The following is a 142,171-nucleotide window of genomic DNA, read 5'->3' as shown; positions in this document are numbered from 1 at the left end:
AATAAAAACTGAACTCTTTTAGCAAATCATTCATGCATTCACCTTTACTGCATGTCTCTGCTCCTGTCCGTTTCTCCTTTCAGAATAAACACCACCCCCTCACACGTTTTAGAATTTAAAAAGGAAAGGAATTTTGGAAGTTGAAATGATCTCTCCATTTTTACTCTCAAAAATGTTTTGCTACCATTTTAAGGGGAGAATTGATCCATCATAAGCAAGCTTACCATGCCAAGGTCTTGTACAGACCACCACCAGGTGAGGCTTTAAGGGCTGGAGGCATTACGTCAATGTATTCTTGAGTTAAAAGCACAGAAGTATACAAGGTAAACCATTGACATTTCTCTCCATCTCTTCCTTCTCGTCATCTCAGTTTTGCTTTATAGTGTTTATAGCTCTCTTTTTCACTGTATGTAAATTTCTAAAGTAACAAGTCCTGTTTTATTATCTCACATTCTCAGCACCTTGAACAGTGCCTGACAGAGAACAGGTAGTCAAATATTTGTTTATGTGAATAGGTCCTAGTATGGAAGAATCAATTTATGGGTGAATGAATAAATGGATGGAGGGAGGAAATAAGGGAGGGAGAAAAGAAAGAAAGGCTCAGACATAATCTTTGGGTTTTGAGGGTCTGGTGAGAGCCCATTAACTTACTTTATCCAAAAGTGTTTCTGAGCACAGACACCCACCCACTCACCCATTCCCGATATAATATGTCAAAGTATGTCATAGTATCTGGTCTTCACTCATCTCCCTCTCTTCTATCTTAAATGAACTGAATATGTTCTGACATTTTCTCTCTGTCCAGAAGCAACTTGGCAATAAAAGGTTTTCGCTTGTTATCTTTTGATCAGCATTTGAATCTCTCACTAAGTGGAGATCTATTTTAATTTAGTGATGTTGACTGAAAAATAGAATAAGTGTTTGTAGTAATCTGCTTACGTAAGTCAGACTTAATTCTACAGACTAGCTGTGAGGTTTTACTTCCTTGGCCCCAGCACCATACTACTTTTATTATAATTAATAATAAATAATAGAAAAGAAAGTATAGACTAAAAGCTTGTGTCCACATTTCCACCTCCTATACTTTTATACCGAAAGCTATCCTTTTTATTGACTCCCTAAATATGCATGTATTCCCACCCCTTCTTCAACCACGGATGTTTCTCTCCTGAAAACCTACCTTGCAATTGGCTTCTTCACCCTCCTCAGGCTGTCTGCTGCCTGTCCATTCAGGCAGGGACACCTGCGAGCACCTGTCCGTTGCCACATAATTAGGGGTCAGATCAACAGTGGGCAAAGGAAGGGCTGAGTGAGGTCATAAAGGATGTATTATGATCCCCTGTTGACTGGAGTCATCTTGGTGGAGTGGTGGAGTGTTCTGAAACCCCCTGAGAGGGTCGGAGAGGAAGTGGGGTCTGCAGACACGCCTCCCAAAGGGTTTTGCTGAAAAACTAAGCACAAACAAGATGGAGCTGCTGAATGCTGTAGTGTCAAGGAAGAGGTGTTTGGTTGGCTTTTTTTTTTTTTTGCGGTACGCGGGCCTCTCACCGCTGCGGCCTCTCTCGCTGGGGAAGCACAGGCTCCGGACGCGCAGGCTCAGCGGCCATGGCTCACGGGCCCAGCCGCTCCGCGGCATGTGGGATCTTCCCGGACCGGGGCACGAACCCGCGTCCCCTGCATCGGCAGGCGGACTCTCGACCACTGCGCCACCAGGGAAGCCCGCTGTTTGGTTGCTTTTAGTTTTTATAGATTCAGTAGAAGGGGACAAGGGGTAGAGCTGGTTTGGGTCTCGCCCACGAGTAAGCAAGGGAAACGAGATGCAGGACCCAGGTGGAGAGGTTTGCCTTGGACCAGAGCGTGAGCCCATTAATTCATGATTCACATGGAAAAGCCACCCTCTTCTTGCTACTGAAATCAGAAGAGTGTTCCTCCCTTGCAGGAGTCATAATAAGACACTTAGAAATGTTATGGCAAGAAAACACTGACAGACATTTTAGGATAACACTTAAAAGTCAAGAAAAAATTAAAAATTGAAATTCCACTAAAGAATATGATAAAAGTCTAATAAACAGTACAACCAAATCACACTTAAAACCAGATAAAGGTTGTATGATAATAAATTAAGCTAAAGAATAAAGGTTAAGAATAAAAGGGATGTCAGATACAGGAGGCATGAGACTGAGTTACAACCACAGCCATGGGATTAAAAGGAGGAAAAGGAACAAGAACGCAGAACTGGGAACAAAAATGAAACGTTCAAATTAGAAGAAGTAGAATAAGGACTTGGAAAGTCAAGGAAAAGCTTGAATGTTGGGAAACAGATAAAATAAAGTTTTGGTTGAATTCCTGGGCAAAGGAAAACTGTCGAAGGGTTTTAAGAACATTAATGTTTGAAAATATGATTTATAGGATCTCTTTCAAGCTATCACATAAATTTTGTGTGTGTGGCTAAGGAAGAGATTAAGAAAACTTAATGTAACCCTACAGACAATGAAGACTTGGGTGATAGGAATAAAATTCCAATGGAATGATTTTACTCCTTCCTGCATTTGGGGGCAGGAATCTTTGTGGAACCCGTGAAACCACAGGGCACAGACGGCATGCTCTGCCCCTCAACCTGAGGTTTGATCTCCACCCAATAAATCCCAAAGTGCAGTCTTGAAAGGAGAGCCTTTCACATGACACTGAGCCCAGGGACCCTCTGAGGGACGGGAAGTTGGCAGGTACACCCTGGGCTTTTGTGTTAAGAAATAAATATAAAAATGTGTACAATATTCAACAATACTGGCTATTGCCCATTAAAAGTCTGGCCTCACTGAACCAATCTGGGATCTTTGGTGCTATACCCTTTATGCTCTCAGCATATAATTTTTAAGTAGTAACATAAGGCTGACGAGTTTAAGAAATAAATATCGTAACCAAAACAACACCAAAAAGCCATGAGGAAACATCAGAGTGATTTAGCACTGAGAATCAAAACATTTATTCTGGGGCTTCCCTGGTGGCGCAGTGGTTGAGAGTCCGCCTGCCGATGCAGGGGACGCGGGTTCGTGCCCCAGTCCGGGAAGATCCCACATGCCGCGGAGCGGCTGGGCCCGTGAGCCGTGGCCGCTGAGCCTGCGCGTCCGGAGCCTGTGCTCCGCAACGGGAGAGGCCACAGCAGTGAGAGGCTGCGTACCGCAAAAAAAAAAAAAAAAAAAAAAAACACGTTTATTCTAGGAAGCTCCTCTCCAACTGGCGAAAGTAAGATAATTTATAAAATGCTGCTTAAGCATAAACATTGAAGGCAACTATGCAGGCACTAAAACAGCACTTAGTTTCCATTTTCTTTACCTTGTGTAACTCTGCCTCACTATTTTGTCTCATTGGGAGAGAACTGCTGAGACCCATGGGCAATGCTGTCCCGTAGGACTTTCTGTGATGATGGACATGTTCTACGTCTGTAATGACCAATATGGCAGCCACTGGCCACATGTGGTTATCAAGCACTCAAAATGTGGCGGGTGTGACTGAGGATCTGAATTTTAAATTCGATTTACTTTTAATTAATTAAAATGAAAAGTTAAATAACCACCCATGGCTAGTGTCTACTGTATATAAGACAGCACAGGCTTAGGCATCAGAGCAATATAGTACTCAGCTCAAGGTTAGACCTTTCCTGGTCCACAGCCATCTCTTTTCCATTCTTGCTGCCTATCTGAGTGCCTGGCCCATTGTAGACACTTAGTATCTGAAATGAAGGTGTTTCTATTTGTCATTGTTAACACTGTTGGTTTCTTTTTCCTCATGGTTTGAGAATTCCTCTCTGCTTGGGAGATACCAATTTACTAGAATGTCAGAGCTGGAAGATACATTACAGCCCTTCCAGTTCAGGAAGTCTAGTCTAGTTTGGCCGTGATGACTGAATGTTTCGGGAGTGCTGTGTTGAGAAAGATTCTGAGGCTGCATGGAGCCATCTCGCCGAGAGCGAATGCGCGTCCAGAGCCTGTGCTCCACAACAGGAGAGGCCACAACGGTGAGAGCCCTGCGTACCGCAAAAAAAAAAAAAAAAAACCATGAACCGAAGGTAGCGCTTTCAGGGACATGTCCTGGAGGACCTTCCCGCTGAGAAGGCAAAGCACGGAGTGCTCCAAACGGCAGTTCTCCAAGTCCAGGCTGAGCCTTACTACCCTCTGGGATTCTCTGATTACCCAGAGACTCTACCCTTTAAATATAAAGATTTATTTATTAATTAATTAATTATTATTTTTTTAATGGAAATCTTTTTTCTTTTTTTTTGATGTGGACCATTTTCAAAGTCTTTATTGAATTTGTTACAACGTTGCTCCCATTTTATGTTTTGGCTTTTTGCCCCCGAGTCATGTGGGATCTTAGCTCCCTGACCAGGGATTGAACCCGTACCCCCAGCATTGGAAGGCAAAGTCTTTACCACTGGACTGCCAGGGAAGTCCCAATTATAAAGATTTATAAAGCAACATTCTGCACTTCTGTCCTTGGACGAAATCAAATTTTTTGCCATTATGTGGTGACTCACACATAATGGCTCAGAAGCGGCCGGGAATTGTGCAGGAAGGTTCTCAGACTCCTTCAGCACCAAAGGACACAGTGCTGGGTTCTCGTGAGCAATCCATACAGTTTATTTAGTCTGATCGTGTGGAGACAGGGATGAGGGACAGAGAGAGGGAGAGACAGAAGACAGTGACTATCCTGTCCTTTCCACCTGCTCATCCCTCCGGCTTCCGGGGCCCAGCTTACCTGACACAGGCAACAGGAACACGAAGGAGGTAATGGAGCCTCATGCTGGCATCTGGGGAGCTTTACAGCAGCTGACACTGGAGAGGAGGCTGGGCTTTGCCCTTTTTCAAGGTTCCAGGTTACCCGGAGAATTCAGTATTGCTACAGATCTGGTAATTACAGAGCCTCTGCCCTGTGTCTCATGGGAAGGGCCTTCAGAACACAAAGCAGAGTCAGTCACCCTTATGCTAATCAGGCCATGGGAAACCCCAGGAAGACCTTTTCTGCTGCCCTTGGGACCAGAAACTTCTTCCTGCACTGAGTTCAGCTGAAGGGTGGGGGGTGGGCTGAGGGGCGGGGCCTGTCTCCCCTGGGGAACAGACTTCTTGCCCCTCATTTGCTTTCCCCTGGGATCTTTGAATCTGCCCACTTTGTTTTTTCCTGAGAGTCTGGGATTGTTTCAGGCCAAACCAGGAACTAGTCCATCCCAAGGCAATTTCAGTCTGTGGGCATGAAACAGGGCTTGCTGAAACCCAGCGTCCCTAGAGATAGCCACATTTTTCCAGGCCCAAGGAGAGCTTTGGGACACTGAGGGAAGAGAGACCCCCACCTAGGCAACATTCATGTGAAAGTCTCCCAAAATGTGTCATCATCTCAATGGGACAGGTGGTGGCGCAGATGCGCGCTCCGTTTCCGTTCAACAGGGAAAGATTGGAAGGATGATGCTGTCACTGGACGCATCTCCTCGGTCTAATATCACGAAGCAGGGACAGCCGTGGAGATCCCTCAACTGGGTTACTCAGGGCGACATCTGTCACTAAGTGACTTTAGTATTTGAGAGCCTGTGGCCTGTCTGCTTTTCAGAAATGCCAAAGCTCGTGATCAAACTTGCCACTTGGATCTTGTGGTGAAGCTCAGAGTGGAACTGCAAGTCCTTTATGCCCCCTGGGGGACCCAGTCCTGAAGGAGCCCCTGGAGCTTCAGGTCTGTTCGAGGTCTCCCGCTGTGGCTCAGAGCCTCTGAGGCTCAGCAAAGCCAATGGAGGCCGCCAGGAGCGGACAGAGCCCCGTGCCTGGCCCCCGGGGGGTAGGGTTTTTCTGAGGGAAAATAGGTTGTATTAATCGTGAGTCCTTCCGCTTTAGCTCTAAATGATGTTTGAGAGAGATGGACATCTACTTATGCATAATTATCTATAAATAATATATGTATCTATTTATAGATTTTGCAAGCAAAATCTCTACTACAGGGTCAATTGGATAAGTGCTATAATACAGCACTGGAAAAAGAAGTAAAACTGAATCGTGGTCTACTTTCTTCTTTTAAAATGCTGTGTTTTAAAGATCTATGGTTTGCAGCACAGCAGAGATTTTTTTTTTTAAAGGAAGCTGATGATGTTGTCTTATGTGCAAAACCGGGCATGCCTTTCCACAGCAGGAAGTCTCTGAAGGGGAGTGAAAAAGACGGCTGGACAGGGTGCCGTAGGGAGTTTCAGAGGAGTTCCCCTCCAAGCTTCTGGTGTAGTCACTATTGGGACACAGGGACACGGCCCTTGTAAGGAATTTTGATGACTGCAGCTGCTTCTTTTCCTTGGCAAGGTCTAAGGATGACTCCTTTGCAGCTATGTTTATCCTGGAGATAAAGCCAAGGGGCATTTTTGTCCATCGAGGCAGGATCCTGTTGCTTCAGCAAGGAGGTCACACACTAGTGAAAATATGCAGTGTCTCACCAGAAACCAGAGCTGTAGTTATAGGATTGGGGGAAGGGTTGATTTTAGGTAAAATCTAAATGAATTTTTAGTTTTCACAGGCTCAAAGCAAAACAAGGCTGTGTGGAAAATGGTTACCATCATGCCTGGGCTGAAAGGTAACTCATGGTCCCATTCTTTAAAGGGAACATAAAGGCTATGTCCTCACCCCTTTTCACCTGTGACTAGGAAATTCATGCAGTGTCTCTCTGGCAAAGTGGCTCAGTTCTCCAAGCAAGAAGGGGTGTCCCGGGCTTCCCTGGTGGCACAGTGGTTGGGAGTCCACCTGCCGATGCAGGGGACGCAGGTTTGTGCCCCGGTCCGGGAAGATCCCACGTGCCACGGAGCAGTTAAGCTACAATTAATACATCTTCTTCTCACCTAGTAAACATGTTTTTTGTTTCTTTTTGTGTTTGATTTATTTCGCTTGGCATAATGTCCTCCAGGTTCGTCTGTGTTGTCACAAATGGCAGGATTTTCTTCTTTTTATGGCTGAATAATATTCCATTATATTATATTAGAATATAATATACTCCACATTTATTGGAATATATTATATTGGAATATAATATATTCCACATTTATTGGAATATATTATATATTATTATTACCTCCAATATATGTATTCACATTTTCCTTATCCATTCATCTATTAATGGGCATTTAGGTTGTTTCCATATCTTGGCTATTGTGAATAATGCTGCAATGAAGATGAGGGTACAGATATCTCTTTGAGATTCTGATTTTATTTCCTTTGGGTATATACTCAGAAGTGGGATTTTGCTGGATCATATGGTAGCTCAATTTTTAGTTTTTTTAGGAAACCTCCATACTGTTTTCCATAATGGCTGGATCAATTTACATTCCTATCAAAAGTACACAAGGGTTCCCTTTTCTCCACATTCTTGCCAATATCTTTCATCTTTTTTTTTTTTTTTTTTTGCTAGTAGCCAACCTTACAGATGTGAGGTGATATTGTGGCTTTGACTTGCATTTCCCTGATGATTAGTGACATTGAGCATCTTTTTCTAAACCTGTTGGCTATGAGCAGCAAAAGAAACAATCGACAAAATGAAACAATTAACAAAATGAAAAGGCAACCTACAGAATGGGAGAAAATACTTGCAAATCATATGTCTAACAAGGTGTTAATATACAAAATGTATAAGAAACTCATACAACTCAATAACAAAACAACAACCTGATTAAAAAATGGGCAAAGGAAATGAATAGACATTTTTCTAAAAAAGACCTACAAATGGAATTGGAATTTGGCTAGAGATTGCATTGTATCTGTAGTTGCTTTTGGTAGTACACCTTAAATTAAAAAAAAATAATAAGAGCTTTACCTTGTAGGAGGTAATGAATGTGGGTGTAGATCACTGCCACCTGTGGCAACTCCTTGTTTACATAATGCTGAGATGCAGAACTGTTCTCATTTTCCTACTTGCCTGGAGGGTGGGCATACACCTGAGGCATCTTGTAATTCCCTTTTTCCCCCCTTAATGAACCTAGTGAGAGCTCTACCAATTGTGTTGATCCTCTCAAAGTATCAGCTTTTAAAAAAACTTTTTCTACTGTTGTTCAACTCTTCTATATCTGATACTTTGTCTGCTTTTTCTTTTCATGACAAGCAGAAAAGTGCTGAAATACCCAATTGTAATTGTTAATTTGTCTGTTTCTCCTCTTATTTCTATAAGTTTTTCTTTAAGAACTTTAAAATTCTGTTGCTAGGTACATTCTGATTCAGTATTAACATGTGTTCCTTTTTTTAAGATTTTTTTGATGTGGACCATTTTTAAAGTCTTTATTGAATTTGTTACAATATTGCTTCTGTCTTATGTTTTGGTTTCTTGGCCCCGAGGCATGTGGTTCCCCTAACAATTTCCCCCTGAGAGACTTCATACTCAAGATACTTCTTGGAAATTGAGGCAGAGGTCTTTCTTCTGTAACTATTTCCTTCTGAGAGTGAGTGTAGTCCTGCCTAGTAGAGTTGAAGTCTCTCTCTCCACCTGATCTTAATCGACATATTCTGTGCCCCAAACTGGCATTTACCCTTGTAGTAGCAACAATTTAGCCTTAAACTGTTGGACTCTGTCCAACAGAGATTAACCTGGTAAACAGTTGAAACAGACAGGGGCCAAACAGGAAGCCTAACAGGGTGGTCATCGTCAGGCCCAGAAAAGAAAGGCAAAATTTGGGGTGAGGGCTGCAGGGTGTGACTGTCTTCTGATAGTTGGTGAGGAGGTAACAGGGTGGTGCTCCAGGAATGTTGGGCTCAGCCTGAAGTTACCATCCTCCACCTGGGCGGGGTCCCTTTTCTGCAGAAGATCTCAAAAATGTTGTTATGTATACTCCTTGAAAGGGAACCAGGACCATGACCTACAAGGCTCACCAGGATGTGAGTCTTGTATGATTAAAATCTCAATCCCTTGGTCTGCCATTTTGGTGTAACAGACCCAATTAGAAGTAGTTGGAGGAGTGACAACTGGAATTTTAATAGACAAAATAAATCTTATTCCCTGAGGAAATCAGAAGAATAAGCCTGAAACCCAGTCTGTACCTTGCACCTTGGGGAGAATTGTAGCCGGGTAGCCAGTTGTTTACTTTTATCTAAGTAGGTTTGAACTTCTGATGTGGTGTTAACTTATACATAACAGGAGCTATTGGCCACCAAACATCTTCTTTTATTTATTTTTTTATTAATATCTGACCTAACACAATTTCATTGTCTAAAAATTTAATAGTTACAAGAGGATACCTTGAAACCATAAGGCTGCAGCTACCAGCTGCCAGCAGGCATTGTTTTGAGAATGGCTGGTGGCATCCCAAGTCTGACGCAGCTCAGAAAACTCAAGTTCTTAGCAGTATTTGCTAAGTATTCTTCTTAGTTCTTAGCAAGAACTTGTCTGAAATCACATCCATAATGCCTGAACCGCATTGGATGTCTGAACTGCAGCTACTCCATTTTGACTTTCAGTTGCATTTCTCTCCTTAATGGCCAAAGTGGATGTCAACATTAATCATTTGAGTGCTTTTCTAGATATGAGAAGATGCAAGAATTTGGGCTCATAAAAATCTTCTGACAGTATCTAACTATCTGAAGGCCTGTTCTACTAGTTTTTCCAGAGCACCGAGAGCCTCATTTCTGATCTCCACCCTGAACTCCTTTCAGGAGGTGTTGAAGGTCAGCAGTTGCAGCAGGTCATGGTTTAATCCTTGTAGAGGTAGATGGCAAGTGCCAATTTGTAGGTGACAGGACATCCTCACGGTCATAACTTTGACTGTGCTTTGGGAGGCATTTCATCCCATGGTGCTAGGAATGCTCATTCCCAGGTCTGGTGAAGATTTTGCTGATAGGCTACTCAGTGTGCTGTTACTGGACTAGGCCTTACTAGTAGACAAAAGTCTTTGGACCACCTGTCTTAGTAGTCTATTTTGGTCCAGGAAAGTATTCCCTCTTGCTGCTTCTTCCCATATCTAGAGTTACACTATCACAATCACTGATACGAGATTTTGCTTGTTGCTCTGATGGAGCTGGAGTAATACAGAAAATTTTATATTTATGGCCAGGGTCAGAGCAGGTATTATTAATTGGCTACATGAGGGGATCCCACCTAGTAATATCAACAGTGGCTTGAACAGGACTATAATTTTTTCTTTAAAATAAATTTCCTAAGGGCTAACCAATGACAGCCTTGGAATGAAGAAATCCACCAAGGTAACCCAGAAGTACTAGACACAGGCAATTGGCCACAAAACCGACAATTGGAATGATTTTTAAAACTAGCATAGGATCATGCCTATGACAGAAAAACATTTGATTCATATGCGAGCATCCAAGAAGTCAAGAAAACATTATAAATGATCATACGAGTCAGGTCCAGGGTCTTGTGCAAGCTGTCTACTTCTGATGTCGTCTTCTTCTCATCCTGTTGTCAGTGTAGTTTCGCCTCGGTTTGAGCATGGTTTTAAGGTGATTTTGAGGTCAGCTATCCCCTCTATAGGCCTGTCCAGTGCAGGGGCCCTTTGTGAGTGGAAATTAATCCAAGAGTCAATTCCCTTCAGTTTCACTGTGCATGGGCTATGTAAGAGTACCTGATAAGGGTCCTTCCATCTAGGTTGGAGATAGTTCTTTAAATTATGTCTTTTCCAGTATGCATAATTCCCTGGTTGCAGGTCGTGGGGCATCTGATCTTCATCCAAAGACGGATTACTGAGATAAGCTTCAGAAACAGACTTAGAGTGTCCTTTTAATAATTCAATTAGACTTTACACTAATATAACATAACAGCAAGGAACTATGTCAGAGGTGAGTCTTTGTAAATTCAGACCTCCATTAACAAAACTGGAATTTAATATTCACTGAAACATAATCTTTTTCTCTCTAAAATTGCCCTCATTTTTTACCAAAGATAAAGAAATTAAGACTAGTTTGTTTGCAGAATAGGTCTGATCTCAATAAACTTGGCCTGATGATTTATATAACTGTAATTGATCATACAGACTCTTTTTTTTTTTTTGCTGAATCTTTTAAAAGAAGTCTCAGGCTGAACTTTTAAAAGACCTCTCCAGGCTAGGAAAGTCAAGCCAAGGGCTTATCACAGATTTTGCTTAACAGATTTAGGTGAATTCATCCCTTTTCAAGGTCACCAAAATACCTTGAAATTTCTGTACCTGTTAGTGAGTGGCCTTCCTAATTTATCTGATAAAGCTGATGGGAACCTAAGAGTTTCCAATGTCTGGAGGAAGAGAGAGAGAGAAAAGATACATGTTTCAGTTCTGCTTACAAATGTATAATTTACCAAATTACTGTAAGTCGTAATTAGTTTGAGGGGAAGGTTTTCCTTCCACCTAGAAAACACAGGTTTAAACCAGTAATTTTTCAGATAGAAACCATAAAATTTATAACCATATTCACCAGTTCACTCAGTCCTATGTAACTAATCCTTTCTATTAACAGATTTATGAAGTCATCAGGTTTCCCATTAGAATTTTTCAATTTCTTACCCAGTTCAGCTTTCTGGTCTGAAAGTCAGAAACTTATATTTATCCAAAAGCCCTTTCTATAAATCCTCTTGAAGAGGAAGCATTTTTGCAAAGGCATCAGAATAAAACCATAACTAAAGACAATGACAAAAGAATTACAAGAAGGTACGTTTAAAATCTGATTACAATGCAACTGACAAAGAAACTTGATTACTGTCGTGACATATAACACTTTAAGATAATAACTAGAATTATGACTGATAACATTTTATCAGGACATATCACATTTTTAGGAATCACATATAATTTCTAGAATATCTATATTAGTAACATTTAGCATACAATACAACCTAAAAAGATGTATTACTCATTTGACAACACCTCCTATCTAATTTAACATACCAAATGAACCTAATTAGTTTAATATCTCTCTTTGGGATGTTTCAGGGGCCCTTTGAAGCATCCCAAAGTTAGCCAGAGGTCAAAGAAACTTCATTACAATTTGATTTGGGAAGTTTTGTCAAAAAGGTTTAGAACACTCAGTCACATAGGATCAGGGGGACCCCTTCCAGGGCCCGAGAGTGGGCTCTTGTCTAACACTCAGAAGTGCATTGTCCGAGGAGACACGCATGCTGACAAAGCAGGAGACTTTATTGGGAAGGGGCGCCCGGGTGGAGAGCAGCAGGGTCATGGAACCCAGGAGAATGCTGTACCGCAGGGCTCGCAGTCTTGGGTTTTATGTAATGAGGTTTGTTTCCAGGTTGTCTCTGGCCAATCACTCTGACTCAGGGTCCTTCCTCGTGGTGCACGCATCACTCAGCCAAGATGGATTCCAGTGCAAAGGACTCTGGGAGGTTGGCAGGACATATGGACTGGTGTCTCCTCTCTCCTTTTGACCTTTCCCGAATTCTTCCTGCTGGTGGTAGCTTGTTAGTTCTGTGTTCCTTATCAGGACCTCCTGTTGTAAGATAACTCATGCAAGTGGCTACTATCCTACCTGGTCAAGGCGGGCAGTTTCAGTCAGTGGTTCCCCTAACAAAATGACCATCTCTCTCCTGAAGACAGTGTCTAGAGTCTTAGCATCACACTTTATTCCATCATGTAGAGCCAGATTTCCCTCTGGTATCATTTTCCTTCTGCCTGAATAATTTTTTTTTAATATAGAACAAGTTTGCTGCTCAGGAATTTTCTTAGCATTTTGTTGTTGTTATTATGTTTAAAGTTTTTACCTTATTTGAAAATAATAGACTTCATTTTTGAGAGCAGCTTTAGAACTGAATGAAAGGTACAGAGATTTCCCATACACCCTCAGGAGCCCCACCCCCATCCTGATGCCCCTTGCTGGTCTTCTGTCCTGGAAATGAGGATGTCCTGTGCTGTTTGAACTTTGATCCCAGTCTCTTCGACTCAGAAGAATTGCTGGTCTGTTTGGGTTCTTCCTCTCTATGCTTTAGCCTGGAAATCTGTCTCCTGTAGAGGCTGGAGACTTCTAAGTTTCACCTCACTTGTTTTCATCTCTCCTCAATCATCGTCCTGCACTGCTTGTGTCCAGTGTCTGAAACAGTGGTTTGACACATTTTGTCTGGTTCCTTAGCTGTGTACTGTAAGAGGGCAGTTCCTGCAGCAGTTTTTTTTTTTTTTTTTTTATGATGAATCGTGGGGTCCAAGCTCTTGTCCTTGAGTGTCCGCTCCCCTCTTCCTACGAGCCCAGTGCCTTGACTGGGGGCTAGAATCGGAGGCAATGAGCCTCCCACTCCATTGGCTTGAATCATTCCGTATCAGCCTCGAGAGACCACTAAATACTTAGTTGGAGCAATGGCTCCAACCCCTTGGAATGTACTTCAACTCACTAAACACTTGTTGAGCAGCTTTTGTGTCAAGACACTTAGGCCAGAAGTGATTAAGACAAGGTCCTTGCCCTTCAAAATCCTTCGACCAAATATGGAGATTGGAAATATGCAAATGTATACAATGCAAAAATTAAGCAAGACTCAGCTGGAGTACTTAAGTCAGAGCCCTGTGGTGAGTCAGGGGAAAGGCTGTATTTGTTTGGGAAATCAGCTGTGTTTTCCAGAAGGAGGTAGAATTTGAGATGGCCCCTGAGAGGTGGCTTAAAGTTTGGAGACAAAGCTAGAGGAGAGATTATATGCCAGACATGAGGTCAGCCAGAACAGAGGCAAGGATGAGAGGAAAACCAGTGGAATGGTTGAGGAAGAGTCAGGCTTCCCACTTCTCTGAGGTGTAAAGTGTTCAGAGGGACCTGGGAAAAACCCTGAGGGATGCACTGAAGTTTCAGAGGTAGATTTTTTTTTTACATCTTTATTGGAGTATAATTGCTTTACAATGTTGTGTTAGTTTGTGCTGTATAACAAAGTGAATCAGCTATACGTATACATATGTTCCCATATCTCTCCCCTCTTGCGTCTGCCTCCCACCCTATCCCACCCCTCTAGGGGGTCACAAAGCACCGAGCTGATCTCCCTGTGCTATGCGGCTGCTTCCCACTAGCTATCTATTTCACGTTTGGTAGTGTATATGTGTCCATGCCATTCTCTCACTTCATCCCAGCTTCCCCTTCCCCTTCCCCATGTCCTCAAGTCCATTCTTTACATCTGCGTCATTATTCCTGTCCTGCCCCTAGGTTCGTCAGAACCATTTTTTTTTAGATTCCATATATATGTGTTAGCATATGGTATTTGTTTTTCTCTTTCTGACTTACTTCACTCTGTATGACAGACTCTAGGTCCATCCACCTCACTACAAATAATTTTGTTCCTTTTTATGGCTGAGTAATACTCCACTGTATATATGTGCCACATCTTCTTTATCCATTCATCTGTCAATGGACACTTAGGTTACTTCCGTGTCCTGGCTATTGTAAATAGAGCTGCAATGAACATTGTGGTACATGTCTCTTTTTGAATTATGGTTTTCTCTAGGGTATATGCCCAGTAGTGGGATTGCTGGGTCGTATGGTAGTTCTATTTTTAGTTTTTTAAGGAACCTCCATACTGTTCTCCATAGTGGCTGTGTCAATTTACATTCCCACCAGCAGTGCAAGAGGGTTCCTTTTTCTCCACACTCCCTTATCTTTGATAAAGGAGACAAGAATATATAATGGAGAAAATACAGCCTCTTCAATAAGTGGTGCTGGGAAAACTGGACAGCTACATGTAAAAGAATGAAATTAGAGCGCTCCCTAACACCATACAAAAATGAACTTAAAATGGATTAAAGACCTAAATGTAAGGCCAGACACTATAAAACTCTTAGAGGAAAACATAGGCAGAACACTCTATGACATAAATCACAGCAAGATCCTTTTTGACCCACCTCCTAGAGAAATGGAAATAAAAACAAAAATAAACAAATGGGACCTAATGAAACTTAAAAGCTTTTGCACAGCAAAGGAAATCATAAGCAAGATGAAAAAACAACCCTCAGAATGGGAGAAACTATTTGCAAATGAAGCAACTGACAAAGGATTAATCTCCAAAATATACAAGCAGCTCATGCAGCTCAATAACAAAAAAACAACCCAATCCAAAAATGGGCAGAAGACCTAAATAGACATTTCTCCAGAGAAGATATACAGATTGCCAACAAGCACATGAAAGGATGCTCAACATCACTAATCATTAGAGAAATGCAAATCAAAAGCACAATGAGATATCATCTCACACCAGTCAGAATGGCCATCATCAAAAAATGAGACATAGATTTGATGGGGAGAGGCTATGGCTTATAGATGAACTGGAAACTCAAAATGGGTGACAAGTAAGTGAAGAAAATATTTCAGGAAGAACGAGGAGTCCTGTGTCACTGGGGTGCAAGATTTGCAAAAGAGGAATAAAGTCTGATAACCCTGGGAACATCAGTTCAGATCCTCTTGCTCTAGAGATAATACTTTATTTGAATTAAAGGTGAGTCACCAGCACTTCCTAAGTTGCCTGTTTGGTAACAACTAGCACAACAACCAGAATTAAAAGAAAAAAAAATAATCCACCTTCTAATTTTTTTGTGAAAAATCTTTAATTTGATTTGGCTTCTATAGACCCCGCGGGAGCATTTTCACACTTGGCAACGTTCTCATCGCGCTTCTGGATTTTTCATCTCTCCCTTCGGCAGCATTTTCGACCACTGTGGGAACAAAGGCCTAAGGGTATCTCCCTCGGAAGACAGCCAAACAGAGCACACCGGCCGCCTCTCACTCTGCAATAATACTTTTGTAATATATTTACGATTGTTCCACTGCCTGCAATGAAGAAACGGAAAGCACGGGAAGGTTTTAGGAAGTGCAAGACCTAGGCTTTTGGAATTCCTCACGTAACTGATCTGTGGCCTTTCTTTTATTTCTTTTTCCTTTTTCTATGCCATCAGGAGTAAAGTAGAAGGTGGGACTAAGCAACTAACAACGCGTCCATGGGTTCAGCTCAGTCATAAACCGCCGGAGTGCTGAGAAAGTGGCATGACCACAGGCAGCCCCCCTCGTGAACTGACACCTGGGAGGCCGGGGCCACGGTGGTCCCCCGGGACTCTCTAGAGGCCAAAAGACTCTACCACCAACCACTAAGCTAATAAAAGGGAAGTCTGTGCTTCTGTTCTCGACTGTCAATTTTTCCTCTTGGTATTAAAGTTTTACATCACTTTCCTCCTGTCTCATTAACAGGTATAACGGCCTTCCCGGGAAGGGGTGGCTTTTGTGATCTGATTTTTCTCTTAAGAGTAAATCAGAAGAGATCGAGACTCTTACTTTAAGGTTCTTAATGGTCTTTGTCAGAAAGAAAAAAATTGGTTATGTCTAGTTCCCAGACAATAAATCTGTTTGGTCTAAAATTCCCAGAAGAATGGAGAGGGCTGACTCTGACTTATATATTCTCAATCCTTTCAGCCCTCTCATTTCCCAGCCCCTCTTACCTGAAACAGGCAGCAAGAACAAGAAGAACAACACGAAGAGAAGGTAGTAGACCCTCATGGCTGGCCGGCTTCGCAGCTGCGACTGGACAGGAGGGTGCACTGGCTCACTTTATAAAGGCTCCAGGTCCACAGCCACAGGGAGAAGCATTCAAAAGCTGCAATTCCTGTAATATTACAGCTGTGACAATATGATGTATTTCCTGATGCTTCATGCCAAGGTACCTTACAAAGCAGACCACGCCCATTCCTCCCAGGAGTTAATTACAGACCTAAGGGGGACACAGAGCTTGATGCGAGCGCAGGGCTGTCCTGACGCCTCTGTGCTCTGGGTGCTCGTGTACGTCTGGCTCAGGTCTGGCTGCCAGCACAGGTGGGAAAGACCTGCCTGCTCCTGCGTATGGAGTCCTAGGACGTGCAGCTGGGAGCTCACCTGTCTCCACTGTGGTCCTTCTAAGTGTTTGCCTCTTCCTAAAGTCCTGCGAGAGCCCGAGGGCCACTGGGAACCACATCGGTACAGTCCAAGACTGGTATATTCGGAATCTAGGCGTAAACTGGGGCTAGGCCACACCCTGAGCCTGCACGGATACGCCTGAAATTGCTCTGAAAACAGGATCAGCTTCTAAGCAGTGTGGGAAGGGAGGAAAAGTGGGCCACATTCCAGAGACCCTGCCCTTATGCCCCTTGGCCTGTGACGGGGTGTTGCCCCTTGGGTGAAGCACAGCTTATGTACTTCATTGTTGTCTGAAAACCACCAAGTCATGAGTCAAGAAGGCGCCTCATTTTCCTTTATCAGAGGAAGCTGATGTTGGGGTGATACATTTGATGGACTGACATCTCCTCCTCATTGGCGACACTCCCTATACAAATGAGGAGCTTTGGAAGATACACTTACAACCTCTGGTTACTCCTGTGTCATGAGCATTCAAGGGGTCAGGTGATTTCCACTGGATATAGATTCAATATTTAGGGGGCCAACTGCTTTTTAAAAAAATTATCAGGCTTAACTTAAGAAATCCAATCAGTGGGTTATACTCGATAGATTATTTCCTTGGAAGCTGAAATCATCATGGTGTTGGCTGGCTGTTGCTTTGTGTGAAAGCAATTGTAATGGGCCCACCAGGGTTCTGGGGTGTCTTAGATCTAGGACTGTGGGTTCAGGATCCTCTTGTACCTATCGGATTCTGTAAGCAAATTCTGAACTCCTGCTATAGATAAAGTACCATGTGCTTGGGGTGGGTGAGGGGATAGAAGGGATAAAATACAGAGGGGCCAGTTCCGGTGCTTTCTCTCAGGGAACTCCCATGTAGACGGGCATAGAATCGAATAAACCATAGAGAATGGACTTTAATAAGGGCCATAATAAGGGTTCAAGCACAAGGCTGTAGAAATGTAGAAGAAAGGTAATTCATGCTGAAAGGCAAGTTTGGAGAGCAGATTTAAGAAGAATGTCGAGTTGTAGACACTTCATACTTTTAAATTCTAACTTCCCTCATCAGTTCAGGATTTGAGACAAAGTGGACATTTTTATTTTAATTAGTTAATTAGTTGAAATATAGTTGATGTACAATATTATATGTTACAGGTATACAATATAGTGAGTCACACTTTTATTTTTTTTTATTTTTTATTTTTTTTCATTTTAACATCTTTATTGGAGTATAATTGCTTTACAATGGTATGTTAGTTTCAGCTTCACAACAAAATGAATCAGTTATTAGTCACACTTTTAAAAATATAAAATACTGGCTATATTCCCTGTATTATAATGTTGTTAATATAAAATATTGGCTATATTCCCCATATTGTACAATATATCCTTGTAGCTTATTTTATACATAATAGTTTGTACCTCTTACTCCCCTCTCCCTATCTGCCCCTCCCCCCTCCCCTCCCCCCACTGGTAACTGCTAGTTTGTTCTTTATATCTGTGAGTCTGCTTTTTTGTGATGTTTACTAGTTTGTTGCATTTTTTAGATTCCACAAATAAGCAATATTGTACAGTATTTGTCTTTCTCTGTCTGACTTACTTCACTTAGCGTGATATCCTCCAAGTCCATCCATGTTGCTGCAAATGGCATTATTTTGTTCCTTCTATGGCTGAGTAGTATTCCATTATGTACAAGTACCACATCTTCCTTGTCTGTTCACCTGTTGATGGACACTTAGTTTGCTTCCATGTCTTGGCAATTGTAAATACTGCTGCTATGAACACTGGGGTGTATGTATCTTCTCTAATTAGTGGGTTTAGCTTTTTTTTGAATATACACCCAGGAATGGAATTGCTGGGTCATATGGTAGTTATACCGTTTTCCACAGAGGCTGCGCTAATTTGATTCCCCAATGCAGACATGTTTAACCGGGGAAGGAGGCTAATTCCGGGTGGGCAGGTGCTGACTGGGTAAGAGTCTCACTCGGCCTCACAGGGGGTAAAAGAGATAGCTGCAGGGGTGTCACCGAGAATTAGGACCAGCTCTCCGCCCAGGCGCAGGGCTGGAGTCCTCAGAGCTCTGGTTACCGGTGAGGACTTACTTTCCCACTTGGAGAGCAGACCTCCACAGTGAGCCCAGGGTCTAACCTGTCCCTTCAAAGCAGGGAGGGCTCTCCAAGGCAACACCACTATTTCCTAAGAGGTTCTTTGGGAGAGAAAGTACTATGGCAGTGGTACTCACCCCACTCGCAAAATGAAGTTTGAGGAACATTTCTGTATTTTACGATGTTTATAAAAGTTACTCTTATTTGTGGTAAAAATTCAAACAATAGGAGAGTGAGACTGTTCACTTCTCTGCCCTGGGGAGACACTGGTGACTCTGATTTGCCTTCTTTTTGACTTATGATAGCTTTTTTTATGTCACCAATACTTTTGGCCTCTCAAGCAATAGCAGTTACACGTTTACCATTGAGTAATTCACACATGCCTGTGAGTCTGACATTGACAAGAACAGCAGCGACTCCCAGGGCCGAGAGGGCCTAGACTCGCAGGGCTTGGAGATGCAGACCCTGCTGACTGGATGTGCTGGGTTTTCTCCCTGCTATGAGTCAGCATTTTTCTATGTTGATAGGTGGAGAGAGGAGAGACTTGAGTAATTCAACTATTTTTGCTCATGTCAGACTTTCCTCTCATCTCCTCTAATCCTTTATTTATTTTTTAAACTCTGGTTTTAAACTATGGAGCAGAGATTTGGTAGATCAAAGTTTTTGGTCCAGGGGCAGTACTATGTGGAGTGCAGAGGTCCAGGTTGGAGTGAGACGTTCCCATTTACCTCTCAGCTCTATCATTTATTATTTGGGTTTACCTGAATAAATTCCTTAAGCTCTTTGAGCATCTGTACCTCAGCAGTAAAGCACAGAGAGTAATCAATGTCCTGTTTAGTCCACAGTGAAAGCCCTATGAGTTAATGATATAAAATTGACTTGTAAACTGCAAATTACCACGGATCACCCATGTGGTCTGGGGAAGAATAACCAATGAGGTCTGGTTACCAATAACAAGGTAGGGCAAACGTTGTGGCATGGGTTCCCTTGCAGGATTTCCACTCTTCTTTATCTTCACAGAGTCTAAGTGTGACTCAGCCGCTCTCCTTTGCAGCCATTTTAATCTTGTCATGACCACTGTTATTTAAGTTATATGGGCAAGGATACGCATTATCCCATTTTACAGATGAGGAAACTGAGGCTCAGAGAGGTTGAGTGACTTTCCTTAGGCCAGCCAGCTAGTAAATGGCAGTGCCCTGAGCTGTAGGGAACTGTGTACATTTCCCAGCCACTCCTGACCTCCAGGTACCATGTAGGTTTGCCAAAGGGATGCACTGGTAGAAGATGAGAAGGCAGGACTTGGTGAGAAGCCGGGATATTTATCTTCCTGAACTTCAGAAGGCATCTCCTCTGTGCTTTCAATTTTGGCCAGAAAGCTACTTCATCCATGGGCCTGGCTTGCACAGGCAGGTCCACCACGACCCCAGCTTCTGCTGCGCAGTCCATATCCCAGGCTTTGGGAAGGTTACCTCCTTCCTGTCTTTGTCCCCCTAGCCCCAGGGATAGTAGTGCCTTTCTGCTGTTGCAAATGCTGAAGTGACTCACCATAGGCTTGATTTCTCAGCCTATCACCTCTATAACCAGTTGTCCATATTAAACTCCTCCCATTTGAGATTCTTATATTTACCTCAATTTCCCTTGTTGCATTTTGACCGTCTTCCAAGTCCATGCTGTAAATCATAACACTATGAAAGTTCTGTTCATTCTTCCCCTTCTGGTGCCAATACTACGTTGTCACCAGCTAGAATACTTTGCTACACACTGCCCTCCTGTCTACTTTATCAACATCTTAAGATTTAGCATAAAATGGGAGCTTTGAGATGATGGTATAGAGTTGCTGGTTGCTACCAACTAATTGTGGCCCTTCGTTTACACATTCTCACAGTTGTGTGCTTCCCATTGTAGGTGAGGCAGCTTCTAGAATTCCAAGATATCACTGTTATCTTAGCTTAATTATTTTTCTCCAGAAGAATGTAAGCAAGAAAACAGGAGAGGGCTTCCCTGGTGGCGCAGTGGTTGAGAGTCCGCCTGCCGATGCAGGGGACACGGGTTCGTGCCCCGGTCTGGGAAGATCCCACATGCCGCGGGGGCCCGTGAGCCATGGCCACTGAGCCTGCGCGTCCGGAGCCTGTGCTCCGCAACGGGAGAGGCCACAACAGTGAGAGGCCCGCGTACCGCAAAAAAAGAAAAGAAAAGAAAAGAAAACAGGAGAGACAAAACCTTGCCTTAACTATGTAACCACAGACTGCCTTTTCTTCTGGAAGGGTGGCAAACTGTAGGCTTTTAGTTTGGGGCCATCTATGGAGGTATTTTGTTTTGTCTCCGTGGAGGTTTAGAAATTAGCTTACCACTTACTCTTATTCCCATGCTTCATACATTAATATATTTGCATATTTCCTATAGGCATCTGAGCCGTTACTCCTGCTTTAAAAGATATGGTCTTCCCTTCAAACCCAAGTCAGAAAAAGCTACATTTCAACATGGGGACGTGGACCGGGAAGGCAAAGGCTGTATTTCACACTAGGTGACTGAGCTGTCTCCACCAAACCCCCTGGGTGTGGACTAATACTTTACGTCATCTTCAGGCAGCAAGTATTCTTGGCATTTCGGCATCTCCCAGGCATGAGCAAACATGGTTGACCCTTTAGCTTCCTGAAAATACTCTTGAATTGTGAACATTTTATTTGACATTTTGCTCCATCCACTGTACAAAAAAAATAGAGGAAATATCAATAGAAAGGTGAAGGCAGGAAGTGCAACGAACAGACAAGTGTGTTCTGTGAGGGATACCTGGCTCACCATGAGTCCTGGACTCCTATCTGCTTGACCAGGTGGAGCAGAGTCAGAAACACAACTGTTCACCCCAGGAGCCAGAGCACATGGTGGGGAGATGGGACAAGTTAGGGAACAATGAACCGTCTAGTCTAGCCAAGTGGACAAGCGTGGGGACAAGTCTGCATTGATTTGGTAGTGGGGGTGATGAGAAGAATTCATGAAAAATTAGATCTAAGGTTTTTTTCTTAACATCTTTATTGGAGTATAATTGCTTTACAATGGTGCGTTAGTTTCTGCTGTATAACGAAGTGAATCAGCTATACATATACATATGTCCCCATATCCCCTCCCTCTTGCGTCTCCCTATCCCACCCTTCTAGGTGGTCACAAAGCACCGAGCTGTAGATCTAAGATTTAAATGATCTAAAATGCTGAACTTGGATTTCCCTGGTGGTGCAGTGGTTAAGAATCCGCCTGCCAATACAGGGGACACGGGTTTGAGCCCTGGTCTGGGAAGATCCCACATTCCGCGGAGCAACAAATCCCGTGTGCCACAACTACCGAGCCTGTGCTCTAGAGCCCGTGAGCCACAACTACTAAAGCCCACGTGCCACAACTACTGAAGCCCACGCACCTAGAGCCCGTGCTCCGCAAGGAAGAGTAGCCCCCACTCACCGCAACTAGAGAAAGCCCACTTGCAGCAACAAAGACCCAATGCAGCCAGCAATAAATAAATAAATAAATGTTAAAAATAAAAATAAATAAATAAATAAAATGCTGACCTCTCCAGCATCTCCAATAAAGACCGAGGAGAAGGGCTGAGAAAGCCGTGCTTACAATTAGGCCAATGGGCCTGGTGGTAACTCTTCCAAAAATCTTTGTGTGTTAAAGACCATTTACATAATCTACCTCCAAGTGGTGTCTATCAATGGCTCTGGGAGTGTGGCCATTGTGAGACAGGCCACTGATGCCAGGGACCTTTGCTGGATCTCGGCCACTCTGTCCTATTCCTCCACACCTCAGCAGCAAGGTGGTTCTCAGCACAGCTAGACATAGACCAGAGGGAAGAACTCTCAGTAGAGGCAGTGTGCCTGTTTTCTCCTCCCAGGAGCTTTTTTTTTGTGTGTGTGGTAGGCGGGCCTCTCACTGTTATGGCCTTTCCCGTTGCTGAGCACAGGCTCCGGACGCGCAGGCTCAGCGGCCATGGCTCACGGGCCCAGCCGCTCCGCGGCATGTGGGATCCTCCCGGACCGGGGCACGAACCCATGTCCCCTGCATCGGCAGGCGGACTCTCAACCACTGCGCCACCAGGGAAGCCCCACCCAGGAGCTTTGAATTAAGGTTCAAAGACTGTTGAGGAAGGCCGTGGGCATATCTTCTCAGTGGTCTCTCACTGAGAGTCACTAAGACTCTGTATTGTCCAAATACTAAAATCACCATACATTGCCATTTCTAGTCCTCATTTCTTTATATGAAAAATAAATTAATTTGAAGAGGTGATGCTTAAGATCCTCTTTGGCTACATCACTAAGGCTCCTTTTCAAGGTTCTCTGCACCCACCACGTCTTACCTTCATACAGCCATTTCCCACTCCTCTGAACATGGACCACTCTAAGCCAGCCAGACCCATTGATGCCTCACCATTGCCTTGATGACGGACTATCGCTCAGGATTTTACTCATGGGTCCAGCAGACACAGAGATACTTCTTAGCTTTGGGAAAGGGCGAATAAACTGGCAAAGTGATTCTGTGTCCATATTCTGCACCACCTCTGCATAGAGCACTCCTCTCAGGTGCTACTTGGGTCACAAGTCCAAATCCTCTCAAATTACCCTCCCTGACTTTGCTTCAAGTGAGGACCACACTTGATGTTGCCTAAGAATATTACAAGAACAGGAAAAAAAATGAGAGCCACTGCATGGGGAACAGAACCTCTCAGGAGGGAAGAGGAAGGAGCTTGTGTTGTCTTCAGTGGTGAACACTTGGGCAGTGCCTACTTTGTGTCTGCTGGAAGGGAAGAGTTCACTGCAGAAGAGACCTTGGGTTCACTGTATGAACGTTCATATTATACTCAGGCTGGAGCTTAAAGGGTAGACTCTTCATTTCTGGACACACCCAGGTTGACTCCTGCCAGGGGGAGAAATGTCTCCTGAATTAATACAGCTTTAAAAAATTTTCGGCTATTCCCTGTATTTCTCTTTGTAGCTTAGACACCTGATGATGTCTTTTTTTTGTGGAAGAAGATACCCTGATGGTTTAGAGTACACAAATTAAGCAAAGATGTAAAAGACATACGCAGGGCTCTAAAAATTAATTCTTTCTCTCACCAAGTATTTTTAACTTATGGGAATGGAGGGTACAGGAGCCAACTCTCCTCAGTGAATCTCCATGTTCCAGGCTCTCCCTCAAATTTGTATGTTTTTACTGTTCTCGCTTCTTTCTTTCTGTTTTAGAGGGAGTATTTCTCTTTTCCGAGGCTCTTCTTTCTATACCTTTAGAATCCACCTCTTTTAACCATATACCATTATTTATCCTCTTTCTCTCTCAAGCCACTTTCTTACCCTCTCTTTCTCTACCAGCTCCGTTGTTATGGCCCATAATCGCACTTAATTCTCTACTTAAAAATAATCTCTCCTTGACCCTTTTTTCCCCTCAAACCATTACTTCACTGTCTTTGCTCATTTATTATCAAATTTCTCAAGAGTGGTCTATACCAGTATATATTCCCTCAACCAACTGGTCCCAATTTATTGCTTCCCGGCATCTGTCTCAAGAAATACATCAGAAGCACTCTCTCCAAGTTCAACAATGACTTTGGCATCTCCAATCCAATGGCTTCTTTGCCAGTAATCATTTGATTTGATCTCTTTGCGACATGTGACTTGTGGGGCTACTTTCAATCTTGAAACCTGTCCCTCTACTTCAACTCAACATCCAAAAAACTTTGTGGATAGTGACTCTATTTTAGGACCTTGGGACCTGGTGCCTTGACAGATACATCGATAAACAATATTTAGTCTCTGGGCTCTGTGCCCTTCACTAATGGTGGAAAGACACAGGCATTTGACATGGTAACACATAATATAAAAGACATACACTTTCCAATTTCCTCCTATCATTTGATTGCTATCTTTGGTTTATTATGGAATTTTTCCTCTTTCTGTTCTCCAAGGCCATAAAAGCGAACATCTTCAAGAATTTAATATTATCACAGCAATGATAATAATGGTCGTCATTATCATGATAATTGACATTTATTGAGCACAGACTACATGCAGACCCCATGCCGAGCAATCTATATGCATTTATTTTATTTGAATTGTGCAATAATTCAATAAGGTTAATATAATTATCTGCATTTCACAGTTGAGGAAGCCAAGACTTAGAGAAGCTAGATAAGGTATCCCATCATCTTTATATATTTAATTCTTTCTGATTCTTCTCTTTTCCTAATTACTCAAATTCAATCAGGGTGTCCAGTCAATTCATTCCACACAGCTGTTTGCACAACCTACAGAGCCCTGCTCACATACCAGTTCCTCACGATGCTGACCACCCTGGCTGAAAGTGATTGCTCTCTACTCTGCATTTATCCCGGGCATATTTTGTACTATACTTGGAGCTATTGCCAAACTCCTTAGTAAATGTCATATACTATCACTATTTGTGAACATTTCTTATCACCTTTAATAGATGGTGTCTTTTTACTTGCGTCCTTGTGTTAATGAGAAAGTAGATATTCATGACCTACAGTGCTTTCATCCTTTGAATAATCGGAGGTATTTTCAAACTAGGAATTAGAAAAAAATATATCATAAAGGAGAAATAATACCAGAAGAGTTAGGAAGTAGAGAACCTCAGCAGGCAATGCAAAGTCAACAAAGGACTTACAAAGGACAACAATCTGAATGAATTTATATTTTAGCAAAAAATTTACAGCAAATATAATATGGAGGTTGGGTTAGAGGATTATGAGGCTAAAGGTCAGGAGATCAAGAGCTGAACTGAGGGCTCTTTAGTTCCCAAAAACAATGGGATAAAGAGACAGACTTGAGAGCGAGAACCAGCCAGAAGGTAGAATCCAAAGTTGGTACGACTGAGCGTGAGAGAAGGAATTAAGAGTGCGAGGAAGCAGGCTAGGAAGACCGCCAGTGTTCTGTTCAGGGGACAGGTAGATGGTGGTATCATCGATAGGGAGAGACAATCAAGGTGGTGACCCCCGGCAGGCATGAAGGGAGACATGCTCTGGAGAGAGAGCCAGGCTGCAGACGTGACACCTTCTAACAAGCTCAAGCTATTTGAGGAATTTGAAGCCTTAGCGGTAATGTGATGCTGTGTGCATTTTCCCAGAGTCTAAAATCACACCCAACAAGGTGGGGCTGATCTCTTGACTCCTGAGGGCAAAAATCAAGGCTATTACATCAAAAATTCATATAAAGTCACCCTAAAGACCTCCTACCTATCTGACAGCAATGTTTTCATCCCAAGAAGAATGAAGTGTGCATGGCGCTTTACTTTCTGTTTATACTTCTACACTTTAATCAGATTCTTTGACTGCATTTCACGCTCAACCCCAGTGAAAGCTCACCAGACAGCAGCTCTTGGTGCTAGCCTACACGGTCTGCTGGCTGCTTCTCTGAGCAGGAATTTTAGGGCATAGGTGGCTCTTAGAAAACAGCTATGTAGTAAACTCGTCAATGGGCCAGGGGCTGGGGTGGAGGAAGTAATGCATCCAAAGGCAAGAGGACCCCCAGGGAAAATTTTTGAAAATGTAGGACTTCCGGCACTGTTATATAATCAGAACTGATACTTGAAATGAACCTATTGGCTGTTGCTGAAATAAGCAATGGGAAACCATCAAATGCTTTACACATAATGACTGGCATCTCCTGAACTGTTATGTACCTAGCACTGTAACTGGTGCTATAAAGCTTTTTTTGTGTGTGTGTGGTACGCGGGCCTCTCACTGCTGTGGCCGCTCCCGTTGCGGAGCACAGGCTCCAGACGCGCAGGCTCAGCGGCCATGGCTCACGGGCCCAGCTGCTCCACGGCATGTGGGATGTACCCGGACTGGAGCGCGAAGCTGCGTCCCCTGCATCGGCAGGCGGACTCTCAACCACTGCGCCACCAGGGAAGCCCCCCTGCTTCTACTAATAAACCTTGCCGCCAAGCCTGGGAATGACTTGTCCTTTGAAGGTTCATGCGGAATGAGCGAACAGAGATAAGAATCAACCCGCATTTTCTGTGGGGAGAAGAGCTCAAGGGGGGAGGGCTTCAAATCTTATCGAGGACTGACCTTTCTCACATCCCCATGAGGTAAGCATAGGGCGGTGAGTGCGCCTTCCCTCCATAGGAGGAAATAGAACCGAGCTGAAATGGTCAAGCCCATGCTTCTAGGGGAGTTAATCCACTATTTAAAAGTGACTGTTTTCTTGCTTTGTTATCATTAGCAACAAGATCTCAAGAGTTAAAGGGATCTGCAAGGTCATGTAACAAAATGCCTCACGTGACGGTTGACTCCTGCCTCTTCTGCAACACTTCTAACGTTGGTGAACTCAGTGTTCCCAAAAGGATCCCACTTTACTTTCAGCTGCTATGCCTATCATTTTACTTTTCTCCTTATTGAGCCAAACGACGCTTCCCTAAAACTTGTCTCATTGTTCGTGTCTGGATTCCTGGTTCTCAGAAACCTCCCTCCCCTCTCTCTTCCTTTCTTCCCTTCCTGTTTTCTTTCTCTTTTAAATTAATTAGACCATGTCCTTTTTATTTTATTTTTGACTTTCTGATTTTTGAATTTGAGTTATAATCGACAAATAAAATTGTAAGGTCATGATGTGTACGTTGTAATGATTCAAAGCATGGGCACGGGCTTCCCTGGTGGCGCAGTGGTTGAGAGTCTGCCTGCCGATGCAGGGGACGCGGGTTCGTGCCCCGGTCCGGGAAGATCCCACATGCCGCGGAGCGGCTGGGCCCGTGAGCCATGGCCACTGAGCCTGCGCGTCCGGAGCCTGTGCTCCGCAACGGGAGAGGCCACAACAGTGAGAGGCCCGTGTACCGCAAAAAAACAAAAAAAACTAAGAGCTTATACCCTTTTCTCAAATGGTGCTTCGGTAGTTGTTTGGATAGAGCACTGAAGAGCTGCTCCCAGAGCAGGGGGTGGGGGCCTGTGGAGGCATGCATCACTATGCCAGCAGGAAGCGGGCAGCAAAGGGAAGGTGGGACCACGTACCCACGAGACCCTTACCCTCCATGGCGTGGTCAGGGTGGGCGCTGGCACCTGGAGAGGAAAATTGCTGGAGTGGAAGATCCTGGAACAAAGCTTTCTGTCATCATGGTGCTTCTTCATCCTTCTTTTCATGAAGAGCTGTCTCTCCAGCAAATTCCTTTCCCAAGACTCATGGTGTCTTCCTTCCACATGAGCGGATGCCAGAATGACAGGGAGCAAAGGGGAAGGGCACCAGGGGTGTGAAGTCTCACAGTGAGCCAGCCTGGGGCTCCCTGGCTTCACCTCTGCCCGCCCAGCTGATGGCGGAGCCGTGGTGACTCATGGAACAGGATGTTCGGGTGTGACGCTTGACGCTAGGTGTGGTGCAGTTCCCGGCGAGCGCCGCCGTGAAAAACTGGAAAAGCTGCACATTTCACTTTACTGTCGTCACTGTGTTGTTCCAGGGAGGAAGCTGGGGGAGCAGAGACGGGGCAGCTACCAGCCCAAGTCGGTGTCTCGAGCCAGAGGAGTGTCTTCACCCTTCAGAAACCGTCTCCTTTAGCCCTGTGGTTCTCAGTACCACCTTGGCAGCATTTAAGAATTACATATGGCGCCCAAGGCACCACCTGTAGGGATGACTGACTGAATAGTGTGGGTCCTTAGCTAATTCTGTAAAGGGACCTGAGTGAAACTACTGTGCATCCAGAGCTGAGAACCATGGCCTCAGGTAGAGAATCGTGGTTCCCTTACATCCTCTCCAGCAGCTTCACTATCTTTTCCCTGCAGTAACATGACTCTGCCCATCACCACATCCCCCCACTAAGTAAGGCTCCGAAGGAGTGGCAGACAGAGCGGAGCTGCAGTGGACGCTGGTCATTTCACACGATCCACAGACCCGCTAACGATCTGTGAGAGGGAAGGCTAGCCTTCCTGCTCAGAGACAGGGACAGCGCTCTCGGAGGAGACATGTCATATGATGCACTTCACGTCAGAGAGGGAGGCGTATTCTAGAGGGCAAACCTCACTCGGGGGCCCGCGTTTGTACCCAGAAAGATAGTGCTGTACGAGGAGAGACGCCAGGTGGGAGACACCCCGTTTCAGAGAGAGCATTACCTGAGGAGAAACGTGGGATCCTGGGCCTTGACCTCAGAGAGGTCAGCAGCTCTCTTTGCAGACAAGGCCTGGTGGCTTGTCTTAACTTGTCTTAAAGTTAAGAGCTTTCTCTTAACTTCCTGTCTTTCTTTTTGTCTTTTCTCCTTCTTCTTCTGCCTCTGAAATGTACTGGACTTGAGCTACAAGCTCGAGACAAATGGTGGACAGGCCTCAGGCCCTGGGCTTCCAAGGGCGCATCAGGCAAGCAGAGGAGCGTGGCTGCCGGCGGGGGATGGTGTTCGCCCCAGGTGTCCTCGGGCAGTGCAGCAGGGGCCCCAGGTCACTTGGGGGCGCTGTGCCGTGTCCCAGCAGGTGCCGTGTCAGCCTAGGCCTGAAGGGCAAAGACTGGACGTGGGTGAGCATCGCCAGGGCCTCGGAAGCAGAACGTACAAAATCCAGGAGGTAAAAGATCAAAGGAAGTCCCAGAGCTTCAGGCCGCTTGGGCGGGTTGGAGCTCAGCAAGGGGACAGCTGAAGCTGGGGTCACCCGGGTTTTGGTGTGAGGGGTCTCGTAGTCCGTGTTGGAGCGGCTCAGGGCCCCACATGAGGACAGGCAATAGCCCTTGGAGACTTTGGGGCAGAAGTGAGGGTCGGGGCCTCGGAAGGTCTGGTCTGGCTGCAGACTCCCGAGTTTGGAGGATCCTTATTTCACCCCCAAGAGAGGGATGTAGCCCGGGACCATGGGTGGATTTCTGAGTTTCCGGGGCCTTGGCTTCCCTGACTCCTCCGTACGTGATCGGGCTCTACTAGGTTCTTCCGGAGGAGATGGCATCATTTGCGTTTCGTGGAGGCGGGTTCTGTCCCAGAAGAGGAAGTTGACAGGCTGCGCTAGTGCAACACGATCGTCAACGTGTACGGCCTGTGGCCCACTTTGGAGAGTTTTCGTGTTGTTTTGTTAAAGTTCCATCGCAGCCTTTTCCTGCTGCATTGCCTCCAAGGCCGGCGTGGGTTTCAGAAGGCAGCGGATTGCTCTGGAAGTGTGAGCAGGCAGGGCTTGGCCCGAGAGATGGTCCATGGTATTAGCACAGTCACCTCCACAGCACGCGGTTGTCGCAGGGTAGGACCTGGTGGCGACAATCTCCTTCAGAGGCAGGTGAAGGAGCAAGCTTGTCACCTCTCTCTGCAGTTTACCTGTGTTCAAAGACCCCAAGACATGGGGAGGGCAAACATGTTCGTCTGAAGAGTCCAGATGAACCTGACAAAGATTATCGACATTGAACTCGGCTGAGGGACTGTTTCACCCTTGAGGGGTTTAAAAATCCACTCAGGCTATAATTGTACAGGGAAAGACCTTGTGTAAATGGGTCCGTGTGTATGCATGTCTGTATTCTGATCACTAAATTACTCCACCCGCTGGTATTCAAATGTGATGTGTACTATTTCCACGTTGAAAAGCAATCTCAAATCATTCTATGTCTTACTTGAATCGAGAAGTTTCCACCATTAACTAACAAAATTAATCACCCATAGAGGCCCAATGCTCTATCATTCACAAGGAATTTGAACTCAGCGGATACAAATATATGCCCACATTTCAAATGAGGAGCCTGACAGGCATGACGGTTGCAGGACTGGAATTTGGGGTTTTGACTCCTCAGTCAAGAGTCTTTCCATGACACTGTGCTCCTTATCGGGAGATGGTTTTGTTAAATGACCCCTTGGGCCCCTTTTCCGTGTACGATTCTGTGTCTGAGGGGCAGGGCCAGGCAGGCGAATACTTGTCGTGGAGACTCAGGGTCCAGGAGGGCTCTTCAGGGCTTCTCCCAGCCTTGTTTCTCTAGTTCTGCTGCCTACGGTGGGGGAGCAGGGAGCCCCCGAAAATGAATGGGTCACGTGCTCAGCTGTGAGGCTATGTAATAGGGCAGAGCTAGTAAGGTCTTTGTCCCACTTTCTGACCAGTTGTGAGAGAAGAGGGGGGATGCAGGCTTTAGGCTGTGACAGGGATGCGGCAGTCGTCACGGTGTGGTGTCCCCAGTCCCCTGGTGGCTCCCACGTCCTGTCCTTGGGGCAGAAAGGACAGCAGTGGTAGATTGAAGGTTGGTGTTTGAGGCTTGGATTAATTGATTCATTTCTTCACCTCTTTCACACTGACTGTGCTTGGCTGGTCACTAAAGTTCCATAGAGGAGTAAGACCCAGACCCGTCCTGAGGCTTTCACAGGCCAGCGAGGAAGCAGCCATGTAAATAAGTAACAGCAGCACAGTGATAGATCCCAACATGGGGGGCACCGAAGAGCCTGTGGGGGCACAGAGCTCCAGCAACAGATTCCGCTGTGCAGTGTGCGGGGGGGGGGGGGGGGCGGGAGGGTCCTGAGTGGAGGGACACTGGAGCCCGCTGGAGTGGAGGGAAGGACTGCCCTGTCCTTCCTAGCTGCTACTGGCCATCTCAGAAGAGGAAGCTGAGTCTTTGAGAGGCACAGTGGGAGATAATTATACTTAGCTCAGAAAAGGGAGCCGTGGGGGATGTATAAAGACTTTGCAGGTATGAACACTGCTGGGCCCCTCTGTCTCTCACCGGCTGCCTGGGGCCCAGGATCTCGCCACCAGGAACAGTCCAGGCCCTCCTGGGGCCAGCAGAGGGTCCCGGCTCCCAGCTCCACTTCCACCCAGAGAAGAGACTAGCCAGAATCCCAGGCATGCCCCTGCCCCCCTGCCCCGGCCCCAGCTATCCCTGATCACCGATGAGGCACTGATTCTACACCCACATGCTAAGCTGTCATGGCTCTCAGAGGTCTAGACCAGCTACCTCATTTTATTTTTGAGGAAACTAAGGTCAAGTGAAGGGACTAGAGGCAGAACCAGACCCAGGTTCCCCAGTATTCTGGGCCCTGGCCCATTCCTTTGTGTGTGTGTTTGTTTAGTCGTTAGTGGACAGAGAGATGCCCATGGAATGACAGGACTCCTGGCTGAGTATGTGTCTGCCTGTCCTGAAGCACGAAGACCTGTCGTGTTTCACCTGGGAGCAAAAGCTAAGCCTGTTTCAAATCCCTTCCCAGGCAGGCATTCCCTCCAAGGCCGGCACTGCTCCTCCATCCTTTGAAGGGACGACAAAGGGCTCCACAGAGATGCCTGTGATTAAGAGAGACCCCGCTCCATGCAGCCCCACGCGTCTGTCTGATTCCATTTAGAAAACAGCCACGAGTAAGTTTAGGAGAGCCTGGGGAGAGGCCGAGGCATTATACCAAATGTTCATTGAAACTTGAGCTGGGAATCAAGACAGGAACCAGAAGGAGATTTTCTTGGTGACTCTTAAAGTAAGTTCAGCTTATCTGTGAGCAAACTGGACTCGGGCAGTGAACAGAAATACGGAAAGAAGGTATCCTACCACGCTCTGTAATTAGCCTAGAAAGAGCTTGGCTCCTGGTCTCCGACATCAGGACATTTGCTTTTATTATTCTTTTACATTTCTTACTTGTAATGAATGTTCATTGCTCTTTGCATGACTGGTTCAACGATATGGTATGAGTGACAACTTCCAGCAGGAAAGGACCACGGGCTGAAGCGGCAAGGAATCTTCACGAACAAGAGCCCTGCCTTGCTTTGTTCACTCAGATATATGTTCTTCAGAGGTAACATAGAACAATGGGCACTTGATTGGTCAGATATGCCAGGAATCCACTTAGGAACCGCTCACCTGGGGAAGTTCACTTAGCCTCTGATTTTCAGGAATCCACTTAGGAACCGCTCACCTGGGGAAGTTCACTTAGCCTCTGATTTTCAGGAATCCACTTACGAACTGCTCACCTGGGGAAGTTCACTTAGCCTCTGATTTTCAGGAATCCACTTAGGAACCACTCACCTGGGGAAGTTCACTTAGCCTTCTGATTTTCAGGAATCCACTCACGAACTGCTCACCTGGGGAAGTTCACTTAAGCCTCTGATTTTCATTTCCTTTCCATCCCTAAAATGGAACTGCCTCAACCTGACTATATTCTCCATTAGATTGTGTGTTAATCAGCTGAGATAACCTAAGACTAAATGTTTGAAAATTTTAAAAAATCCTATTTACATGTGACTTGTTGTTATTATTTCTTGAGGAGTCTATGGAAAGGGGACAAGGCACATTATAGTCTGGGAATAAGTAGGATGAAGCTGGGATTGGGTTTGATGAGAGGAAAGATGTCATTTGGTGGAAAAGAGACCAGTAGATTGGCTGCATTTCTGTCTCTCTGAAGATGAGATCAGCTTGGTTTCTGGTCTACCCTATTTGTGGGTAGGTAAGAGACAGTCCCTGGACCAGGGAAAGGAGGTGGATATTATAAAATTCTGAGACTTTTTTTTTTTTTTTAATGCGGTACGTGGGCCTCTCACCACTGTGGCCCCTCCTGTTGCAGAGCACAGGCTCTGGAGCCGCAGGCTCAGTGGCCATGGCTCACGGGCCCAGCCGCTCCGCAGCATGTGGGATCCTCCCAGACCGGGGCACGAACCCGTGTCCCCTACATCGGCAGGCAGACTCTCAACCACTGCACCACCAGGGAAGCCCCTCTGAGACTCTTTAAAAAAAAAACAAACAGAAAAAGACAAAGTAGGTAAGCTTTTAGGAAAAATCTTTTATAAGACCTTCACCACTGGTACTGGAGTCATTCAACAAATATTTATTGAGCACCTACTACAAGCCACACATTCTTCTAAGCCCTTAGGATACCTCAAGATCCCATCTGCCTTCTGGAAGCTTACATTTTAGGTGCTAGATCTGCCATCCATCTCTGGTTTATTTTATTTATTTATTTTTTCTTCCTCTGTATGTGGTATGCAGCACCTATTCCAGGGATCAGAGCAGATTTCAGCTTTTTTCTCACCAGCACAGCAGAAAAAAAGTCTGCAGGTTCCATGTTGCATAAGACAGATAACATTTCTAATTGCAGGTGGAATGTCCCCTATTGATACAATAAATTAGAGCTGATATTTAGTTCATATAGCAAAAGAATAAAGCATGACCCCAGCCCACAGGCCAACTCCACACGGTTATTATATGCTTAAAAAAATGAAGTGTCTGGACAGGTTCCAGTTTAACTGGGCTTCAGTTTCTTAGCTTTAAAACAGGGACAATAATCCATATCTCAAAATTTTATCAGGAAGATATATGTAATACATACATTTTTATATGTTATTGTACTGTATCAGGCTTCTCAAGCTTCCTGGTGATGGATGTAAGCTAATGCAACAGGGAGAAGCAGAGAGAGTTTTGGAGAACAGAGTCGCATGATTGGATGGGTGGGTCTTGGTCTCTAGGAAAATAGGAAATCGTTCTGATTCTCAGCTTGTGGCCTAATTTTCAGCTTTACAGCCTACAGTGAAAAAAGGAAAAGAAAACCGAGCTCTCCTCACCATAACTTGTGGACTTGTAGGTCAAGCACAACTACCCAACGTTCCCATAAGGAAAGCATTTTCTATTTGTCACAAGAAAAAAAAATGGAACTACATGTGGTGATGGCTGTTGGCTAGACTTCTTATGGTAATTATTTTGCAATATCTACAAATATTGAATCATGTTGTACACCTGAAACTAATGTAATATTATATGTCGATTATATCTCAATTTTAAAAAAGAAAGCATTTTCTATTTGGGAATGAGATGGTTGAAAGAAAGGTCTTATGTCAGGTCTGCAAATGCCAATCTATCATGACTCAGAAAACCAAAACACCCACCGTGTTGGTCTTACATGATTTAAAAAACAACCTTGCGCAATATCTCAGCTCCAAATGGGGTGTACTCTCTGATGCCATGTCATCTCAGCTCTGTCATGGCTTTTTGGGGAGGACAGCCGAGTGAAGAGATGGGCTGCACATCTAATGAAGATCAAAGAAGCACAGACTAGGGATCTGGAGACCTGGACTGGCCTTCCTTCTTCCGGTAACTAATGATTTCTCCTTGGACAACTCATTTACCTGGCTATGGCTCAGTTTTCCTCTGTAAAATCGGCTCTCTGTGAAAGCTGGAGGAATGCCAGTGTCAGGATGAATAACTGCTATGACTGTGATTGTCAGTTGCACCGCAGGACAGTGGCGTTTCTCGGGAGCGTGGTTTCCTCTCTCTGTAAAGTGTGGGGTTTCCATAGAAGAGCATTCATTCCCTTCCAGCTCTGACATCTGTATGACTGTCATTTCTTTCCGCAACCTTTTCTCAGACTGTGATGAATGCTTTCTATTTGTATCGGAACAAAGTTGACCCTTTGACTTGGGTTATGACCCTGAAAACTCATACTTAGCTTTTAAAAACCTCTTTATAGGGAAGATCAAAATGGTCCAGAGCTGAGCCCCAAAGGGGTCCACCTGCATCCACCAACAACACACAGATACACACCCAATCCCCCCTCCACGGACACACAAATCAATGAAATTCCTGTACTGCCTTCCCTAGGCTCTCCCAGCTCATCCCTCCTGGCTGGGAGCAGCTTCCTACCTTAACCAGGAGATATTTACCTGAGTTCATTTGGACCAAACAGAAGAGAACAGCGAACAGAAAGAGGACCTTCATGTTTTAAGGTTCCCTCAGGTCTCCCCGCCCTCCTGTGCAGAAAAGCAAATCTGATGAGAGAGCCAAGTGGAGTGGAGAGGAGAGGGACAAAAATAGGACATTTATAGGTTTTTAGGAACACTACTCAGGAATGAGCACATTTATCTGGTCTACTGACTAAGGCTGTGGGCAGAAGTTACTCAGATACCTGGATTCCTTGACCCCAAATCCTATACAGTCCTGGCTCCTTAATCTGTGTCCAGTTCCCACAGATCTGACAGGAGTGAGCTGAGCTCAGGTTACGTGATCGCAGCCCTGGAGAGCTGGAGGACCAATGGGTGGGGCTTCCCACCTCTTCCCCCCATATGAGCCCCAAGGTGTTCACTGTCCCCCTGCCTAAGAGAATGTTAGCTTCTAGCAGTTAAATCCACTTGAGTCCATATATCTAATATTAAAAACAAACAAACTTAAAAGTTGAAGAAACTTGTATTAGTCACAGGAGAACCAGATGGGTTTTTCTATGGAAATAATCTTTTGAGAAATTGCTGCAGCATGAATAGCTGGAATTCAGTCTTGCCAAATTCCCTCCAGCGTGAACTTCAAAATTTTCAAAGAAAATAGAAGAGATTTTAACTCACATATTTCACATTAAAAATATTAAGGGTATAAATGAGGCAACTGAAATTTGAAAATACAGTGTTACTATGCTTTCTGATGTTCACATGAGAGAACATATATTCCAGTCAAAGGTATCTGGGAGTAATAAAAATTGATTTTCCACTAGTTAAAAGCAAAATCCACATATCTCCTAAAAAGCACACTTTTTACAAGCCTCATTATCCATACTTGACACAAAGCATTCAGAAATAGAAAATGAGGGGACTTCCCTGGTGGCACAGTGGTTAAGAATCCACCTGCCAATGCGGCGGGTTCGAGCCCTGGTCCGGGAAAATCCCACATGCTGCGGAACAACTAAGCCCGGGCGCCACAACTACTGAGCCTGCACTCTAGAGCCCGTGAGCCACAACTCCTGAAGCCTTGGTGCCACAACTACTGAAGCCCGCCCGCCTAGAGGCCGTGCTCCGCAACAAGAGAAGCCACCGCAATGAGAAGCACGCGCAGTGCAATGAAGAGTAGCCGCCGCTCGCCGCAGCTACAGAAAGCCCATGCACAGCAACGAAGACCCAGTGCAGCCAAAAATTTAAAAAAAGGAAATAGAAAACGAAAACAGAGATTAAAAGATCTCATTTTAGGACTTCCCTGGTGGTCCAGTGGTAAAGACTCTGTCTTCCAATGCAGGGGATGCCACAACTACTGAGCTCGCGTGCCTCAACTAGAGAGCCCACGCCGCAATGAATGGTCCCGCACGCTGCAACTAAGACCCAATGCAGCCAAAAATAACAATAAATAAATATTTAAAATAAAATATCTCATTTTTCAAATTAAAAATACTTTCAAAACAATAAATAAAAAATACTTTCAGGTAACTTAGGTAATAAAGAAAACTCTGAAATTACAATATATTAAGACAATAACGACTTAAGCAATGTGTAGGATGTCATTCACGTCTCAAAGGTATCACAGGACTCACAGGACACGCTCCCAAAAGGGATTTTTGACTTAAATCATTTTCTATTTTTTGAGAAGGAAAGGTCTCCGCATTCAGCACAAGTGGCCTCCCAACTCTAAGCTTTTACCCTGAAGCACCGTCAACATCTAACTTGAAGGAAGGTGTGCGCACCGCCCCTCACCAGACGCGGGACGCCCTCCCGCCCACGCGGAGAGTCAGTTTCCGTGCGCGGCTGTACCCACTGACCGGAAACTCCCTGGGGGCGGGGCGGAGGGCGCAGGTCATGGCCCCACGCAAGCCCCTCCTCCCTGGCCCCGCCCCCCGACTCGCAATTTCCGGCCGAGCCGGAAGCAGCTCTTCTGGCCCGAAGGACCGTTACCTGGCGTGTGTTTCAGTATTTCTCGTTCAAACTCTCTCGTGGATACCCTCAGCGCCGCGTCCTCCACACCCGGAGTCCCGGGCCCCTCGACCGCTACCGTCCCCGCCCGCGGGGAGCCCCGCCTAGTCGGGGGGAGCTCTGCTGCCGGGGCCGGACCTGAATCTGTTCCGGTAAAATCGCTGCGCGGCTGGTCCTCGCCCGACCTTTCTGCCCCAGTTCTTCTCACCGTCTCCGCTCCCCACCCCGCGCCTTGTCAGGTCCCTCTCGGTGTGTATTCTCCGGCCTTGGAGGGCGGCGTCGGGCCGTCCCGCCTCCTCCCGACCCTGCGTCCTGCAGCCCCCTGTCCTCTCCTGAATCTGCGTCCCCATCCTGGCTCCATTCTGGGGCCCAGCCCTGCCGCTCTCCAGGCGTTCCCGTCACAGTCACCTCTTCAGAGAGGCCCCTGAGCCCAGCGCTGGGGGCGTTCACCCGTCCCCGCCCCGTGACACCCCGCGGTCTCGAATCCCATCCCACCCGGCCGTGCCTGCAGGGTGTGTTTACATTCCCGGGGCCGCCCTGGAAAGCGTGCTCTTGCTGTGCAGGGGCTGCTGCATTCAATTCCTGCGACTGCAGAGGTGCGGCAGGGGGATGACGAGAAAGGAGCGAGATCAAGGGAGAACCAGGGAGACAGAGTGAGATAGTAAAAGCAGGGGTGAATTGAGGTTGGGGGAGTGGGTCCCATGGGCTTGAAAAGACCCGCTAAGAGTGAAGGAGAATGACCTGGGCAGCAGGGGAATAAATGAAAATAGACCAAAAGAGGATCAGCAGAGACGGAAGAGGGCAGAGACAGGGAGGGAGTTACGAGCACCAGTAGCGGCGGGGGCAAGAGAAAGGTAGATCCCGGATTCATTAGTTGTGTTTTTAAATTTCCAGCTTACAGTCCCGTTTACAGGTATTGTGTCAGAGTCCGATGATGAGGTCTCAGTGGTTTTCCAGTCTTCATCACATGTTGAAAATATTCTTCAGTGCTTAGCAAGTAATTTTACACTATTTCAGTGTGTTCTTACTAAGGATATCGGTAATTTTCTATGTCAACAGTCAAAACCTAGATTAACCACTTAGTCTGATATTCAACATCTTTATCCCCTTTTATGAGCTTTTAACTTAGTGGGCTGTGAACTGAAATTTCCAGCCAAGTATATATTCCCTTTGTCGTGTCTCTGAAAGTGATCAAGGGTGAGCTGGATTGTCCTCAGAAGTAGTTGGAAGAGAGCCCTTCTGTTCCTCGCTGAGCTGTTTCCATTGCTGACCTCCTTTCGTGTTTTCCAGTGCTACCAATTAGGTCTTCTTAAGATCATAAATTTCTTTTTATATTTTATTTTTGGCTGCGTTGGGTCTTCATTACTGCACGTGGGGTTTCTCTAGTTGCGGCGAGCGGGGGCTGCTCTTCATTGCCATGCGCAGGCTTCTCCTCGCGGTGGTTTCTCGTTGCAGAGCACGGGCTCTAGGCACACGGGCTTCAGTAGTTGTGGCACACGGGCTCAGTAGTTGCGGCACATGGGCCCTAGAGTGTGCGGGCTTCAGTAGTTGTGGCTCGCGGGCTCTAGAGCGCAGGCTCAGTAGCTGTGGCTCACGGGCTTAGTTGCTCCGTGGCATGTGGGGTCTTCCGGACCAGGGCTTGAACCCGTGTCCCCTGCATTGGCAGGCAGATTCTCAACTGCTGCGCCACCAGGGAAGCCCCGTGTCATATTTTGATGGTTTTAATGTGATGTTCTTCTGGAAAAGAGGAGTCAAATACTTGAGATTATTGTGATTAAAATCGTGAAAGGAAGTGGCTCTTGCTCAGGAATAGGAAATGTGATTTTTAGGAGCAGGCAGGGGTGAGAAGGCCAAACCCTGCACTGTCTCATCCAGGCCGTGTCATTCCTGTGAGGACAGACCTGGTTCCTCTCAGCCGGCCTTTCCTGCTGACCCCCTTGCCTGCTCCAACCCAGCAGGGGGTCACGAGGCCACTCGACAAGGGAGGGCCCGGACTTCACAAACTAAGCGAAGATCAAAAGTCTCTCTCCAGTGAGGCGCGAGAAGAGGGCACTTGATTCTGAAGGGAGCCGGAAGAAAGAGCAAGAATGCTGTCGAGGGCCAAGGAGCCGGGGATGGGAGGGAGACTGAGAAGCTCGGGAACAAGAGGAAGGGAAACGTCTTCCCGTCCTCACTCGAGGTGACCCTGTGCTCAGCAGGTACGGAGGAGACCGTGGGGGCGCTCACACTCACTGCTGCCACGGAGTATGTGGGCTTCCGTAGGATGGGAGGGCGTTCTGAGGAAATGGAAAAACCCATCTGCCCGCCTCCTGTGTAACACTTCTGAGTCCCTGTGGTTGCACTGGCCGCAGGGGACGGTCTTTGCCACTTAGTGAGTCCCTTCCTGTGGCTGAGGCGTAGGGAGCTGGTGTGAGAGGCACACCCTCCGCACCGAGGGAGGATCTCAAGGCTGATTTTGGCTGAGAAAGAGGCTTTCCACGTGTCTTTATTAATTCCTTGATTTGACTGTCAAAACTTTCATTGATTTCTGTCAAATAATCTGTTTCTCCGTTTTCGTCTTTAATCTTTTATTTAAGCTTTTGTTTCTTTTAACTTTATCTTCTTAATTTGTAACAATTTGAAATGACAACTCACTCTTGTTTCCTTTTACTTTCTCTTGGTTTATAAAGTTGAACAAGCCCTCTCTGCTTCTATTAAGTGTATTTAAAGTTAAACACTTTTTCCAGGTAACAACTGTGGCCCTATTCTATGGAGTTGATATGTTCATTCTTCATGGTGATGATGACTCGAATTGGCAATGGTCATTCGATTGTACTGTAACCCTGTTGTTTAAACTGTCATTGTCTTTCAGATTGTTAGTTTTGTTTGTACTACCTGATTATTGTTTATTTTCATTTTCATTTTACTGTGGTAAGCATATGTGGCCTATTTGATATATTCTCTTTTGCATTTAGCTAAAATTTTCTCTGTGGCTAATTACAAAGTCAAATTTGATGTGTGCACTGGATGTACTGAAGTCTCTACGTTGGAATAAGTGGGGATAAAAAGTCTCTACATTTTGGATGTACACGCATATACACACACGTTCATTAAAGTATGTGTGTATGTGTCTTCCAGGGAATCTGGCCTCCTGGGAAGAAGGCCAGACTCAGGGACCATGCCCTGCCCACTAGCCCTGCAAAGCTCCACCTGCTCTGAACAATAAGACTAGAGCGCTTTCTCAGCCCCGTCTCTGCGCTTTCTGCCACTGCCCCACCCTACAGCCTAGAGGTATGTATCATTACTTTGGGATCTTGCCTCTGAGCCTGGGACAGTTGGTGGGCAACTGGATAGTCCCTCCCTGCCCTCCTGTGCTTGCAGGACTGTAGCGCGGCGTGAGCAGTTGCCTGGTTCTGGGCACACTCAGAAAATACCGCACAGCCTCCAGGCAGCAAGGACCTCCTCTTTAGCTTTCCACGTGTGTTCTCTTGTACCTGTTCCAGGGCCTCCGAGGGGTCTTAGGAAGTTGTTCATTGAGCCTGGCCAGCCATGGACTCCCTCCCCAGGCCTTGCAGGCAGGCTCAAATGGTTGCTGGTCCCCAAGATGACTTAGAATGTTTTCTAGAGGCTCAGGCAGGCCAGAATGTCCTCATCTAGTCTGTCCTGTCAAAATGGCCACTCCAGGCCTCCTGAGACAAACTTGGGAAATTTGTGGACACTCGTTTCTGGAAAGGGCACTGGAAATGACTTGAAAGCATCTGTGTGTTTGTATTTTGTGGAACCCTCTGTAGTCCGCTTCAGTAAACTCGATACCCTGCGTGGATAGAGAAAGCTGATTCAGTGTTTTTTAACAAGAGTGATAAATCATAATTGTTGTAATAAGTACAATCACGGTGATTAACATCAATAATGAAAATGGTCCTAATGACAAGAGCAATAATAAGAAGAAACTGAAGGAGATGGGAGAATAGACTACAGACCTCAGTGAATGAGTGATCAGATACCCAGTAGGACTTGGGGTGGTTCGAATCAGAGTCCTAGGTCTGCTCCTTGAAACGTGTTCTCTGAAGGTGAAGGACAAGCAGCAAAAGAGAAAAAGAAACACCGGAAGTGGGGCATAGGTGAAAGCAAGGGCTCCTAGGAGATCATCTGCAGGTCAGACTTTCCAGGAAGAGAGGAGCCCAGGTCCAGGGCCTCCCTGCCGCCCCATCCCATCCCTTGGACATCTGGCAGGAGTGGGGATCTCCCTGGAAGGCAGGGATCCCTGCTCCCCTACGAGGAATGTTAAGCCCCAGCACTCTCAGCCCTGAGTTCTGGCTGCCTGTCTGCCATCTGCTCTTCCTGGGTCCTTCAGTATCTGTGCACCTCTGTTCCAGTATCTCTGCCGGGGGCTGCTGGAAGGTGTCATCTCCCTTCCTCTGGCTGGCAGGAAGCATGGGAATAAAACACCAGATGAAAAAGGGGGCAATAACTATGAACAAATCAGAGGATGGGAAAGATTTTTAATCATATGAGTACTTATAAACTATAGACACTCAAAACAATCCATTCAGAGCCAGAGCTAGATCCCGTTCTACCTGGAATAGACTTTATGAAGAACTCCGTGAGATCCTCCATGGTAGAAGGATGGTTTAAGGGAAGATGCAGTAACATGTGGCACTCTGTGGACAAGAAGATAAAGTTGAGCCAGAGACTCTTCTTAAAAATGCCATGAAATTTGGTGTAACTACAGAAAGCAGGAAATTCATATTAACTTCCTGTAAAAACTCCTCCAAAACAGGCATAGCATATGAACACTCATTGCCCAGAAGTGCTCAAAGAAATGGATGTACCTCTGTAAACATACGAAGGTGCACAGACATATAGATATGGACACAGGGGAATAGCTGTCTATCTGACAGTGGGAGGGCAAAGTATTGAAACAATGATACAATTATGTAAACATGCCTTGCTTAATCTTCTCTGACTGGTAACATGAACAAAGTGAAAAATCCTACTTCATATGATGAAAGAAAACTGGATTCTCATACGTTGCAGATAGAACAAAAGTGTGCTACATTTGGGGGTTAGCAACCAGGCAATATCTGTTCACTTTTAAAATACACATGAGCCCACAACTAGAATGCATCTTCTGCCAGTCTCCCTCAAAGTAATAAACTCATTATTAATTAAGAATGCCAAGTATTCATTCATGTTGACATCACTAAGAGGCAGGAGAAGCCAACTTAAAATCAAGCAGTGAGCAAATGGTTGATTAATTTGAGGTTCATTCCTGTATTGGAACAATAGAGAAATTTAAGGAATAAATTCTGTCTCTGGCAGAACACTCAGAGAGCACTCCAGCCTCATTTTTTTTCAGTTTTTTTTTAATTGTGATAAAATACACATAGCATTTACCATCTTAACCATTTTACGTGCACAGTTCAGTGGTGTTAGGTGGTATTACGTTTATTCATACTGTTGTCCAAACTATCACCACCATTCATATCTAGAACTCTTTTCATTTTGCAAAACTGAAACTAAATCCATTAAACAATAAATAGCTTCCTGTTCCCTCCTTCCGCGTCTCCTGTCAACCATCATTCTGCATTCTGTCTCTGTTATACTGTATTGTTCTATGTATTCCTTTTTTGTATGTTTTAATACTTCTTTATTGAATTAAATCATAACATTATTTTGTCATATCATTTCCTTTGTTATCTTTACCATTAACATGGATTTTATAGGTTGACATGTCTTTCACATCTTTCAGTTTCTCTCTAAGCCTTTCAGTAGTTTTTACTTAATCCTTACTTAATTCTTTTTTCTTTTGCTGATTTTAAAGCCTGTCATCCATGTAAATTAATGACTTTTTAGCATTGTCATTTTCCTTTCTCTTGTCTCCCACTGTGATCTTTTCTCTTAAATTATTAATAAATCTTAATTTATTTTACTTTGGAAGTTTTGGAGCTCTGTCAAGTCATTTTTCTTTCTTCTGTTGTCTTATAATGTCTTTCATTTTTGTAATTACGCTTTGAAGTTCTGTTAGGGTTTTTAATAGTTTGTAGTCCATTACTAAACTTATTGGATAGTTTTCTTTAAATTAATTAATTTATTTATTTTTGGCTGCATTGGGTCTTCGTTGCTGCGTGCAGGCTTTCTCTAGTTGCGGCGAGCAGGGGCTGCTCTTCGATGCGGTGCGCCGGCTTCTCATTGCAGTGGCTTCTCTTGTTGCGGAGCACGGGCTCTAGGCGTGCAGGCTTCAGTAGTTGTGGCTCGTGGGCTCAGTAGTTGTGGCCTGTGGGCTCTAGAGCGCAGGCTCAGTAGTTGTGGTGCGCGGGCTTCTCATCGCAGTGGCTTCTCTTGTTGCAGACATGGGCTCTAGGCGTGTGGGCTTCAGCATTTGTGGCTCGTGGGCTCAGTAGTTGTGGCTTGTGGGCTCTAGAGCACAGGCTCAGTAATTGTGGTGCATGGGCTTAGTTGCCCCGCGGCATGTGGGATCTTCTCCGACCAGGGCTCAAACCCGTGTCCCCTGCATTGGCAGGTGGATTCTTTCTCTCTCTTTTTTTTTTTTTTTTTGCATTACGTGGGCCTCTCACTGTTGTGGCCTCTCCCGTTACGGAGCACAGGCTCCGGACGCGCAGGCTCAGCAGCCATGGCTCACGGGCCCGGCCGCTCCGCGGCATGTGGGATCTTCCCGTACCGGGGCACGAATCTGTGTCCCCTGCATCGGCAGGCGGACTCCCAACCACTGCGCCACCAGGGAAGCCCTGGCAGGTGGATTCTTAACCACTGCACCACCAGGGAAGCCCCTGGATAATTTTTAAATAATGTTTTGCTCCAAGGCATAGGGTTCCTTGAATATTAATATTCAATTTTTTTTTACCCCAACCTCTCTTATGCTTTAGTCTTTTAATAGTTACTGCTTTGGTTATTTTTTCCAAGTTATTTTCATTGAGTTCAGTTCTCCTTAAGCCACATCAGTTCATGGTAGTAGTTTGGAGAGAATAGCAGGAACTCCTCCTAGCTCAAAGAAATGACTTTAACACAGGACATTTGGAAAGTTTGTGGGACCTGGTATTTATTTTTTTGTAGTGAGGGGCTGCTTTTATTTACAGTTCTCATCCACTCATGACCTTCTTTGATGCCTTCTATTTGGAAGTGTGGGCAAAGCACAGTGATATCTAGGTACATTCCTTCCCACTCACAGGGCTGTTCTGTTTCATGTGCATCGTGGTTCCCTGGATGTCCCTGGATGTCCTTAGAAGAAAAATCCTCAAGATAAAAAAAAATATTTTATGTTTCAATTTAAATCTGCCCTGAAGTCAAAACCTAACGTAATCCCATGGACAGTGCCTTATTAGTCTTCCTAGATTTTCCTTCCTTGTCCTTGGATTCTCCCATATGCTCTCGATAACTCAGTAGGTAAACCGTATTTATGGAGTATCTTCTGGAGATTGTGAACTGTCCTAGGTATTGAGTACCTTTCCCCAGTTATCAGATCCTTGCATTAATCTGGGGTTTTCCTTTCAGATCTGATTGAAAGTACTCTCCTCCCTGCTGGGTGACTCACAGAGGAAAATAAGAAGAAACAGTGCCCAGAATCCAGCTATCACGCCACCCACCCACCCACAGACATTTAAATAACCCTCTAGATCCTCAGTCCCCTCAACTCACCCTAAAAGGTTCCAGTTCCTCATCAGAGTGCATGCATACAACGGGCAGAGAGCAAAGCTCGAGAACCACCCTGGCACTACTTGTCTCTGTGATGCTGAAGACATTCTCCTTCCTGTGTGTTACAGAGAAGATTCACATTTCCAGGTATGGACCCATGTCTGGGGGAGGGGCGTCCTCACTATTCTGAAGATCAGGTACCTCAGAGCTTGGGGTAGAGGCAGGTGTTTGAGGGGTGTAGAACGTAGGACCCAGTCCAAGTGCACTAAAACGGAAACACTGGGATAAGAGCTTGGGGCACAACTGGAGCAGGGCTTCCAACCACTCTCTGGCCTTGTGGTCACGGAGGAGGACAGCAGGGGCCTCGGAGGGGAAACCATGGGCTCGCGTCAGTTTCCGAGATCAATGTCAGTTTTCTCTCTGCAGAGTTTGTAAGCTTTGGAAGATGCTAGTTGAACATTCTGCACTATGGAGATGTGTACCTGACACCTTACAAGGTACGTATGGCCTCTATTTGGGAAAATGCTTGAGGGTCTCTGCTGTAAACCGGGCATGGCAGTTCTTACACAAAACCCATGCTGGGCTCCTTGGAGCAGGTATATATGACGGCTCAGTGAGCTTTGATATTGTCCAGGGGCCCTGAATATCTGTCATTCCACTCCCTGATTCAGGTTGAACGCGGTTGATTTTTGTCCTTTGATCATCGGAATGCTTGGGTGTTGCAGGGAGAGGCCCCGGTTGTCAGGCATCTCTTCCAGAGACACGTGAGAGCAGGGTTCCAATCACTGAGTGTGGGGCTCTACATGATCTGAAGCATAAAGCCTTCTGAAATCATTCCATCTTTAATTAAGGAAGCTGGGAAGAGGTACCCTCACCAAACTGAACTCTAGTTGCATGTTCTATACTTGAGGAAATTCCCGATCACCAATGCCCAGTCCTCACAAGTGTGGAACTATACAACTGTGAAATTTCAGAGTCACGGATCTTCAAGGAAAGTGACTTCTCTCCACTGCTTTTCTAACACAACCTTGTCCTGGACCCTCTTCTTACCTTCCAAGGCAGGCAGATGATGAACCTGCCCAGGCTGCAGGCTCTGTGTTTCCTGGAGTTGGTGGACATTCCCCTCGTGCCTGACTAGGGGCTCATGATGGCTGTCTCTGAAGTTGATTGACTCCACAGCCTAAAACTGGTGAACTCCTTCTCGTCAGGTGGATTCCTGCAGGCAGTAACCCAGCATCTTCAGAAGCTCAGTATGAGAGTGGGCTCAACAACCAAAGTATTGTCTCAACTAGAAAGGATGGATTCCCTGCTATAACTGGAACTAAAATATTCCTCCCAGCACTGAAGACTTCCTCTCTGCTTCTAACGTCCTCTCTGTTGGCCTCAGAATGCCAGATTCCAAGTCCTGCAGCTCCTGGAAGTCCACACCTCAGGCCAGGGGAGGGAGGATGCCGGGGCTCTTCTGCAGGAGGCGCTGCTACGCTGTGCGGTCACTTTCAATTCCAGGCCACACTCGCCTGCCAGGTGGTGGAAGCGACGCCCCCGTGTAACTCAGGCCTATCCTCACCGCCCTCACCTGCACACCGAACCATGAGAGGACATAACTCACATGAAACTGTGGTCAGGGAACAGACTTTTGAGCCAGATACACGTGAGCGTGAAACGTAGTTCAACCAATTATATGCTGCGTAGTTTTTGTTAAGTCACATGAATCCTTTCCAGGTTGGTTTCATGAAAGGAAAAGTGACAATAATAATGGCAAATGAGGGAATTCCCTGGCGGTCCAGTGGTTAGGACTCTGCACTCTCACTGCCAAGGGTCCAAGTTCGGTCCCTGGTCGGGGAACTGAGATCCCACAAGCCGCACGTGCTGTGGCCAGAAGAAAAGAAAAAATAATAATAATAATGGCAAATGAATAAATGGCAAGATTATAAGAATACTCCTGTTACCTAATATGTGATCAATATTGATGACATGTTTGGGTAGAGGGCTTCTTAGATCTTCCATAAGAGTTATCCATAGACTTTGTTGTCTGTGCTTTCTGCTCAGTTTGCTTGGAACCTAAAACAACTCTAAAAAAATAAAGCATTTTTAGAAAAAGAATGAAAGGATATCTCTGTTTTCCTTAATTCCATATATGTGATTTACCTAATTAGTGAGAAAATATTTGATTAAAAAAGGCATGCCTTGGGCTTCCCTGGTGGCGCAGTGGTTGAGAGTCCGCCTGCCGATGCAGGGGACACGGGTTCGTGCCCCGGTCCGGGAAGATCCCACATGCCGCGGAGCGGCTGGGCCCGTAAGCCATGGCCGCTGAGCCTGCGCGTCCGGAGCCTGTGCTCCGCAACGGGAGAGGCCACAGCGGTGAGGGGCCCGCTCGCAAAAAAAAAAAAAAAAAAAAAAAAAAGATATGCCTTGATTAGATCTACATTGGCTTGGCATGCAAATTAATCAGGGTGTGTCTTTCGGTTTACATGATTGATGAGATTATCAGCTGCTTACAAAGAGGGCTTGCCATGAAAAGCTGGTTTATCTAGAGAGAGAAAGAAACTCTGAGTTCGTTTGGGTGGTGACTGCATCCTCAATAAAGAGTTGGCTTCTTTGGCTTTTCCATGGGTTCGGGTAAGTAGTAGAGAGAATTTTTGTCAGGAAAGGCAGACTCCGTTATTTCAGAAGAGTTTATAATCAGGAAATGATGGATCACATGAGTGCAGCCACTTGGGGCAAGTTTCCTTACTGTGGACATAGAGTTTCTCTGTATTTGTAATTCATATGTAATGGTCAGAGGTGAACTTGCCTAATCTTACCATGTATAGGTAGATTTAGACCACTGGGAGGGCAGAGCATATATAAATATCTAATGACTAATTAGGTGAATGGCCTCAAGGAGTGGTAGAGTTCTGTGTAAGTTAGGGCAGAGGGGAAGGGAAAGGTTTAACTTGGTTGGAGTTTAGTGAAAGTCTCCTGCTAGTTGAGATTTAAACTGATGCTGACATAAATTGTGTATGGGTGGGAAGGTTGTGTGTGTGGATTGGGTGGAAATGAAGGTTGATACCAGTCCCCCAGTGTAGAGATAACAGCAGTATGTGTGTGGGCTCAGCCAGGTCATGCACACATCAATGCCAGGATGTCTGGTGGAGCTGTTAACTAAGACTGAAGACTAGAGGAGGAGTGATTTTTGTATTTGGAGGGGCAGAGGTGTTGTCCTGAGAAATATTTCGTTTTAGGTGTATGTAAGTTTGCAAGGAGAGATGATAGCACAGAAATGGAATCCAGACAAGAAGCTGGTCATTTTCAACAGAGATAGCAGTAGAAGAAATGAGAGCAATTGAATAAATGTGTGAGAGGAGAACAGGAGCTCCCACTAAATCTTGAGACACTCCAGTAGGACCGAGGAATTCTTTGCAGAGGACTGATGACAGAGTAGATCGAAGACAGGAGAATGAGGTTTCAGTTTAGGCTAGGAAAAAGTTCCGGAAAGGAGGTCAAGTTTCAACTTTTGTTTTCAAGGAAGACTCTATCTGTGGGGAGATACTTGGTGATATTAACAATATGTATGCGTGAGATAAACATTGAGGGTCTTTGCAAGTCAAGGGAGTGGAGGACATGAGGGGCTGATGGCTGTACTTCCAGCTTGATGGTGAAGGGAGGATAGATGGGCAGGGACTTGAGAAAAAATAGGTTCAGAGGAGATTTTTGCTTCAAGTAAAAAGAGACATAATGAGCTTAACTGATGAGGGGACTGATGGACAGGTGTCCGGTAAAGGAGAACAAGAAAACAGGAGAGAAAGGAGTTCAGCTGGAGACGCTAGGCTAGAGGCAGCATGACCCGTCAATTTGAAGGGAGAAAAGGAGTAACCCAGGGGTAGGAATGTAGGAATATCTGTAGCTATCGTGATGGTGAACCGAGTTACTTTGTCACATCATGTAATCCGTCTGTGTTATGAACTGAATTGTGTGCCCCCAAAAGTCAAATATTGAAGCCATCCTCAGACCTCAGAGTGTGATGGTATTTGGAGATTAGGCCTTAAAAGCGGTGCTTAAGTTAAAATGAGGTTCTTAGGATGGGCCCTAATCCAATTCCGCTGGTGTCTTTGCAAGAAGAGGAGATTATGGCACAGACATGTCCAGTGGGAAGACACAGGGAGAAGACAGCCATCCGGAAGCTAAGAAGGGCGGCCTCGGAAGAGACCAACCCTGGCTTCACTTTGATTTCGGACTTAGAGCCTCCAGAATTGTGAGAAAATAAATTTGCTTAAGCCACCCAGTCTGTGATACTTTGTTACAGCAGCCTTAGCAAACTAATACACTATGTGTAGTAGGAGATAACCTCATCTTTTGAAATGTGAAGAGTGTAGATTCAAAAGGCATGGTGACAATTTGAAATATTTATGGAGCAAATATTTGAAATATTTCTGTTTTACTTTGCCAAACATAGTAGAGTTGCCAGATATATTTGAAAACAACTAGGAGTAGGTGATTCTGTGTTTAGACAGGGGTCCACTTAGTAGTAGTATGTGTCGGATGCAGTCATGGAAAAGGCAGGTACAAGGAGTCACCTGCTATTGGGATTTTGATGGGGAAATCCGGTTAATAGTCCAAGGGACATAGAAAATGTTCTGGTCTTGGTAAGTGCCTGTTGAAATGAGTAAGTGTGGATTAAACTGAGCAGGAAAAATGTAGAGAGATGTAGCTTGATGTTTGAGAAGTGAAACAAGTACTTTGGGGGTCCCCATGTGGCAGAGCACCTGAGTTTGGGGTATCAGAAGGCAGAGGGGTTGTAGTTACAGGTTGGGGCTCCTGATTAATGTCAGAGGAAGTATTCCAGGTAAAACCTGGATATGATGTGTATTGCATAAGGAATATGAGCATAGGAGACAGGCAGAACAAAATTAAAATTATAGACGTGTCATTTCTAGCTGTGACTTTGTTATACGATTAACTTTTTGGACCTCTTCTGTGTATGTCATTTGTTATATTGGTAAACAAGCTAAAATCGCCAGGTTTATTTTAAGGCCTAAATGAGTGAATATACGTAAATATCCAAGCACTAAGTCATGTTTGATACAAACTTTTTTTTTTTCTTTTTCTGGACCTCAGGTACAAATGGGTGAGTTAATCCTGCTTTTGTTTATGATGCATTATCATCATTTTCCCATGAAATATATTTAGTTATTGGTATTTCAGGGGAGAATTTACACTTTATAAATGCTTTCTCTGTGTGTCTCTTGCACACATTTGTGTGCACATATATATATATATATATGCATATACACATACGTGTGTTTGTGTATAATGAAATGCAGGGATATTGCAGCTAATGCAGATTAATGCAGAACATGATTTCAAGGATTTCAGCTACCCCTTTACTAAGATGATCAGCTGGAGTTAGCCCAGCCATCCTTGACACAGAGGGCTCAAGACAGTCCACGGCCGGAACACTATGACTCGTGTACCCCTGCTTCTTTCTGGAGCAGCGGATGTTAAGGACGAGACCGGAAGGGTGGGTGCCACGGTTCCTCCAAGTGGAATAAGTCCTTAAGTTAACTCCCTCATAAAACAGACTTTTAGTTGATTGACTTCCAGGTCCGTGGGGGTCAGATCCAACAGGGTTAAGGGAGCACTGCCATGAATGCTGGGGAACCCCTGCCAGTGTGTAAGTCAGAATAATGAAATCTGAGAATTCCCGGTGTTTACCTGCAGGTGGGAACCAAAATCTACGTGCAGCGTGGGTCAGGGGTCACTGGTTTGGAGTCAGGGAGAGAACTGAATAACTCGGTACCACAGGCTAATTAATATATGAAGCTCAATACTTTCCATGTTCTTGTCTGTAAGTTATTTGTATTTCTACTTTTTAAATCAACAACCACAGTTAAAGTCTTCTTACTTTTGACCCTGGGAGAGGAGTAGAGGCCTCTGTGTGTTTCCGGTAGGGTGTGCACTGCATGTTTGTCGGTTAGACTGGGCATCACATCCAGGTGAAGGTTTGGGGCTTCATGAAGGTGTGCACAGGACTGGAGTCTCATGGCTTCTTCTCCATCCGCAGCTCTGCCAGCTTAGTGCTTGGACTGTCTGTGAGTGAAAACCCAGAGAAAGACTGCTCGCAGCTGAGTTACTGACAATGCAGCCATTGGTGAGTAAGCAGTGCCTCTTTCTGCTGGAATTGCACACACTGCTGCTGACAGCAGATGGGCAGGTTTCTCTTACTTGCATGGATGTTCTAAGTGCAGTCAAGAAACATTCAGGGATCTGAGCTCCAGTGAAATTTCCCCAGGACTCTGGGATGGTTGTCATGGGTCAAGAACTCCTTAATAACTAGTATCCTTCCTAACATCACACTCTTTTATTCCAGCCTCTGCTAAGCTTGTGTATTTACAGAAGAGGTGAGAGAAGTTTTCTTTCTCTAATCTGTCCATGGTCTCATTGGGGAATAATTCAGTCGTTAATCACGTTAGTGGCTATCGTGGTCTAAGGTTGTGGTGAATAGAGAGGAGGGAGGAGGAGAACATTACAGTCCAATGGGGAGGCCAGGGTCTCATCAGGTGGGTTCAGTCAGTCCTGTCTTCACAGGTCCTGGGTGCGGGCTGTGAGCTGTGAAGGGAGCACGAGAGAAGCTGAGGCCAAAGGAGGCATGAGGGATCATTCATTTATTTTTTTCTAATTTTAAAGTTTTGATAGAATACATTTGCTCTTTTAGGAACTTCTTAAAAAGAAAATTAACGCTTTTTTTCATTTTTGGTAACTGGAATTAATGTATAGGGAGTATTATTTCCTTAATTGTGGCTCCATATTGAGGAGGAATAGAGTAAAATTTAAGACCCTGTGGAAAGTTTTAAAGAACTAGATAGATCAAAACCAGTCAAGAGGCTTCTGTTATCCTTCAGCAGAGAGACAAGCTAAAGAAAGGCGACAGTAAGGACTGGTGTTTGAGGTCCCAGAAAACATTGAGAGTGGGGGTCCTCCCACCAGAGGGACGGGTCAGGCTGGGTCTGTCCTTCAGCACAGCCACCCCAGAGTCCCTCCGGCTTGTGCTGCTGGACCATCTGACCTCATACCTTCTTATGAACGCCCAAGTTCTGTAGAGTTCAGTGAGACCACGCCTGTTGATACCAAGTCCTGTATGAAACTTGTTCATTTCTGAATAATGCTGGAGACGGTTTCAAGGTTCTTGGACATTTTAATAAGTAATAGACTAAGGCTTGTATTTAATACATGTTTATTTAGGTAGGGAGAACTTCATTGCTTCATTGGATCTTTCAATACTCATAACAGGTTATTAAACCATTTAATAGATGAGTCTGAAGTTCATTTAGGGGAATGGTACAACTACAGTTATGGTTTAAAAGTGGCAAATCAGGGCTTCCCTGGTGGCGCAGTTGTTGAGAGTCCGCCTGCCAATGCGGGGGACGCGGGTTCGTGCCCCGGTCCGGGAGGGTCCCACGTGCCGCTGGGCCCATGGGCCATGGCCGCTGGGCCTGCGCATACAGAGCCTGTGCCACAGCAGTGAGAGGCCCGCGTACCGCAAAAAAAAAAAAAAAAAAGGTGGCAAATCATAGTTATCGTTTGCCTTGGATGTGTCAATAAGTTATTGGAAATTAATCAGGAGGAGTTTTATGAATTTTCAAATGCAGCTTTTAATCACATGTCTGAACTCACAATTACCAGTTTTTTGGGCAGATTTCCAGGTTTTTTTTTAATTACACCACACTTCGTGTGATATTCCTTTATAATAAAGTTTTATTAATTCAGACTGTGCATATCTGTGTGATATATTGAAAAGCAGTTGCCAGCTCAGCACTGAGAAGGAACTGATGGGAACCCCAAACTCCGTTTGATCTTTCTGTACACCCAGCTTCTCCGCCCCTTTGCTCAGTGCTGCCACATCAACCCTCCTGCTCTGGACATTAGTAGGGGCTGCTCTGTCTGAACCACAATATCCATGTTTAGGAATCAGTGACATTTGAAGATGTAGCAATCAGCTTCACCCAGGAAGAGTGGGCCCTGCTGGACACATCCCAGAGAAAGCTGTTCAGAGATGTGATGCTGGAGAACATCAGTCATCTGGTCTCCGTGGGTGAGTCTGTCAACATTTATGTATGTATGCAGGTAGGTAGGTAAGTAGGTTGGTAGGTAGGTAGGTAGGTATTCATTGATTCAGTCGATAAGTATCTAGAACAGCTTCCGCATACTCACTCCACTCCCTGTCCTGATTCTTTCATAGACCTTATAACTACATGAGAGAAAGTTGTTTAATATATTACTTACATCTAGTTTGTCACCCCACTAAAATGTAGTCTTGACCACAATTTAATGTCTTTCTTGCTACTCAATCTCTAACACTCAGAACAGACCCAGGAACTCAATGAATGTTTTTGAATGCATAAATAAATTGAGTAAATATTTTCTAAATATTCTGCTCTAGTCACTATGCTGAGGCTTGACAGCAGACTAGAGAAAATAGCAAAACCTTGATTATTCTTGTGGGACTTATGTTTACTGGCGTCTGTTTGAAGATAATATTCAACCGACTGTGGAGACATTTAATTTCTCCATTTTTTAAAAGACTGAGGATTCTGTGTTCTGTCTTCGAACTTGGCCATGGACATCAGCATCCAGAGGTCTTCACTATTTTGGTCACATGATCTGTACTTCAGTGTTTCCTCTGCTTATGGTGTTGTTGTCTGGGCTGAACTTCAGTGGTCTCCTGTTCTTCCTCAGTAGCGTGTCCTGAACTTGATGATAATGCCCTTTTATTAGCACAGAACTCAAAATCCACCTTTTTTCCATGAACAGGGTATCAGCATTGCAAATCAGATGTGATTTTCCAGCTGGACCAAGGTGAAGAGCTGTGGATTGAAGGAAGAGGATTTTTCCAAAGCCACAGTCCAGGTATGCAGCAGCAGCCTGTGCTTCAGTATGAGGAGGTGCCTAGTCAGTGAGTGAGTATGTACTTAGAAACATCAACTGAAGATTTTGTTAAGTGAGTGAGGTTTTCTAAAACGTAGGTGAACGACATTGGGGCAGAATTCTTGAGATGTTATTATTCCTTACATATTTCAGTCACATTCATGTGTACTCCTGCCATTATCTTTTTTGGGCTTTAGGGAAAGTTAAACTTCACATAATAACTCTTGTTCTCATCCTCCCCTTTGAAGGTTTTCCCTCTCTCTACCCAACATCTCATCTCCATTTTAATATTTTCATATTTCAGTCCTGAAAATCTTTACTAATTGTCAATGCCCTATAATGTGTTTCTGTTTCCTAGAGTATTCCCTATTGAAGTACCAATTTTTGAAACATACTCATAAAGGTCTTGGAGCTTTTCAACATTTTCATTCCCCTAATGGCATTCTAATTTTTTTTTTTTCAATTATTTTAGGCAGGGAAAGTGCCCTTAAAGAAATGTTAGCCACACAGCATATCAGCAGGAAAGACACATCTACAATCATCCCACTGGTAAGTTTCCTGAGTGTTAACCCTGGTCATCCAAATTAAAGACCTGGCAATGGAATGTTAGTAATTGAGCACAATAGCCTGATTTACATTAAGTTGGGATTAAGCTATTTCTGAGCAAAAAGTTATGGGTGGTTTGAATTTAGTCCAGAGATTAACCTGAGCTCAAAACCATAACCTCAGATCTTAAAAAAAAGGGGCAACTGTATAAACATTGCTCATATGCCTAGTCTTTGAAACATATTGCAGTCTTCAAAATTAGCCTATAACCTCTGCAGCTGGGAGGCTATAAAGAGAAAGCCTTTGTGTATGCAGGGAGTAACACATCAGGCGTATGCAGGTCATATCGGAAGGATTTTAAATGGAGACTCTCACTGAATGCTTTGTTTTAGATTCACGTGTAGAGAAAAGAATGTATGTATGTGGACAAACCGTTAATAGCCTTTTATCTCCTTCCCAAAAGCAAGTATCTCACACTCCAGAGGATCCCTTCGAATGTAATGATTTGGGAGAAGATTTCACTCATAGCTCCACACTGAGTCAACATTTGTTAACTCACACGGAAAAGACACCCTGTATCAACAAACAGTGTAAAAAATCCCTTAGTGACCAATCATACCTTAATCAACATAAGCAGATCCACACTAGAGGTAAATCGTGTGAGTGCCATCTGTGCGGGAAAGCCTTCAGTAATTGCTCTAGCCTTAGAAGACACGAGATGACTCACACTGGAGAGAAACCGTATGAATGCCATATCTGTGGGAATGCCTTTATTCAAAGCTCTGACCTTAGAAAACACAATCTAACTCACACCGGAGAGAAACCATATGAATGTCATCTCTGTGGGAAAGCCTTTAGTCAGTCCTCTAACCTCAGACAGCATGAGAGAACACACACTGGAGAGCAGCCGTATGAATGTCAACTCTGTGGGAAAGCGTTCAGTAAATGTTCTGCTCTTAGACGACACGAGAGAACTCACACTGGAGAGAAACCGTATGAGTGTCATCTTTGTGGCAAATCCTTCAGCCAGTGTTCTGCCCTTAGACGACATGAGGGAACCCACAATGGAGAGAAAATTATGAATGCCTTCAGTAAGTATTCTGACCTCAGATGACATGGTATTATAAATGTAACAAACATGGACAAGACTTCAACCGTAGCTTTAACATTTAAACACACCAGAGGACTCACATCGAAGAAAACGCTGTAATCAATGGGGAAGATCCTTCGGTTATCCTTATTCAACTTGACATATGCAAATTTATATGGAAGAGAGTCCATATGTGTGATATTTATGTGGCAAAACCTTCAGTCAGTGGTCTGACCATAGATGACATGAGAGAACTCATACTGTCAATAATAACAACAGCTCTAAACTTTAAACACACTAGGGGACTTGCATCAGGGAGGATCCAGGTCTGCCATCAATGTGCAAATGCTTTCATTTATAATTCATGGTTAAACAACATGGGCAAACTCCATTTGGGAGAGCCCCTAGGTCTAATCACTGTGAACAGACATTCAGCCAAGCACAGTCTTGATGTGCACGAGAAAACTCAGTGAAGGAATGAATAACCACCACAACAGGAAGTAAGAGGATGAAGGCTCTTAAGGAATACCAAGTCATGCATCCAGGAGAAGTGATTCAGTGTAAGATCATGAGAAATCCTTTATTCATAGAGCCACACTTGTGGTACCTGTGTGGATTCAGACTGTACAAAACACGCTCAGTGTCATGAAATAAGGATGACACTTCAGTGAGCTCATTTCATAATCAACGTTAAGGTTCTCACACTGAGGAGACAGCAGTCCTAAAATCAGTGTGGCGAAAACTTCATCTAGACTTCACATTCAGAAAAGCTAAGTTGCGGGGGTGAAAAACCCTTTAAAAGAGCCTTTACATACAATTCAGCAAATAATTCAGAACTTTGAGAGAACTATTTATGGGGAAAAACCTGACATATAAATGCAAACAGTAAGGTGATCTGGGAATACTGAATGCAGAATTTTGTAAGAAATTAAACTTTTTCCAACAGATTATTTGTAAATATTTAAACAATAAAGTTGGTTGCTGAAAAGTCTAGTCTGTTGGTGAAGTTGTAGTTTTCTCCATGCAGCTGCAAACACACAGATCTGGGTCTGCACTCCATGGCGTGTCGGGGAGACTTGGCCCGATTCTCTGTCTTCCCTTTCTCCACAGCCCCTTCCACACAGCTCACCTCCACTCATTCCAGCTTCCCACCAACATCAGCTGTCTCATCTATGCACTGATGGTGACACAACAGGGGCCTTCACCCCACTGGCTGGTTTCTCAATGTGCCATGACCCTGGCCTACCAGGTGGACAGTATCATGGACGTCTAGTGTAAACCACGGGGTAGTCCCCAGCCTGTCTCTGCTGCTGGGCAGCTCCGTGGGGCCAGAGAGACGGGCAGCTCTGCTGTTCCAGGCCAAGAACACTCCTTGGATTTTTCCGTGAAGCCCCTGAGTTGAGCTAGCTGGGGGCAGGAGCTCATCGTATGACGCCATCCCACATCTTATTGAGGTGAGTCCTGAGTTATGCACCTACTTGCTTCCCAAACGGAGCCATTATTGTGCCCTCCCCGCCAACACACACACACAGAGCAGCCCTGAAAAGAAGACCCCAGCAATATAATATCCCCTAACCTATCAGACACCACACAAGCCTGTCTTATTAATGTTCTTTTCCCCAAGCAAAATGAAAGTTCTCTCAAAGCAGGTCTCTCCTGCTTTGCGCCTAGGGCTTGGAAATGTGTTGCCCTTCAACAAACTTCCATACTGAACCTAAACCTCAAGGGAAGTGTTCTCAAGAGATAACTCAGCTGATCTGTGCTCTTCCCAAACTAGCACAATCCCCAAATCACAGCTTGACAGGCTGATTAAATAAGCACATCTCGGGGCGAAACCAATACATCATCATTAAAAAAGAAAAAAGTGATTCTACTGTTCAGCTAGGGTGGAAACAGTCGTGTGTGAGGATGATGACCAACCAAAATTGAACATCTTGGTGCTGTGGCTGGAGGGGTATTGGCTGTGAGCAGGCAGGGACACATGGAAGTGTGAACAAGGGTCAAGTGGAACAAACTAGTCAGAAGTTCAGATCTGGACGACAGACCCCCCCATGGGTTATTTCCACAGTCACAGCCCCATGAGACCTTGTTACTGAACCTTTCTGTGGTTCCGTTTCCTCCATTCTAAGGTAGAAGTAAGCTTCGTGCCTCTCTCTCGGAGTTGTAGTGAGTACTGCTGAGTTGATACTGCAGGTAGTAGGCACTTTGTGTTTGCAAATAGAGAATATTTTTTATAAATTGAGATCTGGAAACACCACTCTTCCTTACCTCATTTTTATATTGAAATATTTCACATCACTTAAAAATATAATAGATTTGTATTACTATTACATTTAATCTGCTTAGGACATACCTAATTTACCCTACAGCTATAGTTGACTTTAGCTGTGATCCTGGGCCACAGCTAAATTTGAGACTTATTTGGTGGCTTAGTCAGAAATCACCTCCTCTGCCTGTGTCTCCAGGAGGGAAGGGCCTGGTGCTGCTGGGGGCAGGGCCTGTGTAGGTGCTGGGACCCCCAGGATGATGTGCACACTCCCTTCTCAGAGGAGCTCATGTCACACTGGAGTCTACACTGACCTATGCATGTGAGTGTGCTGGGCATTTTCAGTGAGATCAAGGGATTTCAGGACTGATCACATAAAGTCATGACCACAGAGGGGTGGCATCACAAAATGAGATGTATTGGGTGGCACAAAGGTGCACCTTCCCTATCAAGGATAACTCCTTCCAGCGGCTAGAGTGCGGGACCACCACCAGGAAGGGGAAGATAACAAGGGAACACCTGGGGGAGAAGGTGTTTGGAAAGGGGTGGTGGTTTCATTGTCCAGTTGAAGTCTCTCAGCCCAAAGATGGGGAGTCTCTTGGTCAGAGGACTATAAAGGGCCAGCAGCAGCTTAGAGGCTTGTATACCCATGGTTTAGCTTATCTATGGTCAGCTGGTCAAATGTTGGGTGCATTTTCACAGGGTATGCACAGCAGGCAGGCTCTAAATGGTTAAAAATCTCATTTGAGCTATGTTATGTTTAAGACAATTCAGTATATAAAAATTTTAATTTGGCACTGATGGGCTTTTGAGCTAATGGGCCTAGTCTCTTGTGAAGACGTAAACAAGAGGCCCAATATACAAGGACCACCTTTGACTCATTTATAAAACACTACTTGATAATCTCAACGGATTTTTTTTCTTCATATTCACTGGTTATTTATTCTGCCTGCTCAAATCTGATGTTGCAGCCCTCTATTAGTATTTTATATAATATAAAACATAGAGGTTAAAACCCATAGCAATTCTCCACTCCAGAATTCCTAGTTGACTCCATTTTATAATTTCTGTCTCTACCGAAACTCTTGATTCAGTGAAGCGTCATTTGCCTGCTTCCTTTCGTTCTTTGAGCATCATTGAGACAGTTGTGTAAAGCCTTTGTCTCGTCTCTCGTCAAGTCCAATGTCTGTACTCCCTCAGGTACAGTATCTGTTAATTTTTCTTCTCCCTGAGGATGGGTTATACTTTCTTGTTTCTTTGCATGACAATTTTTGTCGAATACTAGATATTTTGAACATTATAATGTACCTAGAAATCAGATTCTCCTGCCTTCCTGGGATTTGTTGACACTTTATGTGGTCTGGGCTTAGTTGTTTATTTACTGATTTTCTGAACTCTTCCTGTAAAAGGTTTTGTCATGAATGCCACTGAGGTCTCTGTTCTATTAGCTTAATGGTCACCTTGTGATTTGAGAGGTATCTCCTTAAACACTGGAGCCAGAAAAACCAAAACCAAAACGAAACAAATAAAAAGCCCCCACACACGGAATACTCTGCCAGTCTTAGCAAACCTTCTCTGTGTTGGTGCTTTTCTGAAAGCTTCGCAAGGCCCTTTACAGCGGTCTCACCCTTCAGTAAGCTGCTTGCACCACGTACTCTCTTACCATCGTGCACCACTGCCGTATTTGACGCGACTCGTGAGTATTGATACATTATTAACTAAGCTTCTCTCGGCTGTGTAATGTAACAGCTTAAGCTTCATGTAACAGCTTAAGCTTCTCTCGGCTGTGACGTTTGCTCAGACTTTTTTATTTGTAGTGACTTTTGACAGTCTTCAGAAGAACCAGCCAGACTGATCTGACATGAAAATGTTTGAAACACAGCCCTGCTCGATTTACTGGACTGCACTTTATGCGCTTCACAGATGCTGAGTTTGTCACAAATTGAAGGTTTGTGGCAACGCTGTGCATTGATCAAGTCTATTGGCGCCATTTTTTCAAGCGTCTTCTCACTTAATGTCTCTGGGTCACATTTTGGCAATTCTTGCAATATTTCAAACTTTTTCATTATTATTATATTGGTATGGTGCTCTGTGATCAGTGACCTTGATGTTACTGCAGGACTCACTGAAGTCTCAGATGATGTTTGGCATTCTTTAGCAGTAAAGCATTTTTAACTAAGGTCTGTACACTTTTTAGACAGACATAATGCTATTGCACACTTAAGAGGCTGCAGCATAGTGTAAACGTCACTTTTGTATGCACTGGGAAACCAAAACTTTCATGTGACTTGCTTTATTGCAATGTTCACTTTTTGCTCTTGTCTGGAGCTGATCGCACAGTGTCTCCAAGGCAAGCCTGTATCATCGTCTTAAAACATTTTTGAGAGGCAGTAGTTCATGTAACAGCAGTAAAACAAATGTCTATCACGATGAACTTGTATGCACCTTATTTCTAGGTTTCAGTTCATGTTATTGGGGAGGGCTCTCACTGCTGTTTTCCATACAGGACATGAAAACCACTCTCTCTGTCACCTACCTCTGTGTCCTCAGATGGTGCATGGGAACCAGGTTTTTCTACCCCTGGTGTATTCCATCACCTCACACTACAGTTATACACGGACAATACCTCCCACATAAGAAAGCAGGTCCTCAAATCCTTTGAGAAGTTCCTCCATAAGACATGCGTTAAGACCTGGAGATTACTAAGTTTAAATATATAAGATATTGAATGACATGCAGAACTATCTCTACAGCTGGTTCTAGTGTTGCCAGCTCATTCGCGTGCACTGCTCTGTGACCCTCCTCTCCACAGTGCCCAGAGCCCAGCCACGGTCCTCCGAGTAAATCAGCCGTAACTGCAGCAAGGAGAACAATCAGCTGGTTTCTAGTCTTCTCCATGTGGGAAGGCAACCTCTGGGTGACAACTGCGCTGTATTTAGAAGATTAATATCCCCACTACATTTAATATTCAAAGGTATCCCTCACTCAGTTTATTAGTTCCTGAAGACAAACTGTACAGCTGCCCTTTGGGGAAAACTAGCCCCGAGAAAGGTTATCCAAACGGTGATTCACGATCACATGCATGTGGAAGCGTTCTGAAAAGCATCTTTGAATTGAATGAGAAGAGCTATAGCTAAATTCAAGTTCCACTGCATTTAATAAAGAGACTATTCTTAGGGGTTTTCACATTTTAAAAGTTTTAATTAAAATGTTAGAAATCAAATATGACTGAGGTGAAAACAAAGTTACATTTCTTCCTGCAGCGCCCAGGCAGTGAGAGCCCTCAGATTTAGAATAGCAGGATTCTATGATAGGTGGACTGCAGTCATATCTGGAATTCCAAAGAAAAACCAATGAGATTTTGAGTAGAAGGGTGAATTAAAATAATAATCATTGCAGTATTGATGATACAGTAATTAGTGAAAATATTAAGTCATAGCGGAATATTTTAATGGTAAACATATAAATTTCAATTTCATTAACATATAACCTGTGCTTATACCATTAATACTGAATTATGCAGTAATTAAAAGTAATGATAATTTAATATCAAATTATGAATACTGTTAATATATTCTAGTTTACATTACTAATATTATGTTAGAATTTGAAAGATATGTGATGTTAATAAAATTTTTAAAGACAGTTTTTTAGAGGAGTTTTAGGTTTACAACAAAATTGAGAAGGTACAGAGATCTCCCATTTCCCTCTGTCCCCACCCACGCATGGCCTCCTGCATTATCGACACTACCACCAGATGGTACATTTTTCACTAGGGATGAACCTACACTGAGGCATCATAATCACCCACTGTGCATAGTTCACAGTTCACTCTGGGCGTTGTACATTCTGTGGGTTTGGACAATGTATAATGACATTTATCATCATTATAATGTCATACAAAGTATTTTCACTGCCCTAAAAATCCTCTGTGCTGATTAACTTTTTAAAAAGTGTATATTTGCAAAAGAATGGGTTATCTGAAATTATAGTTTAATGTCTTTTAATTTTCCACATAATGAAATTATTATTACCCCCTTATATTTATGAAGGATTCCCAGTATTGGTTAATGTTCTCATCTGAAATGTTAAGTGATTCACACTCTGGCATACTTTAAATATATCATTTCCTGGTAAAGAGCACTTTATTTGAACGTTCACATTACTATTAACTAGACTACCTTAATCTACAATATTTGACATGTGCTATAAAAAATATTTGTTAGTACTATTGATTTTAAATTTCATAACGGTTATATTTCAATGTACATTTTTCATTTTACATAATTTTTTAATTTCAGTTATTTTGGAAGAGCTTCTTCTGTACATCGACAGTGTTGTAGTGTGTGAATGAGCCTAGCATGAAATGTTGCTAGATGACAGACCCTAAGATAGAATGTAAAATAGACATTGTTTTAGTCTTTATATGCCTAGAACATATTATCACATGAATCAGCAATGTACATCATGCAAAACTAAAAAGGCACTTTAATTTTTCCACTCTGCTGATTCTCTAGAAAACAAGCTGTAGCAGATTTCTAAAATCAACTTCTGGGTATTCCCTGGTGGTCCAGTGGCTTTCACTGCCTCGGCCGGGGTTCAATCCCTGGTCGGGGAACTAAGGTCCCGCAAGCCACGCAGCATGGAGAAAATAAATAAATCAATTAACTTTTAATATGTATTATAAATATGATAATCCAGATTTAATAGTGACAATAATAAAACAGCACCAAATTCCTGTACTATGTTAGAGGGATCATTCAGAAGCACTTAGTAATTACTCGTATGGTTCCTTGTTATTCTTCTCCTTAATCAAATTAAAACGCTAGAGAAGTTTGGGCAATAGAAAGTTCGCCTTCCTGGAGGAGAAAATGACCATTGGTCCCCCAAGAGCAGGAGTAAAAGTAGTTCCTGAGATAAACTGTAAACGCTTGAGGCCATTTTCCTCTAGGAGACTCAGCCCACTGGGCCCAGGTGACAGTGACACAGCGCCCAGAGCGTGTGGCATGAACATGCCCACTGGTGCACTCCTGTTGGATCCAATGTGCAGTGTCATTTCATTGTTACCTCACATACAGTTTACGCATTAATTTTCGGGGTAAAAGCCAAAGGGTTTTTCTGTTTTCTTTTAGTTCAACTAGTTTTTCACTGTCATGAATGCTCCATACGAAATGATTTTTGTGGTAGACATTTCTATCTTGTATCAGTTCACTTACTATTTGGAATGTTCTCAAATGAGGCATAGGGAAGCCACTGTGGCACGTGAATTAGGTCACTGATCAGCCTTTGTACATCTCTCCGCTCTGAGCTGGCATCTGGAGTGAGAGAGGCTCAGCCCCGGATCCTGTGGGGCTGGCATTGAAGCGGCTTCCAGGACTGAGCTGAGTGCAATGGGTATGGGAGTGGGTGGAGCAGAGCTGAGGGCGTGGGTAGGGAGAAAACCGACATCTGTTCCCGATGCAAGGGAAGGCGGGGGACCAACATCCGGAGGGACTGGGGAGGCACCGGCCCTAAGGGGAATGAACCAGGGCTCACTGGCTGCCTGGACCCTGCCTCACCCCTTTGCCGAGGGTCGTTCTCACCACCAGCCCAGTTCCCTTCCTCCTCCAGTCAGGCTCACTGTGGCTCCAATATTTTCCATCAGGTTTTTACTCCACTTCTGTTCTTTCCTGGGCCTAGAGTCCAGAGCAGATGCCCTGAATGCGCCAGCTCCCCTTCTGCCCTCATCTTTGAATTGTATGAGAGGAGAGCAGACCTTGTCAGCCGCAAGCTGGTCTGGTACCCTCAGCTGGGTCACGGTTGTCCGGTGAACATAACAATCCCACAGAACATCAGCGTCACTCAAGGCCATTATACGACAATGATGAATCAAGACGAAAACAATTCCACCCTGGACACAGACAAAATATGGACGTCGTCCAAGCCAAAAAACAACCACCATCCCCCTGTCTCAGCATATACAAGTGACTGCTGCTTCTTTACAAATTATAGCTGTGGTGTTGCTTTCTTCAGACCTCCACAAGAGATTTCACAAGACATCAGTCATAGAATTACCCCCATGTGGGTTGTCTTTCAACTTTTATTTTCATTTTGATGAAGTCCAATTTATCAATTTTTCTTTGGTTGCATGTGCTTTTGACGTCATTATCTAAGAAATCATTGCCTAATCCAAGGGCACAAATATTTGCGTCTTTGTTTTCTCCTGAGAGTTTTGTGATATTAGCTCTTACATTTAGGTATTTTATCCATTTTAGGTTTTTAAAAATATGTTAGATATGGGTACAGTTTCTTCCTTTGCATGTAGATGCCCACATAAAAAAGACTCACATCTCGCACTGAATGTTCTTGGTACCCTTGTCAAAAATAAATTGACCATAAGTGTGAGCATTTATTTCTGAACTCTCAATTCTATTCCATCGATCTATAAATCTGTTCTTTTGCCAATATCACAGAGTCTTAATTAATGTACCTCCGTGGTAAGATCTGAAACCGAGAAGTATGAGGACTCAACTTATTTTTCCTTTCAAGGTTGTTTTGTCTATTCTGTGTCCTTGAATTTCCATGTGAATTTTATGGTCAGCTTGCTGATCTCAAAAATGCCAACTGGGGATTTTGATAAAGATTACATTTCATCTGTAGATCAGTTTGGGAGTATTGTCATCTAATATATAGTCACCCAATCCATAATCACTTTCATTTAGGGCATTTAGGTATTTCCTTTTTTCGTATATCTTTAATTCCTTTCAAAACATTCTGTAGTTTTCAGTGTACAAATCTATTATGATAAATATATTCTTAAGTATTTTATTATTTTTGGTGCTAATGTAAATGCTATTTGTTAATTTTCCACTCTCCAGGATCCAGTCCTGGATCACACACTGCTTTCTGCTTCTGCCAGCCCCTAAGTTCACTGAACGCTCCCTTCACTCTATCCCTGCTCCAGTGACGCCTTGTGCCTCAGATGCCAGCCGCGCACCTTAGGAACTGCTGCCCCCTCACCCACCTGTGCTTTCTCCTGATCGCTTTTGGTTTTCTCCTACCCCACCTTGGCCCTGGTCTCCCATCCCCTCTCTCTTCTCCTCTGACCTGTTCAAGATAGGAATGATTGTGGCAGGACAGGTAGGAAAATGCAGAAAGGTTTGACATTTCCAAAAGAGAAATATTACTTTAACATCAAGCTTTAGTCACAAACTATATGTTTATTCTTCCATGTTTGTATTAACTTTTACCATATACATTTTTAAACAGTGATATGACAGATTACATTATTTTGTATTATATTTTTCAGTTTAGATTATGACTGAACCAAGTCTCTGTAATTATGTTGAAAGCTGCATAAAAATATAAACTGAGCAACATAACAGATTTTTTTTTTTTTTTTTTTTTTTTGCAGTATGCGGGCCTCTCACTGCTGTGGCCCCTCCCGTTGCAGAGCACAGGCTCCGGACGCGCAGGCTCAGTGGCCATGGCTCACGGGCCCAGCCGCTCCGCTGCATGTGGGATCCTCCCGGACCGGGGCACGAACCCATGTCCCCTGCATCCGCAGGCAGACTCTCAACCACTGCGCCACCAGGGAAGCCGCATGACTTCTACTTTGACCATGAGGTGAGTGTCTCCTGCTGAAATCTTCCCCATGTTGTTTACATATGCATTGCGTGTTATCTTCCACAACACAAAGAGATTTCCTGTTTCATAACATTTCAACTGCTGGGCTATCAAACTTGTTAAAGATTTCACTAGTTTCAAAGACTTCAAGTATGAGCCACGTTTAGGCAATTGTTCTTTTATAAGAACTCAGGTTACGGTTTTGAGCACACATTAATTTTTCCCTAAATTGAAACTGCCCACAACCTTCTGCTGGGGCAGCATTTACATCCAACTCAAATAACCATCGTGTCCTGCATTCTAAAGCCTTTCAGTTCCCATGTCTTTAATATGGAGGAAAGGGTTTACCCCCTTGAAACTCACCACTGACATACAATTAGATGGGTCCTTTCTGCAGATATCTTGTACAAATATTATTTCTTCTCCCATAAGGCCACTTTTCCTGTCTAAAGTACTGTTAAAAAATGCTAGTGTGGCATTGGAGAAAGAAACCTGCTGAAAGCATGCAAGGCCCGTGTGAGTATGTTTCAAATACTGACCCTGACACAGAGCAGGAATGTGAAAAGGAAGTAAAGTGAGTTGAAACACATTTCAGAAAATTGAAAATTAGGAAGTATCTTCAGGATTGATATAAGAGAAAAAATAAAATCAAGATTGGTAAAGAGAAGGGAAATTGTCAAAGGGAAGGGAACAGGACAAAGGACACTATGTGAAACTTTAACTCTAAAAGGACATGAACAGTCCCTTTCTGAGGCCAAAAGAAAGTGCAAAAGAGAGTATAGGCCCCAGTGGCCTCTACTGCTTTCCTAAAAACATAACTCACTCAAGAAAATCTGCAGTGAGGACTTCCCTGGTGGTGCAGTGGTTAAGAATCCACCTGCCAATGCAGGAGACATGGGTTCGAGCCCTGGTCTGGGAAGATCCCACATGCCATGGAGCAATGAAGCCCGTGCACCACAACTACTGAGCCTGTGCTCTAGAGCCCGTGAGCCACAACTACTGAGCCCATGTGCCATAACTACTGAAGCCTGTGCGCCTAGAGCCCCGTGCTCCGCAACGAGAAGCCACCGCAATGAGAAGCCCGTGCACCGCAACGAAGAGTAGCCCCCGCTCGCCTCAACTAGAGAAAGCCCACGCGCAGCAACGAAGACCCAACGCAGCCAAAAAAATGAATGAATGAATAAATAAATAAATACTAAAAAAAGAAACAAAATCTGCAGCGGCCATTTCCCAGCTTCTGCTCTCCCAATATCAGGATTCCTCGTGCTGAGCACATGTAAGCTTGGAGCTCACCTGGACTCAGGCACTGCTGAACTCCTTTTCCTTCCCTCCGCAGCTCCACTCGCTGCTCCAACTGGGAAGTCACATATGATTTGCGGAGTTGATACCCTGTTTGTGGGGGGGAAAAAAGATACATTGGTTTTGCATTTTCTGCTGAGAACCATGCATGTCCTTTAATCTGAGGGCAGGACACCAAGGAGGGACAAGGTGAACACTGGAGGACAGCCCAGGGAAGAGCACCCCCAACGCTGAAACACTGTCACTGTGACAACACAGGGAGCTCTTCCTGTTGCTGGTGTGCAGGCCCAAGGTCAAAGCCAGAGTGAAGAATCCTCAGCATTTTCAACGGAGAAATTACATGTTCCCACAGTAGGATGAACTTTACATTTTAAAAAAGAATCCGAAACACAGAAGCTCCACCAGAACAATCTAATTTTCTCTTTGGAAATAGATCACTTGTATCATTTTCAAAAATAAATTTTTAACCATCAGGTGAGTATACAGAGCAGGACAGTTATTTAGTAAATATTTATTACTTTTATTCATTTAAAAATATTCATTGAATTCCTGATTGTTAAAGATAAAGAAGAGAGAAAGGGAAGAGTGGTCAGGAAAACTATATTATTTTGGGCTGACAAAACAGGTGTAAGTAAATAAATAAACAAATGAATTAACTTCAAGTAGTTTTAAGAACCATGAAAGAATGTGAATGAGGGTTGAGAAGGGAGGGGGATACGTGGAAGCTGTTCTGGATACTTGTTAAACATATATCAGTGTTGACAGACTCACCCACAGACACCAGATGAATGATGCTCTCCAGCATCACATCTCTGTACAGCTTTCTCTGGGATGTGTCCAGCAGGGCCCACTCTTCCTGGGTGAAGTCTACAGCTATATCCTTGAAGGTCACTAATTCCTAAAACATCATGGACATTTTGTGAAGCCAGGGCCTTCCCTACAAAGGGCCACGGGAAGATACTGGACACGGCAGTGCTGCGGTTGGGTTGCTGTATAAGAGAAAGCTCAACCCTGTTTGGGGTTCCAGTCAAATGTTTATGGTGACATGTCGTGTGTCTTTCACGCAGACAGAAATATCCACCCACTTTGAAAACATAACATCATTATGAACATGAGTGAGATAACTGTGGTGGAAATAACGTGGGCACAGATGATGGCCAAATTCTGTAGGACTGAACATCCTCCAAGAGAATGTGGGTAATCAGGGGTGGCCTCTCTCATCTCTACACAACTCACATGTTCGCGACAGAGAATAAGTCGTACAGTTCAGAAGCAAACCCCAAGGGGCCTGAGACTGCTGTGCAGAAGGAGTGTCCTGGCCTGACCCTCCTGTGGTGAGGCTCTGCGTTTCCATTTTCTCTGGGACCTTCAAGCATGGGTTATCATTATTCTTCCCGTTATCACAACCCTGTCTATATGCTAACGGGAAATAGAGGCCCCTCAGTTGAACCTGATCTTTCCAGTCCTTCAAAAGTTGCTACAAGAACCTAGGTTTACTCCGTTACAATCCTTTTTCCGCAATGCACAGCCCGAATTAAGAAAACGATTCCAGACATTTCTTTCTTTCTTTTTTTTTTTTTTGCGGTACGCGGGCCTCTCACTGTTGCGGCCTCTCCCGTTGCGGAGCACAGGCTCCGGACGCGCAGGCTCAGCGGCCATGGCTCACGGGCCCAGCCGCTCCGCGGCGTGTGGGATCTTCCCGGACCGGGGCACGAACCCGTGTCCCCTGCATCGGCAGGCGGACTCTCAACCACTGCGCCACCAGGGAAGCCCCAGACATTTCTTTCTGTTTTCAAATTTCAACACAGTTTAATTACAAAGAAGGAAACTGGGGTTTTGGGAGCAAGAGGGGTAAGAAGAATTGTTTTCTTTTTTCAAGTTATTTAAATGTTCAAGTGTGTTCTATAAACACTTGAATAAATTTAAAACTGGGAAAAATAAATGAATTATTCCTCATTGCTCTCCTCCCTGCTACCCCAATCTCAATGCTGCACAGCCCTCCTCTGCAGCATCTGAATCACTGGATGGACTGAACTCACCTGAAGAAACATCTGCCTCCCTGTAGGACTACAAACGTTTGCTCTTACTCATTTCCATCACCTGTGTCCACCACATGCCTAAGCCCAAAGCGGACACTAACATGGGATACATTAGAAGAAACAACTTTTCACCTTTTCTTCAAGGACATGATGAAGGGGGTGGGGAACGGAATAAAGTGTAAATATTGGGTAGGGGATTATTTCTTGATCAATCCCCGACCTGCCATAAGCCTCCCAGAGTCCTGAGGAAATATGACAGCAGTAATTTAACTTCACGGGGGCACACAGGAGATCCAGGCCAAGACGGGAAACACACTCCTCCCCTGGAAAAGCAGGTATCAATTCACGAGGAAGAGCAAGTGCTACTCACCTGGGGTTGCATTGTCTGGAACTCAGTCGCCCTGTCTTCCTGTGTATTCTCACCAAAGGACAGTTCAAAAGCTAAGCAAAGCTGAGGAAAGAGAAAGAAGCCAAGAGACTCCAGTCTTTTCTAACATTCCCAGACATGCCCAGCGTCCTGAATCTGCAAACCTTCACATGGTAGTGACTCCTCAACCCACACGTGTCTGCAGCGGCGACAAGGACAAATGGGGAGAGGGCTCTCCTCTCCAAGGGTCGACTGTAAGTCTGTGACGCTCATAATGCAGATATTGACATCCTCACTACATAGATAACAAAACACAAGTATGGGGCTTTACAGTTTAATTAGATGCGGCGTTCTGATGTATTATTTAACTCCATCACTGGCACCAAATCCTAAGAGAACCTGACTCCTGCCATATGGAGAGTCTCGTATCCATAACCCAGGACGCCATTCTGGAGTCGCTGATTCTATAAATCTTGGTGAGGTCCCCTAGCATTGTTTTGCAACACCCGTCTCAGCTCAGCAGTGTCCCGTACTCTCGCTCAAGATAACTTGCCTTTAGTCATCTGGCTCCTCCACATGTGGAATTCAGGCAATGTCAGTGTCTCAACCCTAGCTGTATACTTCAGGGCCTTGGATACGTGACCCAGCAACTCTGGAATCTCTTTCATGCTGAGCGGAAACAATTCAGAGACCCATCCCTTGCTCAAGTGCTCAATGAGTCTCATCATGCGAGTCTAGCATATACAACCCCTTGCACAGAACCAAGCAGGAGTACAAGTGTCATAATGCTACAGTTATGCTGCACAATCCCCATAAGGCAGACAGGCTCATAAAATATAGTGAAGGGCTTTCATTCTGGAGGAAATTTATTGACTGGGATATCTCAGTGAAATGGTGCCTGGAATTCTAGTTATTTTTATGAACAAGATTATCCCTTCATTTTATAATTTAAGGATATGAAAGAATCTGTCAACTCTCAAGTACTACCTAAAACAAAGTTTACAATTAAATATATTACATCACCAAATACTGACACTGTGTCAACAGAATATGATTAAAACCCTTTGATGCTGAGGACCTGGAAACAGAAAAGAAAAAATCTGCTAGTGTTAGTGAGACCCTGAGTGGAATTCACATGTATTTGCTTACACACATACGTTGTTGCATTTAATACTCACAACAACCCTGCCTTTATGGATTATCACACATTTTTCTTTTTTTAAATAAATTTATTTATTTATTTTTGTCTGAGTTGGGTCTTTGTTGCTGTGCACGGGCTTTCTCTAGTTGCGGCGAGCAGGGGCTACGCTTCCTTGCTCCGCGGCATGTGGGATCTTCCCAGACCAGGGCTCGAACCCGTGTCCCCGGCGTTGGCAGGCGGATTCTTAACCACTGCGCCACCAGGGAAGCCCTAGTCACACATTTAACAACTGATGTGCGCTAGGTTCAGGAAACTTTATTTATATGACAAAATTGTGCGGCTAGAAATCGACAGAATAAGAATTTAAAATGAGCTCTGCCCATCTCTGAATATCAAATAACTAAATATTCTAATCTTGTGGGTAGACACCAAAACCAGGTTTTACCTGTATATGTCACCAGTCAGATCCATGACCAGAGACCTCTCCCTCACAAACCTCCTCCTTTCAGCCTGTCCCTACAAATACTGCCCGTGCCCAGGTTCTCCTACTACATGGGAACCTCCAGTTCACTGACCTCAATTTCCAAAATCAGCCCTCACCTCTCCTCATTTTTACGGGTCAGTGTAACACACAATTACTCATTTCAGCATATACACACCAAGACCAACAATTCTAATGCCCCTTAGTCCTTCCCCATATCCGCTGAGACGCCAGTCCCAGATGACCCCAAATATCTCCTCTTCCCATGGCTGCATCTGTCACAGTTCAGGTTTAGGTATTGATCTGGTCTAATTACAGTGTCATGTATCTCCCAAAGGCTTTGTCTGAATATCTGGCATCTTACTATGGCTTACTAATCACTCTGCCATGCTTCATTAATATGTCAATATTCTCTGTACCTTTCAAATCTCACAAATTCTCTTTTCCTCTTTTCAAAAATGGCTTCACTTCCGACTGCAGAGATGAATTAGATAATGTGAAGAAACAGTTCTGCTCACTGGCGTGAAATCTGTACTTATTCCTGGACTCCAACTCATCAGTGTGTCTTCTCATGTAAAAACTGAAAAGTCATCTCTATTCCTAACTAAATCCAACTTCTCCAGTTGTACCCCTTTTTCACCTACTCCTTCAAATATTTCATATTATAGATTAGAAACTGAATTTATTGTACCAGCAACCTCTTCATCACTTCCCCATCCATCTCCTTAAACTCATTTAGTCTCTACACTCTTGAAATAAAAACCAGCTCTAAGCCAGTTTACATCTCATCCCTGCCACGTGACCTTTCCCCTTCAAAATAAAACTGAAAAACACTACATACTTGGTCACAGTATGGTGACAGTACATACTTGGTCACACTGCCTCACTTGTAAAAATCACTAATGATCTCGTTAATAAATTTTGATAAGATCACAGTTATTCCCCCATAATTAAATGCAATGAGTGTATCTCAACCTTTTACTTGGAACCAAAGCATGATCTCCTTTTGGGAACTTTCTCTCTCCTAGGATTATCTGACAGCTCAAATTTCTGTCTTTAAAATATTCTAGGGCTTCCCTGGTAGCGCAGGGGTTAAGAACCCACCTGCCAATGCAGGGGACACGGGTTCGAGCCCTGGTCCGGGAAGATCCCACATGCCACAGAGCAACGAAGCCCGTGCACCATAACTACTGAGCCTGAGCTCTAGAGCCCGTGAGCCACAACTACTGAAGCCCGTGGGCCTAGAGCCCATGCTCCACAACAAGAGAAGCCAGTGCGATGAGAAGACCGTGCACAGTAATGAAGAGTAGCCCCCACTCGCCACAACTAGAGAAAAGCCCGCGCGCAGCAACGAAGACCCAATGTAGGCAGAAACAATAAATAAGTAAAATAAAATTTATAAATAAATAAAACTTAGAATTGAGATGTCTCAGACTACTGGTGCAAGAAAGAATACAAGATTCTGAAAAACCGTTTAAAAACAATCTACTGTCATTTTGAATATAAGCTTTTGTTTCAAAATCAATATTTTCCCTCCATGTCTTTTTATGACAATTTTATAAATTTGGGAGTGTCCTCGGTTTATTTCAACAATTCCTGTCACACTGAGGTCCTGCAGAAGACCTGTCATAAGATGAAATTCAAAAGTATCTAGGGCTGTCATTGGGTCACACAAAAAAAGTTAATCATGGTAATAATTCAACTTGAAAACGAGATACACTGAGAAGCATTATTTTAAATATATGAGAGAGAAGGCAACTTCCTTTAAAGCCTGCAAAGTGAAATCATAATAAATTCTGATTTGGATGTGAATAAAATATCAACATTTAAACATGGTTGGGAGTTTTAATACACCTACTCTTCTATTTTTCAATGTTTTTTCAACTACTTTCACTTTATAGAAAAACTACCCTCTAGAAAGTAATAAACACGTGTAGCGCTGCAAACACTACTTCCCTTTCACCTGGGAACCGGGTGCGTGTTGACCAGGCCCTTCCTGTGTCCCCAAGTCACTCGACCAAACACCCCGGCTCGTCGTGGTGCTTCCACCAGCGTCCACACGGGTCCCTTCCTCCGAATCTGTAGTGGGATTTCCCCTCAGAAATTATCTTGAACCCGTAAAAAATACGACAGCCTCCTGTGATTTTCACCCCAAACCCCTCACCGAACGCATACTTCTGTAAAAGAAGTCTTGCTAAATCAGTGCACGAGAAAGTGAAGAATAAAACACTTGGAAAAGTCCACAAAACGGAAAGCACTTTACCGCTCTTTGAGAAAAATACGTACCTTCAGGTCGGGTCTGTCCTGAGGAAACAAACCGCTTGCTCTCGGGGGCAGGCGCGTCCTCGAGGTCCGCGGGCAGAAAGCGCATGCGCCCTATGTGCGTCACGCCACGTGGCGCTTCTGCTCCCCCTGCCGGCGGCCGGACGCGGTACAGGATGCTGAGAGCTCGCTGTTCGCTGGGGAAGTGAGCCCTTCACAGGCTCTTGCGCAGTTAGCCTGGGGGTAACAGACACGTGAGGGGAGACGGCTATAACAGCCCATGTGCTAATGGATGACGGAGCTTAACGTATTAAGCTATGTTGATAGCTTAATATTATAAATATTTATATTACTATGTTAATATAAACGATTATTCCTTATAGACATGCATCTATGTCTATATGTATATATGGATCAATGGATCGGTAGATGCAACTTAGGTGGACATACATAGGTCAGAACATACAAAAACTTCCTCACACTGTCAGCTGAGAAGCCAAGAAACAAGCACTCCCCTGTAGCAATGGACGCATTCAGATCTACGTTGTTGTTGTTGTTTTTGAACATATTTGCCAATGAAAAGAAACCATGTTCCTGGAGAAATAGGTCATTCTAGGTCTGGAGCAGGAAATGTACAAGATGAACCTGGAGACTCTTGTAGTTCCAGACAGTGAGGAAGTGTTAATTCAACAAAACAATAAACGCACACATACACACACAGGCACAGATGGGATTATGTCAAAGGAAAACAGAAATCAACTAAAAGAATTCCCAAGGGCCAAAACTGGAAGATTCTGAGCAACAAAATAATTAAGTAGTATTCACTATAACCCAGGGTACAAAGTAAATATCCAAGAGTTCATACTGATTTAAATAAAAGACTAACTATATAAATAAATTGGGGGAGGGTACAAATCTCCCATGGAGAGGAATTCCTGATAATTCAGGTGGATATCAGCAATCCAGGAGGTAGAGTAGAACTCTCCACTCCTTAAGGGCCGCACATAGTGAAATCCTTCCAAAACAATGCACTTTTTGACATGACGAGAGCATAACTTTACACTGGAGAAACCTGGTAAATAGCTGGACAGACAACATTAACATCCTAGTGATAAATCATTTCATACCTGTAGCCTTGAAATGAAATGATGAGAATGGTAGTTTACCTCTGTCATCCTTCTCAAAAAACAAATGAACAAAATAAAAATTCAACAAATAAAGAAACACATAAGCCAAACTAATTATAAGAAAAATCATCAGCTATATCCCAATTGGAGTAAATTCCATAAAATTCCAAGGTTCCCCGGAGTACTTAGAAAGTTCCGTGGTTGCTTGAGTGAGCCGGTCACTTCCTCTACGGCTTCCGGGTCAGTATCAACATTTCCTGGCCACCAGAGGCGACCCGGAAAGTTTTCATCAGCTCAAGGGGACCAAGGTAGCTGACTGAGCAGCCATTTTGACCTGTGGTGGTCTCCTGGCTTTCGAGCTTAAGTAAGTTTCTGAAGAGGGAGAAGTGTTCTCCCTGCAGCCTTTCCGGACTGGTTCTTGTGTCCTTGGGGGCATCTGAGAGAAATAGCAGGAGTCTCATGCCCACCGTTCACTCGCTGGCCTTCTGTGTCATTAAGAGCTGTTTCTGGGTCCCTGAGTTGAAGGAGAAAATTCAGTGGTTTCTCAATATGTCCAAAGATGTCCTCGGATGGCGATTCCAGCGGGCTACAAACAATTGCTGGGCTTTGCAGGGACTTGTGACTTTTTGCAGAGTCTCAGGAGGGCCCAGTACATCATCCTTGGTTCTCACATTCCAGCCTGGGAGAGCCCCTGCCTCAGAAGGGGAACGAGGAGTATCTCAGGAGCATCTTCAAGCCGAAGGTTCAGTCGGGAATATCACGAGCTGGGAGCTGCAGTATATGAGTATTTGTGTTGGGGACCCCTCACAGGCATCTTCAGAAAATCAGACACCCTTGGTGAGTAGAGAGACTCTATTCATTGTTGTATAAATACAACCAAAACACAATACATAAGGGCAACAGATATATGAATAAAAATAATCATGAATGTCACCAGTAACAAAGATCATTATCATCCTAGTGATACTAACAATTATAATACTGAAAATAGTACTCAACCTACAAAGAGGGTAGATAAGAGTACAGATTCCCTCAAGGGAACGACAGATACAGATCCTGGACTTCGCAGAGGCAGTCTGAGTCAGAGTGCTGGTTACACAATGAAAAAGTGTTCCCTGGAAGCAAGGCCTAGCAGCAGGAGGGATCAGAAACACAAGGCCAAGGGGCTTCCCTGGTGGCGCAGTGGTTGGGAGTCCGCCTGTCGGTGCAGGGGATGCGGGTTCGTGCCCCGGTCTGGGAGGATCCCACGTGCCGCGGAGCGGCTGGGCCCGTGAGCCATGGCCGCTGAGCCTGCGCGTCCGAAGCCTCTGCTCCGCAACGGGAGAGGCCACCGCGGTGAGAGGCCCGCGTACCGCAAAAAAAAAAAAAAAAAAAAAAAAAAAAGGATAACATAAAATTCATGATGTGGCAGGAGATAATAGGAACTGAATACAAATGTAGAAATAAATTACCAAGTTGAGATTAAAGGCAATTCCTTTCCTGTTATGAGGGAGATGGCATAAATAATGAATGACAGTACAGGAATACTCTAAATCTAGTGGTAGAATGTATATACATCCAAAATTATCTATTTCTCTAGACTAAAATGTTAACAGTTATCATTGCTGGGTAGTAGGATTATGGGTGATTTTTAAATATAAAATTTCATTCTTTATAGGTTTCTACAGATTTCTACTATGAATAAATTACTTTTATATTGAGAAAATAATACAAAAATATCTATTTCCTTTGTGAAAGAGTTTATATACAACCTGATAAATGTGGGGAAAAAATGCGAGTCCATGGAGAATGAATAGCAATGGGGAAAGTTTGAAATACTCTTTAATGTGAATGGGAGACAGAATTGACAAGCAATTCAATCATAGGATTGCCAGGCATTTTTCTGAGACATCACTGCAATGTCCTCAGATACAATGAAATACTTATTGTGCCCCCAGTTCAATTATTTCCTCTTGGGAACCAGGAATTTTAAGCTTAAGGAGCCATCTGGACAACCATAAGGTTTCCACTCAGATAGTTACCGAGTCCAAGCTCGCTCTGCTTGCCGCATGACAGGCCAATAAATCGGAGACGAGGTGCTGAGGCAAAGAATAGCAACTTTATCAGGAAAGCCAGGCATCTGGGAAGATGGCGGACTAGTGTCCTAGAGTACCATCTTATCGGGGTCTGGAAGGGGAGGAGGTGAGGAAGTAAAGTAAGAAAAGGCCATAAGTCTTGCAAAACATCTGGTTTGGCCAGCCTCCGGGAGGGGGTGTGTTAATTTCCTTTCTTGCAGCCGTTCACAGGTGGGCAGGGTCAGAATGTGTGAGTTGAACAAAGGCAGTTTGTTTAATATTCAGGCAGAGGGGCAGGTTTCCCCGGTGCAGGTCAATATGTATGCTTATAGCTATAGAAAGATGTAGATTGACCCACCCTTCTCCAGCTGTAAGGAAATCGCCATCCCAAGTTAAGGAATTTAGGGCTTTTCTATATATGGGAAGATGCAAGAGTCTGGGCTCGCTGAAATCATTCCTTTGATATGCACCTCAGCTATCTGGGGCCAGTATTCTATGTTTTCACATCCTGAGTTTCCTCAAGGCTCACCATAGGGCAGTGGCTGCTGTCTGATGGTGGCCAGATGGCAGGTATTCTGTTTCCTTCCGGAGTTCCCTCGGGGCTCAGCAGCTCAGGTTGGAGGGCTGCAGTTGCTGCTTGTGACATCCTTTCTTCACTGATACGGCAGGAAATATTCCATTTCTCAGATCCTCCCCTTGGTCCAGAATTAGACCAATATTTGGGAGACATTTCACGACCAGATATTGTCCCACAGAGCTGGGAGGCTCATCCCAGATCAGGCGAAAATTCTTGTTGATATGCCACTCCAGGTGCTAATTTCCCGATTAGGCCCTGTTGATAATTGAAGATTTTCTGGATTCTCTGTCTCACTAGCCTGTTATGAACCAGGAAGTGTTTTCCCTATTGCTTCTTCCCATACGTAGAATCACACTATTACAATTATTCTATGAGAGTCATAAATGTGATCTATTTCCTCAAGATGTTCAGCCATCATCAATTTTGTTGGAGGCCTGGTTACACACTGGGTACTGTAAGAGACAATTTTATAAAAATAGACAGGATAGGGCTTCCCTGGTGGCGCAGTGGTTGAGAGTCCGCCTGCCGATGCAGGGGACACGGGTTCGTGCCCCGGTCCGGGAAGATCCCACATGCCGCGGAGCGACTGGGCCCGTGAGCCATGGCCACTGAGCCTGCGCGTCCGGAGCCTGTGCTCCGCAAAGGGAGAGGCCACAGCAGTGATAGGCCCGCGTACCGCAAAAAAAAAAAAAAGTGGGTGGTGGCCCAATTCCTGGGAATCCCCGCCCCTCCCCCAAAATAGTTGGAATAATCCTCCCGCTCATTAGCCTATGAAATGACCAGCCCATTAAAACTAACCGCACGATGTTTCGAAATCTCTTGCCTTCCGAGATGGCCTACAATCTGTCTGGATGTGGAATGTGTTTCTCTCTAAATAAATCTGATTCTTACCTATCATTTCGTCTCCGAATTCTTCCGCGGCGAAGAGAGAACCTTAACTTCACCTTGAGCTATCGGCGAAGCCAGTCAGACGAATACGATGAGCCTCGGCCTCTCGCCGCTCTTGCGCTTGAGAGGCGCTACTCACCATTACTCTCCCACTCTCTCTCTTTTGCTTTCTTACTCTCTGTTGCCTTTTTGGACGTAGCCTCTGGCCTCTCTTGGGCCTGAGAAGCGCGGCCTTACTTGCGGCCATCTCCCTCTCTCCCTCCCTCTCTTTCTTCAGTCTGTCTCATTTGCAGAGCTATTGCAGCAGAAAGGTGGGCTCAGTACAAGCATAACATCGCCGCCTCCCCGAGGCTACCCTCATAGGCTTATTGGTCCACCTATGCCTAACTATCCTTGTCTCAACTCTGCATCCCTACCTCGCTCTTACTTGCCACTCTTATCTCGTAGCTTTGCCGGAAACGGGGGGAAAAATCTGCCAGGCATTGTCCAACCTTGCCGCTGTTACATGTGCGCAGGGCATACCGGGGAAGGCTTCCAGCTATCCTCGCAGACAGCTAAGGACCCTAACCATAGGATCTTTGCCCTCTGGGTTGGCCTTATGCACCATTTAATTCACTAGTTGTGCAAAAAGATGGACTACAGCCTTACTTAGAGTTCGTGCCCCTGGTTACTGCAGATGCGATCCCTTTGGGGTGCTCCCTCCACGGTGGGCGGTTCCCGGGGTTTCAGGAGGGGGAGGGTCCCTCGCCGCCTTGTTGGGATTTTAGGGCAGTGGGTCCGTCCCTTCTCCGCCAGCCTCCTGGTGTTTGGCCCGCCCCCTCCAGGGTCCACCCTGACGGCACCCCGCCCTGTTAGGGCGGGACAGGCGGCTCAAGCTGGGTGGGCCTTGCACCCGGCCCCGCCCCGGGGATACGTGCCCGGGCCCTGACCCGCCTTTACCGTGCTTGCCTCCCCGGGTCGAGTGATTGGGAGTGTCCTTTCAGGGTCGCGGGGCCTCCGTCCCCCCTGCAGCCTCAGCTGCAGATCCGCCCCTGCGCCCAGCCCCACTGCCCGCTGGCCAGAGCACGTGTGCGAAGGCGGGGGAAGCGTGGCACCGAGGCCCCAGGGGTGCCGCCCACGAAAGGGAAGGGAAAAGAGAGGGCTTTTTCCTTTTTCAGAAACCATCCCCCTTACTGGCCAGTGCCTGCTCTCTGAAACTTACCACCTTTTTAGAGAAAAAGCCTGGGTCTTGATTAAATAGGTCTTAGAACCACGAGGATGTCCGGGGGAACATATACCAGAACACAGGGATTAATCTATAGAATCTATAGAGAAACCTCGGGAAGGGCACTCATCCTGGGTACTGCGGATGCCAGGATAGGACACGGGCCCCAGGACGCTGCGGCCAACAGGACTGCCACTTGCGGGAGTAGCTGGCCCCCACTGTGGATAAAGTCATTAGGACTAGAGAGCCCCCATGGGACCTCCTAGCGCTAGCGCTCCTCTCTGGTACAGGAGCATTCTCTCCCCGAGGGAACGACGGGGAACACCTCCACCATCCCCGAGGACTCACCCCTCGGGTGCAGTTGGAGTCACTGGGACAAGTTTTCTCTAGATTCTCTAAAATGAAAAAGCTCGGGCTTCCCTGGTGGCGCAGTGGTTGAGAATCTGCCTGCCGATGCAGGGGACACGGGTTCGAGTACGGGTCTGGGAAGTTCCCACATGCCGCAGAGCAACTAGCCCCGTGAGCCACAATTACTGAGGCTGCGCGTCTGGAGCGTGCGCTCCGCAACAAGAGAGGCCACGATAGTGAGAGGCCCGCGCACTGCGATGAAGAGTGGCCCCCGCTTGCCACAACTAGAGAAAGCCCTCGCACAGAAACGAGGAGCCAACACGGCCATAAATAAACAAATAAATAAATAAAATTTGAAAAAAAAAAGAAAAAAGGCAAAATTCCTTAAAAAAAAAAAAAGCTCATTTTCTTTGGTAATGTATAAACTTAAGGACGATGAGGCCTGGCCAGAAAACGGAAGCCTCAACTATAATGCCATCCTACAGTTAGACGTCTTTTGCAAAAGACAGGGGAAATGGACAGAATTCCTTATGTACAGGCTTTTATGGCCCTAAGAGAAAACCCAGAGCTATGTAAGTCCTAGGTTGCGGAACCTTGCCAGTTGGGACCCATTCGAGCTACACAAAAGCCCTCTCTAGTGGCACCCCTGGAAGAAAAGGAGCCCCAGACAGAAGACCCAAATACTTTCGAGGGACACATTGTATGTGCAACCCACTTCATCAGCCAATCAGCCCCCGACATCCGTCGGAATCTTCTGAAGCTTACCATGGACCCCCAAACCCCTCTTAACCTTATTGACAAGCTTTCAGTGTCTTTAACAACAGAGACCAGGCTGAGGTGGGAAAGAAGGAACAGTGTGACTTAAGGAAGGAACGACGGCAAGCCAGGCTTTGGGCAGCTGTGTTGACAAGACCTAACCCACCTCCTGGTCACCCCAAAAGTACTCCCAGAAGACCTCCGCCAGGGAAGGGAGCCTGTTCAGCTGTGGGAGTCCCAAACACTGGAACCAGGAATGCTCAGGAAACAGGCCCCAGCCTAAACCCCAAATGCCATGCCCACTCTGCAAGAAGATGGGCCACTGGAAGAGGGACTGCCCCCAGCTCCGAAGGGAGTAAGGAAATTCCTCCATGTCAGTCACGGCAGTGGCTGACTGACAGGACCTGGGACCCCCCAAGGCCCCCGAGAACACAGTCATTGTAAGGTCGGATCTCAACAAACGGCACCGCGAGAAACAAAGGAAAGCTTCAAGTGAGCTTTATTAGGGAGCTGCTCCCGGGCGCGGTCCGAGAGAAAGGGGCCAGAGAAGTCGCACCCGGGCGAGGGTTGGGCAAGATTTTATAGGGGAAGACGGGAAAGGGGTGTGGTGAATCTGGGAGGGCGCGGGGTATTCCTTATTTGGTGGTCTCTTCGGGTATCCTGGCAATATCCGGTGACGGTTGCATCAGTCTTGGGACCGTTAGTCCCGCCCCTCGAAAGGCGGGCAGGCTGGGCCGGGTGGAAAGTCCCCAGGTCAGTTCCTGGAACTGGGTGGTCCGGAAAGTTTCGGTCTGATTGTGTTCCCCTGCCTCGGGCCAGTTGGCCTTACCGTCGTCATCACACGGGAGGAAACGCGGGTGACCGTTGACATGGCAGGTAAGCTTGTCCAATTTCTAGTGGACACAGGAGCTACTTACTCTGTCCTGACTTCTCACGCTGGGTCCCTTGCCCCTGTAATCTGCTCTATTGTTGGGGTCGAAGGAAAGCCAAAACTAAAACCCCTCTAACTTGCACCTGGGGAAAAATTCTTGTAACTCCCAAGTTTCTTGTCACGCCTGAATGCCCCAGCTCATTATTGGGAAGGGATTTTCTGTCAGCCTGTGGTCAACACTTAGTCTCTGAAAACCAAAGCCAAGGAATGTTTTTGGCTGGACTACGTATTACAGAAGACATGGACAGCCCAACCCCAAATATTCCCCCCGCAAATTAAAAAACTTATAGCTTCGCAGGTCTGGGATCAGGGAATCCCAGAGAAGGCAAAGTTTGTCACTCCTATAAAAATCACCTTAAAGGAAACTAGTAACTTCCCTTCCAGGTGCCAGTACCCTATAAAACCAGAGGCTCAACAAGGCCTCCAACCCCTAATCTCAAAATTCATTAAATACAGGCTTTTGGTACCATGCCAATCTCCCTTTAATACTCCAGCCCTACCTGGTCTTCTCCAGGAACCCTTATCTCCATCATCCTTTTAAAATGCAATTTCAGACTTTCCTGGTAGCACAGTGGTTAAGAATCTGCCTGCCAATGCAGGGGACACGGGTTCGATCCCTGTTCCGGGAAGATCCCACATGCCCTGGAGCCACTAAGCCCATGCATCACAACTACTGAGACTGCAACTACTGAAGCCCACGTGCCTAGAGCCCGTGCTCCGCAACAAGAGAAGCCACCGCAATGAGAAGCTCGCGCACCGCAACGAAGAGTAGCCCCCGCTCACCGTAACTAGAGAAAGCCCTCGAACAGCAACAAAGACCCAACGCAGACAAAAATTTTTTTTAAATAAAATGCAAATTTCAAAGAGAGTAAAGCAATTTAGAACTTGACTTGTGAAGGATAAAGGACACTTAGAAATCCTAAGTGTCTTCTGTAAACATTAGTAAGAAGGGTTTAGCCATCTAGACAGGTGACGTTGATTCGTTCCATCTGCCAGAAGTCCAGTTTGAATCCAACCCCTTGTCACGGACGGGTTTTACGTTGTACCTGACAGAGCTGAAATTTTGAAATGGGACCTATGCAGTCTCTGTCTGTGTGTTCGTGTGCATCTATGCGTGTTGTAGGTGCATGGTACTGCCAAAATTAATTCATAAAAGAGCTCTATTTAATTGGCTTAAAGGAAATTAAGTGCTTGTAGCTTATATAAATACTCAGAAATGTGATCTGGCCAGAATGAATTTCAGGTTTATGTCATCTGGAAAATATTCAATACTAAATTAATATCTGGCATTGAAGTTGGCGTAAGCTTGTTGGTGTAATTAATATAGACATGTCTTTCGAGTCATCAATGTTAAGTATAATATTTCTGTTGTACCTAGGTTTACTAGAGGTGAAATAAGACCTCATTCTATCTGTTAAAATTTGTCAACGAGGAAAGTAACTCGATGTGAAAAAAAACTTTTAAGGAAAGTAAGGTGTGTGTTTTTAGTAAAGAAGGTATGAGGAATGGAATTGCATTTTATGAAGGGAAAAGAAAGTAAGTCTGGATGGTTTTGGAAGGAAAAAATAAAGGGGTGGATACAGAAAGTGATGGAAGTTTTGTGGAAAGTGAACCCTGAGAAAAGAGTTTTGTGCGTGGTCAGGATTGACTAGGTTTAGAATAAATTTAATTGAGTAAATGAATTTTAAATGTAAGCTGGTGCAAAACCTGAATTTGGCCTTTCTTTCTGTTAAAAGGACAAGTTTTCTTAAAATGTTAAACTGCCTTTGGTAACAGGTTTTAAGTTCCTTACCTTTTAAGTGATCTGTTATGTATTTGCCTTTAAAATCTTTTATTGTGGGGCTTCCCTGGTGGTGCTGTGGTTAAGAATCCGCCTGCCATTGCAGGGAACATGGGTTCTAGCCCTGGTCCGGGAGAATCCCAATGCAGCCAAAAATAAAATAAGCAAAACAAAACAAAACAAAAAAAACCCCAACAACAAAAGAACTAACCATGCCCTATTTCGAAGTCTCTTGCCTTCGGTGGCCCACACTCTGTGGAGCGTGTTTCTCTCTAAATAAATCTGATTCTTACCTATCACTTCATCTCCAAATTCTTTCATGACAAAGAAAGAACCTGAAATTCACCAGGAACACTAGGTGCAGTGAAAGTATTATACTCAATAATGATGACTCTAAAGACAGGTCTATATTGATTAGATCAACAAGCTTAAGCCACCTTCAATACCAGATATCAGTTTGATGCTGAATATTTTCTAGGTTACATGAGCCCAAAATTCATCCTGGCCAGTTTTGTATTCCTGAGTATATAAGTACTTAGTTTTGTTTTTCTTTTTTAGTCAATTAAGTAGAGTTCTTCTACGAATTAATTTTGGTGATACCATACATCTACAACACACATAGACACATACAAACACACAAACAGACCTCATAGCTCTCATTTCAAAATTTCAGCCCTGAGTCAGGTACAGCAACGTAAAACCCATCTGTTTACAAAAGAGATTGGATTAAAATTGGGTTTCTGGCAGATGGAACAAATCAAGCTCGCTTGTCTAGACGGCTAAATCTTTTTACTAATGTTTACAGAAAAGACACTTAGGATTTCTATTTACGCCTTGCCCTCTTTTAAAAGGATGGCAGAGATAAGGGTTCCTGACAAGACCAGATAGGCCATTTGCATCTCAAAGATACAGGCAAGTTTCTCCTGGGATGACTTTCTAAGATAAGTAAGGAAGGTTTGGGGAGTGGCGAAAGGATTGGTGGGCTTTGGATTATTTCTGGAGCCGCACCTCTGGTCCTGTAAAGACTAGATGTGTAAAACAAGGACAGTTTTTTTTCTTTTTTTCAAAGAATTGGGTGGCTACCTCAACGATATGGAAGGGCTGACGTACCCATTTACCTATGTTGGAATGTTTTACTTTTAGCTGCTGTGATTCTTCCGCAATAAGAATGCAGAAAAAGGCATCTCTTAAGTCTGGGACTGAGAACCAGCCGTATTCTCCCGGAATAGTTGTGAGCAGAGTGTATGGACTAGGTACCACAGGGTGTGTCTTGGACTATTTCATTAATAGACCTCAAATCTTGGACAAAGCAATACTCTGCTGAGTTTGGCCTTTTTTTTTTTTTTTTTTTTTTTGCGGTACGCGGGCCTCTCGCTGTTGTGGCCTCTCCCGTTGTGGAGCACAGGCTCCGGACGCGCAGGCTCAGCGACCATGGCTCACGGGCCCAGCCACTCCGCGGCATGTGGGATCCTCCCGGACCGGGGCACGAACCCGTGTCCCCTGCATCGGCAGGCGGACTCTCAACCACTGCGCCACCAGGGAAGCCCGAGTTTGGCCTTTTGACTGGGAGGATAGGGATGTTATATGGGGACCTGCCAGGTTTAATCAGTCCTGCTTTCAAAAACTTTTTCAGAATTGGCTAAATTCCCTTTGGGGCTTCTTGTCTCAGTATATTATTTTAGATTAGGTGTCCCAGCATCCACTTTGCAAAGGAGATCTCATCCCCAAAGGGGGATTGGCCACTCTGGCATATATAAGAAGCTATGTTTCAATGTGAGTTCCCCTAGTTGGCATTCCAGAGGTTGTAAGAACAAACAACTCCCATGACCACGATAGACTGAGATGTTTTCTGTGCAACCTTAGTATTTACCACAGAGCATGTGGCACCCGTATCTACTAGAAAGTCAATCAACTTGTTCCCCACCTGTCAAAGTTACCCGGGCCTCCAGTGGGGAAATTAGAATCGGATGCCTCAAGTCCAAGGGAGTCCCCCGGCCTCTTCATTCATTATCAGAGTGTTCCTCTCTTTCCACCATATGAGAGGCTCCTGTCTCCTTTTTATTATTCTTCTTATTCTTTAGTCTCGGGCAATCTTTTTTCCAATGCCCTTCCTCCTTGAAGTAAGCACATTTTTCCTTCCCCAATGGTTGCTTACCATCCTTTAGGTTACTCGCCTTCCAGGAATTCAATGCTGCTGCCAGAAAAGCTGCCTTTCAGTTTGCATCTTCTTGCTTCTGTCCTCATTCCCTGTTGTTGAATACTTTAAAAGCAACATCTACTCATTGAGAAGGGCTCATTCCACATACACCATCTAACTTCTGTAATTTTCTTATATATGGGGCGCTTTGTCCAATGAAGGCCCCTTACGTCCTCAGGGTCTGTATCTGTGTAGTGCCTATAACCTTGATAAATCTTTTCTAGAAACTCCGATGGATCCTCATTTGGTTTTTGTTTTATCTCCTGAATTTTGTTAAAGCTCTTTTGTCTAGGTCTGCCCTTGGGTTTCCTTCCGACCGCTGCACTATAAGGGTGCAACCCTCTGACTCCTTTCCTCCTGATGCAATAGCATAAATGCTTCTGCATATGGAATCTCGTCTCTTTCCCCGGTCTTTTGCAAAACGCTTCTAATTGCGAGATCGTACAGTAATTGAGTGGGCCATTCAGGAGCCATCGCTCCTCTGAGCCTAGCATATATTGGGTCCACACCCCATTACAATAGTATATCACCTCTTTCTTAGTCATAGGCTCATGGCTATGTTTTGCCCATTTATCTAATATACGCCCCAAAGGGCTCTCCTTTGGGATACATGGAATATTTCCCATTTTTTTATAAGTTTGATAACACCAAAACACACAAGACGCAAACAAATTCCAACATCGATGCAGGCAAATGAACAGGTTCCCAAATCAGGTAGAGTCCAAGAACAATTCCCCTCTCCAACAGGGCAGCCCAACCAAATGCAAAACAAATTGAGGGGGGAATTTGTTCACAGTAGTACCAGAGCTACATACCCTGCAAAGAGCGAGTCTCGCAGAAGTTTGTTGATTCCTTGCTCCAACTGCCAAGTGCTGGGGTGGCCGGTGCCACTTCAGGGAATTTTGAAGGGAAGATCCTCAGGAGAAATAGCCCCAGAAGCTGCTGGGGCCTTGTCTCAAAATTGCTGACCGGGGCCGGCTAGCCATGATCAGCAAGGCTCTTGGCTGGCTGAGCCAAATTTGTTACTGAGTCCAAGCTCACTCTGCTCGCCACGTGACAGGCCAATAAATTGGAGATGAGGTGTTGAGGAAAGGAATAGCGACTTTAGCCGGCATCCAAGAAGATAGCAGACCAGGGTCCTAGAGTACCATCTTATCAGGGTCTGGATGCTAGTTTCTTTTATAGAACACAGAGGGGGAGAAGGTGAGGAAGTAAAGTAAGAAAGGCCATAAGTCTTGCAAAACATCTGGTTTGGCCAGCCTGGGGAGGGGGTGTGTTAATTTCTTCTTTTCTTGCAGCCATTCACAGGTGGACAGGGTCAGAATTTCTCCCTGTGAGCTGAACAAAGGCACTTTAGTTTATCATTCAGGCAGAGGGACGGGGTTCCCAGAGGCAGGCTATTATGTATGCTTGTAGCTACAGACAGATAGTAACAAAAGCAATAGAGAGCAAAGGTTAAAGTGAAAGAAACAGATCCAACATGGAGTCAGAGTTTGTTCTTCCCTGTTACAAAATGTATAAATCAACTGTGAATGGCCTGGAAGTAAAATTATTTACTATATTTTACTATGTAGGGACATTTTTTATTGATTTCTCCATTAACCAAGAAATAAAGTATAAAATTATCTTCCCATTTTCTTTGGACAATTAATAAATTATTAACATGTTCTTGAAAGTTCTACGTAGCCAGTGCTTTAAGAGTCAAGTTCTCCATCCCACTAATATAACTTATATTGTCACCTCATTATCTACATTTCAGCTTTTCATATTTTCTCATCTTTCATTTTATTTGTAAGTACATGTTTCCTCCAGGGAACTCCAGCTTCATGTACATAGAATTCCGTTATGTCTGATGTCCTGCTTTACTTCCAAGACACAGAATGTTTCCCCATACATAGAATGCACTCAAAAGTATTTATGGATGAAAAAGGATAAATGGATTTTCCTAATATCCTTTTACAATGTCCTTTCATCTTTGCTCTGCAACTGTGTGTGAGGGTTATAATTTTATATCAGTCTGGAAAATCCAATCCAATTGAACAGGGTGTGTGGCTCACAGACTGAAGCCCTAGTAGAGTCTAGTTAGGGTGTGTCCCTGGAATGTAGCCAGATTAGGATTCCGGTAAAAGGAAAGTCAAACAGAGGAGACATTTGTCCCCAGAAAAAGAAACAGAACAGGAGCAGTTTGGGATGGTGGAGGAAGAAGAATTGGCTGCTTGCAGCAGAACTTGCCTCTGAATCTATTTTAGCTTCACTAGCTCCTCTGATTTTGGGTTCTGGTAAATTCTCCAAACAGTGAGTTGTGAGGTGGCTTCATTCCCTTAAAATCGTCTAAGTCGTATCTGTCTTTAGACTTTTGTCCTATCAAAGCAGCTTCTTATGGTCTTTAAATTTTATTGTGCCAAGATTTATTTTATCACTCTCATAATTCTAGATTTGACTATTTGTGTCTTTTTTTTGATGTTTTTTGGTCCCAACAATACAGTCATTACCAGCCACATGTGGCTATAAAATTTAAATTAATAAAATTAAATAGCTGTATTTCACTACTTCTGTAGTGTTATGTAAATTTCAAGTATTCCATAACCACACGTGTGTGGCAGTGACTGTATTGTACAATGCAGACACAGAGCACTTCCTTCACCTTGCAAAGTTCTATTGGCACGTTGATCTGTATCTTGTGTGTTATTTTTTGTTGTTGTAAACACTTCATTTCCTGCCTTTCTGGATTAATTTCCTTTCATGGGTTTCGTCAAGCGATTTTCTTCATTTATTTATTACATGTCTTGAAATAGATATTTTAAAATAAGTATCTCAAGATAAAATAAATCTCTTGAGGTATTTATTGTAATTATTAAAAAAATTCATAAATATTAACCTTTGATTCTTATTACTTGAGAGCTGGAGTTGCACAGGGCTTTCCTAGGTATATTGGTTCTGCTTAGAGGGATGCCCTGTTGCACATGCCTGGGGATTTCTTGCATAACAGATAGGGACTTACATATTCCTATCTATCTGTAGAGTAAATAACCTGAGAGTAAAAAATAACAGTCCATTTCACTCTGAATTTGCCTTGATGTCAAAACCAAACATAATCCACGGCCAAGTCTGAATTAGTTTTCCTAGATCTTCCTTCCCTCCTTGAACACTCCCATGTTCTCTGGCTAATCCAAATCCTACACAGTATTTCCTGGGGGTCCCTAAGGCCTAGTGAATTGTCCTGGGTAAATGAGTTACTTGGTCATAATATGTAGTTTATCTGTGGGTGCATGAGGCAAGAGAATGATCTGAGGAGTTGCAGAGTGTTTCCCTACAGGAGGAAACCACAGTCTACATGTGGCATGAGTCACGATTCCCGAGAGTTTAAATTAAGGAGGACATTGAATCATTCTGGTTGCCCTAGGCTGCTGAACACACAAAACTCAAGGCTTATCATGGCTTCTTTGTAAGAGGTCTGTAGTTTGACCTTCTTTATTAGCATCCACGTCTGTAGCCTTCTACCATGTTACCCTGCATCGAAGATTCTTAGAGTGCATCAATTATTTTGGTTTGAGGGGCTGGGGGTCATGCCCAGGTGACAGTTTGGGGCTCCATTTCAGGTGGGTCTGGAAGTTGTGCGCAGGACGAGTCTCATGGCTTCTTCTCCATCCTCAGATTTGCGTGCTCAGTGCTTGGATTGGCTGTGAGTGAAATCCCAAGACTCCTGGCGACTGAGTTGTTGACAATGGAGCCTCTGGTGAGTAGCGACGCCTCCTTCTCCTGAAGCTACACCCCGAGTGCCATTAGATGGATGAGTTTTTCAAACTGGCTTGTATGTTCTAAGTGTAGTCAGGCAGTGTTCAGTCATCTGAGCTCAAATTACTTTGCTCTAGGTGTCTGGGATAGTTATCATGGGTCAGGACTAATCAGAAACTAATCTCGTTCTTTAATTAAACTTATGAGAGCCGGCATGAATCATATGTATTTACAGAAGAGATAAGAAAACTTCTTTTAACTTGTTCAACCCTTGTCCTGATTGGCAAACAAAGATCAACTTGTTGACCGTTTTTGGATGTGCTAGGCTTAGGAGTTGGTGACGGCAGGTAGCAGAGCTGAGGAAGGAGCAGACCTTCCAGTCCCTGGAGAGTCAGAGGTTACAGCCTGTGATGTAACGAATCCAGTGTTACACCACGTGGTGTGAGGCTGTTCAGTGTTGACAAGAGCAGAGCACAGGTTTAGAACTAAAGGGGAATCATTTTACTTTTTCTCCATTTGAAACCTTTCACAATTATTCAGTATATATGCACTACTGAAGATTTCTGAAAAAGTCACCAAACTGTCATTAGCATTCTTCCCCCAAATCACACATTTTATATACGTGTTAGTAAGTAACCGTTTATTCATATTTGGTAACTGGAAGGAATATGTAGGGAGGAGTATTTTCTTAATTGTTCTAAAAAGAAAGGAGAAAGACTAGAGTAGGTAGAATAAAATTAGGTTCTTTTATAGATTTTTTAAAAACTGGAGAAAACAAAACCAATAACTAGGCTTCTTTCATCCTTCAGCATGGAGACAAGATTAGATTACAAGAGAAACCGTAATAACTAAGGTCTAAGTCCCTGAGAATGTAGAGAGTGGGAGTCCTCCCGTCACAGCGATGGTCAGGCTAGGTCTGTCCTTCACTCCAGCTACCTGAGTCCCCGGCTTATGCTTCTGAACCATCTGACCTCAGAGTTTGTTATGAACACCTGTGTCCTGTAGCGTTAAGAGGAAACACCTCCTCGTACCTAGTTCTGTATGAATCTTGTTCACTTCTGAGGAATGCTAGGCATTCCTTCGTAGGTAGGTCTTGATTGATAGAATAATGTATTTCTTGTAGGTTTGCTAGACAGGAACCACTTAATAGAAAAATACTTTGGATGTTTTAAAGCTCATAACAAGTTATCAAAGCAGTTCATATTTGGGGAATGAAAGGTTCCCCTAGGGAAATAACTTAAGACAAAAGTCATGTTTTCAAAGTAGCCCATCATGGTTATTGTTTGTCTTGTCATGAGTCTGTAGAGTTCCTTGAAATTATTAGGGAACAGAAATTGAGTTATGAATTTGCAAGTGAATATTTTATGATCACCTATCTGGAAGTCCTAATTCCCAGGTTATTAAAAAAATGTCTATGTCTTATTATAACACACTTCAAGTGATATTTCTGTGAAATAAAGCTTCATGATGTCAGAGTGTGTAGGTTTCTGTGAATGTACCTGAAAGGCAGACACCAGCTCAGCGCTGGCAGAGAACCGAGGGGAACCCCACACAGAGCGTGATCCTTTATCCACCCAGACCCCATCACCTCCTCATCTCAACCCTCCCACCCTGGACAGTGGTAGGGACTGCTCTGTCTAAACCAGAACATCCCCGATGTTATAGGAATCAGTGACGTTTGAAGATGTAGCGATCAACTTCACCCAGGAAGAGTGGGCCCTGCTGGACACATCCCAGAAAACCCTGTTCAGAAACGTGATGCTGGAAAATATCACCCACCTGGTCTCCGTAGGTGAGTCTGTCAACACGGATGTACGTGCACGTGTGTTCACTGCATTCATTCACTCACCGAACAAGCATTTAGATCAGCTTCCCCGTGTCCCACTCCCAAGTCCTTCCTGCTTCTTTGATAGTCCTCATAACTACTTAAAACGAAGATGTTACTTTTCACGGCACTTTTCATTACTGCACTGGAAAGTAATCTTGGCCACATTTCATATCTCTGTGGCTACTCAGTGTTTACACTCAGAACAGAACTGGGGATTCAATGGATATTTTAATGCATAAGTAAATGGATCAAATATTTTAAAAATGATTCTTCTGTTCTAGTCATTCCATGAAAGCTTGAGACCAGAGTCGTGTATATGACATAATTTTGATGATTCCTGTAAGGCGTATCCTTACTGGCTCCTGTTTGAAAGTAATATTCAGCCCACTGTAGAGTCTTTTAATCTTTCCCATTTGGAAAACACTGAGGATTCTGTAATCTCTCTTTGAACTTGTGCACAGGCATCAGCCGCCAGAGGGCCTCACTGTGTTTGCTGCTGCTCTGGATTTCCTCCTGGTCTGCTGAAGGACCTTCACTGTTCTGTCTGTTGAAGATGTTGTTGCCTGCACTGACCTTCAATTATCTCTTTATTTTCCTCGTTCCCTTACCCTGGACTTGAGCACAGCAAAGGGTAATTAGCCCAGACTCAAAATCCAACACTTTTTTTTCTTTTTCAAATCAAACAGGGTATCAGATCAGCAAATCAGATGTGATTTCCCAGCTCGAACAAGGAAAAGAGCTGTGGAGTGAAGCAACAGGATGCCTCCAAGGCCAGAGTCCAGGTAAGAATCAGGGGCCTGTGCTTCACTGAAAAAGAGTTTCAGTCAGTGTGTTAAGTCCTTGGAAACACCAAATGAAAGTTTTATGAAGTGAGCGATATGTTCTAAACTGGAAGTGAGGACACTGGGCTGAAATTCTTCATGTTGTTATCACTCTTTGCATCTAGCAATGAAAATTCATATTACTTCCTGCCATTTTCTATTCTTTAGGGAAAAGGGTGCTTGTGGACTCACTGCAGTTAAACTTTCACATAGTGATTCTTGTCCTGATCGCCCCATTTAATGTGTTTTCCATCATTTGCTGACCCAATGTCTCTCCACCACATTACATTTTTATATTTTAATCCTGTTTTTCTCTAATAGACAATGACTTTTAAAGTATTTCTACTACCTTGAGTATTTCTTTATTATACATTGTTTCTCCAACTAAGTGCCAACTTTTGAAAGATACTCACATGGACGTTGGTGTTTGTTTACATTTCTGTTTCCCTAATGCCATTCTAAAATCTATATTTTTTCCATTTCTTTAGATGGTGAAAGTCCGCTTAGACGAGAAATGATATTCACGCAAAGTGTCGACAGGAAGCACATATTTGCCACCATGCCAATGGTAAGTTTCATGGGTAGAACAACAGTCATCTAAATGAAGGACCTGGCAGTGAGATAAGTTGGCAATTGAGCACAATTGCTGGTATGTAATTAAGTGGAGATTGAGCCCTTTCTGGGAATAGTTTTGGATAGGCTGAAATCAGTTAAGAAATTAATATGAGCTCAAAACGACAACATGAGACCTAAGAAAAAAAGACAGTTGCACAAACGTTGCTCATCTCATAGTCTTTACAACAGACTGAAGTCTTCAAAATTAATCTGATATCTGGGTTGGGAAACTATAAAAGAGAACGTTTGTGCCTGCAAGGGAGTAACACAACATGTGTATGCAACTGACACTGGAAACATTTTAACAGGAGACTACAACTGACTGATGCTATAGGGTGTAAATGTAGAGGAATGAGTGTCTGCATAGATGTGGGCAAACCAGTAACAGCCTCATATCTCTTTCCCAAAGCAGGTTTCTCACACACAAGGGGATCCTGTTGGATGGACTGATTTGAGTGATGAATTTACTCCTAGATCTTCACCTCAACATTCACCAATTCCCTTAAGAAGGAAAAGTAATGTCAGCAAACAGCATGGAAAATCACTTAGTCAAGGGTCATTCCTTGATGGACAGGATCACATTCACACTAGAGCTAAATCGTTTGAATGTCCTCTATGTGGGAAAGCCTTTAGTACTGGCTTTAGGCTCAGGCAACACAAGATGATTCACACTGAAGAGAAACAATATAAATGTCATGTGTGTGGAAAAGTCTTCAATCAAAGTTCCCTCGTGAAACGACATGAGAAAACTCACACAGGAGAGAAGCTATATGAATGCTGTCTATGTAAGAAAACTTTCAGTCAAATCTCTTACCTTAGAAAACATGAGAAAATCCATCCCAGAGAGAAGCCCTATGAATGTCATCTGTGTGGGAAAACCTTTAATCAACGTTCTGGACTTCGCACACACAACAAAATCCACACTGGAGAGAAACCACATGTATGTCTTCTGTGTGGGAAGGCCTTCACTCAAACTTCTGAACTGACTCGGCACATGAGGACCCACACAGGAGAGAAACCCTATGAATGTCAGCGGTGTGGGAATGCCTTCAGTCAGCATGCAAACCTGAGAAGACATGAGAGAACCCACACTGGAGAGAGGCCCTATGAATGTCAGTGGTGTGGGAAATGCTTCAGTCGTGGCTCTTCCCTGAGACGACATGAGGGAACCCAGCACTGGAGAGAAAGTCAGGAGGGCCCTCAGTAGACGTCCTGACCTGAGACGACATGGCGTCATACATGTGAGGAATGTGGATGGAACACCAGCATAGCTTTAGCATTTAACCATACCAAGGTTCACACCCAGTAAAGAAACTCTGTCTGTAATCAATATGGACACTCGTTCAGGCACCACACTCCTTAGTCCAGACAGGCATCACCTGTGGATGTGAATCCATATGTGCGTGCCCTCTCTCTGTGGCAAAGCCTTTAATCATTGGCCTAATTTTAGGTAACTTCGTAGAACTCACTCTATAAATACAATATAGGTGTTTTTAGCAACAGCTCCCCACTCTAAAGACCCTAGAGCAGTGGTCCCCAATATTTTTGGCACCAGGGACTGGTTTTGTAGAAGACAATTTTTCCACGGGCCGGGGGTGTGTGGGGTGGCATGGGGAATGGTCCAGGCGGTAATGCAAGTGATGTGGAGCAGCAGATGAAGCTTGGCTCTCTCTCGTGCTACCTCCTGCTGTGCGGCCGCGTACCTGACAGGCTGTGGACCAGGTGTTGGGGACCCCTGCCCTAGAGACTTGAGCAGAGGATAACCAACCCCTAGTTCTTTTTTGGTGATTGTTCTTCAACACGAGCCAACTCCAGGTGGAGAACCACTAAGACTGTAATGACTGTTAACAAACATTCAGCTGATCACCAGGCTTGATGTGCACAAGAAACTCCTCCAAGAAATAAACACTAAAACAAGAACGAAGATGTAAACTCTTGAGAAATACCCAAGTATGTTGAGCAACACCAAAGCACACTTATAAATAATTCATCCTGAAGAAGTGAATCAATGTAAAGTCATGAGAAATTCTTTCTTCATAGAACAACCTCTCTGGAACATGTGTGCTCAGACTGTACAACACATCCTCCGTGTCGTTAAGGAAGGGAAGTCTTCAGTGATCACTTAATTCTTAGTCAACATTAAATTCTCACACTGAGGATGTAGCAATCCTAAAACTCAAAGTGGAACTACAGCTAGATCTTGTATCAGAAAAAACTGACCCTCTGAGTGGGAGGGGAGCCTCTTAAAGAATCCTTTAACACACGTTCAGGCAAATTGTGATTTGTGGAAATACCTCTTCATGAAAATGTAGCATAAAATGGAGAGTGAAGTGATCTAGCAATATAGAATGTAGAGTTTGGAAGAAATTAAAATTTGTGTATAGAATAATAGTTGCAAATATTCAAACAATAAAGTCTGTGGCTAAAGGAGCCAAGTGTTGGTGTCTGGTTTTCTTTGTGCCCCTGTAAACAGAGATTCAGATCTGCACTCCTGGAAAGTGGGCGGAGACTCAGCCCCACTCTCTGAGTGTCCTCTTTCTCCACAGCTCTTTCCACACAACTCAGCTCCACTCATTTCAACATCCCTCAACCCCATCTACCCTTTCAGGCCCTGGTAGTGACACAGCTCTGATCTTCAGCTCCACTGGCCAGGTTTCCCAGAATGTCATCAACCAGGTCAGGCAAGGTCATGAGGAAGTCTCAAAGACATCTATCTAGTCCTACACTTTTGGAGGCCCCTCAACATATTTCTGCAGATGGAAAACCACCGGGGGCTAAAGAGACAGGCATCTCTGCCCTCCCAGACCTCAGAAATCTCTTTTGTTATTTTCTCCCAAAACCTCTGAATTGAGCTAAGTGGATGAAGAGTTCCTTCCAGGATCGTACTCTCTATCTTATTGAGCTGATTCCTGAATTATGCACCCAGCAGTCTCACTAAAGAGGAACCCAGCCTCGTTACCCACACATAAGCTCATGGAATAAGCCTCGAGGAATATAAAATGCCTAAAACTATCAGCCATCATGTAAGCCAGTTTTTAAAATAATTAGTGCAATGTACTTTTCCCCAAGAAAAAAATGAATGTTCTCACAAAGCAGATCTCCCCACTTTGTCTGCAGGACTTGGAATTTATCCTTCAACACAAACCAATATTGAACATAAATCTCAAGGGAAATTCTTCCAGGATATCCAATGGGATGACTTGTGTTCTTGTAGCATAAAGTAGCACAATTCCCAAACCACAGGCCCGAGTCCCTTTACAGGAAAACATACAAGGATGATACTGACCCATCATTACTTTTCAAATCTCCACAAGGGATTCTGAGGAACAGTCAGGGTGAAAAACAGTCTTGTGTGAGGAGGATGAGCAACCAATTCTATTGTCTATCAATTGTGACAGATTTCCTTCCCTGTGTATGAAAGGCTTCACAAGGTCCTGTGAGCTTGGAGCAGCATAAAAGTCAGCTCAGAAAGAAAACTTGCCCCATGGACCCTTCCTCAGCCACCTTGGAAACTGCATCTCGACCAGTGGGGTTTGTCCAGCACCCACTTTTCTGAGATTCTACTGACAGATAGGAGGAGCACGGCTGGATTTCAGGTTGGTTTGAAGTAAATTTGGTGTTCAGTTAATCGCCCAGAGAAATAGGACAGTGGTCAACATATGTAGTGATATGGCTTTAGGCAATGGGGTAAAGATTCTTTAATTTTTTAAAATTTACATTTCTATTGTTTTTTTTTTTACTGAGGTATCATTCAGTTATAATATTAGATAAGTTTTATGTTTACAACAATATATTTCAACTCCTGTATACCATGCACCTGCTCAGGACAAAAAACTTAGTTTCTGTCTTTTACCATCTTGTGGCATTTTACAAATTGGGCCTTCCACCTGCCACTTCCCTTCTGGTTTCCAGTATTCTGTCTTGTGCATCTATGTGTTTGTTTTGGTGCCCTTTGGTTTCATCATTAATTTTTTCTTTATTTTTTCTTGTAATTTTTTTATATTCCACGTATGGGTAAAGTCATAAGGTGTTTGTTTTTTCTGCCTGTCTTATGTTGTTAGCATGATATCCTCCAGGTCCCACCATATTGTGGAAAATGGCAAATGTCAAGTGTTTTATGACTGAATAGTGTTCCATTAAATACCTACTACCTCCTCTTTATCTGTTTTTCCATTGATGACCACCTATCTCAAGGAGTGTACTGTCGCTGTTTTCTTCTAGCATTTTTACAGTTTCAGGTCTTATATGCAAGTATTTCATGTGTTTTGAGTTCAGGTTTGTGTATGGTGTGAGTTCGTGACCTTGGTTCTTTATTTTTAAGGGTAATTCTGAAAACAGAAACTGATACAATACATCGCTCTTCACACTATTTATTACAAGAAGATGAAAATTCAGAGGGCATGTAAATCAGCATTCTGGTTTATGTGGGGAACTGAAACAGCAGTTATCAAAACAAGGTGGGATTTTCTATAGGCATTGAAAGCCTAAATAATGGATTTGTTCATTCTTAGCTGAAACCTCTTTGTCTTCCATTAACAGAAACTAGATAAAAAAGAAACACTGAGGGCTTCCCTGGTGGTGCAGTGGTTGAGAGTCCGCCTGCCGATGCTGGGGACACGGGTTCGTGCCCTGGTCCGGGAAGATCCCACATGCCGCGGAGCAGCTGGGCCCGTGAGCCATGGCCGCTGAGCCTGCGCGTCCGGGGCCTGTGCCCCACAATGGGGGAGGCCACAACAGTGAGAGGCCCGCGTACCGCAAAAAAAAAAAAAAAAGAAAGAAACATTGAAGAGAAAAGATTTAAAGCTCAGCTGTGAAGCTTCTAGTTTAATAGAGGAGGAAATGTTTTTCCTGAGTGAATTTGTACTTGATAATGGCCTGCTCTGATGTCCGATGGGAAAGTCGAATTTTCAAGAAGTAAGCATCGTTTCCTTTGATTTTCAGTTGCATGTACCACAATATTAAATGCAGCTTTCTCATCGCATGATTATTTGTTCCATGGGGGGAAATGCTGTCTTTCTTTTTCCGTCTATTTTTTATCAGGACATGGATGGTGCTGGTGGCTGCAAGATAACATGAGTGCACTTGATGCCGTAGGACTTGACACCTCACTGTGATTAAACAGTAAATTTTATGCCATGCGTGTTTTACCACAGTAAAAATTGTGATTCTCAGAAAAAATAAGCATATGCAAAAATGTTTAATTTTCTTTCAGATCATGATTATTCTTAAAAGTGTGTACAGGCGTCCCTCTAGTTTTAAAATGCATGATAACAAAAAAATCACAATGTATAAACCTTCCTTAGAGACAAGGTAAGAAAAAAAGGGATAGATATCTTTCCTTGGCTACAAATGTCTTAACAGGGTCACGTGACCTGGAGTAGTATAACAGCAAGCAAGAAAAGGACCCTTCTCCCATGGACCCTTCCTCAGGCACCTTGGAACCCACACTGTGTCTGGGGGGGTTTGTCCAGCACACATATTTCTGATGATCTACCAACAGGAAGTACCCAGCTGGATTTCAGGTTGATTTGCTGTATATTTGGTGTTCATCTTGTTCCTCAGGTAACAGGGCAGTGGTAAAAATAATGATGTGGCTATGGGCAAAGGATACGGATTCTTTAATTTCTTTTCAATTTATTGCGCAGTAGACTTTTTTAATGAGGTATTTTTTGGTTATAATATTAGATAAGTTTTTTGTGTATGAAAATATATTTCAACTCCTGTACCAGCTGGATTTCATGTTGTTTGATTTTATTTGGTGTTCAGTGTATCCCCTAGAGAAACAGGACTGTAGACAAAATATGTGTAGATGTGGCTTTATGCAATGAGTCATGGATAATTTAATTTTTAATGTAATTATTTATTTTTATACGGTATCATTGGGTTATGATATTACATGTTTTATATGTATAAAAATATATTTCAACTCCAGTATGCCATAAAACTGATCAGCACCAAAAACTTAGTTTTTTTCTTTTGCCTGTAGACCCATCTTACTCATTGGCCATCCCCCTGCTGCTACCCTCTGATATCCTCTACTCTGTTGTATGAATATATGTGTTTGTTTTTGTGTCATTTGCTTTCTTCTTTAAATTTTTTTACTTATTTGCTTTTTCTTTGTATACAGTGTTCCACATATGAGTGAAGTCGTAAGGTATTTGTCTTTTCTAAATGTGTCTTCAAGACATTATTAGAGTGAAGGTGATACGTAACCTTGATTGGTTAAGAAAAACCTCATCAAGGTCATGTGACCTGGGAGCAGAATCAAAGGCATTGTGAAAGTGAAATTCCCCCACTGACCTGTCCTCAGCCCCCTTCAAAGGTGCACAGAGTATCCAGCACCCACCATTCTGAGCATCTACTGACAGGTAAGAGGCACACAGCTAAGATTCAGGTTGTTTGATTTAAATGTGGCGCTCAGCTTCTCTGTCAGAGAAATCCGACAGCAGACAAAATATGTACTGATGTGGTTTAAGCAACGGGGCGCAGACGCTTTAATCTTTTAATTTAATTATTTTTGTAGGGTATCATTCGGTCAAAATGTTAGATAAGTTTTATGTGCACAGAAATATATTTCAACCCCAGTATACCATTAAATTGCTTAGCACCAAAAACTTGAGTTTTTTTGTTGCCATCCTGTGGACCCATGTTACTCATTGGCCACCCCCCTGATCCTACCCTCTGATAGCCACTGCTCTGTTCTGTGAATATATGTGTTTGTTTTTGTGTCATTTGTTTTCCTCTTTAATCTTTTTTTACTTATTTGCTTTTTGTATTTGTGTTTAGTGTTCCACATATAAGTGAATTCATAAGATATTTCTCTTTTCTAAATGTGTCTTCAAGACACTGATAAATACAAGGTGACATATAATGTTGATTGGTTAAAAATAAGCCTCATCAAGATCTTGTGACCTTAGAGTAGTATAAAGTCAGCATGAAAGGGAAATTCCTTCCTCAGCCACCCACGAAGCTGCATCTCCTCAGGTGGAGAGTGTCCAGCACCCACCATTCTGAGCATCTACTGAGAGAAGAGGTATCCAGCTGAGGTTCATGTTGTGTGATTTAAATTTGGTGTTCAGCTAGTCCCTCAAGGAAACAGGACAAGAATAAAATTACGTAGTGATGTGGCTTTAGGCAGTTGAGTATCGATTCTTTAATTTCTTTTTAATTTAATTAAAATTTTTTTTTAACTTAGGTATCATTCCATTACAATTTTAGTGAGTTTTATGTACACAGCAATACATTTCAGTTTCTGTGTACCATACACCTTCTCAGCACCAAAAATGCAGTTTTCCTCTGTCACCATCTAGCTGCCCCATTTTGTCCTTTTTGCCTCTGCCCGTGGCTTCTCCTCTGATTTCCACTACTCGGGTCTGTGTATCTTTGTATTTGTTATCGTGTCAAGTTTTTTCTTCCTTAAAGTTGTTTTTACTTATTTTCTTTGTGTTTGTTAGTGTTTTGTGTTCCACACATGAGTGAAATCACGAATTATTTCTTTCTCTTAACATGTCTTCACACGTGGTCAGACCAAAGGTGACCGACGATGTTGATTGGTTAAGCAACCCTTAACAAGGTCATGCGACCTTGGAGCAGTATCAGGTCAGCTAGGAGAGGAAATTCCCCCTTGACGGTCCTCAGCCCACTTCAAAGCTGCATTCCTCCACCCACCTCCCTGATACTCGCCTGACAGAGAGGAGGAGCACAGCTGGACCTTAGGATAGTTTGCTTTAAATTTGTGTTCGGCATATCCCTCAGAACAAGAAGTCCATAGTGAAGATATGTAGTGATTTGGCCTGGCAATAGGGTAAGGTGTCTTTTTTTTGTTTGTTTAATTTATTTATTTACTTTTGGCTGTGTTGGATCTTCGTTGCTGCACGCGGGCTTTTCTCTAGCTGCGGCGAGCGGGGGCTACTCTTCATTGAGGTGCGAGGGCTTCTCATTGCGGTGGCTTCTCTTGTTGCGGAACACCAGCTCTAGGCATGCAGGTTTCAGTAGTTGTGGCACATGGGCTTCAGTAGTTGTGGCTCGTGGGCTCTAGAGCGCAGGCTCAGTAGTTGTGGCTCACAGGCTTACTTGCTCTGCAGCATGTGGGATCTTCCCAGGCCAGGGCTCAAACCCATGTCCCCTGCACTGGTAGGTGGATTCTTAACCACTGCGCAACCAGGGAAGTCCCAAAGTGTCTTTATTTTTATAATTTTATTTTTTAAATTGCATTAACAGTGGGTGTCAATATTAGATGTTTCATTTGTACAGCATTACATTTCAAATTTTGTAAACCTTAACACAGGCTCACCACCAAAATTTTCCTCTCCCACTGTCACTACACGTTTGACCACTTTTACCATTGTGCCTTGGCCCTGACATTTCCTCCCTGGTATCCACTGCTCTGTTCTGTGAATCTATATGTTTGTTTTTGTCATTTGGCTTGTTCACCAATTTGTTGGTTTATTTCCTTTTTGTTTGTTCTTACTAGCCTACGCATGAGTGAAGTCCTTTGGTATTCACCTTCAGCCTCTGACTTTCTTCTTTAGCATCATAACAATAAGTTCTATCCATGTTCTGGAAAATAACAAGATTTCAACATTTTTTATGGCTGAATAGATTTCCACAGAATATACATACTATTGTATCCTTATCCCTTTTTCCATTGATTGGGAACTATGTCAAGGAGCATATATCTTTTGTGTTCTTCTAGGAGTTTTACAATTTCAGGTCTTATCTTCAAATCTTTCATCGATTTTGAGTTGAGTTTTAAGTATGGTGTCACATAATGATCTAGATCATTTAACATCAGTAGCAGTTTTGAGAACAGAGGCTGAAAAAATATATCCTTCTGAATGCTCTTATTACGTGAAGATTCCAATTCTAAGGAATTTAGCATCCTAGCATTCTGATTGATGTGGGGCACTGGATGAGCAGTTATGAAAACTTGGTGGGATTGTCTGTAGGCATTGAGCCTAAAAAGTTATTCATTCATCCTCAGTTGAAACATGTATTTCACATTTTATTAACTAGGTAAAAGTGAGACACTGAGGGTGAGGGATTCAGAAAACAGTTCAGACCCTGCGTTGTGCCCCGTCTAAGCTAGCAGAGAAAATAATTGTGTTACGTGAGTTTGTATTTGAGAACTGCCTTCTCTGATGTCAGATGGGAGAACCCAATTCTCAAGGAGTTATCAAACTTATGTTTGGTTTTCAAATGCCTGGGCGTCAATATTAAATGTGGCCTTTCCATAGCGTAAGTATTTCTGTACGTGTGGGGAAATCTTTTCTCACTCTTATTTATTAGACTGTGATACATGTAACCAAAGTCTCTAACTTTAGTCTTTCAAGGATGCAAATCCAAATTCACAGTTCTGCCTAAAACTTCTAACAAGTCAGGGTCCTCATCTGTGGGTAGGTATCTGGAGAGAATGGAGAAATGTCTGGGCAGGGAAGTCAAAGTATCAGGAACCTGGATTTCCTTAGTGGTCGTGAGCTTTCATGACCCCATTTGTGTGGAGGGGGCAGGGATGACTTCTATGAAATGACAGTTTTCTCTTTCTTTATACAGAGGAAATCCAGAAAGTAAGATTGGCGAGAAGCCCCAAGGAGCGGGGAACATGGCCGGTCGCTGCAGACAGCTGGGTCCCTGCAAACTCTCTGAAGCCCAGCAAGTGAGGAAGCAAAACCTGGGTGCAGGGAGGCAGGTGGCTCCCCCGCCAAGGGACGAAGACCCCAGGGTAAGTGGAGGCATGGACTCCGGAAACAGGGTTTGGGCCTGGAATACCTGGGTCCATAACTCCCTTGCCCAGCCCCAACCGAAGACAGCTGCCTTGGGACCTCATCCCCAGGGAGACCGGGCCGTTCAGAGACGGGGGCCACCTGACCCCTCCTTAGTGTGATGTCTGGCCTGCTTTTATCCAAGTCCTTCGATCGGGGTCTTGCTGTGCACACTCAGAGCACCAGCCCTTCCTCCTCTGATGCTCCCTGGCGAAGGCTTCGGGAAGCAGCACAGTATCATAAATACCCTGGCAGCTAAGGGGCCGCGTGCTTCTGTCCTTTCTCCAGAACCAGTGCTCATCCCTCTCCATCTGTCCTTGTGTCCGCTTTGCACATGCACCTGTGGGTTCCGCTGACTCACTGACCTTGTTCCCCTCCACCCACAGGTGAAGTGTAGGGACTGCGGAGCCTTTGGGCACAAAGCGAGGAGCCTCAGGTGCCCCATGAAGCGCTGGCATGGGGCCCTGGCCCCCCAGCCCTTGGGCTCCAAACTTGGCAAGGAGAACCTGGAACCACAGAAGCTGCAGGACCTGCAGACCCCTGGGACCCCTAACATGGCCGAGAGAGAGAAGGGTGAAAGGCAAAGGTGAGCAGTGGGGTGGGTGGTACCCGAGTTTCGGGCTGAAATCGCTGGAGACGGTTCGTCTCCTTCTCTACCCTGGGTGCCGAGCCATCTCTAGAAATGACAGGGAAAATGGGGGGACAGGAGCCATGTCCCGAGGGGGCCACACTCAGGAGCTCAGAATATGCCTTGCAGTCACTGAGGGGTGCGGAGAACACACGCAGTTTTGCACCTGACAGGCCCCAAGGCCATAGGGACAAATAGACAGGACTTCCTGGGAAACCCAGGAGGGAACCCTGGAGTCGGGGGAAGGATATGAGCGGGGGAGGAGTCTTCACAGAGCACAGGGATTCAGGTCCGGTGTCACCCCCAGACTTGGAAAGGGGCTGGGCCACAGCACCGTTGGTCCCAATTGTGACAAGGAAATTGGGTTTCTGCCCCTTAACGTGGTTTGTTTTGCAGGAAAGAAGAGCAGCAGAGGAAGCTACTCCAGAGATTTCCCAGGAAACCCCAAGGGTGGCGGCAGCAGTACTGGAAGGAGGGGACAGAATCCTACCACTACCTGAGGGTCAGTCTCCTGGTTCACGCTCTTTCTTCTTCTGGGGTAACACAATTGGCCTCAATCCCCTTCTGTGGGAGGGAGCGGGTCCCATTCTTTTCCAACCAATGTGATCACTTAGAGTACTTTTCAGATGCCATTTTCCTCGGTTTCTTTGATTTTGCATCCTTACTTGCATGGCTGGCAAGAATATGCTGTTTGGTAAATGGAAGTGATTTTATCAGCAGCATTCTGTAAGCAGAATCCTTTAAGTTAGAACACGAATCTGTAAATTGTGATTCATCCTCCCAAACTGGCCATCAAAACTTATTATGCCATCAAAGTGTCTGCAAAACACCAAGCTGTGCGCAGCCCTCGGAAGGGGGTACACAAAAAGCTGTTCCCACTTACTTAACAAGAGACATTGTTAAACTCTTTCTATTTGCCTATCTGATGTATAAATGTCTCAAGGTGATATTGTAACTTTCTTTTTCATGAGCACCACTGAGGTTGAGTATCTCATCACATACAATTAATTCCTATGAGATGGTTTTTGGTTAATTTTCATTTTTCCTGGATGGAGAGAAGATGCTCATGTCTGGCCTTTCTGTTTGGTCTACTCCTACAGCATCCAAACATGCCCACGCTCACCCAGGCATCCAAGAGGAAACCCCTCCGGGACCCAGATCTCCCCAGTAGGTCCCCTGTCAGGAGAGATGACAGGAAATGCACCCACCCTGCAGTGTCTCTCATCAGCAGAAGTTTGGTCCAGGACTCCAAAAGCAGCACCAAGGCCCCAGGCAAGAGGTCTGCCCAGATCCCCATCCAGACATGTCTGAACCCCCCAAAGAAACCTAGACTCAACCCCATCCAGCCTCCCCAGAAGAGCACTCTGACAGCAGACCTGGGGGCTTCCCAGAATCTCCCTCCTCCACCCAGTACAACCGGACCCACAGGGACCCCCCAAGTCAGCAGGAAGACACCTGCCCAGGGGCAAAGCCTTGCCCTCAAACCTCCACTGGACAGATCTCGCCCCAATAGTGTCCAAGCCTGCACCAGACACCATCCTCCACCCATCAGCCGTGTTCCAGGCCAGCCTCTCAGGATGCTCTTCGTGAGAGTAGACGAAGGCCGGTGGAGCTGCGGGTACGTGACGCCTCCCCCCTTGCCTCGTCCTGAGCAGTCAGCCCCTCCTCCCGCTGGCAGGAAGCCTGAGCGACACTGGGCCCCTGGCCCCCGGAGTGTCCTCTACGATGACCTGCAGGTGTCTTCTTCCTCTGAAGACAGCGACTGGGAGGGACACGCCAATGGCAGCTAAGGCTTGTCCTCCAGCCCCAGGTGCCCTGGAGGTGACTGTGCACCTGACGAGGGGGAGTCACGAAGAGCAGCTGCTCCTGGAGAAGCAGCGATTCCGCACCCCTGCTGGGCGAACGGTGCTGGAAACCCAGACAAGCCCCAGCGACACACACGTGCACGCACTGCACCTTCTCCTGATGGAACTAGAGCCATCTGTCAAACGGTGCTTATCACGCTGGAATGGCAAGTCGTTTGTCAGTCTGAGTCTATTTTAAGTACCTGAGGCAAATTCCAGGAGTAACTTTTAACTACTGTGTAAATAGGAAGCTGTGGTAGTAATCTGCATTTGGTGCAAATGTCTGAACTTTTGGAACCTGGCTAAAGGGCCCAACGCTGTGCTTTGCAGAAGGTCAGCAGTGCCCTGTCCTGAGATGAGACTCGTGGACTCTGTGGAGTCGTTCACTGTAAATCACGGTGGGGACAGTCCCCTGGCTCTGCTTCTTATGTTTCATTAAATGTTACTATAAATCTTTGTTTTCAAATTTTCTTTCAATTTTAATAAAGTTCTACCGTATAAGACATGCTGTACGTGGTTTTTATCTCTAAGCCTTGAAGATCATCTTAACGTCTATTTTTACTCAAGATAGATTTTGTGGAGACTTCCCTGGTAAGCCAGTGGTTAAGACTCCCTGCTTCCAATGCACGGGGCGCGGGTTCGAGCCCTGGTCAGGGAAGTAAGATCCCACATGCCATGCGGCCAAAAAACAACAACAGAAAAGAAAAAGTAAGATGGATTTTGTAACTGAGGAAAAAGGGAGCTTGGGAGGACCTAAGGCTTAAAAATACAGGATCTCCGGCCCTCCCAGATCCACGGGTCTACATATGCACATTAACAATGCACCGTGTCAGTCCCCTGCGTGGACGATGTGATAACGTGTAGGCTGCCTTATTCCCACACTGGGCCACACTGGACTCAGTTGGTGAATCTTAATAGGTGCATAAGCCTGAATCCTACTTCAAAAGGTACGAGTTCATGTTGTCTGTTTTGAGGCCCGGGCGTTGGGATTACAGCCGCTCTGGAGGCCCGGGCATTGGGATTACAGCTGCTCTGTTCTCTAACAGGAAGAGACCTGAGCAGGTCCAAGAAAATTCACCGAGCTGTGTAGAGAGGGCTTCCCAGGAAGAGCAAACCATGTTCCACACAGAACAACTGTTTGGGGAGAGCATCTTCACTCCGTAGAAGCCTGTATGTCAAGGGCAGCTGCTGGTTGAAGGCACAAGGTTGTTAAAATATCGGGAAAGCAGAGCCGGCACACTCGGGGCCGTGCCCACACCTACGGGAACTTCTGGAATGACCTTTCTCTTTGTGACCCGGGTCTGACCTTATTCCTTATATTCCCTTATCTCATGACCTCAGTCCTGTCCCAACACTTCCTTACAGATTCTCACAAAACAAAACACCACTGATCCTTACTTCTGGCATTTCAAAGCGTCTGAATAGGCCCTGACACATGTTCTATTTTATGGAATCCTCTGAACATCACAGGAGTAAAGAAGAGGAGTCTGTCATCGTAGCCATCTGGGATTGGAATTGTTAGGGATGGGCTCGATTTTCTTGGACCTGCAAATACAGGGGACAGGGCTTCAGGACACAGGATGGGTTTAGTGAGACAGCATTGATCTGGGGCTCAATAGAAACACGTGCTGTCACTTTTGAGGTGGTGGCGTACCTTCCATCTACCCAGGTGATGCCACACAGCTCATTATCCATACTCGACCCCAAATATTCCGACAGAGTAAGCAAAAAGAGGTTCAACAGTCTCCTACTTTCAAAATAAAAATAGTCTTTCAAATAGTCCAGGGAAGAAAGATAATGAAAAATGTGAAATGACAATAAATTTAGAAAAAGTGAAAAAGTATGAGCTACATCCAGATTTTTAAAAAGGTATTTGAATTTATAACTTATCTCAAGATCTGTGACATAGAACACGTGACAAATAAAGAATGATAAAGAATGTATACAGGTGATATTGTATAGATATTAGATATGCACAGTAGCACGTGTTCTTTTCAAGGAATTCCTAAGCCCTCCAGTCTCACTGACCATGTCCTGGCCCCGTGAGGTCCCCGGAGCTGAGCCCTGTGTGGAGTCTCTGCCTCCTGAGGGAATGGACAAAAGACATGGAAAATACGTTCTGAAGTCTTTAGTGTGAAACAGTGCATTCCTTCCAGGCCGAGAAGGAGTTTCCCATTAGCTTCCATCTAAACAAAGGCCTCTAACTGCTGGAAGCAGCACAGTCCTGGAGCCAGAATTTCCCAGATCCAAGTATAGATGGGTTTGTTTCTCCCCAAGGCCTCCGTCCATGTCGAGCCGAGGGGAGCTGACTTGCTGTCCTCACATGGCCTTTCCTCTTGCTCAGACCCCTGGTCTCTTCTCCTATTTCTAAGAAGTCCACGCACTGCAACGAAGAGTAGCCCCCGCTCACCAGAACTAGAGGAAGCCCGCACACAGCAACAAAGACCAAATGCAGCCAAAAATAAATAAATTTAAAAGAAAAGAGGTATTGATACAAACTGCCATGTATAAAATAAGTAAGTAAGCTACAAGGATATATGGTACAACACAGGGAATCCAAATTATATTTTATAATAACTTTAAGTGGAGTATAATCTATAAAAAATACTGTATCACTATGTTGTATATCTGAAACGAATATAATATTGTACATTAACTATACTTTAAAAGTTAAATGAAAATAAAATAAAGTGTATTTGATTTAAATTATAACATACATTCTGACGTGGCAGGAAAGAATAGGAAAGAGCACAAATCTAGAAATAAATTCCTGAGCTGAGAGGAAAGGCAATTCCTTTCCTTTTTTTTTTTTTTTTAATGTATTTACTATTATTTTATTTTATTTTTTTAACATCTTTATTTCTTTCCTTTTATACAGGAGATGGCATGAGTAATGAATGACAGTAGAGAGTTCTTTAAATCTTATGGTGGAAAGTACCTACATCCAAAAATATCTATTTCATTTAGGAAATAGGTTATATATAATCTGAGGGATGTAGGAGAAAAGGATGAGTGCTTGGAGATTGAGGGGTAATGGAGAAGGTTTGAAATACCCTTTTTTTTTTTTTGCGGTACGCGGGCCTCTCACTGTTGCGGCCTCTCCCATTGCGGAGCACAGGCTCCGGACGCTCAGGCTCAGTGGCCATGGCTCATGGGCCCAGCCGCTCCGCGGCATGGGGGATCCCCCCGGACCGGGGCACGAAGCCGTGTCCCGTGCATCGGCAGGCGGACTCTCAACCACCGCACCACCAGGGAAGCCCTGAAATACTCTTTAAAAAAAAAAAAAATTGAAGTATAGTTGATTTACCTTAATATACTAGCTTCAGGTGAAATATTCTTTAATGTGTACGGGAGACGGAATTGAAATGCACGAGATAATAGGATTGCCAGGCATTGTATGAGGTACAAGCAAAATGTCCTCAGATACAATGAAATACTCACCACATCCCCTGGTTTAATTTTTTCCATTTGGGAACCAGGAATTTTAAACTTAAACAGCCATCTCCACACCCGTAAGATTGCCACTCAAATGTATAAATCAATTGTGAATGACATGGAAGAAAAATTATCTACAATAGTTTACTATGTAGGAACTTTTGTATGGATTTCCCCACTAACCAAGAACTAAAGTATAAAATTGTCTTCCCATTTTCTTTGCATAGTTAATAGATTCTTAACATGTTCTTGAAAATACTACGTGGCCAGTGCTTTAAGAGTCATGTTCTGCATCCCAGCAATATATCTTCTTTTGTCACCTCATTATTTATATTTCACGTTTTCACAGTTCCTCATCTTGCATTTCACTTTTAATTCCAGATTTCTCCCAGGGAATCCCAGCTTCATTTCCACAGACTCCCCATGTGTCTGATATCCTGTTATTCTGAAGATACATAATGGTTCCCAGTATAGAGAATGCACTCAACAGTGTTTACGGTTGAAGAAGGGAATGAATGGATCTTCTCACTATCCCTGGACATGACCTTACATCTTTGCTCTCCAACACTGTGTGAGGATTACAATTTCCGATTAGTCTGGAAAATCCAATCAAATTGAACAGGGTGTGGCTCACAGACTGAAACCTATTAGGGTCGGTAACCTTCTGAGAGGGTGGATCCTGGAATGTAGCCCAGATTGGGTTATAAACTGTTATCCAGGTTTAAAGGAAAGTCAGACAGGCAAAGGGATGCATTTGTCCAGAGAAGAAAAAGCTGGACAGTTTGGGGCTTTGGAGGAAGAGAAATTGGCTGCTTGCTCTGGTACTTGCCTCAGAACCCATTTGGCTTCACCAGCTCCTCCAGTTTGGGGTTTTGGTGAGTCCTCCAGACCGTGAGATGTGCCTTGGCTTCATTCCATGAAAATGTTGTAAGTCCTATCTGTCTTTACACTTTTGCCCTATCAAAGCAGCCTCTTATGGTCTCTGAATCGTATTGTGTCAACATGTATTTTGCCACCATCATTTCCTACTCTTGACTGTACATGTCCCTTTTTTCAACTCTAACACTGTTGTCTTGAATCTATTTAGTTATTTTATCTGCCTAACCTAAGATTGTAGCCTTGTGCTCTCCCAATACAGTGACGACCAGCTGCATGTGGCTAGAACATTCAAATTAATGAAATTAAATAGCTAAACTTCACATCCTTGGTAACGCCAGTCAGATTTCAAGTGTTCTGTTACCACGTGTGTGTGGTAGTTTCTGTATCATACATTGCATATGTAGAGCATGTTCTTCGTCTTGGAAAGTTCTATTGACTGTTGATCTACACTTGATTTTTTTTTTTTTTTTTTTTTTTTTTTTTTTTTTGCGGTACGCGGGCCTGTCACTGTTGTGGCCTCTCCCGTTGCAGAACACAGGCTCCGGACGCACAGGCTCAGCGGCCATGCCTCACGGGCCCAGCCGCTCCGCGGCATGTGGGATCTTCCCGGACCGGGGCACGAACCCGTATCCCCTGCATCGGCAGGCGACTCTCAACCACTGCGCCACCAGGGAAGCCCCACATCTGCTGTTTTTATTAATTTGTTTCTAAATACCTCATTTTCTGCCTCTGTGAATTATTTTTCTTTTATGGGTTTCATCAAGTGATTTTCTTCATTTCTTACGTGTCTTGTGATAGATTTTTATGTTGAAATAATTATCTCAAGGTAAAATAAATCTCTTGAGATATTTATTTTAATTCTTCCCCCAAATTAATACATTTTAACCCACTTTGATTCCTCTGATTTGTAATCTGGACGTAGCCAGGGTTGCCTAGGTTCCGTCTTCTTTCTACTTGTAAGGCGGCTCTCTTGCATATGCCTGGGGTTTCCCTGGATATAGGGATTTACATATTCCTATTATCAAGAGAAGAAAAATTCTAACTGTAAAAAAAGGCATTTCGTTTCACCTTCAAATTTGCCTTGAAGGCAGAACCAAAGGTAATCCGTGGCCAACTCTTGATTGGTTTTCCTAGGAAGCCCCTCCCACCTTGGATTTCCCAGGTGCTCTGGAAAATCCAAACACTAAACTTTTTCTTGAGTGTGTTTTGGGCATTGAGAATTGTCCTGGACACTTGATTCCAATCCACAATAAACAGATGCCGGCATTAACCCAAGGCTTCTCTTTATTTCTGATAGAAAATGATCACTGCGCTTTCACTTTGATTGTGGCGGGAGTTCAGGAGAGAAGGAACTTGAGAGCAAATACCTTTAGAAGATACTTCTGTTTCAAGATAGACAGGATGTAATGAGGGGATTGATTGTGCATCATACAGGGAGGTTTCCCCCAAAACTGGGCAATAAAAATGAAGACATAAATAACAGGGAGCTTCTTCTGATGGTTAATGTTAGCGGTCATATTACAGGTAAAAATAGGTGATCTTTGTTACCCTAAAGGAATTTGAACACAGGACACAGACTGAACAAAATTAAATGACAGCTGATCCTTCTTCTAGATGTGTAACTCTGTCATATATTAAAGTTTTTGGAACCTCTGCATGTCATTGGTAAATAAACCAATTTTCTGCTAAACCTTAGCCATTCCATATTTCTGAGCATCCTTGACACAGAGGGTTGAGAGAGTCCACGACAGGAACACTGACTCGTGTACACCTGCTTCTTTCTGGAGCAGCGGATGTTAAGGATGAGACCGGAAGCGTGGGTGCCACGGTCCCTCCAAGTGGAATAAGCCCTTGGTTTAACTGCATCCTGAAATAGGTCCTCGGCTGATTAATATCCACGTAGATGGGGGACAGAACTAAAAGTCAGGGTTGAGGGAGAGCTGGAAGGCAGTGAGGTTCCAGCGGGCTGCCAGGGGTGTTGGAGGACCACTGTGGGTGCATAAGGGAAGAGAATGATCTGGGGATTTCCAGTGTTTCCTACAGGAGGAAACCAAACTCTACTCCGGCATGAGTCAGGGTTCCCGAGGGTTTGAATCAAGGAGGACACTGAATGCTTCTGGATGCCCTAGGCTGCTGAACACACAAAGTCAATGCTTAGCACATTCTTATTTGCAAGCTCTCTGAACTTTGACATTCTGTCTTAGCAACCACAGCTCTAGCTTCTTACATGGGATCTGGGAGAGAAGAGACTGCACCATATTCTTAGGATGCACCACTGGTTTCCGTTTGCTGGGCTGGGGTCACAGCCAGGTGGAGGTGGGGGGCTCCATTTCAGGTGGTTTTGGAAGTTGTGCACAGGACTGGAGTCTCATGGCTTCTTCTCCATCCTCAGATTTGCGAGTTCAGTGCTTGGATTGGCTGTGAGTGAAATCCCGAGAAAGACTCCTGGCGACTGAGTTGTTGACAATGAAGCCTCTGGTGAGTAGCGACGCCTTCTCTTGAAGCTACACCCCGAGTGCCATTAGCAATCGTTCCCTCATTCACACCTTCCACCTCTTAGTAATTCAACTTTTATTCATATTCGATAACTGGGAGGAATGCGTAGGGAGGAGTATTTTCTTAACTGTGCTGCACAGAAAGGAGAAACAGTACAGTAGGTAGAATAAAATTAGGTTCTCTCATAGATTTTTGAAAAATTGGAGAAAACAAAACCAATCACTAGGCTTCTTTCATCCCTCAGCATGGAGATGAGATTAGATTACAAGAGAAACAGTGATAACTAAGGTCAAGGTCCCTGAAAATCTTGAGTGGGAGTCCTCATGCCACAGCGATGGTCAGGCTAGGTCTGTCCTTCACTCCAGCCACCCGAGTCTCCGGCTTATTCTGCTGAACCATCTGACCTCAAAGTTTGTTATGAACACCTGCGTCCTGTAGTGTTAAGAGAGAGAACACCTCCTGGTACCAAGTTCTGTATGAACCTTGCTCAGTTCTGAGGAATGTTAGGCATTTCTTCATGATCCTCTGACAATTGCATGATTAGTAGAATAGTGTTTTGTATTTAGCATAGGTTTGCTAGAATGGAAACACTTCATACAATTATATATTTGATGATTTCAACACTCATAACAAGTAATGAAAGTAGTTCCTTTTTGGAGAATCAAAGATTCCTCTAGAGACATAATTTAAACCAATAGTCATGTTTTCAAAGTAGCCCATCATGGTTATTGTTTGTCTTGTCATGAATGTGTAGAATTCCTTGAAATTAATAAGGAAGAGAGATTGAGTTATGAATATGCTAGTGAATCTTTTATTATCAACTGTCTGGAAGTCCTAATTTCCAGGTTATTGAAAAACTTCTACAATGTATTATAACACACTTCAAGTGATATTTCTGTGAAATAAAGCTTCATGACGTCAGAGTGTTTAGGTGTCCGTGAATGTACCTGAAAGGCAGACACCAGCTCAGCGCTGGCAGAGAACCGAGGGGAACCCCACACAGAGCGTGATCCTTTATCCACCCAGACCCCATCACCTCCTCATCTCAACCCTCCCACCCTGGACAGTGGTAGGGACCGCTCTGTCTAAACCAGAACATCCCCGATGTTATAGGAATCAGTGACGTTTGAAGATGTAGCGATCAACTTCACCCAGGAAGAGTGGGCCCTGCTGGACACATCCCAGAAAACCCTGTTCAGAAACGTGATGCTGGAAAATATCACCCACCTGGTCTCCGTAGGTGAGTCTGTCAACACGGATGTACGTGCACGTGTGTTCACTGCATTCATTCACTCACCGAACAGGCATTTAGATCAGCTTCCCCGTGTCCCACTCCAAGTCCTTCCTGCTTCTTTGATAGTCCTCATAACTACTTAAAACGAAGACGTTACTTTTCACGGCACTTTTCATTACTGCACTGGAAAGTAATCTTGGCCACATTTCATATCTCTGTGGCTACTCAGTGTTTACACTCAGAACAGAACTGGGGATTCAATGGATATTTTAATGCATAAGTAAATGGATCAAATATTTTAAAAATGATTCTTCTGTTCTAGTCATTCCATGAAAGCTTGAGACCAGAGTCGTGTATATGACATAATTTTGATGATTCCTGTAAGGCGTATCCTTACTGGCTCCTGTTTGAAAGTAATATTCAGCCCACTGTAGAGTCTTTTAATCTTTCCCATTTGGAAAACACTGAGGATTCTGTAATCTCTCTTTGAACTTGTGCACAGGCATCAGCCGCTAGAGGGCCTCACTGTGTTTGCTGCTGCTCTGGATTTCCTCCTGGTCTGCTGAAGGACCTTCACTGTTCTGTCTGTTGAAGATGTTGTTGCCTGCACTGACCTTCAATTACCTCTGTATTTTCCTCTTTCCCTTACCCTGGACTTGAGCACAGCAAAGGGTAATTAGTCCAGACTCAAAATCCAACACTTTTTTTTCTTTTTCAAATCAAACAGGGTATCAGATCAGCAAATCAGATGTGATTTCCCAGCTCAAACAAGGAAAAGAGCTGTGGAGTGAAGCAACAGGATGCTTCCAAGGCCAGAGTCCAGGTAAGAATCAGGGGCCTGTGCTTCACTGAAAAAGAGTTTCAGTCAGTGTGTTAAGTCCTTGGAAACACCAAATGAAAGTTTTATGATGTGAGCGATACATTCTAAACTGGAAATGAGGACACTGGGCTGAAATTCTTCATGTTGTTATCACTCTTTGCATCTAGCAATGAAAATTCACATTACTTCCTGCCATTTCTATTCTTTAAGGGAAAGGGTGCTTGTGGACTCACTGCAGTTAAACTTTCACATAGTGATTCTTGTCCTGATCGCCCCATTTAATGTGTTTTCCATCATTTGCTGACCCAATGTCTCTCCACAACATTACATTTTTATATTTTAATCCTGTTTTTCTCTAATAGACAATGACTTTTAAAGTATTTCTACTACCTTGAGTATTTCTTTATTATACATTGTTTCTCCAACTAAGTGCCAACTTTTGAAAGATACTCACATGGACCTTGGTGTTTGTTTACATTTTTATTTCCCTAATTGCATTTTAAAATTTATATTTTTTCCATTTCTTTAGGCAGTGAAAGTCCGCTTATACAACAAGAAATTATATTCATGCAACAAGTGTACAGGAGGCACATATCTCACACCATGTCAATGGTAAGTTTCGTGGGTGGAACACCAGTCATCCAAATGAAAGACCTGGCAGTGAGATAAGTTGGCAATTGAGCAAAATTGCCTGTATGTAATTAAGTGGAGATTGAGCTCTTTCTGGGAATATTTTTGGATAGACTGAAGTCAGTTGAAAAATTAATATGAGCACAAAACCACACATGAGACCTAAGAAAAAGTCAGTTGCACAAATATTGCTCATCTCCTAGTCTTTAGAACAAACTGAAGTCTTCAAAATTAATCTGATATCTGGGTTGGGAAACTGTAAAAGAGAATGTTTGTGCCTGAAGAGGAGTAACACAACATGTGTATGCAACTGACACAGGAAACATTTTAACAAGAGACTATAACTGACTGATCCTATAGGGTGTAAATGTAGAAGAATGAGTGTCTGCGTAGACGTGGGCAACCAGAAACAGCCTCCTATCTTTTTCCCAAAGCAGGTTTCTCACACACAAGGGGATCCTGTTGGATGGACTGATTTGAGTGATGAATTTACTCCTAGATCTTCACCTCAACTTTCACCAATTCCCTTAAGAAGGAAAAGTAATGTCAGCAAACAGCATGGAAAATCACTTAGTCAAGGGTCATTCCTTGACAAACAGGATCACATTCACACTAGAGCTAAATCGTATGAATGTCCTCTATGTGGGAAAGTCTTTAGTAGATGCTCTACACTCATAAGACACAAGATGATTCACACTGGAGAGAAACCATTCAAATGCAATCTGTGTGGGAAAGTCTTCAATCAAAGTTCCTCCTTGAAACAACATGAGAAAACTCATACAGGAGAGAAGTGCTATGAATGTCATCAGTGTGGTAAAGCCTTTCTTCAAAGCTCTGGCCTTAGTTCGCACAAGAAAATCCACACTGGAGAGAAACCACACGTATGTCTTGAGTGTGGGAAGGCCTTCAGTCACAGTTCAGGGCTTAGTTCGCACAAGAGAATCCACACTGGAGAGAAACCACATGTATGCCTTCTGTGTGGGAAGGCCTTCAGTGAACATGCTAAACTGAGAGAACATGAGAGAACCCACACTGGAGAGAGGCCCTATGAATGTCAGTGGTGTGGGAAATGCTTCAGTCGAGGCTCTTCCCTGAGACGACATGAGGGAACTCAGCACTGGAGAGAAAGTCAGGAGGGCCCTCAGTAGACGTCCTGAACTGAGATGACATGGCGTCATACATGTGAGGAATGTGGATGGAACACCAGCATAGTTTTAGCATTTAACCACACCAAAGTTCACACCCAGTAAAGACACTCTGTCTGTAATCAATATGGACACTCGTTCAGGCACCACACTCCTCAGTCCAGACAGGCATCACCTGTGGACGTGGATCCATATGTGCCCTGTCTCTGTGGCAAAGCCTTTAGTCATTGGCCTGACCTCAGGTAACTTAGCAGAACTCACTCTGTAAATACAATATGGGTATTTTTAGCAACAGCTCCCAACTCTAAAGACCCTAGAGGACTTGAGCAGGGGATAACCAACCCCTAGTTCTTTTTTGGTAATTATTCTTCAACACGAGCCAACTCCAGGTGGAGAACCACTAAGACTGTAATGACTGTTAACAAACATTCAGCTGATCACCAGGCTTGATGTGCACGAGAAACTCAGCGAAAAAAATAAACACTAAAACAAGAACAAAGATGTGAACTCTTGAGAAATACCCAATTATGTTGAGCAACACCAAAGCATACTTATAAATAATTCATCCTGGAGAAGTGAATCAATGTAAAGTCATGAGAAATTCTTCATAGAGCAACCTCTCTGGACCATGTGTGCTCAGACTGTACAACACACCCTCAGTGTCGTGAAGGAAGGGAAGTCTTCAGTGATCACTTATTTCTTAGTCAACATTAAATTCTCACACTGAGGATGTAGCAATCCTAAAAATCAAAGTGGAGCTACAGCTAGATTTCGTATCAGAAAAAACTGACTCTCTGAGTGGGAGGGGGAGCCTCTAACAGAATCCTTTAACACACATTCAGGCAAATTGTGATTTGCGGAAATACCTCTTCATGAAAATGTGGCATAAAATGGAGAGTGAAGTGATCTAGCAATATAGAATGTAGAGTTTGGAAGAAATTAAAATTTGTGTATAGAATAATAGTTGCAAATATTCAAACAATGAAGTCTGTGGCTAAAGGAGCCAAGTGTTGGTGTCTGGTTTTCTTTATTCCCCTGTAAACACAGGGATTCAGGTCTGCGCCCTCGGAAAGTGGGCGGAGACTAAGCCCCACTCTCTGAGTGTCCCCTTTCTCCATAGCTCTTTCCACACAACTCAGCTCCACTCATTCCAGCATCCCCCTAACCCCATCTACCCTTTCAGGCCCTGGTGGTGACACAGCTCTGATCATCAGCTCCGCTGGTCATGTTTCCCAGAATGTCACGACCCTGGTCAGGCAAGGTTATGGGAGAGTCTCAAAGACATCTAGTCCTACACTTTTTGAGGCCCCTCAACATATTTCTGCAGATGGAAACCACCGGGGGCTAAAGAGACAGGCATCTCTGCCCTCCCAGACCTCAGAAATCTCTTGTTATTTTGTCCCAAAACCTCTGAATTGAGCTAAGTGGATGAAGAGTTCCTTCCATAATCATACTATCTTTTTCAGCTGATTCCTGAATTACGCACCCAGCAGTCTCACTAAAGAGGAACACATACCCCTGCATAAGCTCATGGAATAAATCTCCAGGAATGAAACTATCAGCGACAACACATTCCAGTTTTTAAAATAATTAGTGCAATATACTTTTCGCTAAGAAAAAATGAATGTTCTCACAAAGCGGATCTCCCTACTTTGTCTGCAGGACTTGGAGTGTTATCCTTTGACACACATCAATATCGAACCTAAATCTCGAGGGAAATTCTTCCAGGATATCCACTGGGATGACTGTGTTCTCGTAGCACAAAGTAGCACAATTCCCAAACCACAGGCCTGAGGGTGAGGATGTTAAGGGGTGAGGCCTGTGCAGGTGCTGGGACCCCCAGGAGTGATGATGTGCACACTCCCTTCCCAGAGGCATGCACGTCCCACTGGGATTTAGCTACGCTGACCTATACCTGTGCCTGTGCTCGGCATTCCTAGCTAGACAAGGGATTTCAGAGCTGTTCCCCTACAATGGTGACCACAGGGGGGCAGCATCTCACAAGGAGGTGTGTTTGGGGGCACCTTGGCAGCTTGTCTGAGTGGCAGAGGGGCATGGAGTCGGGAAGAAACCTCTCTGAAGCTTAGTCACTGGGGGGAACTCAGGGCTCTCTTGGTCGGGCTGACCCAGGCTTCTTCACAGGCTCGGGTGCTGAGAGTGACAGGCCCACGGAGACAAAGTGAGAGGCAGAGGCAGAGAAACCCCTGCAACTGCAGGGCCACTGGGCTCGGCTTAGAACTCTTACCACATAAGTTCTCCCACATTCTGTTGCTCAGAGCAAATGGCAGGCTGGCCACATTCTGGGGGTGAAGAGAAAGGTCCAGCCCTTAATGAGAGAAGTGGCAAAGTCACACGGCAGAGCCATGGGCCTGAGAAGGTGGAAGGAATCTGTGGGGATTTGTTTCAATTGAGCTCAGAAGGCTTAGCTATGGGGTCAGGTGTTTACACTTTAGTGATACATGATTCTCTAGTTTCCAAGATTTCTGCAGATTCCTCCCCCTCACACCACATCAGGATCTCTTTCATCCCATGGCTCTGATGCAGAGTGGGAACCACTATTTTCTGAGCTGAGGCTATTCTCCTGGGACAGTATAAACCCCTTTCTCCATGAAGTTTTCTATTTTCTACCTTTCCTTCCAAAAACCCTCCCATAGGTTTGAGGCAGAAGACATCGACTGTAGCTCCTATTCAAACTGCTGCTGTCCCAGGAGAAAGACCCTCCTCCTAAACTTTAAATCACTGGGTTCTTTTTTAACATATGAAAATGGGATACATGTTTATTCTTCAAAGATACCTAGGGGGCTTCCCTGGTGGCGCAGTGGTTGAGAGTCCACCTGCCGATCCAGGGGACATGGGTTCGTGCCCCGGTCCGGGAAGATCCCACATGCCGCGGAGCGGCTGGGCCCGTGAGCCATGGCCGCTGAGCCTGCGCGTCCGGAGCCTGTGCTCCGCAACGAGAGAGGCCACAACAGTGAGAGGCCTGCGTACCAAAAAAAAAAAAAAAACCCCAAAACCTAAGAATTCAGGAAACATTTTTTTCTAAAACTTGAAACTTTGAGCAAAGTATGGAATACCACAACGATTCCCCCTTTACTCTCAATCGCAATTTCTGTACGTGACTTCAATTTTCTATTCCTTTACTAGTGGAGGAGGGTCCTTCTCCCAGTGGGTCCACATTATGACGTACTCCCTTTGCAGGACAACCAGGAGAAGAGGGTCTGGGGACTGGAAGTCAGTAAAAATGGAGGCTGTAGTACACCCGAGGGAGTGGGCCTCTTAACAATGAGGTATGAACCTGAAGGTATGGAAACCCAGAACTTAAACCTGCTCCGTTGTATTGATGTAGAGGGAAGAGACTCAAAAGGTTTACAGGGGGTTTGATCATCTGTATCACAGAACTGAGACTCTGAAATGGGGAGAGACATAGAAGATCAGAATTCAAAGTTCTGACCAGAAAACCAGAAATGCGTTGAAAAGTGAGTGGAAAATTGGTCGTGGGGAGGGAGGGAAGGAAGCCTCTTAGGATAAATCAACATTACCTTCAATGAAATAAAGCATTTTGTAAGAATCACATCGAAAATGCAGGGAAGAGCCAAAGATGTCTGACTTTGAGGTTTTACTTTGGTAAATGGAAAATAATCATGAGTTTTGTAGTTTCACTTGATTTATAGGGTCACCCAACTCTATATATTTTCCTTCAAGATGTAAGTTCTTCAACTGTGGCTCTTTCTCCTGCAGGGCTTTTGTAGGGAAGGAGGGGGTACTCCATCTCATTAAACTAGTGGGATCAGCGCAGCAAGATGGTTTGGACGTGGCAAATCCTTGATGGAGGTGGAAAACTCCCCCCAAATCAAAAGGAGGAATAGTTTGGATAACTGTCTGCTTTAAAAGTTAAAGATCCCAACTTCATCTCAGCATCACCATGACTAAATACCACTTCTCCTTTACACCACAGTTAGATAGATGGATGGATGGATAGATAGATAGATAGATAGATGTATGTTCTGGAAGAAGGTTTTCCAGTGGGCAGGTTTACTTCTTGTGCATGGGAATCTTGATTAATCCTGAAGCCCAGGTGGAAAAAAAACCTTTTGTGAGGACAGAGATTGGGATGGAGTTGAGAGTGAGATACAGGAGAAGATATCAGTTTACATGCTCTCTAAGATTTTGAAAAGACTAATGAACGGTTCTAACTCAACTCCTTCCATAGACCTACATGTGCTCTCTGCCTAGTGGTTGACCAGACTGCCTTTCAGCGGCTCCGGAGGCGGTGGCCAATTTAACTTCCTGCTGACCACCGACCTGCGGTCCTAAGGTTCACATAGTACTTTTCCAGGGCCCGTTATAAGGTTGGGGGACAGCAGAGGAACTGCTTTTGCGCACATCTAGAGGCCGGGTGTAATCGGTACTTTCCCTGCTTAGGAAGCAGACAACTCTGCCCCCCTCCCTGCCTCCCTCCGACCCGTCTAGCTACTCGGGAAAACCCAGGACGAGACACTCTGCGCCTAAAGGCTCAGCCGAAATGCATCCTGCAGTCGGGTCTCCGGCCGGAACCCTCCCCGACTCGGGGCGGCCGGAGGGGAAGGGGCGGGGGCCCGGGACGCAGGCCAGCGGCGCGGCGGGCGCAGAGGATGCACGCGGGGGTCCTGGGCCTCTCCGCCCTGCTGCTGGCGGCCGAGCAGAGCGCGCGTGAGTGCCGGGCAGGCCACGCTCACCCCTCCGACCCATCCTGACGCCCGGGGACCCACACGCCACCCCGGCCACGGCGGCGGCCTCTCCCCGCCTGCGCCCAGCACTGCGCGCCGGTGCACGCACGGTGGCACCCCACCCGCCCCGTCCCTGGTAGATCCCCGCGAATGCACGACCCTCCCGGGGATGCGTGATTGCCCCCGAGGATGAATGCCGCACCCCCTCCGCCCCCTCCCCCTTGCATGCGTGGTCCCCGTGTATCTGAGGCCCCTCCGCGGCGGGTGCACGATCCTCCCCCCTCCCCCTCCAGCGGGTGCATGATCCTCTGCAGGAGTCGCGGCACACGTGGCCCCCCCTTCCCTCCAGAAAGGCCTCCAGGACTCGGCAAAGTGCCGCAGGTGCCCGAGGCGCTGCACGCGGGCCTGGGGGCGCCCTGCTCTCCCCACTATCCGGCCGGCCTGGGGGTCTGGGCGGCGGGGGAAACCGCTTGGGGCCAGGTTGTGGTGGGACTGGGCTCGGCTTCCGCGGAGCTCTGGAGGGAGGACCGTCTACAGCTGGACCGGAGGCGGCGGGCGCGGGACGCGGTGGTCGCGTCGGGAGCGCGGTCCGCCGGGCGAGGCGGGGCCGGAGGGCGGGGCGGTTCAGCGCCTTTCCAGTTTGAACTTGTAACTCCTTCGGTGCCGGAGCGGAGGCCTCCGCCCGCTGCCGCCCGGCTCCCTGCAGCCGCTTCTTCCTCGCGGGGCCCCCGCAGATGGGGGGAGGGGTGGGGGGAGTGGAATTAACGGCGCTTCAGCATCCAGATCCCCCAGCGTTCCTCGCCACTCCCCAGCTCGCAGGCACTTGGGGACCCCGGCGGGCTCTGGCTCTGCACTTTTTCCTGGGAGGGAGTTGCCCCCGCGCCGCGTCGGCGGGTCCCTTGTTTGAACCGCGGTCCACGAAGGCCCCCGGGGTCGTCCCCGCCATGAGGTTTCAGAGGCGCCCAGAGGAGGTCCCACGTTGAGATCGGCTCCAGAGCTCCGGGTTCCAGCGCCGCCACTGAGCAGGGCTAAGATGAGACAGGACCCCGGGTCTCAGCACCCACCCCAGGTGGCCCCGCGGACGTGGGGTCCTCCTTCCCTCCCAGCTAGGAACGCCTGGGCCTCAGCGTTCCTCAGACTGGGCAGGGCGGTGACTCCCCCAGAGGTTTCTGGCGCCTGGGGCTCCTGGTTTGCCTTGTGTGCCGGGTGGTTAGCGCAAGAGACAGAGCCTGGGCACCAAGGAATGGCTTCTCGGGGAACCTGCAGGGTTCCCGTCTGTACCTGGGCAGCGCTCTCTTACCGCTGCAGTTCACAGCTTTACGTGCCCATAAATCCATGTTAAACTCTAACACTGGGGAACCCAAGCAATAGTCCTGTGAAACAATAACTGTGAGTCCCGAGCGCCTGCTAGTACGGGACAGAGGTAAGCACCCGCGTCTATTGTCATTCGTCAGAGAGGGCGGATCCTAACCTAGATTTATCAAGCTCTTTCCATTCCCTGACCCTATCCTACAACCCTCGAAACTAAAATAAATGAAGCCGCCCCCAGAAAGGACGTTTCACATTTTTGAGCCCTTACTAAGTACCAGGTGTTTGTGGGGTTTTTTTGCACGCTGTCCTATGCGATCCAACAGTTCCTTTGTACAGCTATGGTGTCTGGCCTTTGGGATCCTCTGGGAAGCTCTGGCGCTTTCATTCGACCTCATTCCGGTCTAGACTGCCCGCGGGCTCTGCCCACTCCAGGCTAGGTGTAGCAGGCAGCACTGCTGGCTGTAGGGACACAGCGTTTGCTGGTCCCTCCCTCCTGCCTTCCACTAACCCTCTGGTCCTTCCTCTGGTCCCCAGGCCTCTGCACCGTGGTTTACTACTTCACCACAGGCCGGCTCCTCTGGGGGTGGCTGGGCCTCTCTGTGCTACTACCTGGCTTCCTGGTCCAGGGCCTGAGCTACCTCTGGTTCCGAGAAGATGGACATCAAAGTCGCTGCTCGTTGGTGGTGCTACACGTCCTCCAGCTTGGCGTGTGGAAGCGGTAAGGCAGCCCCTTTCAACCCTGAAGCGTGATTTCACACGTGCGATAGGAGGGTTCTGCGCGTACGTATTCCATCCTTAGGGTCACAAAAGTGCAGGCTTGGGAGAACGTTGGAAGCCACCTCTTTGAACGTTTGCTCTGATATTGGTCCCCTCACCGAGCCTGAACTTCCTTGAGCATCCTCAAGGGGCTCCTACCAGAAGGAGCCGTGACCCTTCAAAAGCTTTTTCTTGACTTGGGCCAAATCCTATGTGCTCGTGTTTAATTCAGTTGGTCTCGCCTTTAGAGCCATGGAAAGTGACTCAGTTAGGGCCGGTCCATGTAAACACCTACTCCCTCACTCCAGGAGGGTGACACAGATTTAAGCAGACTCTGCAGTGGGGTCAGCCTGGTAACATTTGCATTAAGCTTTTATTGCGAGAAGAAGCCATCTGGGTGCCAGGGCCACATTTTTCCGTAAAAAGGCATCCTGGGCAGGCCTGGCGCTCAGCAGGCTCGGCTGTGGCCCACAAGTGCAGCAGGTAAGGTGTTGTTTTCCCTGGGATACCTGGATTCCTGGAGGGTCAGGGGAGATGCGGCAGTGAGCTTACACTGGGGCAAATTTCAGCTCTCAGCAGCCTCGTAATCCCATAGAGTTGCCAGGAATTTTGAAAGGGAGAAAATTGGGAGATCAGATCGGTGACGGCCTCCGGCTCAAGAGCACATGAACTTGTAGACGCTGAGGATAGAAAGGCTATCAGGTGTCACGGCCAAGTCTCAGATCTCGGGCTGCGCTGCTGGCTGTCCTGGGTGGTTTATGCCTTCAAGCCATGCCCAAGGCTTTCTCTGGAGACGCTGAAGTGAGTTTTCTGATTTCCCAGCTGCGACTGAGGAGGGAATGAATCTCAGCTTGGAGGCAGAGGGTACTTCTGATAAAGACATCACCCAACCACCCGAATTTCTCTGGGCCCCTCGGAGCTGGAACCCTACATCTCTAAAGGCAGCAGAAGCATTCTCAGCTACAGCAGTTTTGCCTAAAGCTGAGCCTTTGTGTTCAAGCCATGTGGTTCCTCTGAAACGATAGGACTCTGACCAGTGGGAAGAGAGCAGAGCTGGCTTTCCTGTTGGACTCAGGGAGGATCGGAGCCTGTACTGGGCGCTACCCACATGTGCTGACCCTTCTGTCTGCCCAACTTGGTATGAAAACCATTAAGGGCTCCGGTCCTTCCAGGGACCACGTGGTACGTTATAGTCATCAAGTTTGCGACCTCAAGGACAGAGCACCTATTGAAAAAAAATGAATCAACTCTCCCCTAAGCAAACATATCATAGCTCAAAAGAAGATTGAAGTCAGGGCCAGTCACTTGAGAGAAGCCTCCTGAATAACTGTCAGATAGATCTGTCTTCTGGGGCTCCGGGGGGACCCTTGGTCCCATTTGATCCAGTGCCTTCTTCAGAGATGGGGCAGCGTCAGGCTCACATGTATCCACTTCCATGCTGGTGTCCAATACTGACCCCCGCTCATCTTCCCCAAGTTTCTCAGATGATGCCATGAATACTAAATATATTTTTTTAAAAAACTAAAATGGGTAAATGAAGAGAGACAGGAAAATTAGAAATTAGGAAAAACAACTAGTCATCTATATCTCTTCTTATTTAAAAAAAAGAAGTTAGTGAGACTTCCCTGGCAGTCCAGTGTTTCACACTGCGCTCCCACTGCAGGGGACACAGGTTCGATCCCTGGTCAGGGAACTAAGATTCCGTATGCTGCTCTGTGCGGCCAAAAAAAAAAAAAAAAGTTAAGGTGACTAAAAATATATATGTATAATTTAAAAGGACAAAAAAAAAAGGCATGAAAAAAGAAAAGAAGTGAGAAGAGTCAGGAAACGGAAGGGGATGTTGGAAATGAAGGTAACGCCAGAAAATGCACAATTACCCTTGCTCACGGTGAACCGCAGATTTGTCTCTCAGTTTTGTAACAAGCGCAAGAAGCTACGTGGTTTTGCAATGCTTCTGCGATAGAAAATAAACCAAACAAATGGAAATCTACTTCCTTAGAAGAAAACTTCGAAAGTGAAAGTAGAAGACAAGAAATCTATTCCCTATCCTGCAACCAGCTCATCGGGCTTTCGCAAAGAAGACACTGGGTAATGCAGTGTCTCTCAGCACATCCACACGGAACTTCGCAAGACCGATTCCCAGTCAGGGCCAGCAAAGAAGCCGCTCAGAAAACTGCAGTTCAGCGAAAGCACCTGTAGGAGGAGCCAAAACAGTTCTGTTTGCACAGCCCTATACAAACAGCATTTAGAAAGGGGTCGTAACGCAATGCAGAAGAATCTACTGACAACAAAAAACCAATTAAACGCAAACCTCATGAAGTGGCTTGTAAAAAAGGCAAGGACGTAAAACATAAACGTAGGGCTTCCCGGGTGGCGCAGTGGTTGAGAATCCGCCTGCCAATGCAGGGGACAGGGGTTTGAGCCCTGGTCCGGGAAGATCCCACATGCTGTGGTGCAACTAAGCCCGTGCGCCACAACTACTGAGCCTGCGCTCTCAAGCCCGCGAGCTACAACTACTGAGCCCACATGCCTAGAGCCCGTGCTCCGCAACAAGAGAAGCCACTGCAATGAGAAGCCCGTGCACCGCAAGGAAGAGCAGCCCCCGCTTGCAGCAACTAGAGAAAGCCCCTGGGCAGCAACGAAGACCCAACACAGCCAGAAATAAATAAATTTAAAAACAAAAAAAACACAGGGCTTCCCTGGTGGCGCAGTGGTTGAGAATCTGCCTGCTAATGCAGGGGACACGGGTTCGAGCCCTGGTCTGGGAGGATCCCACGTGCCGCGGAGCAACTAGGCCCGTGAGCCACAACTGCTGAGCCTGCGCGTCTGGAGCCTGTGCTCCGCAACGGGAGAGGCCGCGATGGTGAGAGGCCCGCGCACCGCGATTAGGAGTGGCCCCCCGCTTGCCACAACTGGAGAAAGACCTCGCGCAGAAACGAAGACCCAACACAGCAAAAATAAATTAATTAATTAAATGGGTACTGGAATGATTGCATAATCTAAGTTCCAGATAACAAAAACAAACAAAAAAAGTTCTATTCAACATCAATCTGTTTAAAAAAAAAAACCCCAGTAAACAAGTGTTGGCAAGGATGTGGAGAAACTGGAGCTTTTGCACACTGACGGTGGAAATGTAAAATGGTGCAGCCACTGTGGAAAACAGAATGGTAGTTCCTCACAAAATTAAACATAGAAGTACCAGATAATCCTGCGATTCCACTTCTGGGTATATATCCAAACAAGTTGAAAGCAGGGTCTGGAAGAGATCTTTGTACACCCATGTTCCTGGCAGCATTATTCCCAGTAGCCGAAACATGAAACAAACCACATGTCTATTAACAGATGATGGATAAGCAAAATGTGGTCTGTACATACAATGGAAAAAAGGAATGAAATTCTGTAATATGCTACAACGTGGATGACTCTGGAGGACATGATGCAGTAAGCCACGCAAAAGACAAATACATAATTCCACTTACATGCGGCACCTAGAGTAGTCAGGTTCATAGAGACAGAAAGTAGGGTGGGGGGTGCCAGGGGCCGGGGGAGGAGGGAACGGGGACTTATTGTTTAATGGGGACAGAGTTTCAGTTTTACAAGATGAAAAGAGTTACAGAGGACGATGGTGGTGACGGTTGCACACCGTTATGAATTATTGCAAATTGTCAATAATCTATTCAATTATGAAATTTAAATTATTAACGTCACTGAACTGTACTCATGAAACGGTAAAGATGGTACGTTTTATGTTATGTGCATTTTACCGCAATTTTAAAAAGTTGAAAAAAAGGTACAGTCCTAGCGGAAACCTCCACCGTTCACTGCCTCAGCTTTCACGTCCCCATAAAGTGTTAAGTTGGAGAGGAGCATCACTAATTCTTCACCTTGTGGGGCTACGATAGACTATGCCGGGGGAAGCGGATACGTTTGGTTTTTTATTTAAGCTGTTCAGTGGAGCTTGCTGAGAGACATCATTCCAAAGACCAAGTTAGTTTAATTAAACGTGTTAACAAACGTCAATTTTTAGTGCATGTTGTCCTTAGTGCAACGAGAAATCTTAGACCATCATCAACACAGCTCAGTATGCTCGGTATTTATTCGTTCATGTTTACTAACCTTGTGTGACCAAAGGGACTGGAGACACGTGATTAAGGCACAGTCTGAGGCCAAATTGTGAACAAAGCTGGAACAGTGAATTAGAAGAAGAGAGAGATGTTCACAGGATGCTGGGAGCCCCAGGGTTTGCCACGGTGCATCTCTGGACCAGAGACGTCTTCATCACCCGAAACTCGTTAAAAACGCAAATTCTCGAGCTTCACCGGGACCCACATGGCATCACGGCAAACGCCTCATAATTCTCCAAACGCGTCTGTTTAATCAGAAATTCTAGGCCTGGGGCCGGGCAACCTGTCTTTCAACAGCCCACCTGGTGACTCTGATGGTGCTCACGTCTGGAACCGCTGTCCGGACACAGGAGCCGTTGTGGGAGGGCTGAAGAATGAGGTGGACTTGGAAGCACGTGGGAAGGGGAGGCACTTCGGACCCAGGCAACAGCAAAGCTGCTGCAGAAGGAAGTGCTGGAAGTGGTGGTTTTGGAAAACTAGAAGTCTGTTGTGCTGTGAGTGCGGGGTAAGGATTTTCTGGACGAGAGCAATGTGGACGGAGACAGACTGGGCTGGGCCATGAAGGAGCTTGTCCACCAGGTAAGGGGTTTGAGAGCCACTGGAAGGGTTTAAGTAAAGGAGTAACCTGGTCAGATAAGGCCCTTAGAGACTGCACAGGAAAGGAACTGAGAAGGGAGAGTCCAAGGGCCAGGCAGGCGGCCAGAAATCCGGGCAGGAGCTGGTGAGTACCTGGAAGGAGGGCATCCATTCCCACCTCCGCCCTCCTCCTCCCACTCACCGCCCCGTACCTCCGCTTTCACCTGGGCCCCCCGAAGCCCCCTAACCAGTGATCTCAGCCTGAGTCCCTCCCCCTGCAGCAGGTTCCAGAAACGCGATTCCGAAAACCAGGTGAATCACATTCCCACCGGTTCTCCATTTCCCACTGGTCCAGGAGGGACACCCAACTCCTCAGCTGGGCCAGAAGAGGTCTCTGCTGCCCCAGGATGGACCGCCGTTTCAGTGGCCCTTCTCCTGCCCCCCCCCCACGGCGCCACCGTGCTCCCTCAGGCTTTGTCCCTGTCCTGAGTATGCCCGTCCCTCCTTTCCCTGAATATGTTTTCCTCTCTCCCCGGGACCCCTTCCGTCCCTCTCGTTTTCACACATCTTTCTTCCTGCTTAAAACTTTTCGCGTGTGTATGGCTTGCTTTCCACAACTGAATCGTGGGCTTCCGGAGAAGGTCTTCAATTTCGTTTGCACCCTCTGCAGTCTCCAGCAGGTGGGAGCAGCCCAATAAGGATGGACATGGAATGAATGGAGGCGGCTGGGAGGGTAGGAAGGGAGATTGGCACGTCCCCAGAATGGAGGATTCAGGACTGAAAGGGAAGCTACCGTATTCAGCTTCATATGCTTTTTTTTTTTTTAAATAAATTTATTTATTTTTGGTTGCGTTGGGTCTTCGTTGGTGCGCGCAGGCTTCCTCTAGTTGCAGCGAGCGGGGGCTGCTCTTTGTTGCGGTGCACGGGCTTCTCACTGCGGCGGCTTCTCTTGTTGCAGAGCACGGGCTCTAGGCGCACGGGCTTCAGTAGTTGTGGCTCGCGGGCTCAGTAGTTGTGGCTCGTGGGATCTAGAGCTCAGGCTCAGTAGTTGTGACACACGGGCTTAGCTGCTCCGCGGCATATGGGATCCTCCAGGACCAGGGCTCGCACCCGTGTCCCCTGCCTTGGCAGGCGGATTCTTGACCACTGCGCCACCAGGGAAGCCCCATATGCTTTTTCTTAACATTATATCTGGGTCAGAGATCACGGCTTCAAAGACTCAGTAAGAAATCAGTTCACTCCAGGATCCAAATCATGAAAGAGGAAAGCTGTCTTTCTTAAGTGTCTTTCCTGGGCCCTGTGTACCCTGAACAAAGCCATTTCAAAGAGGACCCCCTTCTGCTCTGGCCGTAGAAATGTTGGCCGGAGATCAGAGGTGGGGGCGTTCGGGGTAACTTGAAAGGCGCACTCAGCTCTCTTTCAGGAGTCGGTAAATTAAAACGATTCCCAGTTTTTCTGAACTTGGACAGGACAGAAGTTCGCAATTGCACGTGGACTTGGCAGGCACGCCAGCCCCTGCTGCAGGCAGGTGTAGGGATCACCGTGTTCCTGCTTCTGGGCGCGTGAGTGGGAAACTGCTGTGAAAACCCGAAGGCCCCAGAGCCCACACGTGCCTGGGGAACGGTGTCGTTTTTATACGTGCGCGACCCTCCTGGGGGCGCGGGACAGCGACCCATGGTACCTCCAGACGGCTTTCGTAAGATGGAAGCATCAGAAAGGTTTCTAGGGTGGGTTTGGGGGAAGTAGAATGAAACAGGCGCACTTCCTCCTTTTTCTTCTCTTGCACTGACTCCCTTTCCTGGACGTGTGTCCCTGCAGCCAGGGCAGCCCGTCCTTGCACACCCCACGATGGTGCCCTGCCCTTCCCGCTGTCCAGCGGAAGTGGATTAATTCCCATCCCGAGAGGCCCTGGGGCCGGGGAGGTAGTTCAGGGTTAGCGCTAAACTTTGCGGGGCTCAGAGAGAGCCCGCAGCAAACCTGTGTGGTCCAGGCTCCCGGCCTAGCACCCCTTCCACGTGTGGCCAGAGTGTGTTCCGCTGGCCGGGCCTTGCTGGGCAAGGTCACCTGCTGCAGCACTTGGGTCAGACGTGCTACCTTCACTCTGGAGTCAGAGCTCAGGGACTTGGGGTGTAGATGTGATCAGTTAACCCCTGGAAAGCTATCGGTCTCTACGCGATAAACCAGAGAAGGGGGTTCCTGTTTAAGCTATCACGGTGTGGTTCTGAGTCCTGGGCTCTCCTCTTCCTCAGGCACTGGGACGCCGTGGCCCCTGTTCTCCGAAACGAAGGGGAGGCCCCCGCCTCGGACCAGCTGCGGATGCAGGAGGCCGACCTGTCGGCCCTGCGCCTCCTGGAAGCCCTGCTGCAGGTCGGGCCCCACCTGCTGCTTCAAACATACGTCTTTCTCGCCTCGGACTTCACTGGTATCGTGCCGGGTGAGTGTCTCCTGCCACTGACCTCAGACTGTCCGACTTCTCAAGGCGGACAGAAGGACACCCCTTATTTAGCAAAACCTGGCAACCTAAGATCTCCTGTTTGGGAGAATTAGGGCAGCCCAAGGGAATGGTTAATACTGGCTTTTGTTTGGGGCGATGAGATCCCGGGGGTCAGCTTCCTTCACGGGGCTCAGTCCATGGGACAGAAATAGTCAGATGACCCTGAAAGCACCTTGGGAAGGTGCAGCGTGCTGCCTCTTGTGAAATCAGGGTGTCTGTTTCCCCCGGGACTAACTCTGCAGTCTGAGCCTCACACCTCGAGAGCCATGGAATCAGAGCAACTCGGGCCCCAGCAAACGTGCATCCTCTGCTGGCTCTCACTCCAGGGTGCAGGCTGGAACCATTGGATGTCCTGGTCTCATTTCTCTGATTAAACCTCCTTTATATGGATTGAATGGCAAAGTGCGTTTGGGATGAAATAGCACGTTCAGAGCCGTTAGGATCTGCTTCGTCATAAACCAGAGGTGCTTGAGGAGCAGTGACTGGGATGCTTTTCTTAAAGGGTGAACACGGAGAGCCCAGCCCACCTGAGGGGACAAGCGCCCATGTGTTAAGCAGAGGAAAGCTCTCCCGCACGCCCTCATTTCTTCAGAGAAAGACGTGCGTGTTCGCACGGAGGGGACGATGCCCTCTGAGAAGTCAGATTTTGTTAAGGGTTAACGTCCTGTAAATACTAGGCTGTCCTGTGCGCTTCGCTTCCAGGGATGAGTGCGTTGTGCTCCTGGTCTGTGCTGTCCTGGGCCCTGGTGTGCTATGCTCGTGCCATGGGCGCCATGAAGCCGGGTCACCTCTCCATGCCGTGGACGGCCCTCGGCTGCCAGCTGCTCTGGAGGATGGGCATGGTGGGAGCCCGCGTTCTGAGTCTGGTTCTGTTCTTCCAAGTTTACCGCGTCTGGGTTCTGGTTGTTGCAGGTGAGCTGAGCATACGTTCCGACTATCTATTGGGGCCTGACAAACCACCCCGAACTTAATGCCTTACAAGAACCATTCATGGGGCTTCCCTGGTGGCGCAGTGGTTGGGAGTCCGCCTGCCGATGCAGGGGACGCGGGTTCGTGCCCCGGTCCGGGAAGATCCCGCATGCCGCGGAGCGGCTGGGCCCGTGAGCTGTGGCCGCTGAGCCTGCGCGTCCGGAGCCTGTGCTCAGCAATGGGAGAGGCCACAACAGTGAGAGGCCCGCGTACCGCAAAAAAAAAAAAAAAAAAAAAAAAAAAAAAAAAAATATATATATATATATATATATATATATATATAAAACCATCACGTTTGTTTTAGAAATTGTTGTGCATTTTTTGTTACCAGTCTAAAGATGGGTTTTCTAACATAAGAATGTGATAGTTCCTTGTATTTATTGAGCGCTTATATTGAGCACAATATAACTCATTTATTATAATTATTAAATGTTTTTAAATTATAAAATATTTGCTAAAATTACAGATGATAATGTAGCAGACCACCATGTAGTTTTCACCTAAAACCAAAGTAGACTTGACTTTCTTATTCAACCTTTTACTTAATCGTACTTTGCATGTGTCTATAAAAACAAATCAATAGGGCTTCCCTGGTGGCGCAGTGGTTGAGAGTCCACCTGCCGATGCAGGGGACATGGGTTCGTGCCCCAGTCTGGGAAGATCCCACATGCCACGGAGCGGCTGGGCCCATGAGCCATGGCCGCTGAGCCTGCGTGTCCGGAGCCTGTGCTCCGCAATGGAAGAGGCCACAACAGTGAGAGGCCCGCGTACCGCAAAAAAAAAAAAGAACCTTTCATGATCAACAGCCCCGGTTCTGAGGGCTGAATGGGCTCCGCCGGGGGTTCTTGCCCGGGGCCACTGGGCTGGCTGTACAGACGTCTGGCACCCAGGGCTCCTCCACCCTTTCTCTTCGGCAAAGTCATCTGTATTCGGACATGTCAGCTGAGCATTCCAAGAGAAAGGGGGTGGAATGGCCCAGAACTGGATCAGCATGGCTTCTGCTGTATTCTGCCTGGCAAAGCGGTCTCGGCCAGCCCAAGTTCAAGAATGTGGAGGAATAGATTCAGCCCACGAGTGTCCAGGGAGAGGAGGAATGCATGCAGGGTCTCTTTGGAGAAACGCGCCCGCAGCTCAGAGAGCCCAGCGCTCACAGGACCAGCCAGCCCCAGAGCGCAGCTCTAGCTGCTGTGAGGGCTCCACATTCTGTATCATGGGCTGAAAATCCTCAGTAAAACTGACACTTAAACAGGAGGGAGGCACAGGGTCCCACGTGCCCTGACGCAATACAGAAACGTGCAGTACATACTGTGCTGTTACTCATAGCCTCCCAAAGCCCTCCATGTTATTCAAATGCTGAGTTTTAGCCGTCTTCTCTGTTTCAAACAGGACATCTCCACTGAATTCAAAGCCCCCCTCAGCCCTCAGTCTAGCCGCACCTGGTTTGACCAGTGATGACAGGGACTCTGCCTGATGATGCAGGATGCCTGCAGGGGGCCTGTGTGTCCCTGCCCAGAGAGGAATCTCTTCCGGTCATCAGGGAACACCCTCTACAAGAAGGAACAAGAAGCACTGAGAGATATTTAGACTTGAGCCTAGAACAAGCACGGATACATTTATTGGCAGAAAGCAGAAATCTATGAAAGAAATTGTGTTCCTGAAGAGACATTAGCTTTTTTTTTTTTTTTTTTTGCATTACGCGGGCCTCTCACTCTTGCAGCCTCTCCCGTTGTGGAGCACAGGCTCCGGACGCGCAGGCTCAGCGGCCATGGCTCAGGGGCCCAGCCGCTCCACGGCATGTGGGATCTTCCCGGAGCGGGGCACAAACCCATGTCCCCTGCATCGGCAGGCGGACTCTCAACCACTGCGCCACCAGGGAAGCCCGACATTAGCTTTTTTTAATTCGTTTTTTAAAAAATGTTCAGTTCAAACTCCAGTATGACATTATTCCTCCTAAACTATAGGAACAAATATCACGGCTGGACCGCATAGAGATCTTTCCTTTGGATGTGGAGGGTTTTAGCCCTTCGAGCAGGGATTAAAAAACAGTGAGCAATCAGTTTTGTCACTGGCTCTTTAAACACTTTCTGGAACTAAAAAGGCCTAAGTACGCAATATTTAGTGAGTGTTACCGAAGCTAGTTTTTGTTTGCTCATCCCCAAATTAGGTCAGCTACCCCTTATGAGGATCAAAATAAAAAGTGTGGGTTTTCTGTGGCCCTTGAATCTCTTCTGGGTTTTCATTTGTTTTCTTGGGTGCCGAGTCAGATGCAGTCAGAACAGAGAGGAGGGCTACAGGCCCTGGTTTCCGAGTTCCTGCCCTACCCCCGCCCCGTCTCCTCCCTCAGCCCCCCCCCACCCCGAGGACCCTGACTTCCGAGGCCGCTCTCTGCAGGTGCCCACTGGCTGGTGATGACGTTCTGGCTCGTGGCTCAGCAGAGTGACATCGTGGACAGCACCTGCCGCTGGAGGCTGTTCAACCTGCTCACGGGTGCCGTGTACATCCTCTGCTACCTCAACTTCTGGGACAGCCCTTCCCGAAGCCGGATGGCCACGTTCTACACGGCAAGTGGTGATGACGATTTTGTTTAATCCCAGCGTTTACTGTATACGCAGAACGTGTGCGTGCATGCGTGTGTGTGTGTGCGCTTGAGCACACGTATCTATTAAGAAGGAATAGCTTAATTTTAGGAAAAAATCTAAAGGGAATTGTAGTCTTGAACAGAGATGATGGGCTCTGAAAATAGCAACCTGACGTCCAGTCGTTTCCACGTAGTTACTGCGGCAAGGATTTTGGCGCCTTTGGCGATGTTTTTCTCTACGTCAGCCCATCTGATAAATACAATCACAGTTCTATTCTGTGTCATATACGCGATGCCCTTGTTAATCAGCTCAATCACTGAGTTACAGCTGTGGTCCTAGATAGTGTGAAAAGCACAAAGATGACGTAATGCCTGTCTGCAGGCCGCTTCTGGTCCCATGGAGGAGATAAGCTTCTACCCAAACAAGTTTTAAAAAGAGGCAGAATATGGACAAATGCTGGCAGAGAAAGCAGCGTCTGAATCTCACAGGAGTGTCACTTCCCACTGGGATGACCGGGGACACTTTTGATGAGAAGGGGGAAGTTGAACTGCATTGCAAATGGCAAAGGAGAGAGGACCAGCCAGGGCTTCGGAGCACAGGCTCTGGAATCAGACGGGCTTACGTGGGACCCTGGCTGTACCATTAATTGTCACCAAATGACATGGCCAAGAATTTAAACTCTCTGGACCTATTTTTTCATCAGCACATCAGGACATAGCCACCCACCTCTCGGTGTCCCTGTGACAGTGATGTAAGACCTACCTGCTTTTCAGGGTCCCTGGGAAGATTAAATAATAAACAACTTGGGCTGAAATAACCAGCAAATAGTGGCTGTTACTAATACAAAAAGTTGAAGAGACTTTCAGGGGTGCAGGCGCTCCAGGATGGAGGGGGGAACAAAGAGAAGAGCCTGGAGGTGCAGCTCCTGTCTAGCAGCAGGTGGGCGGCGTTGGTCACCTCCTGGTTTTAGGAGAGCGCCGTAGAGCTTGGTGACCCCATAGACCACGGGGCCCACAGACCAAAGGGGACCTGTGATGTTGAACGAGTCACAGAGCCCCACCAAGCCTCAGTTTCCACATCTGGAAACTGGGAGTAACAAGGCCCATCTCACTGCGGGGGGTGAGGGCTGAGTGTGTGGCAGGGCCCCGCCCCCATGCACCGTGAATAAACCTGAGGGTCACTTTTCCATCGTCCGTTCACCGGAGTAGCGTGTTCACGTGCCGATGCCCATGGGCGCCCTGAGAAGCAGTACTACGTAAGGAGACGTTTCACAGTTGCTGCTTTTCTTTCTTTGTTTTTGTCACGTTCACACCCTTGTGCCAGGAGTTCTGGGGGCTGTTACATAAGGAAGGGAAACAAATGCTTAATTCTTTGCAGCTGTCCTAGTCACCGGACCACTGAGTTCAGAGTGATTGAATAGGAAAAGACAGAACTTAGACGCTACAGAAGTTTCAAGTGTGGAGTGGCAGAGACGCAGAAGCAAAATGAAGGCCACGGGGTGCGGGGAGGCCATAGGAAGGCCAGTGTGGACGGTACCGAGTTAAACACACCCGGACGCCAGTTGACGGCGATGAAAACAGATTCTATTAAGTCAGTCGCAACAAGGAAAGGGGTCCAGCGTGGACTGACGCTGACCTCAATTTGTGCAGAGGTGACTGCATATTTTAAAGGGAGAATGGCGTGGGACAGCGTGGGCTCCAGCAGAGTCGGGGGGTGAAGGGGTGTGGTCAGTGCGACCTCACCATCTGGGGTGTTAGTTGGCACTTTCGGGATGAGAAACACACTTCCCGTCTCTGTCGTGAAGAGTGTTCACACACCTTAGAGCAGGGAGCTCACAGGCTGGGAGAGTCGTCTCCTGGGATGTGTGGGTTTCAGAGAGATGGTCCTCAGGTCCTGGAGAAGACAGCTCTGGGTGGTAAAAGACGTACATTTCAAAGGGACAGAGAAAGGATTTATAATCGCAGACTTTCTGAGGTAACGCCCCCTAAGAGGAGGTTCAGGGCCCATCTGCCTGTGACCAGATGTTGGCTGGAATGAACGGTAAGTTCTCCTGGCAGCCCTGAGCTTTCTTAAGCAGGGACTTAACTGCAGCTGGGGTCATCATGCTAGGGGGGCAGCCTTGAGCTGTTAGAAACTATGGTAGTGTTGCTTCGGGTCTCTTAATGTGCAGAGGTGGGCAAAATCCTTTCCGCTACGAGTCTGCAATTTTTATAGGCCAAGGCTGAGGCCTCGTCCAGAAGAGGGCTTAGGGGAGCCTGTCTGAGTCGTTTGGTCAAGAAGAGGGTCTTTGTCAGTGGAAAGTCATTGCATTTGTCAGCGTCCTCCAGACAAACAGGACCAATGGGATGTGTATGGATGGGTAAGAGCAGATTTGTCATAGCAATTCGCTCATGCAGTTATGGAAGCTGAGAAGTCCCACGGTCTGCCATCCACAAGCTGGAGAACCAGGGAAGCCCATGGTAATTTAGTCCAAGTCCAGAAGACCAAGAACCAGGAGGTCGGTGTCCAAGGACAGGAGAAGTTGGATGTCTCAGCTCAAGAAGAGAAGGAGAATTCCCTCTTCCTCTCTTTTGTTCTATTCGGACCCTCAACAGATTGGACGGAGCCCACCTGCATGGGTGAAGGTGATGTTTACTCAGACTACTGATTCAAATGCTAATCTTTTCCCATCCTCACGGACACACCCAGAAGTAATGTGTTACCAGCATCTGAGCATCCCTTGACCCCGTCAAGTAGACACATAACATCAACAGTCACAGTCCTTTAGGGGCAGCCTGTAGGAAGGTGACCCTGGACCGGAGAGTCAGGACACACTGTCGAGAGGACCGCTGCATTGTCAAGGAGTGGACGCTCGACGCTGGGTGGAGGTGGGGCTGTTTCCGGGTGTGTTAGGGAGGATGACAAGCCCTGATGTGCAGGTGAAACGGGTCACCCCGACAATGGTGGGGAAGAGAGACTGCAGTAGAACCCTGACAGGAAGTAGCAAGTTAAGAACTGTGAAATGGCCGTAAGGACGGGAAAAAGGAGATGGATTTTTTTCCCACAGTCTGCACTACCAGTTTTTTTGGTTTGTTTTGTTTTGACGTATACAAACTTAAGAGTTTGTATATGTCAAGAGGGCCAGACAGCTGATGAGATGTGGTTGATTTAAGGAGAGTACCTCCAAGTTCTGCAGGCTGGGCTGCTGGGCAGTGCCGTTTAGAACCGAAATAACACCTGCTGGACCCTTGAAACACAGCTGCCCAGAGCCTAAGGCACGGGGAGGTGGGTATTCTTAGGATTTTTAAGCAGCCCCTAATATCATTTTTTATTCTCTCCTTATCTGACCTTTCTAGAGTTAAAATGATGCCAGTGAATGGCTATGCCGAACCTTGGAAGACTTTTAGCATAATAGTATGACAATTCAGGGTTTTAAAAAAATGTCTCCTACACAGTGTTTAAATACAGCATCTTTGAATTACATCCCGTTTATTTACTTATTTTAAGAACTATACTTTGTATTATATTGATATATTTTATATTAAAATATTTTTATATTAATTTATATTTAAAATCATTAGCTTTGGAAACCTTAGCTAATAAGCCCGCCTGGACGGGAGGTACGGAGAGCCTTCTGTAAGAGCTGCCCTTATTTCAGTTCCAGGAGGAAGGTTCCCTGTTCAGCCAGCAAGAGTACCTCCCCTGCTGCCACCTGGTGGCCAGGGGCCAGATTTACCTTTAAAGAAGTAAATATTCGAAAAAAAAATTCTGAAGTTGTTACGAAAGTGTGTTGAGTATGGCTTACTGGAATTCAGTGTCACTGTGAGCTCTGCAGATACTTTTAATTATTGCATGGTAAAGCCAACAGGTGCATACAGTTAATTTAACATGAGAATGTGGAGCATATAAAGCAGGAAATAAAAGTCGCTCTCAGCCCCACCTGACTCACCGGAGGGACTCCCCCGAGCCTCGTGAGCTGTGCCCTTACATTTCCTGTGCGTTTATGATTCTGCAGACATTTTAATGAGCTGCACTGAGAACAGGGAGAACACCCCGTTGCTAGAGAGGCTCACTCGACCCTGACCCTGCTTCCAGGAGGGCCCCGTGGGCACGAGGACAGAGCCCCCAACCCTGAAGGGAGCTGCGGCGGATCGCAGGACGGGAGCGTCCCGAGGCCGCCTGCACTGACCAAGCGTGCTGACTCTCCTTCTGGTGCCCTAGGTCATGCTGCTTGAGAACACCATCCTCGTGCTGCTGGCCACGGATTTTCTCCAGGGAGCGTCGCGGACCAGCCTGTGGACGGTAGCCGGAGTCTTGTCTGGATTTCTGATCGGTAAGACCCCACGTCTCCTTCTTAGCCCCTCCCTCCCTACCCCAACTTGCTTCTTTACAATAAGCTCCCTCCAAGGGTAGGAAACGGTGCTCAGAAGCAGCTGGATGGAGACCAGGGAAGCTCCCTGCCCTGCGGGCGGCAAGGCCGCTCCCATAGGAGCACGAGAAAGAGGATCGGCCTCCGTCTGCCTTGCTTGGCTGTGCTCAGAGGAACTGCTGGTGAGGCAGGGGCTGCCTCGGGGGTGGGACCCTCTCTGGCGCGCTGGCAGGGGTCAAGGACGTAAGCTCCCGCTCTTTTCCCAGCATCGAGGCACTGGGTGCGCAGGGGGCAGAGCAGGGGCCTTCCTGGCTCCACACACATGCGGTGTCTCGACGAGAACCCTAGGAGAGGGGCTGAGCTCCCCCCAGCCTGGGGTGAGGCAAAGGCGAGGTTAAGCGATGCCGCGAGGTCAGGCGGTCTGGGAGTGGCAGAGCCACAGGGCCTGGCGGTTTAAGGTGATCGGCTACGTCTCGTGATGAGGGAACGGCTCCAAGGTCCACGCTGTGCCCACCACGTTAACCCGGCTTAGCAGATCGGGTGTGAGCTCCTCTCCTGCACTTGGAAAATAACAGAAGACGCACCCCTGCTGTCGGCCTCCTCCCCGCACTCCTGCCCCAGCACGCGCTGGCCCGGCGATGGCGGCGCCCTCATTCTGCAGCCTTTGCCAGAGCTTCCAGGACAACACCCGAATGTCCCACGCGGGTCCTTGCGCGTCTGAAACACGGTCCAGGGCAGAGGCTTCTCCTGCTGTTCGCAACAACTCGGGGCCTGAGCTCCCGCGCACCCCATGGCCTTGCCTCTGGCCACCCACGTCCCGGGGGGAGCGCGTGGGAGTCGGGGCACCGCCGGGCAGCCCTGACCTCTGACGCAGGAGGATGGGTGGCGGGGAGTAGGGTCCTTTTACCTGGCCAGCAGCCGGGGTTTGGACTGGCCCGTCGGGGTAGCACTGACCAGGGAGAGGAAACGCCCCGGAGCTTCCAGCGTTTGGAGACATGAAGATGACTCTTCCAGGGACGGAGCAGATTCATAAACGTGGCCATAAAACAGGTATTCGAGGGCCACGAACCAGCGGTGGCCTTTAAGCTCGACCCCCTCTGTTGTCAGGAACCAAGGCTCGTTAGAGATGCCGGTGGCCAAGTCAGCCCTTCTTTTTCAAATTAAACTTTTACCTTTGAGATGATTGAAGTTTTCAGAAATAATACAGAGATCTCCACATCAATAAATGTTTTTTAAAAAACATTTTAAAGAGTGTAAAGTGAGAAATGACGCAAGGACGGCTAATGTGGCTGGAGATGCATGAAAGTAATTCACCGAGAAGATAACTTGAGAGTCGGATCTAGGAGGATGGATGGAAGGTATTATGGTAAGGAACAGGGAAAATTTTCAAAATTGTGCATGAAAGAGAGAGTTTGAAAGAGAGAGTAAAGAATAGAAGGAAGGAAGGAAAGAAGGAAAAAGGAAGGGTAGCAGGGAGGGAGGGAGGGAGGGGAAAGAGAACGCAGAGAGATCCCTGCATCCCTCCCCCGTACCCCAGTGGTGGCTTCCCGCAAAACTACAGCAGAACATCAGAACCAGGATGTTGACGTGACACATTCAAGATGCAGAGAGAACTCTTCTGTGGCCATAAGGACCCTTCTGTTACTCTTTTAAAACCATATCCACTTCCTCTTATCTCCACCTCCTCTGTAACCCCCGGCGACCGCTAACTTATCCTCCATTTCTATGATTTGGTCACTGCAACGATGTTATGCAGCTGGAATTGTACAATGTGTGGCTTTGGGCATTGGTTTGGTTCACGGAGCGCCATTCCCCGGCAGTTCTTCTGAGCCCTCGTGTGTATCAATATCCCTTCCTTTGTTGCTGAGGACTGGTCCGTGGTTTGGATGAAGCTCAGTGTGCCAACCACCTGCCTATCGTAGGACAGCTGGTTGGTCCTTTTTAAAATAATAATATCTATGCCAGGCGCCAGGGTGCAGGGAAGTGCCCGGGGTGCCCAGGCATGAAGCGGCCGGGCTCTCTCACACGGCAGCTCCCAGCACTGCTCGAGCCATCCTTCCTGGGGGCGTGGGCACCGTGACACTTGGGATGAAGGGACGGTGAAGCTGGGCAACCCAACCACTCATTCGGATTTTCCAATTCTCACTGAGTCCTGTGAGCACAGCGGGGGCGGACGTAAAAAGGTCCCCCCCGCCCGCCCAATCTGCTTCACGCTCCAGTTGGAAAAGAGATGTCGGACACCATTCCTAAAATGTGTGGGGCTCCTGGGGCAGCCTGAGCTGACTCCCCTGTGGTGCTGGAGGGAGTCCTTAGTGGGAACATGGGGCATGAATTATAGTCAGCGGAGCACAGGCTATAAAGAAGCAACTCTGGCTGCCATCTTGAGCTCCCTTGATAAGCATTTATTGAGTACCTACTGCATGCCAGCCTGGGGCTGCAACCAGGAACCCGGTGAAACACGCTGCCTCAGGGAGAGTCTACCTTCGCTGAACACATGTACCTGGGACTTGCAGGATGGGGGGGAAGGGGGTCAGCTCCCATTTCTTGGCCTCGGGTGGCTCACTGTAGAAGGAGAGTGACAATACCCCCCTCACGCTGGCTGTGAGAACTTGGAACAACGTATAGAAACGGCCGGAGCCGAGCCCCCTGCAGAAACAACACTCGGTCACATCCCACAGGAATTCTGTCTCCATTCCCCCAAAGGTACCCTGAGAGGATGCAAGGGGGCGTCTCTTAGGCTCCTTCTAGCTCCATCCTTGCTGCGATTTCCTGGCCCCTGCGATGCTCTCCCCCCTCCTTCCCCGCCTATGTCAGGTTTCACGCTGTTTATACCGAGCGCCCTGAAACCAGGCGCCTGGTCCAGTACAACAGGAAGCTGGAAATAACGTGGGAGGATTACTGGAAAGCTCTGTTAAATGAATTATTGCCGTAGCCAACACTTCTGATCAAAATAAATGAACCTGACAACAATGTGATTAAGATGTTTATGCACAAAGGAAGTATTGTTGCTGTTCATGGAAATTCCTTGATACGAGGTTTTTGATGCGTATGTTTAACCTCTGCTTGGGTCTTGTTTTTGACATGATTCCTTACCTCCCCCTCCCCTCGCTTTGGAATCCATCAACTGGTGAGTAGGTGGTTGAATTCTGAGTATCTGACCCAGTTTTCTGAGAGTAAAATGATCGTTTCTACCAAACCTCTCTCTGTCTCTCTCTCTCACACACACGTCTAGAGGACTCGGTTGGAGTATCCCTCAAGGACGAAGCCATAGAATCCTCAGGACTTAGACTTTGTTCTTAGATTTTCAGGTGTAGACGCAGTTGCAGCTTATGGGAGCTGGAGAAGACTTAAATTCCCCCCAAATATCCAGTTCTGGTGCTCCAACGAGTCCTGTTTTGGATCCCAAGTTGTATGACTCCACTCAAAATTGCAGAACCTGGAATTCTACAAACCACAGCGAGGACGCAGGACTTCAAAGAAGATAACCTTGTGCTCTTTTTCTTCTTTTTCAGGCAGCGTCTCGCTGGTCATTTATTACAGCCTGCTCCATCCTAAATCCACAGACATCTGGCAGGGCTTTGTAAGGAAGTCCTGTGGCGTTGCAGGGGGTGATAAAGCAGAGGGAGACTCTCCTCCCCGGGCCTCGGGGCCAGCTGGGGAGGGGCCGGAGAGCCTGGGGACCTGCCAAGAGGAAAGTGATGTGCTAACAAGCCTGGGGAAGCCCCCCAGCCCACAGTGGGGTCCCCCACAGGCTGGGATGGAAAGCCAGATGGCTGGGGAGGCCTCTTTCCTCAGCCATCACCACTGGCTATTGGTGAAACTTGCCCTGAAAACGGGAAATGTGTCAAAGATCAACGCACTCTTTGGAGAAGACAATCCTGGCTTCTTTTGTTCCCCTCCATGGGGGTTGAGCCAACACTGCAACCAGGAGAGGAAGCCCCCATCCTCCCAGCAAGAGCCCCCATTGTCACCCCACAAACCCCTAACCTCAGAGGAAGGCTCTGAGCTTCGAGTTGTCCTCAGAGCAGAGGCTGACGAAACTTCAAATTACGTCTCTTTTGCCAGCGATAATCGTGACAAAACTCCTGCCCAGAAGCCGTCAGCTATGCAGCAGGAGGGCAGCCCGAAGGAGGGAGACAGGGCTGCTTCTGGGGTGCAGGGGAGGGGTGCAGGGGGGTGGCTGGGTGGAGGGGAAGGACAGGAGAGCTCCACACTCTACTTCAGTGCCACCACTGAAGGGGCCAGGTCCTCACACCAAGACGGTGGGAGGGCAACTCTGACGATGTCCGTCTCTGGGAGGAGATTGGGGGAGGGCAGCCCTGCCCGGCCTGCCTCACCTCTGCCGGCCACCAAGCCCTTTCCCGCCACCATGGCCAACATCAGCCCGATCTTAGGCACCGGCCCAGGTAGAAGCTTCCATCCTAGTGGCAGAGCCCTGGGTGGCTCAGGGCACGGGGGTCAGCAGGAATCCACGAGGGACCAGAACCATCCTGCCACTGCTGGCACACAGATGCCATGGCCGAAGGTGAGCCCGAGGCCCGCTGTGGAGCCCTGCCTCACGTCCACCCCCAAGTCTGAGTCCACCCACAGGGACAGCAGCTGGAGGGAAAGGCTGAAGACTGAGACAAGTTTCTTCATCTGACCACAGTCACCGTGAGATAAAGCAACAGACCAGCTAATCAAGCTGGTCATTGGCGTCGGGATAGGTGGAATCCCACTTCTGACACCTACACCCTTGCGTACATCACATCCCCTCTGGACTTCTGTCCACACAGCTAGAGAATGAGAGAACCAGATTAGATTAGATAAGATCCCCTGCAAACACCACATGCCACACATATACACAGGAGTCATTCTCTAACACAGTGTAGAAGGTGGTAGAGATAAAGCTTCCAATCAAAATTGACTGCTGGGCTTCCCTGGTGGCGCAGTGGTTGAGAGTCCGCCTGCCGATGCAGGGGACACGGGTTCGTGCCCCGGTCCGGGAAGATCCCACATGCCGTGGAGCGGCTGGGCCTGTGAGCCATGGCCGCTGGGCCTGCGCATCTGGAGCCTGTTGCTCCACAGCGGGAGAGGCCACAGCAGTGAGAGGCCCGCGTACCGCAAAAAAAAAAACGGAAAAAAAAAATTTTGACTGCTTCCATTTACAAACTCTATGGTCCTTTTTTGTCTCCCACTGTGGTTCCTAGGAAACTCAAAGGTAAAACCCAGAGTCCTATTTTGTTCTGGGTTTTCATGATACACCAAGCTCCTGACACTGGTTATTAATCCAGTTTTTTAAAATGTATTTTAACTGCATTATTTTATGAAATTCCTTGGTAAACTTCAGGACATCTCAGGCCTCTGCCCAGTGGAAGGAGAGCCAGAGAAAAACCAGAGCTGGACAGAGTTAGAGTGGTGAAAACAGATTTTCTTCAGGAGCTACTGCAATAGAGAAAGAGACCTCAGTATAAAACCGGCACAACTCTGAACTC

General features: G+C 45.8%; 6 protein-coding genes across 11 annotated transcripts; 3 read left to right on the top strand and 3 right to left on the bottom strand.

Annotated features, from left to right (window-relative positions):
* Window positions 1–15,576: 15,576 nt before the first annotated feature.
* On the bottom strand, window positions 15,577–16,442 carry LOC307179647 (beta-defensin 103A-like; the record flags this gene model as incomplete). Its single annotated transcript, XM_079909121.1, has 2 exons — window positions 15,577–15,722; window positions 16,385–16,442. The coding sequence occupies 2 exons, from the start codon at window positions 16,440–16,442 to the stop codon at window positions 15,577–15,579; spliced, it is 204 nt and encodes a 67-aa protein (XP_079765247.1).
* A 17,319-nt stretch (window positions 16,443–33,761) lies between these two features.
* LOC307179841 (sperm-associated antigen 11A-like) lies at window positions 33,762–35,523 on the bottom strand (the record flags this gene model as incomplete). The annotated part of the gene is made up of 2 exons (XM_079909496.1): window positions 33,762–33,922; window positions 35,469–35,523. 2 exons carry the CDS (start codon window positions 35,521–35,523, stop codon window positions 33,762–33,764), a joined length of 216 nt encoding a protein of 71 aa, XP_079765622.1.
* Window positions 35,524–37,416: 1,893 nt separating this feature from the next.
* LOC307179671 (uncharacterized protein) lies at window positions 37,417–56,627 on the top strand. Of its 3 annotated transcripts, none has more exons than XM_079909194.1 (8): window positions 37,417–37,621; window positions 44,961–45,248; window positions 45,528–45,598; window positions 51,145–51,231; window positions 53,046–53,172; window positions 53,892–53,987; window positions 54,478–54,554; window positions 55,015–56,627. In XM_079909194.1, exons 4-8 carry the CDS (start codon window positions 51,220–51,222, stop codon window positions 55,663–55,665), a joined length of 963 nt encoding a protein of 320 aa, XP_079765320.1. In that variant the 5' UTR covers window positions 37,417–37,621; window positions 44,961–45,248; window positions 45,528–45,598; window positions 51,145–51,219; the 3' UTR covers window positions 55,666–56,627. The 3 variants fall into 3 exon arrangements, with proteins under 3 accessions (XP_079765320.1, XP_079765321.1, XP_079765319.1); XM_079909195.1 differs by having other exon boundaries at window positions 37,417–37,718; XM_079909193.1 differs by lacking the exon at window positions 37,417–37,621 and adding an exon at window positions 40,616–40,739 and having other exon boundaries at window positions 55,015–56,587.
* Window positions 40,658–74,548, bottom strand: LOC307179672 (zinc finger protein 705A-like). 2 transcript variants are annotated; one of them, XM_079909196.1, is made up of 7 exons: window positions 74,229–74,548; window positions 73,126–73,338; window positions 69,221–69,301; window positions 67,583–67,709; window positions 66,806–66,901; window positions 42,026–42,109; window positions 40,728–41,262 (listed from the first exon to the last, which is right to left on the bottom strand). In XM_079909196.1, the coding sequence occupies exons 3-7, from the start codon at window positions 69,230–69,232 to the stop codon at window positions 41,246–41,248; spliced, it is 336 nt and encodes a 111-aa protein (XP_079765322.1). In that variant the 5' UTR covers window positions 69,233–69,301; window positions 73,126–73,338; window positions 74,229–74,548; the 3' UTR covers window positions 40,728–41,245. The 2 variants fall into 2 exon arrangements, with proteins under 2 accessions (XP_079765323.1, XP_079765322.1); XM_079909197.1 differs by lacking the exons at window positions 73,126–73,338; window positions 74,229–74,548 and adding an exon at window positions 72,803–72,860 and having other exon boundaries at window positions 40,658–41,262.
* Window positions 74,549–74,981: 433 nt separating this feature from the next.
* Window positions 74,982–94,379, top strand: LOC307179692 (uncharacterized protein). Of its 3 annotated transcripts, none has more exons than XM_079909241.1 (6): window positions 74,982–75,065; window positions 88,618–88,699; window positions 90,364–90,490; window positions 91,213–91,308; window positions 91,836–91,915; window positions 92,372–94,379. In XM_079909241.1, the coding sequence occupies exons 2-6, from the start codon at window positions 88,688–88,690 to the stop codon at window positions 93,167–93,169; spliced, it is 1,113 nt and encodes a 370-aa protein (XP_079765367.1). In that variant the 5' UTR covers window positions 74,982–75,065; window positions 88,618–88,687; the 3' UTR covers window positions 93,170–94,379. The 3 variants fall into 3 exon arrangements, with proteins under 3 accessions (XP_079765367.1, XP_079765368.1, XP_079765366.1); XM_079909242.1 differs by lacking the exon at window positions 74,982–75,065 and adding an exon at window positions 80,794–80,931 and having other exon boundaries at window positions 92,375–94,379; XM_079909240.1 differs by lacking the exon at window positions 74,982–75,065 and adding an exon at window positions 80,794–80,931.
* A 25,086-nt stretch (window positions 94,380–119,465) lies between these two features.
* On the top strand, window positions 119,466–141,339 carry XKR5 (XK related 5; the record flags this gene model as incomplete). The annotated part of the gene is made up of 7 exons (XM_079909495.1): window positions 119,466–119,523; window positions 121,386–121,569; window positions 128,557–128,741; window positions 129,504–129,713; window positions 132,162–132,331; window positions 136,550–136,661; window positions 140,210–141,339. The coding sequence occupies 7 exons, from the start codon at window positions 119,466–119,468 to the stop codon at window positions 141,337–141,339; spliced, it is 2,049 nt and encodes a 682-aa protein (XP_079765621.1).
* Window positions 141,340–142,171: the final 832 nt, after the last annotated feature.

Source organism: Stenella coeruleoalba (assembly GCF_951394435.1).
Source record: "Stenella coeruleoalba genome assembly, chromosome: 21".
NCBI lineage: Eukaryota > Metazoa > Chordata > Mammalia > Artiodactyla > Delphinidae > Stenella > Stenella coeruleoalba.
The sequence above is the reverse complement of the archived record's forward strand: the minus strand, read 5'-3'. Positions and strand labels throughout refer to the sequence as shown.

Excerpts from the sequence above, each read along its gene's own strand:
- LOC307179671 (XM_079909194.1), top strand. Across the intron at positions 53,173-53,891 it reads CAGTCATCTGGTCTCCGTGG|GGTATCAGCATTGCAAATCA; the intron begins GTGAGTCTGTCA and ends TTCCATGAACAG. Across the intron at positions 54,555-55,014 it reads CATCTACAATCATCCCACTG|CAAGTATCTCACACTCCAGA; the intron begins GTAAGTTTCCTG and ends CCTTCCCAAAAG.
- LOC307179672 (XM_079909196.1), bottom strand. Across the intron at positions 66,902-67,582 it reads CATTCATCTGGTGTCTGTGG|GGTATCAACTCCGCAAATCA; the intron begins GTGAGTCTGTCA and ends CCCCACAAACAG. Across the intron at positions 42,110-66,805 it reads TCAGCAGTGCCTGAGTCCAG|AGTGCCACATGTTACTGCAT; the intron begins GTGAGCTCCAAG and ends TCTTGTCCACAG.
- LOC307179692 (XM_079909241.1), top strand. Across the intron at positions 90,491-91,212 it reads CACCCACCTGGTCTCCGTAG|GGTATCAGATCAGCAAATCA; the intron begins GTGAGTCTGTCA and ends CAAATCAAACAG. Across the intron at positions 91,309-91,835 it reads CCTCCAAGGCCAGAGTCCAG|ATGGTGAAAGTCCGCTTAGA; the intron begins GTAAGAATCAGG and ends CCATTTCTTTAG.